This window comes from Rhamphochromis longiceps, linkage group LG13 (genome assembly GCF_057381845.1).
Source record: "Rhamphochromis longiceps isolate RC_006_pf linkage group LG13, R_longiceps_female_GT1.1, whole genome shotgun sequence".
NCBI lineage: Eukaryota > Metazoa > Chordata > Actinopteri > Cichliformes > Cichlidae > Rhamphochromis > Rhamphochromis longiceps.
In genome coordinates, this window is record NC_140569.1 from 18,374,716 (window position 1) to 18,513,058 (window position 138,343).

Consider the following 138,343-nt stretch of genomic DNA (forward strand, 5'->3'; position numbering starts at 1 on the left):
AGACATTGTGTTGTTCACAATAACATTTATGTATATAGTTCATAGGATGGAAGAAAACTGTGTTTCTGGTCATGTGACCAGTAACTGAATTACATCTCAATATAGCACAAGCACCACTAAGATGTCTACCAGGAAGTTGAATGCACCAGTCCAGTACAGATTAGTGCAGAGGAAGGAAAGGAGACATGGAAAGAAAGTCACATTTGACTAAACGCGCACCTTTACGAGGCACACAGCCTAAGTATTACAGTGACTGTTCATCAGTATCCTTTATGGGATCTTTAATGTTTTTGTACACCACTGGGATCACAGCGACAGCATGTAAAACAAAGTTAACATGGGTAGCAATATGAATAGGAGCTCCGTGATGCAACGCTGTATGAGCTGAGATCTGCAGCCTTTCACACTATAAAGAGACTTTAACAGTTAGATCAGCAAAACGGATCAAACACAATCCCGATCTGCAGAGAGAACAACACCTTAACGCCATCCCGATGGACTGTCACTTATTCGACAGGATGTGATTTCTATATCTTACATTGGAAACTAAATAACAGCTAAAAGTTACCACTTCATGAATAAGCATAGGTCGTATTTATCTATACACATTTATACATTCAGGTATGACGTTCACTGTAATTGGCACCATTGCTTTCTTTTTTTTTTGTTGGTTTTTTTTCGTATGGATTACCACTTAAAACTGACAGATACTGAAAATGTCCAGACCGTTCTCGTTTACTTATCTGTCAGTAGTAGGCATGTAATGCTTCACACACAGTTGCCTTTTCAAAGCAATCTTGGATGACACACCTTGATAAAATGATCATTGTCCACAGAGGCAACTTCATCCTGTTCCTTCTGGCTTGACAGCAGCTTATGATCAGTTGAGCTTGACTAATTAAAAAAAAAAAAAAAAAAAAAAAAAAAAAAAAAAATTTAAAAAACAAACAAAACAAAACCCACCAGCTCACAAATTCAAATGACAGAAATGCAACTCGAGCACTTCAATCCAAATGAACACGGAAACAATCAGAAGTCTTTTAAGTGTGATGTGTTAATTTCAAGGGAAATTTGAGGTGGGGGACATCTCTTAATCTCAGCTCTGAACTCTCCGGCCCCTGCAAGCAAACCAGGAATGTCTGAGCCAGAGAGGAAGGTCAAACACTGCTATGAAGTGTTGTTACAAATACAGTTTTTTACGTAATTAATTTTTTTAGTTACCTTTTTAAATCTTTTTGACATTTTTGATCTTCACTTTCTACAGGAAAACGCCATTAGATAAAATAAATAAAAACAAGCACAGACTCTCAATGAATTAATGTAATATTCACATGGAAGACAACATATACAATATTAAACATATTTCTAGACCAATACTGCCTTCTATACAAAAAGGCCAACCAGCTGCTGCATTTTTTTTTGGCCAATTAAATGTAATTAATCACCTTTTGGAGCATGTGAGATACAACAAATTAAAAAAAACAAAAAACACCTAGGGAACCAAATGAACGCCTTTCCACCAGTCCCAAAGCTTCAGGAAACAGACTTACTCTTTAACATAGAAAAATACTATACCAAAATGAAATACAAATATATATATATTAGAATCTGTTAGGCATTTCTATATAAAGGGTTGTAGGGGAGGGATGGGGCAGCTAAAGGAGTTAGGTTACATCATGACACAAAAATATAACAAAAACAAATTATGAGAAATGAAACAAAACAAAATAAAAAATAAAACAACAGAGCATGATTCTGCAACGTTTTTGTTTTGTACATTTATAAGGATATTAAGAAGCTCTACATATTTGTTAGCAAACTTCTCCAAACATGCAACAGTTTGCACAAGTTTAATACTGCAGGCATCAAAAGGAGCAGGACTGATTGGCCTCCTACTCACTGGGGTGGAGTAGGTTGGGGGTGGGATTATGCAAATCATCCTAACCCTGAGGCAATTCATGCTGGGGGCTGATAAGCACTGGGCACTGTCAGCACCGGATGGGTTCTCTGATTGGAATAGTTTGGCACAAGCCTTCCCGTGTGGCGTTTAGACTGTGCAGAAAATGTGTGTATGCCATGCATGTGTGATTATGTACTTCAGAGACGTGCCTTGACTGCTGTTTTCAGTGCTGCTAGTCAGCGCAGTCTCTTGTTTATTTCTTTTTTTAAATGGAGTTTCTGTTACGGTACCTCACAGAAATCAACTGTGACACTAGACCACCCTAGCCTCGAAGCCACGGCGTCTGCGCCGCTCTTAATCGTACGATTTCTTCCTTGCTGTTCACTTCTACGTGTGCGTGTGTGGATGGATGACTGTATCCTGGCAGAGAAACTGCTACACCAAACCAACAACAACTTCAACTCAACTCAAACCATGTCCAGCCCAGTCCAGGCAACCCAGCCAAGCTCAACTCAAAACAGCTTTGCCAAGTCAAAATTGTCCAGCTCTCCTCTTAGCCTTCTGCTTTTCCCAGGCCAGACCCCACTGTTCTCTCTGCCTCCACAAAGTAAAGATGGTAGATGGTGGCTGGGCTGTCAGAGGCCTCAGAGATGGATGGGGAATTCACACTGGGTGACTCGGGTTGAAACAATGTTGCGGATACAATGGTTTGCTGCTGTTGTCGCACCTACGTTGTTGCCCGTGATGTTGGTTTCTCTGTTTTACTGTAGGTCAAACACCCTTAGAAGGGGAGGAAATATACTATTTTACAAACACTGTTGTCCATAATATATAGATAGAGGTTTTATATATATTCTTTAATATCTCTCTTTCTTTCTCTCCCTCACTTTCCTACTGTCTTCTCTTTCCTTTCTTTACTTCCTTTCTTTCTTTCCATCTTCTGCTCGTCAGCAGCAGCAGGGAACGGGAGTGAACTGTGCTACATGCAGCCCACGCAACCGCACTTGATGGTCTTTTCCACCTCCTCGCTGAAGGTGGTCCCATCGCTGCATTCGAAGGTGTATTTCCGACGTTTCATCCTCTGACTGGCGCAGCAGGCCCCTGTGTCGCAGGCTCCAGTGCACTCCACCCAAGAGACCATGCGTGTCGTCTGGCAGATAGCGTATCCCCGCTGGACCTGGTAGAAGTCTCGCACAGGTTCCCCTCTGCACTCAATCTCTAAATAAAAAACAATGGAGAAAAAAGTTTTTAATATGACTTGTTTTAAAGTCTTTTTTTTCTTTATCACTACAGACTAACATGCACAAAACCCACCTGCATCACAAAGTTCTCCGGTATAGCCACTTTCACAGTGACAGTATGCATCTCCTGTGTCTGAGATCTGGCAGCGACCATGTTTGCAGGACAAGTGACGGCAGGGGTTAAACAGCTCCCCTTGTTGGTTACACAGGGCTCCGCGGTAACCCTCTGCACACTCACAGCGGTATGACTGAGAATCCAGAGGGATGCATTTTCCATGGACACACCTATTTAAGAGGCAATAAACTCAATAAATATAAATATAAAGTTTAAAAACTTGATCCACACTAAGCTATTCCATTTGCTGACATACTTGCTGCCCTGGCAGGGGTTGCTAGCAGGCTGGTCACAGTGCGCCCCGCTCCAGCCTGGCTGGCAGTGGCAAACGGGTCCTTGGACCCCATCAGGTTGGCATATGCCATGTACACAGTAGATCTTCTTGCAGGGCTCGCAGCCCGGTACCACGCCAGGCTTCATCTGGGTCTTGGTGAAGTCCTGAAGCTCGTTGTTTATGTACAGGTTCTGGATACAGCCATGGAAACTGGAGCTATTCTGGATCTGCCAGAGACGGAAAGTGCCCGAGTGCACGTCCACCGGCATGCCTGGAGGAAGGAACGAGAGAAAGGATGGTTATATACAAGGACGTGCATACTAAGTCACACGCACAGACATCTAACACAGGGCTGGTATGAGTGTAATGGAGACTGATATTTTCAAGCATGTGTGTCCCAGCAGTGTGTAAACCACTTCTCAGATTAGTATATACAACTGTTTTTTGTTGGAGTTTTTTAAACTAATTTTGATTTTTTTACATTTGCACTATAAGACACATCATCCTTGAAATGGGGGACAACAAAAGGGAGAGAGGTATGGAAAAAAATGTCTCCTGTAGTTTGTATGAATGAAGAACAGCACTTCACAGCAGGAAAAACAAACAGCACCAAGTCTGAGCCACTCCTGATCCGATATCAACCCACAAATGGGGGCTGAAATGCAACAAATCTAAGGTGTAACATTAAAGGTTTATTTTTTCAGTTTCAAAGTCTGATTCTATCAAGAGTGGCTAAATTACATGTAAATTATACAAATGAACACCATGTGCACCATGGGGAAAAAATGCATGCAAATACAAAACTAATCTGAAGTCGAGACTGTGTGTGGTAGTTTGATTATGATTCTAACACTAGATGGCGTAGTTCACACACTATAAAAAAGTGCTTGAAGGACGAAGTCTATAGAGAGATGCATTGTGTTTTTACTCTAAATTATGATCTATTATTTTTGAGAATGATGTTCCTTCAGCTGTGTGGTGGTTAACACATTTGCAAGGGAAAGGTTGCGGGTTGTACTTCAGCCTGAAGGGCATCTGGTGTAAGCCTCTGTTAAATGCAGTGCTACCTGGTTCAGAAGAAGCTGAACGTAGCTTTACTTTTGAGAATTGTGTTCTATGAGCTTCCTTTTCATGATTAAAAAAAATGTGTGTGTGTGTTAGTATTCAGGAGGTTTATCTGTATTTTTTCTAGCAAACACAGTCATGACTAAAGGTGGGATGGAGTGGCTAGAGGATAGGGTTGAAGGGTTGAGGGAAAGGAGTGATTCGGGTGGTGACAAAGCGAAGGGGGAGGGGTGGTGATTGACAGTAGTGTAGTAGTTAAGAGTGCCTGCAGAGGAGGGAGGTGTGTTCTGGAGAGGGCCCCTACCCCCCACATATAGTGGAGCCTCCCCGTTGATGGGCCGCACTGCCCCAAAGCTGTCCATTGTGGTAGGGAGACCCCCGTCAATGGACAGGTTCACCATCTGGTCAAAGGTCACCAGTTCCACTGTGTGGAACTGACCATCGTTGATAGTCTCAGTACTGGGAAAGGAAAACACAGATTGAAGATATACAGTACAGTCAAAGTGAACACAAAATGCTACGTGCTCATCAGGACTGAGCGAGCAGTGGCACCTTACCTGTATATGGCATGTCCTGGCTGACTGCCGGGGTCATAGCTAACCTTGACATGACCTTGATAGAGCTCCACTGCCATATGGTCATTGTCTCCATTGTACAGCAGGATACCATTGTCCTCCGCTGTTGATACCTACAGAGAGATCATTTTTGGATTGGGTGTTTGAGTTATTCAGGCTTTAGCACAGAAAGGCAGTGGCAGCACACTGAAATGGTAGAAATGACTGCACATACTTGTAGTGTGATGTTAGCTTGAGGCCAGTTCTTAAGGTCAGAGAGCAAGAGGTAGGAGTCTCTGTCGATGAAGTTGACGCTGACCAGCTTCTCACAGCGTGGCCCTCCGAACTCAGGAGGACACTGGCAGAGGGCGCGCCCACCTCGCTCCACACATGGGGCGTTGTTCTGGCAGTCGGCCCGCTCGCACAGTGACAGTAGAGATGGGGGAACCTCGCATAACTGACCTCTAAAGGAAGACAGACAGTGAGGGATTTTTAGGAGTGTGATCCGATTAAAGCAGAAGAAACTAAGAAGCCAAAAATAATGGCACACTTGTCCTCTCCTCACCTATATCCTTCAGGACAGATGCACGAATATCCATTTAGCTCGTCCACACACTGAGCTCCATTCTGACAGCGATGCTCCTCGCAGTCATTATAATCTACACTGCAGTCATCACCAACATAACCAGGAGAACACACACACCTGCAATGCAAAAATACAAAATATAAATCGTCTATTTCCCAACATACAGCTTCAGAATTGATTGATCTGGTGCTTCTGGGAGTAAAACATACTTGGGTCCAGAGGATGTGATGAGGCAGGTAGACTCGTGTTGGCAGGGGCTCCGACCGGGGGCACACACATCTTCCATTTCTTCACACATTTCACCTGCAAAAAGGCAAAAGTTTTAGAGAAGGTGGTTAACGCAGAGCATAATCATATTTTTCATAGCGTAAAACCTTCTTTTTAACTGATATTTTGTTACTGTGCAGCTGTTTCTTGATCTTAACTATGCTGCATCTACTAACCTGTGTAGTAGGGGGGACAAAAACAGGTGTAGTTGTTGACACCGTCGATGCAGGTTGCTCCGTTCTCGCAGTCGTTGTCATCGCAGTCATCGATATTGGTTTCGCAAGTCGGGCCCTCGAAGCCCAATGAACATGTGCAACTGTAAAAGCAAACAAATCCATCTCATCAAGTTCTGTCTTTGATTAAGATTTCATTCCTTACCTTCACTGATTTCCTCACCTGTACTGTCCCTCTTGATTTGCATCCATTCGGCAGGTTCCTCCATTGGCACATGGGCTGCTCACACAGGCGTTCAGAACCGTCTCGCAGTTCTTTCCCTGAAACAGAGGCCAGACTAAGGGATCTGCCAAAAATGATGCTACTCACGTCGGTAACCTCTCAACTGGTCTTCACAGGTAGGTGGTAGCACTGTGTAGTTACCTTGAATCCCGGAGGACAGCTGCACCTGTAGATCTCCACCAGGTCGCTGTGGCAGATGCCATGGTTCTGGCACGGACTTGACAGACAAGGGTTACACTTGGCCAACACTGCCGTGTCCACATCACCTAGAGGAAATGCCAAAGCTTATATTTCATTTTTTTTTTTTTTTACAGGTACAAGTGACCAATCTAAGATGAAATTTCTGCGCTGAACACAATAACTCACCTGAACATTCAAATTTCTTTGCAGGTGTAGTCAGCAGAAGTTTGCCCTCCATGCCCTGAGGACCAGCACAGCGGGCGATGCCGGGCTCTTTGTATCCAGTCTTGACCCAGTCCGACAGCCAGCGCAGGTGACAGTCACAGTACAGCGGATTGGCACCGATTGCCCTGAAAATTCAGAGATCAGTCATTAGTAATCAGTGATTTAGGCTCTTTCAGTATAAGTCTACCCACTGTAGTGCACTCTGTCACCAGCAGGTGTCTCTACATTCTCATATAAAGTAACACTCACTTAAAAATCAACTTGATGTCCTAGACAAAAAAAAAAAAAAATCAGAGCCTCCCTAAGAATAAAACAGCTCTAAAGTTTAACGCTCAATGCCACTTTGGGCCATGCATTATCAGGAGGAAGGCTGTTCAATTACGGCAAAGGTGTGAACAGAAGGCACTCTTAACTGCTTCTGTCATGGTGGTCAGGAATCAATGGCGCTCTATCCTCCCACTGGATGCACAAACACTCCTGAATCGATGCTGTTCCATTACTGCGGAACACAGGCTCATCTTTCAGGCCGAGCCAATAGCTGACACCTGACATCTGCTTACATGAAAGCCACTTGACTGTGACTGTGGATCAATGGCTCCCCTCCATCCCTCACTTCGCCCCATTTTCATGAAGCCTCGACTCTTGCTCTGCTCTCCATGAAATGTCTTTGTTTAGTTCTCCCTATGCTTCCTTCTGCCAGAGCTCCAGTGTCAAAACTGGAGGACACCTACAGATTGACAGATCTATCTGTCGTCATCATCTTTTTTTGGCAGCTCCCTTGGGGGTCGCCGCATTTGATGCATCTCACCCTATATCTAGCATCTCACCCTGTCCTCCTCCTCTGTCACATGACCCGTCTGCATGTCCCGCTTCACTACATCCTATCTCCTCCGTGGTCTTCCCCTCCTGCCTGGTAGCTCCATATTCACGATAAGTCTATCTAATAGGCAGATATGTCTACTGATCAGCAACTGTCACGAAATGATGTGACAATTTATGCTGGATGGCAAAAGCCATGCACAGCCAGACGCCCAACTCACACAAAATTGCAGACAAATAAATAAACACTGAAGTCCACAGACCATGAAAGATATGTGTGTGCAAGTCAGTGAATGTTTGTGCTTCAAAGATGTCACACAGGGAGATGAGAGAGCAGAGGGGTCTGTGTGTTGCTTGAACCGCAGGACTGCGGCTGATTAAGGGAGGGCTCGTCTCATGCAGAGCCGACCAAAGAGGACAACAGACAGCCCGCTGTGAGCCACACTCTGGCTGTGTGTGCAGACGGCTCCTGTACCTGACAGTGCCTCTGTGTGTGTGTGTATGCATTTTTGTGTGCAGCTACATGTATGTACACTTAACATGGTAAATGCAGATGGTAATGGTTCTGGAAATGGCCATACAGTTGTGTGTTACTACTTACAAATGGGAAAGTGAGGACACGTCATTAAAGATGCCATCGGGAAGCTCTGAGATTTCATTGCCATGAAGAGACCTTAAGGGTGAAGGGGAAGGAGAGGACAAAAAGAGAAAATACATGAAGACATCTGAGCACAGAAAGAAAATCATACTATTAGAACAAAGTTCAAAAGAAGATTTACTGATTGGTCAACTGCCAGAAAATCAACTCGTTTTTGATTTGTTAAAACACACTAGTATTTTTTTTTTTTTTAAAAGACAAGTATTTGAATGAACGGTCCCATTTCAGTATTTATAACGGTGCTCCTGTGTCCAAATGGTAAAGCTATATTTTTTTCAAAGTAAACCAAAGAGTCAGTATATTAATTGTCAGTGCTGGGTTGATTGCTTTCCAACAAACCGAAACCAGAAATATCAGGAACAATGGCGCAATGTTGTCTTGGCATTCTAAATGAGCGGGAGGTGGTTTGTGTTTCTGGTAGAGCCATGTGCAGCTGGCAAAGATACGAGGCTCTGTACGTCTGGAAAAGGCTGGTGTCAAGTTTCTATGCGCGTCTGGCTGGCAGGGCCAACAGGGGTATAGAGTTGGGGGGTTAAAGAGAGCTGTACCACATGCAGGACAGTGTAAGTGTGTGTGCAGACAACGAGGAACAATTATGTGCTTGTATATTTGGGCACATGCATTACCGGTAATATTAATCCTGGTGTGTTTTTGCATTATTTTGAATCTACTGTTATTTTCCTTGTTCTCAGACTGCTACTGCTACCAAGGTTGACAAGCCTACATGGCTTAATGGCTACATGATTGATGGTCATTGTAACCCGTCAGGTCATTACCACCTCTAAACCTCAGCTGACCGCAAGCTAATGTTACCACAGCTCAGTCCACAATAACAGTACATGACACATCTGCTCTCTATGCCTGGATGAAGAGAACTGATGTATAAACAGACTCTGAAAGTAAACTGCCTTCTTTGTTGGACTTGTCAATCACGGTGAAACTGTGGAAGAGTCAGAGGAAAGGATGCGGAGAGGGAAGTTGGTCAGTGTAAGAATACTAAATACTAGAGGAAAAATATACAGTGTAACCTGCCTGAGACAACACGCTAATTGGCCTGTGTGCCATGGAGAATGCTTATTAGTGTAGAGCGCGTAGGTGGGTTGTGGTAGTTGGAGGATACCGAGGGCGTAAAGCCAGCAGCAGTGTGCCAGTCAGGAAAAGATCTCATGGGAAAAAAGGAGCCATGGAGTCTCCAGGAAGAAACTTGATCTGCGCTCCTGCTAACATTCTCTCTTTTTGACTTTTCTTTGCTACGGCTGTATATCATTCTGTCAATTCACGTTGCTTATGCCAGCTTATCTGCAGCCCGATTCCCAGAATGAAACCGATTGACAATTCGATGGCTTATGTCTACACAGAGTGTGGGAAGTCTGGTTCTGTGAGCCACATGTCTGTTTTGTTTTTGTTGAAAGCTTTACATTCATTGTTTTTTCCCCTCTCTTTTCTTTCATATCACATTAATTTCTTACAGGTTGCTACTCAAACCCCTGCGGGCCACACCCTGGCGCTGTCTCAGCTCACTCACCTCACACCTAATACTCAGCAGGCCAATTAGAAGCGTATTAATCTGCAGCTTAAACCACAACCACCATACAAACACACACACATGCGTGCACACTCACACAGTGCCGCTTGCAATCACACCACATCCATGCCAGCCTCAGACCCCTGGTTTGTTTGAAGAAGTGAGCGTTAATGATTCTTCTCCTCTTTTACTGCTGTGTAAAGCCAAAGGTGCAGCTTTATAAAGGCTCTGGCACCTCGGCGTGCGCGACTGCACATGAGCGCGGCGCTTTTGGCATCTCATTGTGGTTTCCATGAAGCTTCCAACTTTGAACTCTGAACTTTTTGTGGAGTCTGAAAGTTTAAACTATTAAACTGAGCTCATTGTCGCTCAAGATTTGCTGCACCCCCCACTGTATTTCTAAGCAAAGAAAGAAATGCCACAGCTCCAATTGACATTTAATGGGAGGCTTATGATTGATCACACGGGCAGTAAAGACATCAAAGTTTTCTGCTTCACTTGGACTCCCGTCTGAGTAAGACAATAAGGTAGCCCAGACAGTCTGTGTGTATATATGTGTGTTATTGTATATAGTTCTGAGCCTGTGTGGTGTGTGTGTACGTGTTGGTGGCACTGAGGGAGGGCCTCACATGGCGTCTAGCATACTTGTTCAGGGGAATTTCAGAAGTAAAGGTGGCGTGAGTGAGTAACAGCAGAAATAACGGACACACAGCTTCATTAGAGATCAAAGCTCTACGCCTGGCGTAGCGACGGCGGCATCAGCTAATGATGGCCGAGCTTCACTCTCATTCTACACTAAAAGGGCTCTTACGCTTTGTGTCTCGTAATGATCGGGGGCTTTAGTCGAATCCCACCGTAAAAAGAGGCTTTGTTGAAGCTTTGTTGTCACTAATAAAAAGTGTGCCTGCTATGAGCACACATGGAAGGCTGATAACTGCACTCCCACACACATACTAACAGGCACCAAGCCAGTAGATGACAAACATTTAGACTATGCATATACGGGCATCAGTGCGCACACAGACACACACACGCAGACACACAAATAGACATTGGCGTGCGTGCATAATCTCATAAGGAGTGCTGCTGGGCCTGGTCTCAGTTTCTCCTGTTGCAAAAGTAAACTGTACATTCGAGTTAAAGCTTGAGGCTTCGAGCTGCTGTGCGCTTCCAAAGACTGGTTTCATTTCGTCATCTATCTGTCGAATGCATTTACGATCTACATCTCAGTTATTTAGCAGACGAATTCATCCGCAGGGAGCCCATGGTCACTGAGAGTGCACAATCAAAGACTTCATAACTTCATAAAAGCCCACAGGCAAAGTCAAAACCATTACAGCTAGCGGGGCAAACATTCTCCGGCAATCAGAGTCAGGGTGATTTTGTACAGTGGGATGTGGGAGCATGTGTTTGGCCCTGATGGTGCAGCAGTGATGAGCTCGGGGCACTTGGAGGTGAACAAGCACACTGGGCAGAAGTCTGAAGAAGAGGTGGTTAGGAGTGGGAGCTGGAATAACACTGCTATTTCCCCCCACAGCTGCCATCTAAACAGAGAAAATAGGTCGGAGTTTATGTGTGTGTCTGTGTGTGTCTGTGTGTGTCTGTGTGTGTATTCATAAGCTGTCATAACTGTTTAGACTGTGTTTCATTCCTCTGGAGTCAATCAAACATTCTCAGCATCTGCTTGCACCATCTCTGTAGTCAGTGCAGGCTGCAAAAATATCCTCCTTAATAACTCATTTAGCCTGAAAGTAAGTCCTGTCTTGTTTTAGAACACTTCTGTCAAAATGACTTCAAATGTTCTCAGTGAGCAGAATGAACACTGTCCTGAAATGATGTGACACCAAAGAAACATTTGATTTTTCATGAAGAAAAAAGTGAAACACTCTCATAGCACAGGCAGTATACATTCTGTATTTGAAAAAAAAGCACATATATAACACAAATAGTACCTGCATGCAATTCATCTGAAATATGAAAATGAACTCACAGCAGTCGAAGTGAGTGCAGTCCACTGAAAGCCATTTTGGGGATACAGCGCAGCGAGTTATAGCTCAGAATTCTGCAAAGTAAGATCGTCACAAGTGTCACATTTAGGTAGAATTAAAACAAAACTTTTCTAGTTGCAGATAAATTAAAATGACAGTCAAGGCTGGTTAAGACTTACAGAGTGGTAAGCTGACTCATGTTAGCGAAGGATGAGTTGGTCAGAGAGTTTATCTTGTTGTTGCTCAGGTCTCTGAAACGTAAAAAAGGAATCATTCACTGTACTGATCAACACCAGGGGTGTCAAACATAAGGTCCGGAGGCCAGAATTGGCCCGGCAAAGACTCCAATCTGGCCCACTGGATGACTTAGGAACAAGAATTTTGGCATGAATTTTGGACTGTAAGAACCGATAAAGACCCCCCCCCCACACACACACACACACCTTTTTATACTACACCAAAGTAATTAAGCAATAGATAATCAATTAAATGACAGTAAAGGTCTTTCTGTTTTATAATTACACAACAGTCTAGGCAACGAGCTACCAGATCTTTTGCTGTAATTTTATAAAGCTGTTTCTTAGACTTTAGGCTCAAAGAATCATTCTTAAGCAACATTTCTTTGTGTTGTAGAAAAACTGACATACTTGAAATTGCACTTCATTTTATTGCATTAATATATCTCAGGGATTAAATGTGCAGGTAAACACAAAGGCTTAACATCAAAGTGAGCTGTATGTGGCCCACGGTGTAATATAAGTTTGACATCCTGGATATAGACCTTGTAATTGAAGATGTACACAGACAAAAAACTTACACCAGCTGTAGGTATTTGAAGGCAGACAGTTCCTTTGGAACAACACTGAACTGGTTTCCATCTAGATACCTGGACAGACAGACACAAATAGGTTTGTAATGAACCAGCAGGCGCTATCATTGAAAGATAGAACAGCTACAGCAGACTGAAAATATTTACCAGCACTGTTTCTTAATGTATTTTCAATCTAAGATTCAACTGATCCACTCATGGCTCTGGTAACCAGTTGGCTACCAGTTGGCTACCAGAATATTGGGATAGTGAAAAAATGAATAAAAGAGAAATCATTATCAGTAGCTGATGATTACTGTGCAATCCCTGTTTTACTCTTCTACACACTATTTAACTGCATCACAGCCTGCTCAAACAGGATTGTTAAAAAAAGTTAGAACTTCAGTCAGTCTACAAATGAAAACCAGAAAGCTTCTGGTGTCAGATTCTGCATATTCATGTACGGATATCTGCTTACAAGATTTTAAAACAATGTTGCTTGTCAAGACTAGAAGTCAAGCATAGCAAGCATTCCACAGTCATGCTGTTTAAGTAGTCCCATTTCACACAGATACTGGGCTAAGAATCACTTCTACTGTGAAAGAGTGACAAAGAAAAGAAGACAAATGTGTTACTTTCAGTGAATTTGCTTTTTTCTGATTTTCCAGTTTAACAACAATTCCTAAATGTGACCCAGCACTTTTAAAGTGATGTACAAACCCTTGTGTTTATGTGGGCTATGCAAGTGAGTGATGTATACAAGGCACACAACCACCCTCCTGATTACCAACACAAAGTCCTACTAGTGGTGTGTCACTTTGATAAATGGCTGATTTAGGGCCTGGTCCTTCTGAGCAGAGCTGCAGGCTCCTGCTATTGTTCTTGACTGTACACAGGGTGGGAAGCACAGGGTGCGTGGGTGCGGGGAGGTGGGTAGTTAGGAGGCCTTTGGGTTCAGTGGTAATGATAGGTAATGACGGTGCTGAGGACACTTGGGATAATGATGGAGTAGCAAACTCTCCAGATGACAAGATGAAAGCCCAGAACAGAGGGGTACACCTGGTCACACCTGCTGGGACAATGACAGGCCTTAAGGCTCGCACAGCGTGTGTGTGTGTGTGTGTGTGTGTGTGTGTGTGTGTGTGTGTGTGTGTGTGTGTGTGTGTGTGTGTGTGTGTGTGTGTGTGTGTGCCTGAGTTGGTCTGAACCACTTTAAGCATTATTGGAAAGTTCCAGACCTATTCCATTTCCTCCCCTTTCCATTGAAAACTGCTCATTAAAATGTCCTGTTGCTCCCCTATGCTCCTGTGGACAGGCTTTTGGCCCTCACACAAATATTCACGCACACACACAAACACACACACTAATCCTTGGCTCTGAGTGTGAGAGTGACATCAGTGCTAGCCCTGAAGGCTGTGAGGAACATAGAAGAAGAATGTCTGAGAGAATAACTACAGGGTTTATTGACTCCTTTCCTATTCCCTAAGTGACGCGATGTGTTTTCTTTGCCCCTGCTGTTAACACTTATCTTTTTTAGAGGCTCATAAAGTCCACTTTACATTTTTTTTAATGATCTTCCTTGCTTTTAAGGAAAGATGAGGCGAAAATAATACCTGATAAATATAAATGCAATTGGAGCAATTAATTCCAAAGAACTCACAGTTCTGTCACATTCCTGGGGATGCCTTTGGGCAGTGTGTGAAGGTGCTTGTTACTGCAGCGCACCACGGTCTCTAAGCATGTACATTCACTGGGACACTGGGGCCGAGGCACACAGCTTGTCTCCTCTTGGCCTGGGATAAAAGAAGAGAGATATGAGAGAGGAAGACAAAGAAAACATGACCATGAGGGCAGACGTAAATGGAAACAAGCCAAAAAAATAGCTGTTTTTTCTGACCAAAAACCCCCCAAACTTTAGATAGAGTAAAAATAGAAAGCAAACCGAAAGACAGCACAGCATCACAATAAATTAAACCTGACAAGGCATTGAGAAAATAAAGAAGGAAGAAGTAAAAGATGTGAAAAGCACAAAAACAAAAATTAAAGGACAGAAAGAGAAAGGAGACTCGCTAATGTAGTATTGACCAGCAAAGGCAAAGAATGGAAGCTGCCTAAAGCCTGAAGACAGGTCTAACAATCATTCAGGTGCAAACAGGGTGACTGATCAATAAGGCAAACAGCTCAATAGCTCCACTCAGCATTTCATTGATCAGCAGCTTAGGAACTGCTGAGTATCAATCTATTCAGTAAACAAAAGACTCACACAGCAGTGGCCATTATTTGAGATTATCTCAGAAACTTTAAACAGCTCGTCTTTATAACATACTATGGGTTAAAATCTTCATCAGTCACACCCAGGTTAGTTTCAAACAGAGAAGGATTAACATATCCTATTTAAGATGCTTTTCTCTTTTCAAGGAGGGAAAAAACTCCACTTACACGGGAGCTGTGGTATAACGTGAAGTAAAGCACTCAAAGCTGCCTACCTTCCTCACAGCGGAAGTCAGGCAGAGCCACATCCTGGAGCGGGATCTCCTTCAGGAAGGCAGGACGCTGGCAGCGAGGGTTACCTGTTACAATCTTCCTGCTCCTCAGCCAATCACCTAGCCAGGCCAGCCGACAGTCACAGTTGAAGGAGTTGGCCAGTAAGTTACTGGGAGAGAGTGAGAATAAAACAGACTGTGAGTGTCAGGGTTCCTGGGTCGGTGACCCAGTGTTTTCAGTTCACACTCACTGTTTATCTACTGCCTGTTCCACTTCCTGTTTTATTGTGTTAGCCTTGGTCTGTGTGTATTATGTTCAATCCTCTTCCCATTATCATTAGTTCATTATGTTCAGCTGTGTACTCACCGGTCCCTCATTATCATCATTATCACCAGTCTGTGTATTTAAGCCCTCTGTTCTACCCATTCAGTGTCGGGTCATTGATGATGTTGTTTCTGTCGTGTGTTCCGTCCAGTCAGTCAGTTAGCCAGCCAGCCAGCCAGTCTACCAGTCCGCTAAGTCCAGCCAGCCAGCCATCCATCCTATCATCTGTTGTCTACATATTCAATAAACCTCGTTCTGCACCACGAGTCCTGCATGTGGGTCATCCCTTCCTCGCCTCCGCACACGAGCCCTGACAGAATGACCCGACCCGTGCCAAGAAGACACGCTTTTGACCCAGCGGACTCGGACCTCTACGAGCGGCAGGAGGTAGCGCTCTCCTTGTGGGCTGAAAAACTCAAGGAGAGACAGCGGCTCTTCGCGGAGCGAGAGCACGTCTTCGAGGGCACTCGCTTGGCTCTGGGCGGGCCTCGGAGACGCCGCGTTCCCCCACCTGCTGCCTCACCTGCACCGGAGCATCTGCCGCGGAGAGTGGACGTTTCACGCCGCGCTTCGGCCGCTCCCTCTCTCGCCACTCCGCTCCACGCTCACACATCACCTGCCTCATTCACCGGACCTTCAACCTCGCCACGGCACAGCGGCTCCGTCTTCCACCTCGGCTCAACAGAGGCTCCCGTGCCAGAGGCTCGGACGTGTACCCCGCCCGCTTCCTCCTCCCGGAGAAATCGGCGCACACGCCGCCATAAAACGGACCACTTTCAGCCACTCCCGATGGTGAGCTCCAGTGACTGTTTTTCGCACTCACCATCTGATTATTCACTCAAAACGCACAATAACCCCATCTCTGATTCGTGGGATGTTTCCCTCCTGGAAGATTCTGTGGACTGGGAAGTTTTGTTCTGCTCTGCTCTCCCAAAGACTGTAAATAGTGGTGGCAGGAAAACCAGAACAATCCCCAATAAACCTGCTAACATCACACACCCAGTCATTATCTCCACTCCCGTCAGTCAGTCTACCCCCACACCAGTGCCAGCTCCCAGGAGGAGGGCAGCTGCGACCCAGTCTACCGCCACACCCGCTTCGGTTTCTCGAGTGGGGGTGACTGGTGTCCAGCCACCTCCCGTGCCTGTCCCAGCACCTAGGCTGAGGACGGCCAGGATCCAGCCTGACCCCCCTAGAGACTCAGCTGAGGCTCTCCAGCCAGTGCCCTCACGCTCTGGAGGCACGGAAGAGCTAATCAGTCCACCACTTCATCCACCTCCTGACCCAGCCTTTCACGCACTAGCTTTATCCCTGGTTAGGCTGGCTGAAGTGTCCCCTGCTCAGGCACCGGCCTTACTAGCTCAGGCTGTAGCTTTATCTCCCTCATTAGCTCAGTCTGTAGCCCAGCCACACCAACCTCAGCTCCGTCGTCAGCCTCACCTGCTGTTCAGCTTCCAGCCCCGTCAGTTCACTCACCTGCTCTCCAGTCCGCTCCTGTCCAGTCACCCGTAGCTCAGTCTCCTGTCCAGTCACCCGTAGCTCAGTCTCCTCCTGTCCAGTCACCCGTAGCTCAGTCGCCTCCTGTCCAGTCACCAGTAGCCCAGTCGCCTCCTGTCCACCCACCAGTAGCCCAGTCGCCTCCTGTCCAGTCACCAGTAGCCCAGTCGCCTCCTGTCCAGTCACCAGTAGCCCAGTCGCCACCCGTCCACCCACCAGTAGTCCAGTCGCCCGTCCACCAACCTGTTCAGTACCCAGAGCCTGCTGTGAGCTACCCTGCTGCCCAGCCAGGGGTTTCCGCACCCGCTGGCCCGGCCGCTCCTCAGCCAGGGGTTTCCGCACCCGCTGGCCCGGCCGCTCCTCAGCCAGGGGTTTCCGCACCCGGTGGCCCGGCCGCTCCTCAGCCAGGGGTTTCCGCACCCGCTGGCCCTGTCCTGTGTGTGCCAGGGGCTCCAGTGCCCACTGGTTCTGAGACCGTTTTCGCTGGAGGGCCCGAGGAGCCCGTCCGGCAACCTTCCTCGTCAGCTGGGGGTTCAGGAGAACCGCACCAGCCTCATGTCTCGTCAGCTGGAGGGCCCGAGGAGCCCGTCCGGCAACCTTCCTCGTCAGCTGGGGGTTCAGGAGAACCGCACCAGCCTCATGCCTCGTCAGCTGGAGGGCCCGAGGAGCCCGTCCGGCAACCTTCCTCGTCAGCTGGGGGTTCAGGAGAACCGCACCAGCCTCATGCCTCGTCAGCTGGAGGGCCCGAGGAGCCCGTCCGGCAACCTTCCTCGTCAGCTGGGGGTTCAGGAGAACCGCACCAGCCTCATGCCTCGTCAGCTGGAGGGCCCGAGGAGCCCGTCCGGCAACCTTCCTCGTCAGCTGGGGGTTCAGGAGAACCGCACCAGCCTCATGCCTCGTCCGCTGGAGGGCCCGAGGAGCCCGTCCGGCAACCTTCCTCGTCAGCTGGGGGTTCAGGAGAACCGCACCAGCCTCATGCCTCGTCCGCTGGAGGGCCCGAGGAGCCCGTCCGGCAACCTTCCTCGTCAGCTGGGGGTTCAGGAGAACCGCACCAGCCTCATGCCTCGTCGGCTGGAGGGCCCGAGGAGCCCGTCCGGCAACCTTCTTCGTCAACTGGGGGTTCAGGGGAACCGCACCAGCCTCATGCCTCGCTGTCACCTAGCTCTGCTTCTGCCTCGCCTGGTCCGGCCTCAGACCCTGCCTCTGCCTCGCCTGGTCCGGCCTCAGACCCTGCCTCTGCCTCGCCTGGCCCGGCCTCGGAGCCTTCGTCCTCGCCTGGCCCGGCCTCGGAGCCTTCGTCCTCGTCTGGCCCGGCCTCGACTTTGGCTTTTATTTCGCCTGCTGCAGCTCCGGCCTGTGCTTCGCCTGATCCTGCCTCGTCTGGTCCTGTGCCCACCGGGCCATGGCCAGCACGCCTAAAACTGGAGAGCCGCCGCTGCCTTCCGCGCGGCCGGCCCCTGGACCGCCTTCGCCTGAGTGGCCGCCGTTGCCTTCCGCGCGGCCGGCCCCCGGACCGCCTTCGCCTGAGTGGCCGCCGTTGCCTTCCGCGCGGCCGGCCTCCGGACCGCCTTCGCCTGGGTGGCCTCCGGACCGCCTTCGCCTTCGCCTGACTGGCCGCCGTTGCCTTCCGCACTGCCGGCCTCCCGAACTGTGTCCACGTCACCGCCGTTGCCTTCCGCACGGTCGGTCCACCGGAACAGTCTCGCCTCGGGCCACGTGGCCGCCCACCCGAACTGTCTCTGTGTGGCCTCCGTCCCTCCGTCCTGGGCCCCCTCCGCCCGCCCTGTTCTGGTTCTTTTTCGTTTGGCCGTCGGGTGCCGGCCTTTGAAGGGGGGGTCCTGTCAGGGTTCCTGGGTCGGTGACCCAGTGTTTTCAGTTCACACTCACTGTTTATCTACTGCCTGTTCCACTTCCTGTTTTATTGTGTTAGCCTTGGTCTGTGTGTATTATGTTCAATCCTCTTCCCATTATCATTAGTTCATTATGTTCAGCTGTGTACTCACCGGTCCCTCATTATCATCATTATCACCAGTCTGTGTATTTAAGCCCTCTGTTCTACCCATTCAGTGTCGGGTCATTGATGATGTTGTTTCTGTCGTGTGTTCCGTCCAGTCAGTCAGTTAGCCAGCCAGCCAGTCTACCAGTCCGCTAAGTCCAGCCAGCCATCCATCCTATCATCTGTTGTCTACATATTCAATAAACCTCGTTCTGCACCACGAGTCCTGCATGTGGGTCATCCCTTCCTCGCCTCCGCACACGAGCCCTGACAGTGAGAGCAATAAAACCTAAAATTAAAGCTAGGCGTGTGAGTGTGGCAGGATCTTACAGAGTGGACAGAGTCTGGAGGGTGTCGAAGGCTCCGGGTGTGATTGTGGTCAGCTGGTTGTCATACAGAGACAACAGACGGACGTTGTGAAGCCCTGTGAAGCTGTCATTGTGGATACAGCTGATCTTGTTGTTTCTCAACATCCTGATGACAAAAGAAATACACATTAATAAAAAAAAAACATCAGAAACTTTTCCAAATATGGACAAGTATGGGGTTGTGACTCACAACATTCGCAGTCCCTCAAGGCCACGGAACATCCCACTTCGAACCGAGTCCATCTGATTGGCTGTGAGGTGAAGCTCATTGACAGAGGACGCGCCTTCAAATGCCCCATCCTCAATCTCTGTGATCTTGTTGTTGCTGAGGTTACTGTGTGTTTGTGGGGGGAGAAAGAAAGCATGTCGGAGAATTAAAAGCAGCACTTACTCTTTAGAGAGTGACTGCTGAAAGGTAAGAGGATTTCTACTTACATTTTCTTCAGCTGGGAAAGGTTCTTAAAAGCTCCAGTTGCTTCTAGAGTTGTAATCTCATTGTTGTTAAGGCGGCTAGTGGGAATAAGATTGAAAGGTTTAATCATTCAGACGGAAAAATCCATTCAAATTCTCTTTAGATATTCACTGTGAGTTTTAAAATTTGATTCGTCTACAACTTCAGCGCACAAAAGATTCTTCAAATACTTTTTTTTCTTGTTTGCTTACAGTTCGGTGGTGGATGCAGGTATGTGCTCTGGGATTTTGGTGAGCTTAAGGTTGGAGCAGTCCACAACATTCGACTCACAGCGGCACTTGGGAGGACAGACTGGATCACTGTTACATGCATTGTTCAGATGGCTGTCCTCTGTGCCTGAAAAGGAGAAAAAATAGACATTGTTACGGCACAACATATAACACGAGTCATTCTTCCAAACCAGCACAAGTGCCTTCAATCCCATGATGTTCGCAGTCACGCATGCGCCCCCTCAGCAGCTGTGTGTCAGCAGTTTGTCCTGTTGTGACCGAAGAGGAGACTTCCCTACTTTAGGGTACCTTAGGTGCCCTATAGAGCATCCTGCAACCCTCCTACCATTGATAGGAGAAGATGAATGGGTGAGTTACTTTAGAGAGAGGTGATGGAGCATTGGGGTGAAAAGAGAGAGGATTTGGACAGCCAGCTTGAAGCAGATCACCCAAGGGACAGAGAATGAAGGAAGAAAGGAGGATGAGAGAGGCACAGGAAATGACAGGTGGATTTGAAGGAAAGGAGAGAGAGGAAACAGATGCAAAAGGAGGAAAAGAAGAAAGACGAAAGAGAAATGAAAGGTGAGCGGCGGACGTGCAGAGAGACGCCTGTCCCGATAGAGCGAGAATAAGGCAGCGAGGGGAATGTGGGACGTTTTCCTGCACCTCCTCTGTCTATGAATAGATGTTACGTGCCAAAAAGTGTGCTTCAAGTTACATCATGGCTGCTCAATAATGAAAAAGCACTGGGAGCTACTTAGAACAGTGTGTGTTTGTCTGTGAGTGTCTATTGTGCCCCGGTGTGTGTGTATGTATGCATTTATATGTGCATTTAGAGTGTATGTGTATATATGTTCCATTTAGAGGGAAAAAGCCGGAATTTGTTTTAGAGCTTTGTTTTGTGTCCCATTCCCCTTTTGCATGCTCACATCAGTGCACCATTCTGCCTGAGGTTTAGCGATGACGTCAGTGGAACCGCACGGGGCACCCAGACCACAGTCATGAGCAGGAAAACCTCAAACAACCAGGACAAAATCCTACAGTTGAATATCAAAAATCTGTCCAAACAAGACCTAATCCCAAAACCTCATTGCTGACTTTATTAGAATACCTTTGGACAGTGACAAAAAAAAATTCCCAGAAACCACTTCCTCTTGTTGCCTGTGCAAAAAACATTTTTTCTGGAGCTGTGTCACTTCTCAGTGGCTCAGCGGAGCGGAGGGTGCAGACAGACACGGTAATGCTGGTCATTAAGGAACTTTTCCCTCGCTAGGCCAGACACAGGAAAAGGCATTTCCTGCGATGGAGGAAGCAATGAAAATACAGCACAGAGCTTTGATCTCGAGGATGTAGAGGAGCCAGGGGAGATTTCGTGAGCCTGAGTCATCGTCATCGTCACAAGTGCGTGGTGGTGACACTTTTACTGTCAGCAGATTTACACGAAATCAGAGAAAATAGAGGGCAGAGGGATGAGGTTTTTCCCTCTCTGAGGTGCAAAGTGACTCATCGCTGGAGTTGCAGAAGTTCTCATAAATCTCTGCAACTCGGCCCCCATTATCAAAGTTACTGAATTCCCATGCTATCAGTGATTTGGACGTGTGTTTCCATTGTGGAAGCTTTAATTGTTATCAGTCAGGAGAGGGTTAAATTCTTATTAATCACGTTCCGCTTTGATCTTCTTTCTGCTTATATAGGACTCCCATTTGTTCTCTAAGCCAGTGCAAGCTTTATCTCAACTTAGCACACAAAGACACATTAATTTCCACACACGTACACACAGATATACAAGCGTAGACAATGAATCACCCAAGCATATGCAACCCCACTAAGGCACACGCACATACACACACGCAGACTTTGACACACATCACTGCTCCTCCCGGTTATTTTCTTGGAAGTGCTCTTGTTAAGAGGTCCGGAAACATCCGCCGATAGGAATCTCAGTCCTCTGGTGGGCTTTATTTTCTTTAGCTTTTACTGATAGAAAGGACACACTTTCTTTCCCCCTCTGTCTCGCTCCCTCTGCCTCCTTTTCTGTCCCTCTCTGTGACTGACTGTCTGTGCTAATGCCAAAGCAAAGACACATTTCCTTTGGACTATCTGCTGAGACTGTTAGGGAAACAAAGTTGAGAAGAAACAGATGCTCTCACACATATATATCACATTAAAATTCACACATAGGGGCAGTAACTCTTGGGCGCTATTAGGTATTCTCGTGTGCACTTTTATCTTAAGTATCTCAACAAACGGCATATTTTACTTGTCACTTTAAAATTGCCAAGGTTTATTTTTTTGGTTGTTATTTTTGAAACAGCGAAGGGAAAACTGTTGTCCAGACAATATCTTCTTAAGGAAAGGCCTTGCTTATTTCAGCAAGACAATGCCAAAGCAAATTTCGCACAACACTGCCTGCCCTGCTATCCAAATCTATCAACCAGTAAAACATTATGTGCTTTATGAATAATGACAAAGGAGGCCATAACCTGCAGAAATAGTAGATCGGGAAAGAGGAGGGAAACGTTTTGCTTTTAAACCGACAGCGATTGCCGTCTCCAACTGCCAAATGCTTACTGCCTATTTTCAAAAGAGGTGATGCAACACAGTTATAAGTGCTGACTTATTTTGATATTTCAGAGCATGTTGCTAAATCAAATTCAGATTTTTCATAAAAATTGACATTTCCCACACCAAACATTTGGCATTGTTTTCTGTTAATTACATAATTTTAATTGGCAAATCACTGATTCCTACAAGACTTCCACATGAGTTTGGCTAACCTGCATGTTCATATCTAGCATGATCATCTGAATGCTTGCTGTTCTTTCTGACTCAATTATAGCATTTTTAGAAATGATTGCAAATATACAAAAGTAATGCCCGGGCTGTAATAAACTGAATTTTTTTTCCTTTAATTTGTGGAGAACTTTGTTTAAATGAATAGTAAGCAATGGAAAAGTGATGCTGGTAGATGGCTGCAGGTGGAAAATTAGAGAAAAGAGAACGACAATGATAGGGGTGAAGGTTTACAAGCCACTCACCTGGGATGACGTACTGCTCTTTGGCTGTGATGGAGAAAAGAAAGAGGGACGGATGTCAGTGAGACCAGTCTGGTCTGCATAGCTTTGGCACTGCTATGCTTCATATCAGTCATATATAAAGTTTATATATGACGACACATGATTTAAGGTATATGACAATTAAACAGAGAAGCCTAGGACTATCTCTGTGTGGCAATATGGAGACACTAGTAACAATGTAAAAAGGTGGTAAATATTTGGCTGTTGCTAAGGAAGGGTGACATGAGGGGAAAGAAGGAGACGGTGAGAAAGAAGGAAAAAGTCAAAAAGGAAAAAAAAAGAAAGTAAAAACAAAGATCGAGTCAAACAAATGAGTCTATAAAGAAGTGTGAAACCTCAGCAGGTCAGAATGCCAGACAGCGTAGCAAAGTGTGTACACACAATGGTGGGCACACAGTGGAGGGAGTGGGAATGATGGAGTCTGGCTAGTGTCATGAAGAGGAGAGAGAGAATAAGGGGCCATGAAGGAAACATGAGCCCGGTGGGTAGTGAGCAATGAAGAGAGCAAGAGGAGACAGCGGCTGGTAGGGATGGGAGCCTATGACTGGCAAAGGGCAGGGGAATGGTGGGCACAGGCAGAAACTCTAAGCCCTAACACCAGCCTGGACTGGTGATCTCAGCTCACTGCGGTTTGAATGTGAAACCAGACTCACGATGTGGTATTATGCAGGGAAAGTGGAGAAAAAGCAAACAATCCCTCTCTCCTTGGCCCCAAGTTCATCTGGGCAGATATTGATTGAGTAGCAGCAGCACAGCAAATGATAGGCAAAGTAAAACCTTCTGCCGGGACTGATCGCTCATTGAACGCGCTATCATGGAGGGATAAAAGTCACTCCCAGCAGAGAGAAAGACAGAAGGTCAGCGAGGAGCAGCGTGAGACAAGTGGCATAAAAACAACAAAGCCTGTCTGAGAAATAGAGAAGACCAGCAGGGATGAATTTCAGCAGAGTGACACGGAGCCACCGGCCTACCAGAGCAGCGGAACTTCTTGCTCTTTATTTGCCCGATGCGTTTGTTTGCGAGCCGCCGTGGGCTGGCACAGCGGGCGCCGCTCGTCTCGATCGGGTTGGTGCGCAGGTAGTCGGCCAGCCACTTCAGATTACAGTCGCAAATAAATGGGTTCTGGGCCAGGTGACTGGAAAAAAGTTGAGAGGAAAAGACAGAAGAAGAAAGGGAATAAATACATGAAAACTGATGTTCATGTGTGGGCACAGACTCTCACCTGGAACCACAGAAACACATACCTGAGCAATAATTTAAGATTAAGACTTGAAAAACACATTTATTATCCAACCAGACCGTTTCTGTGTCATTTGTTCACTTTGGAAGACATATAATAGAACTAAATAGCGCTCTCTGAGTAGTGTTTTGTAGCGGGAAAAACAATCTATAGCTGATTTTGTTGTTAACTTCGAGCAGCATCCAGCTTACGTAGCCAGTCTGGGGATGCCAGAGACTGGTAGAAACGCTCATTGTGCACTTCCATCCTGTATTTTCAATGCAAGTGTAAAAACAAGCTTGAGACACTTTAATACAGTGCTGTTTTAAGTTTGTGTGTATGTGTGGTGAGACAAGCCATAGCACCATCATCATCACCACTATCAACCTCAACAGGTGTTTCTATGACAATGAGAAAACCTTATGCTGTATATTTTAGATGCCCGTCTGCTGTCTGTATTGATAGCAGTGTTTGTGTTGCCTTGTTGCTTAGGACAGAAAAAAGGAGACATTAATTTCAATGAATTGGTGTTGTCTCCGTAACAGTGGTGGAAAGACTGGGTGTGGTAGATGTGCTGCTTTTGATCTCTATCTAGCTGGAGAAGCTGTGTGTGTGTGTGTGTGTGTGTGTGTGTGTGTGTGTGTGTGTGTGTGTGTGTGTGTGTGTGTGTGTGTGTGTGTGTGTGTGTGTGTGTGTGTGTGTGTCTGGGTGTTTGTGACGATGATAGATTTACTCACCTCTCTACCTCGTGATTCCATTCCTGTGTTATTACACAGACTTGCAAGTAAACAACTCCTGTGTTGGCTCATGTTTTATGGTAACGGATCAGCATATGTCAGAGCGTGTACAGCAGCGTGTGTGTGTTTCAGTGTGTGTGTGTTTCACTCACAGGGTCTGTATTGCTCGTAGTGAAGTGAAGGTGCCCTTGGCGAGGGTTTGGATCTTGTTGTCATAGAGCGATAGCAGCGAGAGATTCTGCAGGTCCTGGAAGGCGTTGGCACGAACGCAGTGAATCTTATTGGCATTCAGCAACCTGAGAGAAGGGGGAAGAAAAGAAAAGTAGAAAAAAAGGAGGGAGGGAAGAAGGAAAAAGCAACTTGTCAGAATTTTTTTATGTATTCATTCATTATACATTCCATCTAGAAAACTATGCATAGGAACAAAGTTTATTTGAAGGTTATGACTTCTTTACTGAGTAGGAGTACAGGGTGCCTGGTATTGAATATATGCCCGCAGAGTGTCTTGTGTGTGTGTGTGTGTGTGTCTGTGTGTGTGTATGTCTTTGTAATCCACTTACAGAAGTTGTAATGCATAGAGGCCGTCAAACACCCCCTTAGGCAGGTCGGTGATCTTATTTCCATACAGCACTCTGCAAAATCACAACACAGACTCGCTTTAGTCAGAATATGACAGCCCACTGGCTCCTCATGCACAAGCTCAGCTCGGGGCTACTTACAAGGAGTTGAGGGACCGCAGCCCCTGGAAGGCATCAGGAGCTATCTCTGAGATCTGGTTGTTGCTCAGATCTCTGTGTTGGAGAAGAACACATTAAAATTAGTCAAGGAATTTGAGAATTTGGGAAAAAGGCCAGTTTCCTCTTTTTATGAAAAGCCTGACTCCTTTGAAGGTGGGGCGGATGCATGGCCCCTGCTTCTCGCTGGCATCAAATATAAGCAAACGTACTGCGAGCTGGATGAGGATGACTTCCAGCTTTCTCCCATATTTAATGGTGCGTCTCTTCAAGGGAGCCTTGGAGCCAATCAAAACATTTACTTTAATTATTAGTGGCAAACAACCATTCTTCTGCTGCGTTGCTATGTGTGCATGTGCATGTGTGTGTGTGTGTGAGAGAAAGAAAAATTAAAAAAATGTGATGCAGGGCCAAAATCCAAAGTGAAATACGGTAGACTGCCTCTGAACATAGCTGTTGCTAATAGGATCCACAGGCCTCTCCCCACAGGATAACCACTAAGCCCGTGTGTCTATGTGTTTATGTGCGTGCATGTCTGTGTGAATAAATGCAACAGTAAACGAGGAACAGTGGGACAGAAAGGGAGAAAGACAGATGGAGAGACAGAGTTAATGGAGTATGTGGACTGAACTCGAGTCGACTGGATACCTTTGAAGGGAAATCATCATGTGGTGAAGAAGAGGGATATTTTCTCATTTGGGGGTAACAGTTAAATAAGTGGCCATTTGTCTTTTTGCAAAGGACTGAGGTTTCCTGGAAATGAAAACGCAGCAAAGGAGCCAACATGTGCACTGGTGTGTGTCTGTAAACTCAGACACTAGCGTGTTTACGCATGTGGCGGTGAGTGAGGCCGCTTACTGCATCCCTGTCTAAAGGGATGGTTCATGTGTAGGTCATTCAAACTGGGACAAGGTGAGAGAGAATGTGTGGGGTTGACATTTACTGGAAGAAAAGGACATGCAGGGTCAGCACAAGCGGTGCACAAACCACGAATAGCAAACGCTCAGACAAGTGCACAATAGCCTTTAAAAAACTTTTACTCAGCTGATTTTGCCTCTTAATTAAATATTGAACCTCTCTGAGTGAGTCATTTTTCAGAAAGCCCGGTTAAGATTATATGATGAATCTGAAGAGACATTCATCATAATGTATAGATGCTGTCTGCATACTGTGTGCTCAGGGTGTAGGACATAGGACTGGCCTAGCCATTACGACTATATAGCCAGCTGAATCAATAGAGCCTCTAGGGTCAACAAAGATACGTGACCATGCATTGTTGTTGCTAAAAGCAGAATGAGCAGCAGTAGCAGGTCATGTATGTTAAGAAGAACAGATCAAGACCACTGATTTAGATACATTTTGTCTCTGCTTTTGAGGCGTTCAGATTGGGTTTGGCACCTCTAGAAAAATCAGATAAATATGCCACAAATAGGGATGGCTGTAACTCAGGAGGTAGAGCAGGTCATCAGCTAATCGCAAGGTTGGTGGTTGGGTGCTCCACTCTCCCATCTTTAGCATCCTTGGGCAAGATACTGAAGATCAAGCTGTGTCCAGTGGAGTACAAATGTATAGTTATAGAGATGCATACCGCATTCGCTTGTTTGAATGAGCTATGTTGTACAAAGTGCATGAGTAGAAAAGCACTATATAAGTACCATTAATTTCCTGTAAGTCTGAGCTTAGAGTAGGGTCTCTTGTGCTTGTGAATCGCTTTGAACTGCATTTGATTTGTTTGAGAATGACTCTGTCATTAAATCTTCAGTGATTAGTTGCTTGAATAGGATGTAAGTTGCTTCATTTGTTGCATTTCTGTACAAGGTTCAAGTTTTTATGCACTTGTTGCATTTGTAATTCAACAAAAAACCCTGCTTTAATTTCTATGTATATCTTTAAATGGTTGTAACAATATTCAGTTAAACATAATGACTTTTCTTGTTGCTAATCTTACTGTTAATGCAATGCCTTTTTAGTTTAAGGGATTTATTCAAGTTTAACATAGACATTGGACACACCGGATAGTCTGGTTTGTCATTGCTGACATTTTTTCCAATATATATAGTATAGCCTCAAACAAAAAAACTAATTAATTTTAGTATAAAATATAAAATATTTTGGGGATTACCTTGGAGCTACATTAAGACAGCAGCTGCTTTGCTCTGTCTACTGCTCTCTGTTCACCTCATCTGAACTTCAAACTGTCCCCGGGGCTGGATGATAAAACCGTGAGAATTCCTTTAAGAAGGACAGAAAAACTCCCTGACCTCCGGTTTCCTCCATCTCCCCGCTGCTATGTCAGTCAGATCTGGTGGTGTTGGAGGTATGGGTTTGGCTGCCTGGTTGTGTGCTGGCTAGTTGGCCGGACAGCTGGCTCAACGGGTGAAAAACCACTCCGTGTTTAACTGCCCGCCTGTCACTGTTCAGAGAACGAAGCCTCAGCCCTCATTCCAACACACTCTCTGTCCCCTCATCATCATCGTCCCAGCCGGTGGTTTGCAGTTTGCCCACGCAGGCACACAACACACACACTCAGACTGGACACAACACTAACCAGGGGAATACCAGTATATAGCACTGAAAAATGAGAGCTGTTATTACGCTCATGTAGGATGTGAGTGCTTGCTTTCCATGCCACCACTAGTCTGAGAACAAGAATTTGTTCTTAAGGCACAGACAAAATAAATACTTCATGCTCCCTGGATGTGGAATGAGAAGACCGCCAATTGTCGCTTCTTTTTCCAGCCCTAAACTTCTCGTTCTCATCTGTATTATTTAGCCCTGAGGGTGAGTGTACTGATGTACTTACATCCTACGCAGTTTCTTGTAGGGAGAGAAGGCTCCGGGTGGAACAGACTTAATCCCATTCTGCTCCAGACGTCTGAGAGGAGAGAAGTGGAGAGGAGAGGAGAAGAAGATATAGTGTTATTTAAACAAACAATAGAGTTCTCCATGTTAACAGAGTTGAGTAATCACCTCTGACCCTTAGTGATTGGCCTGATTATATTAGTGGAGATCTATTCCCCAGCTGTAATAGGTCCAGGCATGTTGGAGTCATAACATCATCAGAACCATTAAACAGTGTGAATGCTAAAGTGCTGAGGAATAGGACTGGAGGGGAAAATGCTCGGTCTTGGTTTGTGTGAGAGTGTTAAGGCCTTTTTTTTTTTAAACTAAAAGTCATATTTCTTTGTGAGATAGCATTTACAGTTTCCAGCACTTATGTTCTCATATGAGATCCTGAGATCAATAATGATCTCACTTGTTCTTGTTAAATTCGCTGTTATCCTCAGGGTGTCTGCAAAGTGTCTACTGAAACCTTTGCAGCAGGGTGAAATATTGCTTCTTTGAGTTTACTTTTTCCTCTGAGCCTAAGAGCTGCTGAAGTAAAGTTGACAAGGAAAGCGCTCGGGAAACAAAATCTTACCATAAAACAACTGTCAAAGAATGAAATTAATACACAGACAAACATACACTTGGGCATGTAGTACAGAGCAGTAACCGACTCTAATCAGTCTCAGATGTGCCCAGGGAAATAGACATCCCATTAGAGCGGGTATGCATATGTGCGTTTCAAACTGCTACTTGGGACCCAGACCAATTCCCTTGTGTAACTGGCAGAGGGCTGTTTATCTGCAGGTCAGTTCACAGCTTTTAAAACTGTCCTTACCAAGGCTTAGCAGGGCCCAGAGGGAGCCAGCTGCAAGCCTGTCTGGTTGGTCTACCATTCTGCCTCCCAGCAGAGGGACTGGCTGCAGACCATGAGGCATGGGCCTGCGGTGGGCGGGCGGTTACGGCAGAATCTAAAAATCATTAAGATGCTATTTGTCACCGCAGGGAAATGAGAAATATTTTAAAATCTGCAAAACTCTTTGGCCAAAGGATGGCTGTTGATAGATTTAACCATCACCTTCTTAAGTATGTGACTTCTTGGCGTGCAACCATTTCCACAGGATTTAATTACTCCGTTAGAGGCATTTCAGATTTACTACATGCCTCTTAGGCCTTCTGCATGACTATGTTTATTTCTATCCATGGGGGGTAAATGTTTTGTTGGGTCATTAGCCACAACAGTTAACAGTTTGGGGTTTCCACATTTTTTTTTTATTTTTTATTTTTTTGGTAATCAAGAATCTTTCCCCTTCAAAAGGAGTGGCCTTTAAGGAGAGATATAGAAATCCAACTGACATTCTCAGGATAGCAGTGATTCCAGACCACAGATTCCTGTGGTGGACATGCTCTCTCTGTCTGTTTTTGTCTGAATGTCCCAGCGAGTCTGTGGATTTAGAGAGGAGTGACAGCACTGTGGTTTCCTCTGCCCTCACCATGCGGCAGAGTGGTGGGCCAAGTGGCTTTAGCGCCTTCTCTCATCAACCAGTCTGTCTGACTGGTCCAAACCAGTCTGGCACTCTACATGATGTTTGTATGTGTATGTATACGGCTGCTGTGTATAAGCATGCCTACATGCTGTGGTATCCCGGTGTGTTTCTCTGAGCCAGACAAGGATATACACACACTGCCTGCCTGACAACTTTTAAGCTCTCACATTGTCACTCCTTCCAGATCAATATGTGGAAGCGACTTAATCCCTGCAATCAACACAGGAGCTACTCCGTCCAATTGGCAGACAGGAAAAAAATAAGATAGAATCTCTCAGAGTTGCCAGTGGACCGACGATCAATGGTTTGCATCCAATTTATCAGGCTCAACATTTGTATGTGTGTCTGAGTGTGTGTGTGTTCTCTTGTTTGTATCAGTCTAATCAATGTTCTTCATCCTTTTCATTAGGGCCTGGGCATGGTTTTCATTAAGGGGAAACACATTATGCCTTTGGGTATTCACCCAGTGAGTGCGTGAGTAAGAAGTAGATGGCAGAGCCATAGCGGTGTGGATGAAAGGCAGGGGGGAGAATTTTATGGCAGCATTCACTCATTGCAGACGGGGACTATGGCGCATAATAATCTGTTGTGGTAGCGTTCAGGCTAACTGGGCCTGGTTTCACAAGACAGAGGACCAGAAACCAGCTCACATCCTCGGCAGCCATAAACACAACACTGGCATTCATTAGGGTAAAACGGGGCAGAGAGGTTCGCAATCCTCCGATTTGTACATAATGAGAGCAGCATGCGTGTGTGTTCGTGAGTTACAGAGGGCCTCATTAACAAGGTATTAGGCTAGCCTTGATATCTAGCAGCCGCCCTTGCTGTAATTGCAACTGATTTTATAATGAACTTCAAGCACAGATCAAACCTGCTGCACCAAGTTACAGAACGGACCAGCGCCTCAACCCCCTCTTTTTTAGTTATTCGGCGTTGATTTGTTTCCTTGAAATCCGGCAATGGGGGGAGACAGGGAGGGAGGACAGAGTGAAATGTAGTGATAAAAAAAATGAAGAGAGGAGGAGACACGGGTACAGGAAAGAAAATTGTGGGAATTAAACCTGTAAGGTAAGGCCCTGGTGGGCAGGACAGAATAGGCATAATATAACAGAGTGATTTACCTTTGTGGTCTTGTAAAAGATGAGTCAGAGCATAGTAGAGTTTATTAGCAGAACACAGTAAAGCACCAATTAGATGTGAAGGGCAGGGAAGGTTTTAACATGGCCTAACCCATCTGCTATCCAGATAGACTCCACTCTCTATAAAACGTGCATGATAGAGCTATCCTTCAGAAGCTTCCCTGGTCACCCATTAGTGCAGCTCACTGGTTATTAGTCTCATAGATCATATTAGTGTGTATGATATCCCACTTGTGGAACATTACAACTGGAGGGCATGCTGAGGAGGTCTACAAACCATAAAACATTGCAAAACTGCATCTCAATTTTCCCATGTTTTACAGTTTGTAGACCAGGACTAAAGATCAGGCTGAATTAATTATATCCCAAAAGTAAAAATGCAAGATGCCTGAAGCCTAGCTTTTAGAAATGTCTCTGTATTTCTTGGGTGGTCATTTAATTAGAGAAGAACAAGAAGTGTGGACCAGCATGTCCAAATTAGGAAATTCAGAACGCCACTGCACTAGAAATGGGTCAGGGTTGTTGGGGAACATGGGATCTGTGACTTCCATGGTAGCTGGGTATTTATAAACAGACCCCATGGGGAGGAGGAGACCTAGAAACTTGCTGTGTCCTCCTAACGACACACATGCTCCTTGGAAGAACATGCAATGCGACCGCTGGCTTCCTCCCTTCATCCTCCTTTTTTTCTCACCATGCATAAATCACAAAGTTGCAGTGCCATTTCATGCAGATTTCTGCGAGTGGCATGAAAGCCCGATAAAGAGAACTAAAAAAGACTCGTTTGAAAAGTTTAGCCATGCATTCCTAGGAATTACAGTATCCTGGGCCGTAAACAGTTAATACTCAGACAGATGTTGGAGGGCTGATAAACTGAGGGAGGGATGTTAGTAAAGCACTCGCATGTGGTTCACAGCCATCTGAGCTGATAAGAGCATGCAGTTTCAATCTACAGTCGACCGTAAGACTGTATGTGTCGTTCTCAGTGCACAGCAAAATGATGAATGCCCTGCCAGGTGATTCATGCTGAAAAAACTAACCCAGAACAGCATGCGTACATAAAACAAGCATGCTCATATCTCCCCCGGCCTTGTGAAACCCCTACAATTAAAGAAAACGTTGACTGATGCAAAGAGAATTAAATTAAGAATGTTAAGAATTTTTGAGGAGTTTATAATGAATCTTTTCCATGTCAGTCACTCGTCCATGAAAACACTCTGTAAAGAATTATGGACATTTGTGATAGCTGCAGTGCAGCAGTCATGAAAAATGTATATTTCTAAAGTTTTCAGGCGGTATCAGATTTTGCACTTATTATTTTTCAGACACAGATGGTTTTTATTTGAAGACTTTTTTTTCTTTTGTAAAAGCTTTTTTTTGTCACATGTTTGATAAAGAAAGAAGTAGTGCGCTCACATTTCAGCCATGCTCTCAGGCAGGTTTGCTGGGATGGCAGTCAGACCTTTTCCTCTACAGTCCACGATGTTGTTACTGCAGGTACACATGGCAGGACAAGAGCCTCCACCAGTGCTGCAAGGCTGCGGGCTTGAAGACTCCTGGTGTCCTGAAGAGACAATCAGAGGGAAGGATATGCATAAAAGAGAGGAATGTGGAGCTGCTACAGGTGTGTGAGCACAGGTGAATTTGTTGGTTTCAGGATAACAAGATGTAATGGATGTAATTGCTGGAGATCTTTCTGTGGTGATATAAAGCCCCTCATGCTCCTAATTGAGGCTCAAACTCTTATGCGGCTGCTCAAGTCATCAAGCCTTTGTTTTATAAGCTGAATTGCAAATGAACACGCATTCCTAGGGATGAGAAAAACAAATAAAAGAAAAAGACTTACATAGCTTTTAGAATCAGTGGGTAAGAAACTAGGTTATATATCAAAGCAGTGCCGAAGTAGATGTAGGGGAGAGAAAGCGCTTGAATGAGCTGGAGTGGCAATTGAAGGTCTCCCAATAACATCCATTGATCTCTTCGCAAATATTCCTCCTGAGTCTGCGTTCTCTGGGAAGAACTGATGCCATTCTGCACATTCAGCTTTACAACCCCCCACCTCTCCACTTCTAAAAAGCTTCAACTTTTTAATTTGCATACAGAGCACACAACCCGTCATACTGTCTCTAGATACCTGTTCAAATAGCTATGGCACTGTCAACAGTGTGGTGAAGAGCAGGCGCTTGCGCTGGCAGTACAGCGTGTTTGGTGTGTGCGTACAAGATGTGTGTACGCAAGTCTAACCCAGATAAAATGAATAAAACAGACTTTTAAATGGCCTCATTTACACAGCATTACTAATCCAAGTTTCAAACCATGAATATTTGATCGCGTTCCTATCTATCGCTCAGCTTGTGTGGAAAAATGTTGGCGAGAGAGCCAAGTGGGAGTAGACATTCAGCGAGAGGAAGACAGAGTGAGTGATGGTGAAAGTCGGTGACAGAGAAAGCATAACTCCAGAATCATTATGGTTTACCATAAAATTACTGGCGCGAGCGTTTGGACCATTTAGCTAATAAGACATGTTTAAGGTCAGACTTCATACATCTGGTCAATCATAATCAATTACCTGATGGGACGGAATGCTTCGACACATCTGGGAATCAAGTCAGCGATTATCATCGCGAGTGTGACACTGGTACAGTCCCTCAGCACATGCGATATGAGGCACTGTGATCAGAGGACGGCAGAGGTTTGACAGATCTGGGATCAGGTGTAGGGCAGAGAAAAACTCCCTTCTGATCCAACATGGCATATCTGACAGGCCTGGGATCAGGGGGAGTGCAGAGCACAGCTGGAGCGCCCTTAACAATGACAGCTCTGTGACAGGTACACTTGAGGTGAAGCTGTTTGATGTTTGCTCCTCCCCTGTTTTTTTTTTCCTGCCTATCCCCCATTATCTCTCCAATTCGCCTTCTCTGCTACCCAGTTACCTTCCCATTGCCCTTCTTTTATTTGCTTTCCTTCTTCCAGCAGTTTTCCCCTGCTCCACCTGTACTTTCATACTCCCTTTTAACATCCTCATTTTCAGCCTCTTTATCACTGCAAGCCATTAGCTTCTGTCCATGTGCTCACAAGTCTTGATATTTAACTCCCCTCCATCGCTGGCCTCTTCCCATTTGTCTCCTCTGCAGTTTCCCATTTTTATAGGGTAATTCCTGTTTCACACTACAAGAGCTGTATTGTATTCAACCCTGAAGCAATTTATTATTAATTATTCATCTCAAACACAATATTTTTACTTTTGTATTATATTGTGAGAGCAGTTATGCGGTAGAATTAGTCATCCATTTTTTGTCATATAGAGCATGATGTTGGCACAAGAACCTTTTAACTTTGGGTTTGATCTGCTGCAAACGATCAAGGGAGTTATGCGTAATGTTTGGTTTGAATAAAACAACACACAGAAAAGCCCATTAAGACAAACGGGAGTAACTGTATCCTAAAGCAGAAACTGACGCTTGTGTAATTGGCTACAGCTAAGGGGAAAAAAGATTTTCAGCCAGATTTCAAACCTAAAAACCTTTTTGAAAGAAACAAAATTGTTTGGAGAACAGAAAATGCATCTCACTGCAGAAATTTGTGAGATAACGCAAATGAGTGACTGGTTTTGCACAGGAGTCCCTTCAAGCATTTAGAAAGTTAAAGAAGGAGTGTTTATTCTGCAAATGTTGTTTAAAATCCAATTTTCACCTGGATTTAGTACTTTTTAAATCCGCTTTTCCATTTTTTTTAATCATTAAGTATTGGTATACAGCACACAGCAATGTTTTTTTAAACTATTAAAGAATGACCCCATTTTTAAAGGGGACCGATGATAAATCATTGCCTGGAAAAATATTTTTCCTCAAAGCGAAGCAGTAAATGTGTTACTCTGCTCATTACAGGCAAAAATTTACAATACAGTGGTGCTTTCCAGCCTAAAACTGGGACTGAAAGAAAGTGAGTCATAACACAGGGTGCTGCAGAATTTCATCATATTTCGAATCGATGAATAACACACTGTACCCCGTTTTCCTTCTCCTGCCTCTCATAACAGCAACACGCCTCGCTTCTCCATCTTCTTTTCTTCCAACACAGCGCCACCCCACCCCAAATCCCCCGCAGGTGGCCTGGCCTGGTCACAGCTCACACTAAATACACGCACAACCACACAGTGCTGAACATCAAAAATACTAAAAAAAACCCAAAAAAACAGGAGTATGTGTGTATATGCATGTGCCAGCGAGCCAGTCCCTAATGAGTCCTTCACTGGGAGTTCAACTTCTGGTCACTCATCCTCTCAAGAAGAAACTGTTAGTATGTGTTTGTGTGTGTGCATCACTGTGTACTTACACACACAAATACATAGTAGCGGCAGATTTCCTGCTGGTGTTAGCAGGGACAAAAACGATCAGCTATTGACACTCTCAAAAAAAAAAAAAAAATCAATGTTTGTCTGTCTACAACACTCCTAACTTTTTTAGGTATTTTTACACAACAGCAGCTTATATGTATGCTACATGAACTACAGCTCTCCATCATTCGAAACCTCAACTTTCTGTATCAGTATCCTATCAGAAACCAAATTTCCCTGACACCCCCTGCTCCCCTTTCGTATCTGGAATCGTTACACTCCCACGCTTTGAGTCTCTTTCCCTGGGCGATGAATAGTTAATGATCTGTGCTGTCACGCCGTATGGCTGCGTAAAAATCACAACCCATGGAGAGAGAGAGACAGAGAGAGGTACACACACACACAAACGTAGACACAAACACCCCTCGCAGCTGGCGTTGCAAGTGAGATGGCCTTGTGGGGAGTGGAGGTTCTCATGCTATTTTTCCATTGTCCGGATATGATAACCCCAATGCACGGCATGACACACCCACATGCACATGCTCTCTCTGTCTCTCACACACACACGTGCACGCGCACGCACACACATGCGCACACACCGCAAAAGAAATAGTGATTTCAAAGCCACAGTTATCCTTGTGCTAGAAGGTGAGAAGCTATAAATAATGACAAATTGAGGACAGAGGGTCTACTGTCAATGGGGGCAGCCATCGCTCCAGCTGTGCGCTGGGCATTTTCCTTGCAACAGCGCCAGCTCCTCAAGAGGTGGGCACTCATGCAAAGGCCAGAAGAGAGCATGGGGTTGCCAGGTTATCATGTGGCTGCCAGGTGAATACACACTGAAACAAAAACACAGGATACTTCCTGTGTTTTTGTGTCAGTGTGACCAGGGGACCGTAAAAGATTTACTCCACAGGGAGACGTTGTCATAAAGAACCATTTTGTTTGCTGCCTTTTGCACAAAAAAAACTTTTATAAAATGCATTGTTTGCTGGTCAAAAGTTTATTGTAAATGTATCTTACCTGAGCAGCTGAATTCATGCTTCTGTACTTCTGCCACATTAAGTCCTCTGAGCTCAGGAGGGGCAGTGCATTGTGTGAATAAGCCAATTGTAGGCCTCTGCCTGAGCCACTGGGCCAACCACGCCAGGTGACAGTCACAGTTCAGATTGTTCGAGTGGAGACGGCTGTTAAATGAGAGGGGGAAAAAAAAGAAAAGTTGATTGATTGAAGAAGTTTTCCTTTTCTGTCTAAAATACCACAAGCTGAAGACATAAATAGCATAAAACGTGTCTATTCTTTCCTACAACTCATCACATCCAATCCCTGTGGCAAAACACAAATGATACGCTGCACGGATGATTATAAATGACACTTTCTAAAAAAGAGGAACACTAAAGAGGTCTTTTCTAAACCTACTCCAAACACTGCATTCCTGCAGTGCTGTGCCTGTCCAGAATAACTCTTGCCGTGGTGAGGTGGACCTCTGGAGCATGTGTGTTAACTCGCAAATCCATGTGTGCAGACGCATGGTGTGCACACAAACAGAACAGCCATATAATACTACCCCACTGGGAGCCTAAAATGTCACCGCAAGAGCAGTGGAGTCACGGTCCAGAGTTTCAGCAGGCATAATTGTTTTAATTTGTGCATAATTTCAGATTTAGTAATCACATACAATGCACAATACACAATAGACTTGTGGGGCTATTTGTGTCTATCTGGGCCAGTTGTTGTCTTTAGATGGAGGGAATAATGGCCCCTGGCATTGCTACAGACCCTTCTGTGGTACTCTGTGGTTATGGCTGCCACCCAACATTGACTGGAATGACAGAACCTGTCTACTCCCATTGAAATCACACAGGACTCAGCCCTTTCTCTGCTTTGCCTGTTTGTGTGTGGAATATTGTTTTATTTTTATGGGAAATATCTCCGGATCAGTAGAAAAGTGGTGGGATTTGTGAGACTTACAAAGTCCGTAGTTTGGGCATGTGGTTGAAGCTAGAGACGGGGATGCTGCTGATGTTGTTGTTGTTCAGCGTTCTGTGAAAAAGAAAACAAGATTTTAGCATCGGTAAACTTTTTGGAATCAGTTCTCTTTGAAACTCTCCCCGTCTCTCTTTCTTCTCGTGGCCTATCAGGAGTCTAGCACCTTATTCCTCGCAGATGCAGACATTCATGCATGCAAATATGCACAGGCAAGCTCACAGTCATGATCACACCACTTTCATCGAACTCTGGGCATCAGCTGCAGAAAGAGAATCGGGTCATTTCAATCAGCCTAATAACCCTTTGCAATATTTCAACCTGCTACCCCCTTTCAACGCAAGCTGTCCTCCTCCCCCCACGAAACCTATAAATACAGACCCTATCAAAACAACCCCCTATCCCTGCTTGTACCACTGTGACAACCCTACGACTATTTCCTCCATGTCATGACAGCAGCTGTCACTTTTTTCAAACCCTTCATACACAAACACACATGCAAAACAGCCTTTCACTATCAAAATAGCAAGCCTGTCAAAGTGCCCTCGTCCCCCTGCCTGAACTGTAAGTCTAAATTGTTTCAGGTGGAGAGCTCTAACAGAGACCGCTTGGACACTTTAGACAAGGGATGATTAATTGAATGTTCAAAAACTGCTAAGCATGGTCACCAATGCATGGAGGATTGAGTGCTAACTTGAATAGGATTCTTTTTTTTTTTTTTTTTTGTAAAATGGTAGGAACCCCCAAATGTCAGATGGCCTGCCCAGAAGTGGGTGATGTGTAGATGGAGGTGAAGTGGTGGGCAGGTGGGGGGTGTTAATGTGATCGAAGGGAACACTGCTGTCAACTGTGACTTAATGGAGCTTGGTCTCCATGATGCTGGCCCCCCTCGTGAGGCCCACAGGGGGGTATTTTGGTATAAGCCAGGCCTGTGCTTTGTTAGTTATGCTTATTAGCGAGGCCAAAACAATGTCTTAATTTAACTAAGTGCTTTAATGGAACAATAGAGGGCTGGGTTGGATGAATAGCATCACTTCAGATACTTACAGCACTTCCAAGCCTCTCAGAGCTCTGAAGGCTCCGTCCTCTATGCAGCTGATGTGGTTTTTATCCAGCTGGCTGCAGATCACACACAAGAGAGAACCTTTGTTACACGAGGCACATACAGTAAACAATCTTTCCGCCTCCCTATAGGCTATTTGTAATCATGGGTACAGTGAGCAGAACACTGATGGATTGTGGTAAATCAATACTGGTTTAGTCATCTCAGCTCTTGTAACCCCAAGAGTAGCACTTCACTAATTGTTTATCTGCATCGATACACCTCATAAATCTACAGTATGTGTCCGTGCGAAGATGCAAATCAGTGTTGCTACAAGACGCCTTTGGGGAGCTCTGTGTGTGTGTGTGTGTGTGTGTGTGTGTGTGTGTGTGTGTGTGTGTGTGTGTGTGTGTGTGTGTGTGTGTGTGTGTGTGTGTGTGTGTGTGTGTGAGGTAGTTAGTCTACTTAATCAGTGTGATGCACAGTCTGCTGGAATTACACATACCGACATGTACATAATGTTTTGCGGTTACCAAAGGCCATTAACCCGACTGGATAAATATTGGAAAATGTTCATTTACAGTAGCTTGTAATATAATAATTTATTCTGTATAATCTTGCTTGACTCTTCATTGACTTGCCATAACTGCAATGTTAGAATCATGTTAATAACTAATTAACCAGTTATTTTTATACTTCCTTAAGCGACTTTTAATCACTTAACTGTTTCCATGTATTTTTCAGTTTGTAAATGTGGTTACTTTCAGATGTTGCTAGACTTTTTGGTTGCATTCATCATAACCTCATAACTTTTTTAAAGCTTCTATAGACCAATCCTTATTTAATAACGAAGATAACTGTACATTGCAGGGCAGAGCACATTTACCCTGGAAAGAGTGAGGTACTCACAGGTTTTTGATGTCTGTAGCTCCCCTGAAAGCTTTTCTGGGAATGGACTGGATGTAGTTCTCGCTCAGATCTCTGCGGACACAATAAGAAGGCATCGGTTAGAGACAATCCATCCTCGATTATCGCTTTGGTTTGGTCTTTTTTTACTTTGAGAGGATGTGTGTCCAATATAACTCAATTTCGGAAGCAATGTTAACATGTTCCAGCAATTTCCTCTGTGAACCTTTCACTTCTAGTGTTTAAGCATGCTTTGCTAGCAGCAGGAATCAAACTCTATTCAGTGTAGCTCTTTCTTTTAACACACTCAATGGTGCAGAACAGGAACGCTATGGGCATTTTTTTCCCTTCTGCCAACACCCTTAGGTCTGATACTGCATGGCCAACTCATTCATAATGAAGATGTTATTTTTTTTGTTGTTGGCTGTATTATTCAATGTTCACTCAGGCTATAATTTGTTCACTGTGCCCTGACCATGCACTGGTGTGAGGCACCAGTTCACAGACAGTTGGGCAGACAGACAGCTGGGCAGCGACCAATGAGATGTTGGTGGTGTTCCCGCAGTAGCACAAAGAGCATTATTTTCCCATATAATATTTGGTGTGTGTGTGAGTGTGTGTGTGTGATAATCGACCCGAACAGAGAGAAAAGCAGTATTTGAAGCACAAGACCTATTTTAATTGTCACAGTATTTTGCCTATTGTTTAAATTGTGAGCTAACCTGACTCAGAAAGCATGTAACCATCTTCTGTACATACTCTACTCAGGGAAACTCTTGGCTGATACCAGAGAGGCTCCTGCCTCATGCAAGGAAGGCTCCCACAGCCCGGACAGATGTAAACAGAGCACTTATGGTCACCCACAGAAGGGCTAAGGCACAACACCAGAATCAGACTTTGATGACTCCTGCTTAGTTAATGTTCATGCGCACCACAGCATGCAATCCTCTGATGCACACAACAAATATCCACGCTAAAACCCCCATGGGGTAATGCTAAAATGAGTTCCCAAGACACACAGTCTCACATAGTGTCCCCACTGGGTGATGCTTTCCAGAATGTTCCCGGGAATGAATATCGCACAGACATTGTTTCGGCAGGATACAAAAGAGGGGAGTAAAACGCATTACAGCGGTTGTGTTGCTCAATCCATCTAATGAATGGGTGGTTGTTTCTTTACGGTACAGCAAAAATTAAAAGAGTACTATGCAGGCCACTGCAAATACACCACAATTAAAATGGAATTTGTGTGTTTGATTCCATGGCATAAAATATTGAGGTCAGATTGAATTGTGGCAGTCTACTCTGACTTGTAGGGTCTTGCCCCGTGTTTACAGTCTTGTTCCATTAAAAGACGGCATTACAATGATGTTGCATGGGAATGACCGTGTTAGGGGCACTTTTATTTAGCGGATAAGGGAACAAGTAAGCAGCCCTTTATATGGCTGCTATTCTGAACACACAAAAACCTGACGAGCACGTACAGATGTGCAAATGAAACACACACGTCGCTGGCTCGCGTTCAGACAGAACATAAATATTCCATCTAGTGGCACATTCTAATTTTATCCTGTGAGGTTTCTGAGTTACATTTTCTCGGAAGATCTGCATAACATCTGCTTTCATTGAGATATAGGGCATCACAGTTAGCAGGCAATTTAGGCAATTACACAACAATAATCTAGCTATTCTGTCAGTCTGCCATATTTTGCAGGATCATATCCCAAACACCAAACCGGCTTCGTGTCTCCTAACTAGCAAACATGAGAGCCAGAACGGTTGTGCTCCCTCCAGCTCCTTTGTTGTTCTCTTGGCAAAACAGCATGAGTGAAGAAATGAAAGCTGAGTCAGTCTGGCACCCGGGCTGAATTGGTGCCGCTTATCAAAGCAGGTCTACCTGGACCTGAACTCTAATTACTAATTAGTCCCCTCACCTTCTCTTCACCTTTCTACAACAAAAGAAAACCACCAACACACAAAAGATGTCTCTTTTGTGATCTTCTGCACACATTTGGTTAATGACTTCTTGCCCCTGGACATATGAGGATATCTTTTCTCTGTGTGGTGGTTGTATTTGTGTGTTCACTCCCAGGCTCCAATGGGAAATTTCAACAAATTGCTGTGCTCAGGCGGCATTAAATGCCGGAGGCAGTAGGTGCTGGGAGAGGAAGAAAGACATAAATATGGGGACAGGCATGAGAAAAGGATGGAAAGCTCTGATGATATGAGGACAATCCCATTTTTGTAAGTAGTAAAATGATAGCTCTAGGGTGAACTCGTCAATCCTGCTAGCATGCTAAAACACAATTGGTTAGAGTGATCTATAGACTACCAATTATGGTGCTGTTTGACTGGATTTGGTGCTGAGGTCGTGGGAGATCACTTAAAAAATATAAGTCTATTCTGGGACAATGTGCACCCCCCCTCAAAAAAACCCATGACAACTATAAATGATGCTATCTATAGTGCCAGAAAATCTCATTTACTTATACTGCTTTTGTCCCTTTGCATGTTTCTTTCTCTCCCTTTGTCACATCAAACACAATAATCACAGTGGTCATGGTTTGGAGTCTGAAGTCTTCTGTATTCTATAAGGATTTATCGACGGGTTAAACTCCTACAGGAGCCAGAACAATATTAAATTTAGCAACTCGACATTTCTGCATTTACACATTCCTAAAATGGCAAACAGGACATTTCTGTGGGAGACCATACTGTATTTTACATAGTCTGTGGTTGCCCCTCACTGGTATTTTCTAAGCTTGGCTCCAACTGTGTTGCTGCTGAGAACTTTGACATCTCTGATTAGTTGATTTCAGTCGAGCTGATTTCAGGGAAGCACTGATCCATTCAAAAACAGACATGATTATATGACAACAGTCACCACAAATAGAGATAATGGTCACCATGGTGTTTGACACAAAATCTAGCGACAGTAAATCTAATGTTAAAGCCTTTTAGCAAATACCACGACAGTGCATCACTTGTGCAGCAGCCCAGAGATAGTTCAGAAATCATCTTGGCAAAGGAACCACTTCCATCTTCTTTGTGCCTTGTTTCTTCATGAAATCATCTTGGATTTGAGTGTCTGGCCAGCGCATATGTTTTAAAATGTGTGTACTGCATCAGACTTATCTAACCTCAGAGTCAGATAGTGGATTGCAGGAGCAGATAAAGTCAGGAGACGAAGGAGAAGCGGTTATAACCTCCGGGCTTCATGACACTCGCAGAGCTCTGTTCGGGGTAGAAGAAACCACCAGAGCTTTGCAGCAGTCGCCACTGCCCAGACTCCTTCCATGCACTCATTACAATGCGTTGAAGAATATCCCGAGGCAGTCCCTCAGCCTCTACTCCAAGGCTGAGGGACTTGCTGCAATAATGTTAGACCTACAACTTTTTCTTTCCTTATTTCCTGCACGCAGCATGCCTTTTTTTCATCATAGGTGTGCGATCCAACGCTTGAGTGAACAAGAGTGAGTGTTCAAAAGAGCCAAGACCTGGTATACATTTACCTTAATGCACTACATACCATGCAAGTGGGCAGTTAGTTCATTAATGTACCCCTGGCTCTTTCTGGGTGACGTTGCTCACAGTTCATTCCCATTGTTGCCGTAATGATGCGGTAACACACATGTTTTCAGGTGTGTCTTCGCTGTATGAACTACAGTCTCTAATATACTGCGGTCAAGCTTTTTAAGGTTTCACTTATTCAGGACCTCAAACAATCTTATTGTTTAATCAGTGTAAATTGCTCTGATAATAAACGTAGCTACTGATATGCTGGTTTACAAGAATCCCCGCAGAGTCTATATCTGAAATAATTAGCTATGTTATCAGACATAGCTCAAGGCGCCTGGTCTGAAGATTAGCTCCACGCTGAAGGTAATGTCTGGTTCCTGTCTGATTCACATCATTAACCTCTGATCTCTATCTCAGTACACTACACTAACACTGTACATACCTTCATGATACACATACCTACTATGGTTTCATGTTAATATACGGATCAAAACGCCAGCGTAAAGACACGCTGTGACCCTTTTAATTCTTTAATCATTGTTTGTGACGGCAAAATGAATATCTAGGGATGCTGAAGCAGTTCAGCCACTTAATTAAAAACAAAGTATAACGTTTCAGGCATTTCAGCTTTTGCATTTAAATTTTTTGACTAAAACTCAAGGAAGCTACATGTTCACATGGTAGCAACTTGATGATCACAAGGTAGTCGGATTTATTTCATCTATTTTGCTCTATATGGGATCATGAAAGCTTCTTTGAGCTGATCCCTTGTCATGTTTGATTTGGCAGAGTTTTACACTGGATGCTCTTGCTGACACAACCCAAAAGGGAATTAGTGTCTCTGTCTGGAATGGAAGCAGAAACCTTTTGCTTGCTAAGCCAGTGCGTTAACCACTACACTACGGAGGCACCGCCCTGTAGGGGACCATAATTACCCAAATGAACATTATGCTGTATTAAAGGTAGCTTTTTAAACCAATAACTCACCAAGAGAGTGTTGCACTAAATCAATTGCGAAGTAGTGTTATATCTCATAAACTTCTATTAAGTTGAGCCTCTTTCAGAAATCCCTGAAGTTTCCCTCTTATGATCATGAGGAAGAAAGCAAGTTTAAGGCACATCTGCATTGGCTTCACTTTTAAGGCAGTCCAGCTTTTATACACATTTCGTGGCTGACACCTGCAAAGCTTCAGGATATTTGGTGTGGGCGTAATTTATATCTCGTAATGACCTTTATACACATAGACATATTTGCACATGAGCTTACATGTGAAAACAAATAACTGCCTCTGTCATACACGAAAGATTTCTTAGTTTCCGACTTTGTGCCTCCACATTTGGCTGTCAAAAGCTTTGATACATGGGAGGATAAATCCTATTTATGATATGTTAGTTTTAAAGCTTTTCCTTAGGAGAAATTTCAACTGCCTTTTAAGAAGATGTGTGCACTCTGTCGACTTCATTGATGCCTTCTACAGCTGCTGGTCACTATTAACACTTTACTTTTCTGTATACTTTTTCTTAAACATTCTCAAGGTGAACTCAGGTTGTTTTTGAAAGAGATATTCTCAAAAATATGCAATGAAATAAATACATCTTATTTGTTTGTTTGCTTTTCACTGCTGCATAACTTGGGGAAAACCAGCTATTTTCGAAACGCTGTCACATGTATGAAAGTGTGGGTAAATGTAGACCACTTCCCATCAAGAGATGAGATTTGTTTGGGTGATAGCTCTTTTAAATTTCAAAAACAAAGAAAATCACTTAAATGCACTGGATAGAAATCTTTTTTTTCACAGGGCAGCAACTCAGTAATGCAGAAAGGGATGAAGATTTCCTGTTGCTGCTTCACAGCCGTTCACCCTTATTTCATCACTCTCTCTTCAGTCCACCTCTTCCTGCATTGTTCTTTTACAAAGAGTTATACAGTCAAGCTACGAAAACATTTCAACCTATTTTAAAAATATCACAGTCAATGAAAAGAAGCTCCTGATCCATTTATTACTAATTAAATTTTATGGCGATTATAAATAGAGTATCTCTCTAAAAGACTTCCCTCTATGGTCCCTGTGTAAGTGCATTTATTTTAGGCCGGGTGTTTGTTTTCTCAAGAGCTCGACTAGATTACATGATAAGAAAATGTTTACCCTTGCCAAATGCTCTTAATTTTATTCTACCATTTAAAGAGGGAGAAAAAGACAGAAAGACAGAGGGGGAATGTGTCTGATTACTTACTCATTAAGAGAGTTAATGAGGTGTGTGAGAGCTGTTAAAAGAATGGCAGTGTGCTGCCACTAAATGCTAACTACTTTCTTCCTCCCTGCATGGTAAAAACCCACAAGTAGACACACATATAAACAGCCACATAAACAAACTGTGGGCCTTCAAAAAGAAGTCATTGCACGTGGAAATGTACCAACAAATGAGTCAAGATACAACTGCAAATAGAGAGCAATGCTTTCAGATAGAGAAACTAAGCCAAACATACACAAACTGTTTATGTCTACATATCATTTATTCCTCTGTCAAGGGCATAATTACCTAAATGTTTATTAGCAATCAAAGTGAAGGCCTGGGATTCAAAAAGGAAATTTTGCAGGTGACTTTAATGTCGATACTCTTTTTTTGGACCAGAGACTTAACCTGGTAAAATCCCAGGAACAACACAAGGAAGTGGCAGGCAAGCCACAAAAGGTGACTATGATTTTAAAAAGTTTAATTAAAAGAAAAAGAACCTTGAAGTTTGAAAGGGTTACATTTTGACAGTTATCAGCACTCAGAGGCCATAACACACAAAAATAAAGCAAAATATAAGAAAGGTAAGTCTGAAGAGTCATGAGTCTATTTTGAGCTTAACAAACATGCCTTGTGTGTTGAAGACATAAACAAAAACTTTAATGTGCTGACACGCTTTGTGTACTGTATGTGTAGACAGGTCTTTGGTTGAGCTGAAAGAGAACAAAAATGAGTGAAGGTGTATGTGTGTGGGGGGATAACATAAAGACAATGAGGTGAGAAAGCACATAGATCGAGTCTGCAAGGCCTTTGGACCCTCGCCAAAAACACAGGCATGAACATGTGAATTTGTGTGGCCCGGAGAGAGTGACTGAGAGTGACTGAGTGTTCCTGTGTGCGGCCAAGACTGTCTCTGCCTTCCTTCTCACCCTCACGCCCTCCCCCAATCCTGCTCTCTCCACACCTTCACGTCTTGCTTCCCTTCCGGCTAAAATAAATGATAAACATGCCTCTTAGCCGTGCCTCCCTTCACTTTCTCCCTGCTGTCTGACCTCAGTGTTTCGTGCCTCCGCAAAGGAGTAAGTGCAATCTGGACGAGCGAGCCAGACACCACCACTATCATCATCATCGTGATTACCATTATCATCTGCAGGTCAAAACACCGTCTTAACGTCTTAAAATCTTTCATTCATGCTCACACAAATTATCATGCACACGCGCACAGATGTGGTACACTAGCATGCTCGGTGTGTAAGGTGCCTCTCTCATCCCTTTGTGGTGGAGAAAGGAGGAGAGAGCTTAGTGGGAGGAGGACTGGTAAGCAGCGAAGGAAAAATCGCTTCTTTTACAAAGAGAAGAATAACGAGGCTGCTTTAGGAATACTCTTACACAAAAACCCAAGAGAGAAAGTCTTGCTTCCCTACTCTTTTTCTCTCTTCTTGGACTAAATATAGGCCATACAAAGAATCACAATGAAAAACAAATACTGGACTAATACTGAATGCAGCACATTTCAGTGGCATCTGTTTGTCTTTGTTGTCTTTGTTTTACTTTGAAAGCTAATGTCAACTAAAACTAGTACAAACAGGCAGGGAAAATAATTGATTGGAGCTACGTATCACTTCCCCCTTTCCTCCGCAGTGTCACTTTCTCTATTTATTTATATGGACTGCAGGAAATATGTCATTGAGCAGCATTATCTCATTTCCAGCAGGCCAGTTGGACTGTCATAGCAGCCTTCTTGTTTATAACTTTAACCCTCTAAAGTCTTGCACTTCTGCACATGCTGAAAGAGGGGAAAGGGAGGCCATTGTGGACGCATCTGGGGAGAGTTTATGATTTATTCTGATGCTGAAAAATAGAGCTAGCCTAACACGCTCTGTCTCTCTCCTTCCCCTCACTCTCACAACACACACACATAGACACACTTCCTCAAACTGTCTCTTTTCGATGGGACCTAAAGGGGATTTCATGGATGGACTCCGCTCTAATCATCTGCAGCTCACCAACCAATGAGAAACACACAGCGCTCCCAGACTGGAAAACTCAACAACCACCAAGAGAAAACACAATGTCAGTGGAACTTATCAAGTCCACATGATGGCTGACACACACACACTGAGACTCAAGACAGAGCTAGTTTAACTGTTATCCACATCTCTTCTTTCACTGTAAATGATTCATGATGTCTGTGTGTATTTGCAGGCTTAAAAGTCCCATATGACCGCACACATGTGGCTGCGTGCTCTGCTGCCACCCATGAAGCAAGTTAAAGGGTTTCTATAGCAAGAACGAGGGAGAAAATCTATACTTGGTCAGAGCTCTAGATTCACCCTAATTTCCCCCTACCATTATGTCTGCTTGAGTTTCTGAGTGTGTCCAAGCCTTTCATTGGCAGTCAGGCTGAATGATGGAGCAGGGCTGAGCAGCATCGATCATGACAAACGCTTACAGGCACTATCAACAGACAGCGGGGTGTACGATAGCGATGCTTTGCACAGGGGCACAGCCAAGCCCTCTCTCCATCCATCATGCTGTCTACCTGCTGGACAATAGGAGAACAATGTGAGAAGAAAAGAGGAAAAGCCAGGAGGGTGAGGTAGAACCACCTCTCAACAGGTCCATTATCACTCCTATTACCTATCTGTGCATTAGCCAGCGGGCTCGCTCCAAGCCAGAAATAATCATCTCCATCTCTCAGAATAGCCTGGAAATCATTTTACTAGATTGGACTAATGTTTTACACAGAGCCAGGGTGGGAGAAAAAGGGAAGGAGACAGCCATTTAGAAAAACAACAAAGTCAATCCGGTTGGCCGGTCTCACTCTCCCTTTATCACACACACACAAGCCTGTGCGCGCACACATACTGTGTGGTCTTGCTAAACTAGTTAAAGATGCCTCTTTGTGGATGGCTGGCTACCTAGAAAGTGGAAAACTGATCCCGAAGATCGGATGACAGCTTTTCCTGGAAACGCTGGTCTGAGGTCAGTGTTATTGAGCCACTGTGATGACAGATCCACCGCACCTAACCACAGGCAGCTGATACCAGATCAGAGGACTGTCACAAAGATACACATTCAGGAGCTATTTCAATCAACACAAAAACAGCAAGCTTCGAGAGGTCTAATTGACTCCATGCAAAGACGATAACATTTTCGGAAGACTGAGAATAGAAAAAAAAAGCATGAACCAGAGGAGAGTAGATTTGATGAATGCTGACCAAACTGAACCCCTGCATAAATCACCTCCTCGTTTCCTCTGGATTTCTCTAAAGAACTTGTATACACCCTCGTCTATTCTCTAGAGTGACTGAAATCGAGAGTGAGATCTCCCAGTCATTACTTTAAGCATTTACAGTTGCCATCACACATGGAAAGTATCGCAAAAGGAGACGAGAGGACTAAGCCAGAGGGAAGGTGAGCAGAGTAGCTACCTTTACGTTGTGCTTGTTCTCCCTCCAAATCCCTCTGAAAGCTCAACTTAAAAACAGCCCAAAGGTACATGCCTAGATATACAAAGTCAAGGACGCAGAGTCTAAACAGACTTCATTAAAATGGAAACCTGCACGCTGTACATTTAACCCATCTCGCTACTTAATGGCTACACAGTTACTTCTCTAAACTTTTAATCATTTTAAATATATTTGTATTACTTATTTAAATGGTTACATTTCGCAGGTGTGCACTGACTTAAATATAACCCATGCCGTTAAATACACATTATGATGTTGAGGGGAACAACAGGCACTGAGTGGGAGGCGGTTGTTCCATAACACAGAGGAGAGGAGAAGTGATGGAACAATAAAGACTGCAGACTCTGGCTCACCGTGATGTATGAGACAGGTGCATTGTGGCTGACATCAAGTCAACAGTTCTCCCTGGGCATGCTGTATATCACCTTATCTTTAAGAGGACACACTCACATGCACACAAACACACACTCCAAGGCATACACATGTACGGTGCTTTGACTTCCATACACAAAATATCCTAAGGCAGCAAGAGAGCAATGTAATCAGCAGTAAGTCAGGGGTCTCATCCTGATGTTTCTGCACCGAGTAATCCACAAAGCACACAACATAGGCACTCGGGGTTTGCCAAAGGCAAGATCACCAAGTGTACACAACACATTTTCACAAATTTAAGGTGGAATCAGAGTCGTGCATGGTAATATTCATGGTAATAAGTTCGTCCAGTGTAGAGTTGTTGTTAGAATTATTGATTACAGGCGTTCTAATGTCCTAACATCAGGCTTGCATCTTGATAATGATGACTTCATTCAGAGATGCCCACGATAAAGGTTTTCTTACTAAAGTATAGTTCTTACTACTGAAAGATGTTTGCCAATAAAAAGGAAAAACTGAGGATTTCTTTTATTTAATGTTTCCACAGTCATCAGTCTCTAGCAGCATCAGAAATTTGGATGAGAAAAATAAAAAGCTCTCAGTGCAGCAGCCATGGTTTGTTACATATCTGAGGAGTAAAATGGGTATGGCAAGGCCTACTCAAGACAATCTATAGGCCCACTCTGTGTGTAGACATCGTTTCTGTTTGCTTTTCTGACTAGAAAAAACCCAGAAACAAAACTTTTCAAACATCTAGAGGCAAAAGCATACACTTATTCTCCTAATTTACCCTAACGATGAAGTAATACAGCACAGATGCCCAGAATAAGTACACTGGATACATATAACACAATAACACCTGGGTGAGTTTCAGGTCAGAGCTACTCAGGGACTTTCCATCTCCTTCTGCTCAGACTGCACTGCCATAAGTAAAAAGCTAAAGGTTAACCACTGGTCAGCTAGCACTGTTTCTGTGTATGTGTGTGTGTGTATGAAGAGATCTGAGGAGGCGATATTTCCATTCTATGACACACGTGTGTGTGTGTGTGTGTGTGTGTGTGTGTGTGTGTGTGTGTGTGTGTGTGTGTGTGTGTGTGTGTGTGTGTGTGTGTGTGTGTGTGTGTGTGTGTGTGTCAGGGGTCAGCAGAGGTATTCATAGAGGTATGAATAAATAACTGCAGGTTCTCTGAGACTATGGAAATCTTTCATGAATATAACATGAGGCAGTCAGGACCCCAAATGGCTGTAGTCACAAATCAGCAATGCACACACACAGATGCACAAAGTCTATCAAACTAAATGTAAAATATATGTGATGTTGTTTTTTCTTTCTCTTTTGATTCAGCTTTCAACTTCACAGCTTCTTCTGTGTCTTTTGAATTATACTGATCCTTGAGGTGATTTTGTTCAATTAACAGTTTGTTTTGATGTCCGTTTGAATTCATGCTGACCTTTTTTTTCTTGGGCTCATAAGGGGTTTTGCAAACACCCTTTGGAAAGCTGGGATTAAAACTGCAGTCAGAGTGCCTCAAAGCCTCTGGGCTTTCATTTTCATTTCTATCAGTGTTCTTCATTAACTTCACCGCATAAAGAAAGTCATTCCACAAGAGCTAACGGCCCAATACTTTGCAGATTCGATTTTGCTCAGGCAGCAACTCAAAACCCACATCTGGTGAGTGTGTTTGTAATCCTTGTGTTGGGATGGGTTCGCAGTCCAAACTAAAGGTGCGAGGCCAGAAACCGCAGAGGTGCTGGTTGCTAGGAGACAAAAAGGTACCCAGCTGGAATTGTGACTAAGCCTTGAGAGTAGTGTGTGTGTGTGTGTGTGTGTGTGTGTGTGTGTGTGTGTGTGTGTGTGTGTGTGTGTGTGTGTGTGTGTGTGTGTGTGTTCTGCTTGTAAGAGCATGGCTGGGGATGGCAGTGGAAGGGGCGGACAATGCAAATGGTCCCAGCTGTGCTGCAGTGGGTGGGAGTCGTCCTGAGAGAAAGAGCTAAACAATGGACATCACAGACTCCTCTGGATGTTTACCCTGTCTTCCACACTCCTTCAGAATACCCTCATCCTCCCACACTGACAGCCCACATACAGCGTAGACAACTGAGTGAGTGAGTGAAGCAAACTTTGCAACCAGACAGTGACAGACAAAGACAACAATTCGAGCTTGTGAATAGGATCATTTACTATGAATTGTTCGACATGTTTTCAAAAGAATTATGGCACATGTTAATGTGAATCGTTTCGGTGGATCTAAAGTTATTCCAAGTGAGGTTTTTAGATTGACCAGAGCACCACCGTAACTGAAAAACACATCGCTCTTGCTGTCTGACAGCCTACCTGCCTCTTTTATTCATTTGGTATGTGATATTCCCTGCTTGGATTTCTTAAAATATTTTCGAACCATCGCATATGGCCTTGAGGTGTGTTCATTAATGAGTGACCGGCCTGGAGCTGCAGATGTGATCTGCAATGCTCAGGAGATAAAGATGAGGCCAGACTCTGCTTTCAGGATTAATGAACCTTTGCAGAGGTGCAGCTGTAGGCATGGGCTATTACCACAGGGGCCAAACGTGCACTCCAGCACGCAGACATACTCACAAAATATATCTCCAAAATGAAAAAAACCCCCCAAAAAAACAAACAAAAAACCCCACAATAATTTTTCCTTTTTCTTACAGTGTCAAACACAATGGAGGCTAAAGCACATCCGTCATCAACCCCAAACATTAGCATAAAGACTGATTACTCCCCAGGGCTGAGAGTCATCTGCTGAAGTAATGAAGGCATGCCAGTACAGTTAGCAAGCTGTCACTAGCCAGATGAGGCCAATACCTTCAGATAAATTACTGAAACAATGACAGTGATGATGGATAAGTGGGAATACAGTGGCGTTTTGTTCCATATGTGTGAGTACTGAATCAAGTCCATTTGCTCTAGCTGAACTAACATGCCACTGTGCTTGCTTGTGTAATCATGTCTTTGGCAGCCTGTGTTTTTGTGTGTTCTTGAAAGCAACTTCGGGATCATTTTATTGCCATAAGTTCTGCATGGATGCCGATACATAGCCCGGGGCTGAGAGCATGAATACTTGTGGCTGTGTGTTTGTGTGTGTGTGGGTGTGTGTGTTAAAGAGACTGTTAGCCCCCGAGGACGCTGTGTGTTACAAAGCCAGCCTGGCACTCACTAAAGGACCAACTGCCAGAGCAGGGGGCATGAAATTAAAACTCACCACCCAGGAAAGAAAGAGGGAGAAAAAAATCAGAGGGAGGAAGTCGAGGATGAGGAGGAGGAGTAGGTGGCGGAGGACAAACAAAGGATAATTAAGATGCAGGCCAGGAGACAATAGGCTGGCAATATAATATCGCCCAGGTCAAAGAGGGAACAAAAGAAATTTGCAACAGCAGAGTGGAAATGTGCTCTGCATTAATGATGTCTGCTGCAATCCTTCGACGCGATATATGTGACACAGGAAAAAATAATGATGTGACTGAAAGAAAATCACGCAACTATCGAGAAAACCACAAGAAAGACCACAAACTGTTTGGAGGAAAATTGACGCTGACCCTTTAGAACTTGAAAACCACATATCACGTGTTCACTTACCTTTATTTCTGCCAGACATACATTTGGTTTGTGTTTCTTGAGATGGCAATAGATCATCACACACATGTATACTCTGCTTCTATGTAGGCGCCCATGCCATTTTCACCTCTGACCTCTAAAAAGAACTAGAGGCCCAGAGAGGCTGTGATGAATATGCCAGACACAGGGAATGTGTGCATAAGTGTCTGTAAGAACATATTTGTATGCTTGCCCTGACTTTTGCTTTTTATTTTCTTTGGTTTGTTTGACTGCTTTCATTGCAAACTGTCCTGCCAGCTACCCAGCACAAAGGTACAGAGGTGATTACTGAAAAAATAATATGTTGCACACATAAAACTGTTGAAATCACACACACAAAAAGTTGGGAACATCCAAGCGGATGTCGTTATCCCGCAGCTCCTATCTCACCCTAGCAATGACCTTTTAGCCCAGCTCTATGAGTCAGGCTGGGAGGGCCCTGAGCGTGACCAATCCATTAGACTTCTCTGACAAGGATGAGGATGACATCTTGAACCCGTAGAGGCAGGGGAGGGAAAACGATGACGGACAGGAGAAGGAGGAATACTAAAAAGCTGGGAAATAATAGCCTGTGAGGGGAAGATGTCCCCAAAATCTGAGCAGTCGATGAATCACTCACTCAAAGTCTTTGTCTGACTTGTTTTAAGGGATTAACTATTTCTAAGCTGGCTGTATCAGCTTTCAGTGATTGTATTTACAGAACAAAGTGCCTGGGAAAGCATATAAGCATGTTTGAGTGAAACACAGAAAAAAAAACAAAAAGAATGGAGACAATTTCATCATGAAAAACAACACTTTTAGTTCTGTCTTGGTTATTAGTGCAGAGAAGTTTACTTGAAGGTTAAGTTTGATACCCACAACAAATTCTAAATGACAACTCTACTAGATTCTTATGTTGAATTTTTGGATATTTGTGTTATTGTAAGCAATGAGCAATTTTGAAAAACATGCACATTTCACTATTTTTCACTATATTTGCAATTGTGCTTTGCTAAACTTCTGCAAAATTGATAATAACAGCAAAGATGCCCCACTCTAAGCTGAAATGAGAGACCTTAGGAGGACAGAGCAGCGTTAGGGGAGGGGCTGGGGGGAGGGAGCTGGAGAGATGGAGGGAAGAAGGACGATGGGACTTTAAGGATGAGCAAATGAGGGTGAAAACCCTGTCTGGAATGCCTTTGTCTGCACGGGCTAATATTTGTTCTTGGATTTTGCCTTTTCCCCTTCTCTTACTTGCTGTTGACAGAAATGAATGAAAAGGCAGATAGCCAGGAGGTTACCAAGTAGCGAGACTTTTGCTCTTGCATGTGTGTGTGTATACATATGTGTGAGTAGCCAGCAGGTTCCCAAGCAGCAGGTGGTGAGCAGAGGCAGAAAGAACTGAGTTAAAGAATCTTGTCTGCTGCTCAAAGGTTGCCGTACTCTCATATGGAAGCACAAACACATGGCATACACGTACCAAAAAACATGTGCTTATGTGTGAGGGAAGACAGGAGAAAAAAAAAAGATAGAGAGATAGACACTTTTTACACATAGTGCCAAGATCCTCACCACCTCCTTGCCCTCCCTCCACTCTTCTCCCCTCCTGGGAAGCCAGGGGCTTGAGGCTCCCCGGGTGTCTGCCTGAAGGCCATTCTCACAGCGGGCCAGTCACTGCACCGACACTTTGATGTCTTTGTATGAGGCTTCATGCCTCATGTCCACGCTTATTAACTTCGTCAATGACAGATCAATGTGAAGCTGCAGTACGCTGCGCTGCCTCAAAATTACAGCCTATTTACCATTCGGAGTCTAGACTGGCCTTGGCATCGCTCTGAATAAACACATAATACACCAACGAAAGGAGAGAAGGCTCTCTCGTGATAGCGCTCATTTAACAAGAGCAGCAAGGAGGATATAGCTCCATTTAACTCCGGCGTCCCGACTTCCTATGGGGTTTAGTGCTCACAGACTGCAGTCACATGTCTTTACATCCTGCAGGTCTCTAATTAATGATGAGGAGATTACTGCTCTTGTATGTTTTAGCACTCTAATGTCAGTCAGACAAATGCAGCCGACCAGAGAGCTAGATCCATGAGAGCAGTTCAGGCTCGTCTATAACAGCACAACCCACACTGTCAAGATTTAGCACTTTGAAACCACTTCTTTGGTATCACCTCTCTCTTGTGTGTTTAGTTTTATCTTTCACTGAGCTTATTTTTAGTGTTTTGGGGGACTTTTTTATGGCCTGCTAGTTTAAGTGGTATATAAAAGCTGAGGTAGTTAAACTTTTTGATGTATGAATGATATCTCTCTCTCTCTCTCTTTTTTTTAACTGATGATTTTATCAGGGGTTGTTTTGGGGGGGTTTCGGGTGATCAGCGGGGTATCGTACTTAGTCGGCTGCTGCCAGGACAGTTTGACTCAATAGTTGTACAGCGAAACTTTTAAATAGCACCACAATGTGGTGCCTATTTCCTTCTGGTTGTGTCGAGCCAAAATAAAGAGCTGTAACATAGACACAGAGATTTGCATCAGTCTCACTTCCTATGACTGGAAAATTTCAGAACTTACAAGCCCACGCTAGGTAGGCTAGTCACTATATGCTAAAGCATATGTTTCTCTACCTGCTTGTTCATTTAAAGACTGTTAGGTGTGCTTTATTGCTGGTATAAAACTGGGAGAAGACGCAAACCCATCCTCAGAAGTTTACAAGCTAATCTACTCCTAGTTTGGGTTTGGGACTGGGAGTCAGTAAGGTATCCAGTGTAAAAATCTTTACATGCGCCACACATGTAATGCCCCACACACACACATATCCGAATAAATATGCGCACAAACACACACACAGCCTCAAACACACAAACATATGCAGCCAGAGAGATCATCTGTACTCTAAATATTTAAAAAGCCCATTCCTTTGTCTGTAATTAAAACCACTGCAGCATTCCAGAGCTGTATCCCCTACCATCAACACATCTCTCTCCCTCCATCTCATTCTAGTCTGTTGTTCTCGTCTTCCTTCCTCCATTTTGACCTTTGCTTCAGTTGCTTAGAAATGGGAATGTATGAAAATCTCCCAAAAACAATAAAACCATGGGAATCATCTGTGCATCGACTGCCCTCTCCTTCACACCCACGAGCACTCCAACACCATCTCTCGTTTACACTCGCAGTTCATCTAGAAAAGCATCGGTTCATTTACTGCTGGGAGAAAGTTAAAGGTCAGGTTTTGTCTGGAAGGTAGGCAGCCGTCTCTCTTGAGAAGGTTGCTTTTCCTAAGAGAAGTAATGATATGTTAGGACATCCCGCAGAGCAAACACAGGAACTATGAGTCAGTGCCACACACTGTCTGGTTACAAAACTCAGGGCTTCTGTCGTGCCCCGGCCTGCAGAATACTGGGGGTAAATCCTCTCCCTGCCCCACCGCTTCCTCTCATCAGAATTTGCCCAAATCCTTCTTTTATCACCGTGTTTGCTTTGTTGAGCTCACTAATGCTCTCCAGTCCGTCTCATAAGGTAGGTGTTTATATGCATGTGTGTGTGTGTGTGTGTGTGTGTTTGCTTTGGCCTGCCCAGTAATGCTTCCCATCCCTTCACCCTCAACATGGAAGGAATTCAGAAAGTAATGCGATGAAGGCCTGAGAGCGGGAACACACACTTAGAGGCTCACAGGACAGACGTGTTCCTGGAGAGAGCAACAGTATATTGGTCCCTTCCAGTAGCCGAGCAGTATGTAGCATGAGATTGTGTATTTGTGTCTGTGTGGAGTTGTAAACAAGCACTTCTCATGAAGTGGAGATGGTCTAGGGAGAGCTGCTCTGATTTCAGACATAATTTATTTATTAGACCCCTGTGTGGGACGTACACACACAGTCACACATGCACACGAGGCGACAGAAAATCTGCAGTTTATTCCATCACGCACCAGCGATCAACCTCATTCCCTCACCCTTGTCTCTCCACCCCCCCTCCCTCAATCACTGCCTCCTTCCTTCTTTAAAATCGATGGAGTGTTTTGTCACCCAGTGCTGCGTTTCGTGCAATATTCATCTGAAGAAAAAAGCTCATCTCACACTCACTGAATTTTCATAAACCCTGCATGGCATTGATTGGTAAATGAAGGGCAACAGGCTTCACACACATGAATGTCTGGGTACGCAAACACACACACACACTCACTCACACACACAGACACACAACAACCCTATTATCCAAGCTTCAGATGAAGGCTTTGCTTCGTACCATTGGAATCTGACAGTGATTTATGGATAAGGGGAGTCACACTACACCCTGATACACACAGCAACACAAAGCAAGGTTACTGGCCCAAACATGGGCACAAAGAAAGGTCACCGCACTACCAACAAAGCCATACTGACAACAGTGCACGCTGTGGTTCGGGGTCAACACTACATCAATGCAGCCCATTGGATGAATTCAGCTGGCCGACTAAATAAATGCATTGGCTGCTTTCACTAACTTGTTTTGATGAATTTCATGAATATGAACCTTTCAGCTCCCTCACTTAATGATTCCTTAATGAGTCTTCCGGAAACTGTACGAGGCTTGGAAAAAGCACGAGCGACTCTCTCAATATCACAGTGATCCTAAGTTTATATGCCAGGTTCTGGAGTCATTTTCCGCTGCATTACCACTGTGGTTTAGTCGGAGCGGTGAACCCTGAGAGACCAGACACACCCTGCCTCGCAGTGCAGGTATGCCCTCTCCACTGCCAGGCTTTTTCTTTCGATTTTTTCTGCATGGACATGTGAGATCCTCTTTATACCTGCTATCAGTTACAGCTCAGGTGAAGACATTGCATTCCTTCTGACTCATTATGAGTGTCGAGAACACAATGCAGCGATTTAGCTAGTAATTTGCAACGATTTTAGCTTCATGGTTGGTTTTGGAACACACACATGCAGACGCAGCAGGAGAAAAACAGATTCCAGAGGGAATACTTTTTTTCTGCACCCCAACCACAGACCTTTTCTGCAGTGCATTGCAAAATCCATTCTGGGTGCTAGTTTGTCGCTACTCACATTCTTGCCAACAGACAGCTCTGATCCAATTTCATGCAAAAGCAAAAGATAAAGGGAATGCAAAAGACGAACAAAAAAAGGAAATGCTTGCCTGTAGCAAGTGCTAAAAGTTAATTAAAACACAGATGACTCACAGACGTGGAACATGGAGAGTGAGTCATCCACAATGAAGCTAAATTTGAGAGCCAAACACTTGTTGATTGATGATCTAAATGCTTAGGATTTTCTAATGATATTTTCTAATGAATTCAAGAACAGGTTTGCCATTAGTTCCGAGGTCATACACGCTATAAAGATAAAAATGTAGAAAGCTGAATAATTTAAATAAGGGTTCATTTAAAAAAAAAAAGCACCTCCCTGATTTGCTCATTTCACCACTCGTGCTCTCGTGATGAGTCCTAAAGCTCCGGCAACAATAATATAGGTTTGCATGTGTGTGTGTTTAGTGGACCTTCGTGAAAGCCACTCCAGGGCTCTCCAAGGACAGCCGGCCACGGCTAGCTCAACGATTGAGGATCGACACTCAGGAGGCCGACTGACAAAAAGGCTCTCCCACTCCTTGTGTGTTTTACAGAATGGGAGAAACACATTGTTTAGAAGAGAGGGAAGACTGAGAGAGGGGGAAAGAGAGTGGAAGAGGGTGAGAGATGAAAGAGAGAGCAGGTTTGAGTGCCTGAAGCAGTACTGACAACTCAAAGACAGCGGCCTATTCAGCGCTACCTAATTGCAGTCGCCGTGGCTGCTTGTTTCCTTAATTTCCCTTTTAGAGCAATGCAGCAGCTCTTGTTTTACACATTAATTATGTTTTCTGGGATCCACTTGCTGCCCCTCCCCCTTGCTGTTGACGGACAGCTTGGTTGCCTCCTGGCCCAGCCTGGCTCTGAGCAGGGGAGTGGGTTATTGAATAGGCTAATAAATAGTGAAGGAGGGATTGGTCACACCCCACCCTATTGTATCTGCGCTGTCACGCCTGACCCTTAACCAAACACACCCACACACACAAACACACATGAACCCACACACAAACTTTGATGGCCAACAACGTGTGCATACGTAGTCGCGCACAGACGCACACACCTTCACGTCACCTCTGTCAGCCCTGACCCTATAACGAATACCCAGGCTCCCCCCTGTATCCAAGGTGACAAAATGAGGCCCCAGCTATTGCCTAGCAACCAGGGAACAATGAGCACCAAGGAGACGGAATGGCGTGAGCAAAGGGCAAGCTATTCTCCGGGGGCTGAGGGTGGGATTGAGGGATGGGAGCCAAGGTGGGGAGAGGAGGCGACTAGGGGTGATGGGAATGGTGTTAGGACACATCTTTAACCATGTCACAAAGAGGGTGCCTGCCTGGGAAACAAGGCAGTGCTTCTCTAACCCCACTGGACATCTTCCTTCAACTCTGCTCAACTCACTCTCACAACTATCTCTTACTTTTGTTGGTACGCAAACCTTTGCTCAATATTCACCCACAGTATGAGGAGACACTGGGCCTAAAGCTAAAAAAATGAAACGGTGCATCACTGACTCTTGCGTTGATTTCAAACATTAAAAACATTTTTGTTATTTTACACGTGGTAACTTAGGACCAGCAGCATCCTCTGAGGCTAAAAATTAAAACCAAAAGTGAGACTGCACTTGAGAGTGTTTCCAAAAGACTAAACAGAACGGAAGAAACCACAGTGGATGACACCATTGCCGTTAAGTCCATTTTATATGTACAGTGTTTTTGAAGGACTGATAACAGTTAGACTCTAATAATAAATCTCAGAGTCCTTTAACTGACTGACATTCCAAAATTCTAACTTTACCCATGTAAATAAACCTTTTTATCAGTTCTCTGTGTTTTTCAGCCCTTTGAGCAGCGAGGGTGCTAGCACAGATGTGCTGCTGTTTTCCAGCTTTCTATATTCAGAAACATAGGTGAAGGTGAATAAAGGTGAGACTGCCGAGGGGGCAAATTGCAGCACAGGAACGCTCTGCCTATCCAGTCTCCATAGAAACTATTTAGAGCTATACTATAAAAAGCCAAAGGAATGAGAAAGATTTAAACCAATTCAGAAAGCAGGCCGCAAAGCTGTAATGATTTCACTGTGTAATTTATCGTATATCAGTGCTTGACTGGGTTTCTGCCGTTACCTCCAGCCAAAGTTTCAGGAAGTAAAATTTCTCCTGAAAGAGGTCTCTTTCAGTCATCGGATTGATATTCCAGTTTAATCAATCAACAAACCCAAAAGAAACACATTTTCAATGAAAGATATTTCAATTTACTGGATGAATGGTTAAAAAAGTCTTAAGTGAGCCATGCCAGCAATGACAGACGGGAAACAAATGGAGTAAAATGAGTGTTTAGGATGTGCAGAGGACTTTTGGCTGCCAGTTTGTTAGCTTGTTTATGTGAAAGCTCTTTGTTAACCTTCAATGATCCTCTCTCTTTTACAACATCTTTATGAAGTGGAACCAGGGCACAGCTCCTCTGCTCTCTCACAGTAACAATGTTTGATTCATACTAACTAAAAAAACGCTTCCTTTCTCTGTTTTTAAACCATTATAAATTGGATATTGGACCTGGAAACACTTTACTGTTTCCTGAAGGACAGAACAACATGCTACATATTAAATAAAGAAATAATAAAAACAATTATCAATTGCAACTTTAATACAGAGCAACTATGACTAGCTGAAGACAGGAAATAGGCTTAATCTACAAAAGAGAAGTAAGGCCATCCTATGGGCCTAATGAAGGTATCACAGGGAAGGAGTGGTAATGGCCTGTGGCTAGGCATTACGGATTAATAGAAACATAACTGCTCAGTCTCTTTCTCTCTCTCTGACACACACACAGACATACACACAATTGATTTTGAAAGGATTTAAAGGGCTGCACATTAAGGATTTAAGGACTTGTGATGTTGCGTCTGGGCAAAGTCAAATCAAAGAACTTCAGACTTCAGACTTATCCTTTTGTCACAATTTTGTTTCTCTAGACGTGAAATGTTGACACACTCAGAAATCAAGCAAGGAGCAGTAATAGAAAATGTTCCAGGATTTCTGTGTTTGCCACTGTCAGGCCTAAGCCTTTGTCCTGCATGAGGCATCTGAACATCTCTGGCCTGTAAATATCAGTAAAGGTCTCTCGAATAATGTATTGGACTACTGGAATACTGGAATGTTGTAACTTACACAGCCTTTCCTGGCTTGCTGCCTTCTTTGACAGTGGTGTGTTTATATCTGTGCCTGGCTTTGGACAGTCTTGACTCCGTGGGAACTGTTTGAATCTCCAGGTCTACACTTGGCTGGAGTTGATTCACTACTCTTTTACCCTACAAGCCACAATCCCGTGGAGGTAATATCCACTTCACTAACACCAGTACCAACAACACCCCCTCCAGTCATCGGCTTTATCCCTACATGAAAGCTGCAAGCTCATTACCACAACCTGGGGCTCATCAGGGCTCCCATTCCCAGGCCTTGTATAAGCCAGAGAAGATGGAGAAATGCAGCCAGGAGGGGAAATGGAAGAGAGAAAGAGATCTCTTATAGGGCTTGCCATCCAAGCAGCCAGGTGTTAAAGATACAGATAAGACTGTGGGAAGAAATAACAGGGGGGAGGAAATAAGGGGAAGAGGAAAGGAAAGCGATAAGGAAGTTAGGACATGGTAGATGACAGAGAGGAAGTTAGATACAGCAAAAGGGGCAGGGAGATGATTGAAGAAAAAGCTGACAGAGAAGGCGGCCTTCTGCTCCTATCTCTGTGCACCGTTTCATCCTCTGTAGGGCCCTGATGTCACTCAGCCCTCCTTCAGCAAAGTCCAGCTTTGAAGTGATAATGGGGCTTTTGGCTAATGCTCGACTGCAGGTGCCCTTAGTTCCCTCTCGCTCTCTGTCTCCCAGCACAGCCATATAGATGAGAAAAGATGAGAATCCTTTCAAAGTCTACAGATGAGGCCAATCTTTCTTCTCTGTGCCTTTTTTTCTTTCTCTCACATTATCTGCCAACCCCACTTACTCTATCCCCACACTATTTATTGCTTCCCAGGCACTGTCCGTCACTTTCAGGTCCTTCTATTGCCCTCTAACTCATTTTACCCCCTTTCAACTCACCGCATTCTCCATCTTTATGCTTGATTCAATTGCTGCACCGGACTTGATCTGAGAGTAAGGGATTTTAAACTACCGCAAAAAAACCCAAAACAATTTAAAGTTCTCTCTGGAATACAATCAACTTTCCGAGTTCCAGAAATAATGAATCAAATATAAGAAAATATAAACGCATATATATACAGTGCTTTCTCCTTCACTGTTCTTCTTTCTTTCATCCTCCCTGCTTCTCAAATGGGACTTCCATCTCTGTGTGACTCTTTCCCCTTCAATCAATACTCAGTGCATTTCTCCTCCCTCCACCCTCTTAGGTGTAAAATTGGTGTGGCTACACAACAAATAAACACACGCAGGTCTGTCTGCATCTCAGATATAACACTCACTTCTGGAAGCTTTGATTGGGCGGGGCAGGTTTGTGCATGTGCATGTATTTTCCTGGCTGAAACAGCAGGGAAGGGGAATCAATTCCATCCCCCAACGATTTCTTGTTAAACTAGAGAAAGGTAAGACGGAAAGACACCCACTGCACAAAATATCATACTGTTTCTCACAAATATATACATATTTATACATCCACAATAGGCATACATATGCACTGCAAGGCTAATGAGATCACGGCTTCATGCTGCGATACCAACAGGAGAGAACTGTGAGAGGGAGCCACTATTGGAAACAGATATGCATTTGTACTGGAATTCATATTTTCCTGCTTGCAATGCTCACCAGCTCTGCACTGCTCAATATGTCTTTTTAATGGAATGTAGGCAGTCTGTGTACCTAGCAGACAAGTGTCCTTTGTTCAGTGAGAAAGCAGAATGGCTGAGGAGAAAGTACAGAGTACAGAGGCACACGACAGAAAGCTCTGGTTGGATTTTACTTATGAAACAGATGAGTCCTTCTAAATATAATAAACAAAAGTAAACAAGTCAATTTTGTTTTTGTTCATGCTTATCAGTGTTGTGTATAATAGATTACTTTGTAACTCATTAAAGTAAAGTTCTATAATCACATTACAGTTACAATTACATCATTGCTTGGGATTCCAAAGGTTCTTCAATTATCTGCATGTTGGGCGGATGGAAAGTAAAAAAATATGTATCAAAAATGTATTTTTCTTCCTGCACACTTGCAATTTAAAACGCTGCTTTCAGTTAATGTGAAGGGATGAGGAAAATGATGGCAATATAAACATTACTTCTTTTTTTATCGCAGTAAACAATAAGAGGATAAGATAGAGAGCATGCAGACTGCCTCCAGGATAGTAACTGTATTACAATGCTAACAGAACATTGATATTTTTTTTTTGCAAGCATCTGCACAGAAAGGACAAAACTAGCAAAGAATCCAGAATTAGGTTAAAGCTGAGTGTATGCTGACCCCAGTACAGCAGCCAGAGCCTGTTCTTCAACAGGTAACAAAGGCAATGACGAGCATTAACGCTTGTAGCACTGTAACCTCTGTTTATACCTGCATCTACTTCTACAGTAGAATCACATTAAAATCACAGCGGCAACATGAAGTCTCTTTAAGCTGGTTTTCACCATTGCTTTTAGTTATTAATGAATAATGTACAGTGCATTACATTTCTTGAGAAACGACCCTGATGTAACTGGTTAATAACATGAAGGCTGTATAAATCTGAAGGTTGTATTGATTTTCCTATAAGTGCACAACTGCCAATCAGACTCAATCGAATTTAATCAAATTCAATCCAGAAAACCTGTTGCTTCATGCTTACATCCATCACCATTAGCACCATATTAGCCTCATTAAGCCTAAAGCACACAAATAGCCATCTTCATGCAGGGAAATACTCTTTATGGAGTAGCAACAGCAGCAGCTCATTAGCCTGTAGCATCTCAAGAACAAAAGAGTGTGTGCTAAGTATAAAACCCCTGAGAATGGACCTGCTCACCACAGTGACAGATCCCACAATTCACAAACACAGAGAAATATAGCCACAGGGCATACGAAGGAGTTCAACCAAGTCTCTCCTTCCACAGGATAAAGGGATGTGTCCAAAGCCTATAATTATATATGCATACAAAACTAAAAATCCAAAAATCTCTTTCCATCTATTATACCACCCTTTTTCCAAGCAACTGGATCATAAAATATGAGGCGCTGTTTGAACTATTTCACCTTCCAAATCCTTCTTTCTTTCTCTGTGTCTTCCGCTTACTCAGAAAAGGTAAACAGCCCAAGTCCAAGCCCCACAGAGCATTGGTTGCTACAGCAGCAAATCGGCAGGAGGTGGGCAAAGTATGTGTGCAGTGGCATTTGTGTGATTGTGTGTGTCTCTATTTGAGGGTGTGTATGTGTGTGAAGGCATAATTTGCCCTGCAGTTTGTTTGTTTCTGCTTTTCAAAATCACAGAATCAGAGACTGAGCCTGAGGCCACAGGATGGGGCTGGACTAATCATTTACTGTACGCGTGTGGGTTTCCACAGTGTGTGTGTGTGCGCAAGCTAAACATGCACATGTGTGGGTAGCTCCATGCTTCTTCCTGCTTTGCAGGATGTAAGGAAGGGTTTTCGAACGCCTTCACCCCTCCCCACCCATGGGATCAGAGGCGGTGTTTGGGTCTGCTTGGGATACGTCCAACACTGAGCACCAGACTCTCGCATCCAGACCCTAACAGCTCATAACTAGAGATTACACACAAATACTCAAGTCTTCCTGCTAAGAACTTCACACACGACACTTCCACATGATGATCCAGAGCTGATAGTGTTGATCGAAACCCCAGATCTTGAAATGAACCGTAACGAGGTGGACAGATGCACTGAGTGAGGGAAACACTCTCTGCAGGGAGATTGCACTCTATTACTGCTGTGATGAATGAGCTGGATTTCTCATTCTGATAGATACATTCATACTCCATACTGCTTGACTGTATGAGCCAATTTTGCACACACATGACTACTAAGCAACATGACCGCAAGCAGGACAACCCAACCAGCACTGCATTGGTTGTTATTCCTGGAACGGGACAGCAGACTTCCTCAAACCCCTGCTCTAAGATTCCAGGGAGTAAGTGCATATATGTGTGTTTGTGTGTGCATGAGGGTAGCCTTTTCTCCTCTGTGCGTCAGTTCCAATCTGGACCAGGCGAAGCCAGCCGTCACAGAGGCAAACTGCCGGCAACGGCACAGAGAGGAGGAGGAGGAGGCCTCTTTCTGCAGCTCTGCGAGTGAAATCCCCGTGTGTGTATACTCATGACGGATCTAGACCACACTGTGATGTCTTATTCATGCCGTATCAATTCATAATGACCAGCCTAGTCCCCAGTGTGAAGATGTGCGTGCACACGCAATCACAAACGCATAAGAACGTGCATGTGTGTGACTGGACGGTCACCACTGAAGAACTTGCCCATGTATGTAAATGTGTGTGTGTGTGTGTGTGTGTGTGTGTGTGTGTGTGTGTGTGTGTGTGTGTGTGTGTGTGTGTGTGTGCGCGCACATGTTTGCTTGTATGAATATTTAGAGCATCAGAGATGGTATGAGTGTGTATGTAGAACAGCGTGTACCAGACAGTGGACATACACACACACACACAGACCACTGATGTCCCAGTGCTTGAGTGTGAATATTTAACAAGCCTCAATCCATCTGTTCAATTATTCATGAGGAAGGACACAAAATCGTTAGTAAATATAAACACCGCTGTTTCTCTCCTGCTTTTGCTACATCTTTGCTGCTCTCCTTTGCACCTCTGACCATCTCTCTCTCTGTTCTTTAACTTTGTCTTTCTTCTGTCTGTTTTTTGTCCTCTTTTTCATTCTTTCTCATTCCCCTTGTGCTGTGGTTGTGAATATTTCAGATGGCAGAGTGGTTTCTAAATTACCCCCTTTTGGCTTCCGCTCTCCTCACATGGTTTGGTCTGCATTTCTCTCTCACACACGGTCCAACTCGTAAAGAAAACAGTGACAAGCCATAAAAGCCACTTTTACCATCTGACAAGGACAGGGGCAGGAAGAGGGACGGGGGCAAAAAGTTAAGGTCTGGCCAGTTTGGTCACCAAGTCAGGTATTTCAAACTGCTTAATTAAAAAATAAATAAATAAACGTCACCCGTGCACTAAAGTTAAAATTTCACCCAGCGTCACTCAAATTAGGAAAATAAATATAGATAAACACCTCTGATGGTTTTTGTTGAGGAGGTGAGTTCTTCCAGGAATAATGAAAAAATGTGTCTTTTGTTATTAGTGCTCAAAGGATCCTTGGAGAGCATTTCCTTTGCCAAGGTCAATGCTCTTTCTGGCAGTTTTAAAGAAAGTGATGAGGATCTTCATCAGATTTGCTGGGTTGTTCAACACAGCCTGAACTCTACTGGGCAAGCTTTCTTTTAATTTATTTAAGTATTCTCCAGGAATAGTTCTCCAGGCTTTTTGAAGGACATTGAAAACTCTTCTTTGGAGGTTGGCTGCCTTTTGTTCTGTTCTCTGTCAAGATGCTCTCACACTGATGCATTAATACTGAGGTGTGCGATTTTTGTTTTCATGTTCAAAATGAAGCCCTTGACAATCAGATGCTTTTCAGATGGTTTTGCATGGTGGATCCCTGGCTTGTCTCTTGATATAAGTTTTCTATGCTTGAATGAGCCATAACATCCTGTACTGGACTTAAAATGAAGTGAAAAAGGAACCAATGTCCAAAGACAAGCTTTGAAACACTGTCAGAAAACCCAAAGACCATTTGGGCAATTGAGTGAGAGATGCAAATGCTAGCAAAACAGCCAATAGCAGCAGATTTAAAAAAAAGTTGGATGTCCAAATTAAACTGTCATTTTCACCATAGAAGATCTCAATAGCATGCATAGTCAGAGGCTGGCCAAGATGCACATAAAACGTGTGGCTGAAGCTACAATAGTCAAACATTACAATCAGTTTTGTTAAGTGTGTTCAATAAAAACGTACTACCATAATGACAATACTGTCACAATTCACATACTGTGCAAGTAACTTCATAGTGTATACAATGTACTAGACGGAAGTTTCGAAATGGATACACAGTGTGAAGTCTGAAGCTAGCTTCACTGAAGTCTGTGCTGTCATTATTTACTTAGTGTCAGACAAACCACAGTCAAGAAATCAGGATGTCTACCACTGATGGCACAGAAACCTTCTGATGAAGATGAGTTGCCATGGGGACTGCTGCCAAGCGGGAGCCCAAACAGTCCTCTAAGGAAGAGAGAGAGTCCTAGCACACTGAGGCAGGTCATTCATCAGAAGAGACAAAGAGAAGGAAACAACAAGACCAGCTTGAAGCATTAACAGCCTGCCAGATGCACACACACATGCATGCATGCATGCAAAGACGCCTACACAGCACAGTATTATACAAACACAAACGGTCACGAGGAGAGAAACCCCCCCCACACACATTCAACTCAGTCTTTCACGCAGTCATACACAAAAAGTCAAAAGTCAAAAGAGTTAATTTGCTTGCTTTATGGCACAAGAAGTCTTGGAACACTGGAGCAAGTTTACAAGCCAATCAATCTGAAGCAAATGAAAAGGGGAAAATAGTGTATATGTGCTGAATGGTAACAAAGTCAAAACAAGTGGGAAAACTGTGACAGAGAGATGATTTATAGGCTTAATGATAGTGCACTTTATTCAAGATTTCCTACCCTAAATAATTCTTTATTTTCACTCTGAGCTACTGTTCCCTAAGCATCAAGCAATCAACAAACACAAAACACAGCATCTCTCCAACACAAACACAGAAGAAGCAGCTTTGCATCAACACATATCTGAAGCGGCTCTTTTATCTACAGTCAGAGCCACAGAAAGGACGTAATCCCTTGTGTATGCATACCATCCACACACAGAGATCTAATTATAGTGTTATTCTCTGAGTGTTTGTGTCTAATTAGTGTTATTTACATTTTCCCTCAGTTTTCTTTCTCTTGTGTGTGCACATTTGCCTGTGTGTCTCAGTGAATGTGTGTGTGTGTGCGTTTGGTGTTTGTGTATATTAGAGTACCCGTTGCCAGGCATTAACGTTAAATTGAAGGATGTAAAAAAGCTTCTTAAAGACGGATGAGACACACACCCTTTTTCAAACCTTTGCCAGGGTTTCCTCAGCTCCCCTGTAGTGCAGGTACTACCACACCCTTCCCACATCCCTCCACCTCCCTCATCTTTCCTGGGGAGTTATACAAGAGAAAACCTTCCCTGATTATCTCCTTAACCCACAACATAATACAAAAAGTTGGTCATTATCGAACGCGACACCCCCTCTAAACAAACCTGTGTTGCTGTCCCAAGCAAATACGCTTGCTCAAAAACCTCAAAATACCCTTTTGTCTCCTCCTCCCCCAGTCACCCATCGTCAGCCTAAACCAGATGCTATTCCCTGGGGCCAGCTATCAGACCAATTGCTCTACACGCCCCCGACTCTACTCACCTATGCCACTTTTTTCCCTCCATCCTGCGGTCCTTCCTTCCTCCTGCTCTCCCACTGCGAAAGCACACTAATTACAAACATGGATGAGTAGATTACAGATCTGAAGCGCAGTGGAAGTGGGATAAGGAGTAGTCAAGGGTGGTGAGAGGGGGGCAACAGGTCGTTAACAGTGATGAATGCAACTCTATTTTCACTGTTATTGTTCAGTGATGTTCTGCGCAGCGCCTCTCACCTCCGAGCCACTGTTCCCATGCCTTCTTGTCGGGGTCATCCATCACAGGAAGCTTTAACTAACTCCGTCTCTCCCTAATCATCTCTAATCAATTCCAATTATCTTTCCTATTTCCCCCATGCATCAGTGTCTCCAGGATCTCTGAGGCATGGCAAAAGATAGGAGGCAGTGTAGCAGGACTCTGTATAAAGAGTTTGGCTCTCACAAGAGAAAGTACGTAGCTCTTGAAAATCCACCTGTGCAGTTTTCTGTTTTTTAAATGAACCAAGACACATTATACACCTTAAACCTATTAGCTTTGACGCTCAAGCACAAGATAAAATTCAGTTATTTCTAAATGCTAAATATTTCTTTCTTTTACGGTAGACTTTACTAGAGCTCTTTAAAAATGTGTTCTAGCAAGAGCACTTGGATTAATTCATCTTCCCTTTGTAGAGCAAACTCATTACCCCGTTAACGTAATGACTCCATGGGATCAAGTGTTTAAAAACTTCCCACAAAACAACACTACACTGCTCATTTAACCAACACCCTTTTATTAACCCGGTAGCTTTTCCTCTAAAGTTTAATGAGAGCGACAATCTCATCTGCTATCCCTCGCTCCTCTACCCCCTTTTGCCCTTCGTTCTGTTTGTCCTCTCAGCAGGGTGTCTAAGACAAATGGCCACTTTGTTATACAAGCTTTCCTTAAAACCCTCACTCTAGAATGAGCAAAGAGAATAATAAAAAAAAGAGTAGAGCAAAAAAGACAGCAAGAGCGTAAAAGTATAAAAAAGCAGAAGGGGAGCAATTAATCCTGCTTCCAAGAGAAGAGAAACCATCTGGGTTTGTGCTACACCTGAGGGCAGCGGGCTTTCACATTAACCTCTTTTGTTGGCATCATAAAGGCAGACCCTAACAAGCCCCAGTGAGCTCTTTGAGCAAGTGCAAAGACTCGCACACAAATACATACGCAACCACAGACTCTCTTTGTCTATTGAGCTCTCTCCCTCTCTTTCTCTGTCGTCCTCAGACACACACATAAATGCACACATGACATAGCAGTGAAAGTCTTCCTCTGGGAGATGAGGACCTTTTAAGTCCATTAAAAGCTGCTGGCGGGAGCGAGACGAGGCTGTAACCCAACCGCATCCGACTGCAACCAGAACCCATGGTGTGGTCGGGAACACTGCTCAGGAGTTGAGAAACACCTTAGGAAAAAAATATCTTTGTCTTCTACTGCTGCTCCTGATCCCACGCTACTAGCCCAATTTTTTTTTAACAAGGACTACAAGTCTTTCACAAAGTAGTATCTGTCAGTCAAGCACTGGCACCATAAAGATTGAATTATTGCTGATTCCTTGGCCTTGGATTTGTTTTAACTGTTAAAAAATGCCAGGCACTTTCACACCTGAAAAGCCTCAAGGTCAATTACTGTTCTCTTCTGTCTAACCAAGGATAAAGAACAAATGAGTGTATACACAGACACATAGCGAATCGATTAAGCAATGTTAAACAAAGTCTCACTCTCCAGAACATGGCTGAGAACCCAGTGATAGGTTTAGAATAATGACCATGAAGTTAGACTGGATGTGTTAGCACAATCATTTGGCTGCTGGCTACGCCAGCTGCTCCAGATGGACCAATCACACTGGTTCAAGGCCATCCGCTGGTCTGAGAAGCCTTGGTCTGCTCTTAGTCTACTAGACACACAACTCAGTGCTGCTCAGTGTGAGCAAACAACAAGACAACCAGCCTTGTACCAAAAGAGGAGGCCTTAAATTCCCAGCGGCTGGTTTGGGCATAATGATAGGTGACGTGGGGAAATAGTTGCAAGGAAGCGACAGATAGATTCAAGATGGTGTTAAACATCAAACGCAAGATAAACAGATGGAGGGCTAAGGCTAGGATCATGGGTTAGTAGTATCACTATGAGTATAGAAGGAAGGGAAATGGCTTTTCCATGTCCCACTGTTTCATTATTCCCAGATGCTCCAGGTAATCTGAACGCGAATAATAGGGGCTCCAATGATCAGTTAGCAACAGGGACACTGATTATACCAAAGAAAGAAAAAGAAACATAGAGCCTCTTTGTAGATGGGAATAAAAGTTAAGCATTACTGTGGGATCGTCTCGCTGCATGAGGTGCATAAGTGGAACGATGTGTGGGTGTGTGACTGAATGGGACCGGTCTTAACAAGAAGCAAACGAAAGTGTGCTCCACCTTCACCATTCATATGATGAAGGTGGAGCATGCTGGCGGACTCGCATGACATAAAACAATCTCATTAAGTAACAAAGCCATCCTTTCACCTGGACTTAGGTTCACAGTCTAATTTGTCCCTTAGCTCCAGTCTGATCAAATCTCTGTCACCCCTGGATCCTCTTGCAGACAGTCTGAAGCCCTTTTCAGACACGGGATACGTAACATTGCTGGCTTCATCCAGCTCTTAAACTGGTGCCATTCTGTCATTCAGACACTTTTACGTTATTTTTCAGACAAACCCACACAATGAGACAGCCAAAGTACAACCACGAATTTTTCCATATGTGCAAAAGAGCTGTTACACTTGTGGCAGCAAGCATTGTCGGCATAGTGACTTTAATTTGGAATGCTAAGTTATCTTTGCCATTTAAAAGAGCAGGATCTGTGCTGTGAGCTGCAGAAGCTGACCCACAAAAGACCGTTCTTCCGGATTAGGAATTTCAAAACTGCGTCACAAACAAATTGCAAATTAATGTGCAAGTTATTACTGCTTACAAATCCATTAATGTAGATATGAAGCCAACTAGTTTAGATGTCCATTCTTCTCACCCAGTTCATTTTGCCTTACGGTCAACAAGAAAGAGTTCTGATGTGTATTTCACCAAGTGCAATTGAAATATATTTGTACTTTAATTGTGTTTATACCTAATCAAACCAAAGCCAGAATTCACCAGACCTGCCTAACTGAGCCATCTTTGGTGGTTTGCATAGTGTGCGCTGACAGAGAGGAAGAGGTAAATTAATAAAAAAGCGAATGTACTTACAGTCGAGACAGGCCAGGGTTCTTCTGAAACAGCAACTCAGGAAGCTGCTGCAGTTGATTACGGTTCAGCCGCCTGCAGCAAGGAAAACGTATGATCAACCAGTGATTGTGCGTGTGTGTCTATGCATGTGTGTCCTTGAATGTGTAGGCTGTGAATAATTTCTTCTAGCTGCCGTAGAATCGGCTTAGCCACAGGCTATTGTGTTTCAGTGTGCTCTGCATGTCACATAAATATCCAACTGAAAGTTCGGGGGAATTAAAACTGCTGGTCAGAGACAGTGCCGTAAATTATCGCTACACAGTTAAATTACTTTGTTTTGCCTTGCAAAATAGCATTCTGTTGACTTTCCCAGAACAACAAAATAGCAACATTTCAATTTTTTTAAAAGTGAATCATATCCATTCAGTTATAGGAACACTAAAACATTTTATTCGGGACGATCTATTGGAAAAAAGATGTTTCTAAATAAAATTAAGAGGAATGGATGAGCTTATTCAAGCCCAAGGACACACTGAGAGGAGTGGTGGTTGGCAAGAGACTCCACGTCAAACAGCTAACATCTAAGACTGGCAGGCTTTATGCAAATACAACAATTAAGTCAATGGAGAACAGACTGTTGCTAATCTGTTGAAAACCACAACTCTCTCCTTTTTGAATGGCCCATTTGAGGCCCATGGGAGCGAATGAGAGGACTGTGGCACAGAGACGCTGCAAATGTGAGGCCACTGCCATGCCTTCGGACAAATTCAGACAGATGTTAGGACTTGTGCCACACACTGTATACACTGAGAAGAGTGTTCGGCCAGCTGAGAGGGAGATTTAGTGCATAATGGACATTAATGGTCTGCTGCTGCTTCGTTCACACTGAACTGTACCTGCTGGTGGGTTAGTGGCTTTTAAACATTAAAGAAACGAGCCACTCAATTTCCACATTGGTCTGGCACATGGAAATGTCTACCCAATGTTTGGGATCTGTTGAATATGGAGGAGGAGGAGGAAAGGCAAGCTGTGCGTGGTCTCAAGTTTGGTAACACAGACTGTTAATGTGGGTTTCAGATCAGGGGAAAGTCTTTTATAAGTTAACCACTATGTCTGCATTACGGCGTGGTCCATAAAGTCATCTGCTGTGCAGGTTTCCATGTGGCTAGCACTATTGATTTACTAATGAGCAGGTTAAGGAGTGGTTGATTGCGTTTGTCTGTGTGTTTTCCCGGCGAGTTTACAAGCTGTCAAGGAGTCCTGGTGCTGTCCAGATGAGCCAGGGTCTGCGGTGGGGGAGGCCTTTTAAGCCCACATATCCCACTGAGGGCATTCCTGTCAGGCAGAGCTAATAAAAATACTCGCAGCCCACACCGTACCCTCTTAGCACCATCCAACCACAATGAAAGGCCAAGATAGTGCCACACACTTGATTTCGCAAGATTTTATGTATCATTCCTGTTAGTCTCATTACCCCCAACAAATACAGAGAGTGAAAACACATGAGAATAAGGGTGGGATTTTCATTTCAAGTTTAAGTGTGTTCAGGCTATCTAAAGACAACCATTGGTCATACTCACAGTCTTTCCAGCTCCTTCATGTCATCAAAGGCCCCACGCTCAATCACAGTAATCTGATTCTCCACCAGCTGCCTGCAGAAAAGAAGGGAACGAGAAGTTACGTCACGTCAACGTCTGTAGGGGGTCACTCTGGCTTTAGAATTGTGTAATGGGCTTGGTTTTAGGGTTTAGGGGGCAAGGGATTTTGCAGTATGTACAGTATTTATATATTCAAGTAGGGTGCAGTATATTCAACACTTCTCTTCCACATACACACAAACACACAGAGGGCAGTGGTGTGGACTGAGGGGCACTGGGAATCTTGGCAAAAGGAGGAGGGATAGCAGCCAGGAAAGTTTCCAAGGTGGTTCAGAAAGTGTGTGTCTGGTGCTCTAGTGTGGTCCACTGAGTGTAGTAGCTGGGTGGAGAAGAGACGAAAAGTAGGCAGGGGGTCAGAAAGTGTGAGGTGAGCTCCAAGTTTTTGACATCTGACTGAATCAAGGGAAAGTGGGATGTGCGTGTGTGTGCGTGCGCCTGTGAAACAGCATAGCTGTACCATATCAGAGTTTTTAGGCACCACATCAAGGCTATTAGACATAAACAAGCAAACATGGATGCACACAAACACAGAATCCATGCACACAAGTTGCAACACATCCCTTCCTCAAGTACAATGCCAAAGCTAAGACACAAAAAAGGGGCTTAGATAGTTTTGGAGTGTTACAATAACACAAAATCAGGAAGGAGAGAAAAGTGTCCAGCAGCTTTAGAAGCAACAAGTGCTCTCCTTCATTACATACACAACTGTTCTGTGTTGAAGGTAACCTCTCATGTCTCCTGTGAGGCCATGGCGCACTGCAACTCAGCAATCTGGGCTTCCTCCCCATCGAATATAAATGCTAATCACTTTTCACACTCCATAAACATGGAGAGAAACGTGCAATTCATCTCAGATCTCTTTCTCATGAATTTAGATGGAAGCGGAAAAAACTGTGATGAGTACTTTTGAATTGAAAAAACTTTTTTTTTCTTTTTTTTAAGGCAACCTGCAGGTACATAACCTTCAATTTCTCTGATCTCTTTTGCTATCTACTTTTTGTTGATTGTTCCTTTATTACTCAGTACGCATTTCATCACAGAACAGAGACACACTGCAGATTTTGAAGAGCCAAGCACTCGGATAGGTGGATGTAAATCAGCTGTGTTGATTTTAGACTGACAGAAGAGATGGCAGCTCAGTGTAAAGATAAACCTCTGCTCCTGTTCTTGCTCCTTCTGAGGGCAGGATCAGAGGTCAACCTGCTGTTGCCCCACAAAGCCAACATATGTAGATACTTGTTTTTTAGTTTACAACTTTCATTGTACCAGCATTTTGTTTATCATACTTCATGTATATGGAAGGAAATCCTGTGTGTGTGTGTGTGTGTGTGTGTCTGTGTGTGTATGTATATGTGCCTTACTGTGGCAGTGAGAGTGGATCACAAGCTTAACAGCAAGGGAAGTTCTGTTTTTGGTAGCCCTGCAAGTTGTTTCCTTCTTACGTGCTAGAAGCAAGCTGTCGACACGAAGGCATTTAACCTCCACATGAGGGTAGGAGGTGGTGCAGAAAAAGGGGCATGCTTAGGAAGACAACAAGGGACGAGAAACGTTGGGACCAGGAGGGAAAAAATGGACAGGGGGGATGGGCGAGTAACCATGAGGATTGAAAACAGTCAGACTTTGCAGGGTAATAGGAATTATGCTGAGATCATGTTACATTTAAAACATGTTCGGGTCTACGGCGCTTCCCCTTTAGCAGCGTTTTTAACACCTATAGCAGTGCTCACCAGTTTGTGTGCACATACACACAGAGAAACTTTTATAACTACTTTATTACCCGAAGTCACAAGTGCTGTTTAATTTCACAGGAGAGGGAATTGATGACTTCACCTGAATGTGTTAGCTGTGTTGAGAGCCCATTTAGAACTGGCGCTTGTGTGCACATTACATGCTGATGTGAGGGAACAGAGGGCAAGTGAGCATGTGTGTGTCTAAGGGACGGTAAAGTGCAACTACAACAGGCAGAATACAATGAGAGAGAAGGCCATTACATCAGTGGTTGCAGTCACTCAGGAGCTTAATGTACTTTGGAGTAGGACTCTTGATGAATGCATTGCCACTTCAGTGGGTTTATGCTAATATCAGCAGAAAGTCAGTATAGCTGCAAACTGCTAGGGTAGATACAATTCAGATATGCATGGCTAGATAAACTCAGCCACCAACATGCTCCACAGATACTCCTACTGTACAAACAATTCATTACTGCCCATAAACAGAAGGTGAGTACTTACAAAACTCTGAGGTACTTCAGTCCAGCAAAGTCACTCTTAGTGATTCGTGTGAGGTTATTCCCATTCAGCTCCCTGCAAAGAGAAGGATGCAAACAAAAATTAATAATTACATTTTACCTCTGAAACTATTCAATAACAGCTTAATGAGCGCATAGCAGCATAGAGGCTGTCACACTTGAGGGATTAAAACAACTGCACACTTCTGACAAAAGTGACACACACACACACACACACACACACACACACACACACACACACACACACACACACACACACACACACACACACACACACACACAGTGCACTTAGTTTTTTGCTAAAACATAATCCTGGTATAATAAATGTTGAGAACTTCTTTAAAAGCTAGTGTTTTTTTGTTGGAAATCAAGGAGGCTCAAGGTGCTAAAAGGAAGTTCAAGCTAAGTTCCAACTCTACTGGGAGATATTAAGACGTCCTTTAAAGCCACATTTGAGCTGCCTGTTTGTCTTTCTGTTCCAGCCTCCTCCAACCAAACACCGCCCCCCACCCCTTCCCTCTCTGTCTGCCATGTCCTTCTACAATCGGTGGGGATTAGCAGGAGCCAGCACAGGGGATTTGGGTAGGGCCACAAGGCCAGAAAGCTAAGTGCTTTGGGTATAATGGGAGCAGTTCCCTGCTGGGAGCTGGCCATTGCTGCAAATAAACAGGAAATCAAGTAATTGAAGAAGTGATTTGAATTTTAGGTTTGTTTTCAAGTCCTAACCAGATGAACTTGACTCCGACACCCAAGGTTGTTTGGTGGATTTGTTGACCTCTGGTTTGTGTAAATGTAAGATTTACTTTAAACCTCAATAGTAGATTGTATTCTCCTGACAGAGGGAAAAACAAAGCAGGCAAAGCAAATCATATAAGCCTCGAAGGCACTGAGAGTAATCAAAACACACACTTTGTGTGTTCTATTAACTTTCTGAGCATTATGTGTCCACCCTACACTGACCCCCAGGCACTCCTTCGCAAAGTAAAACCAAAAAACTAGTTCCAAATCTACACCGAAACCACTGCTCTCCCTTCCTCAGCAACTCTCTCGCTCTCTCGTCTAATGACCACTCGAGGGACCGTAGTGCTATGCGGTACGAACGAGAACGGTCATTATAGACAGATGGTGGATGTGTGTGCGTGTATACACAGGTGCATCGACAAGCGAAGCGACAGGACCACAGGAAAATAAATAATGGACTGGGCTTCGTTAGCCTGGGCTCTGATACACACACATGTGGAGCTCATTACAGGTGCTTACGAGGATACGCGCATACACCCACACACATGCCTTTTTGGATTTCCAGTGTCTTATCTTCAGGGTGGTCATCGCTGATGAAACCCTGACAACATTAAAAAAGAAAGACTAAGAGACAAAGATTTGGGGGTTATTAAAGAGAGGGGTGACAGAACAAATATATGGAAAACAAATGCTTTTTCCGTTTAGCAATGATGTTTTGTTTTGTTATATAAACAGAAGCCTGTCAAATATCTGCATGTAAGCTGTTATACAACACCATTTCAAAATCTTTTTATATTGTTTGATATTGGGTGGCTGCACTAAATTAACTCTTTCTGGAAACATCTTCAAATGCTGCAGTATCCCGCAGGAAGAGCCATCTTAAAGGACACACCTGTTCAGCAAAGCAGTGACATTTAGGCAATGCTCAAATGCCACCACCAGGCTATAGTGTTTAGTCAGGATAAATCCATGGATTCATACTGTTTATGACATAGGCTGACCTTTATGATTGACATTTTGAAAACATCAAGCAATTTTTTACAAAGTCCTTGAAATTGCTCCAATGACAGTCAGGTCTTTTAACGTTGTCCCGACATTAATCTTTCCACCTTAGCTCATCTTCTTCAAGGACAGATGACTTATTGATGCCGTATTGACACAATCCTTGACAGTTCAGTGCCACACTGAGCTGTAAGATTGCATATTTCTTACATTGTCCTAAGCATGAATTTCAAAAATATATGTACTGGGCAGTGTGTGTGGCTGATTTTTGGATGTCCGGTTGATGTAAAGAATTCTGGCATTCCCATCCATTTCTGTTTAAGGAGGGAGTAGCTATGGTATATAAAAGAAAGAAAAACACATAAAGAACAGCGGTATACAAACGGTCACATTGTTCAGATCTACAAAAAGATTGCAGAATACGCCCTGCACACGTGATTAAGCCATGCCTCTGGATTCAGCATTGCTTGTCTCTGTGTTTATTCCACATCTAAATAATGGCACAGTATGCCAAAGTCAGATTTAGTGCCAGTTCAAGCAAAAGTCTGCTGTTTATTAGCTACAGTATCAGTCATTGCTGTTTCCTTTGTTTTCCAATCAAAGAGAGCTAAGCAATGGCTTTTGGCACTGCAGCAAAGGCATATTAACTCCCTCCATATACAGATGTTTTCTGATACTGACTTTGTGCGGGATTTCACATTACAGTACCGCAGTATTACTTTAGAGGCTGAAAATTATTAGGTATCAGACTGAGCTCCTATAGTAAAAAGATTTCCACTTCCCAGTCTCAGTCAAATCCATTCCACCCTCTGGAAATTCTGTAAGAATTCCCAATGCTGACACACTTCCTGAGGAGAAAACGGATTTATGACATCACAATCTAATCCGTCTTCATCTTCTGTCCCAAGCAGATTGATGCCTGAGAGTATTTCCTGGTGCACCTTCCCTGGGGTGGACATGTGGCAGCTATGCTCCATTGCCCTGTATCTCTATAAATTCAAAGAAGCTTGAAACACTGCTACAATGCTGAAAAACTCATTACGTTTATATCTGCCAGCTGCTGGGGTCCCTCTTCTGAGCCTTTTTCTGACCTGTTTCAAATTGAACCACATTATGTGAAATGATACTCCAAGTCAGAGAATAAGCAAGCACAGTGGCTCACTGAAGTTTTCACACAGATTGATCCACATGTGCTCTTTTTCTTACACACATATACAACTACAATTTCAATATATGAGACCAAAGAATGCATTGAACCACTCCCACTGACGTGTATATGAACAGCACCACTGGGACAGGCAATTGTGTTCAGATCAGAGCCAAATCACAACTAAATGGTCACAGGAGAAACTACTGTTGGCTGCAGAGATTTTCAGCAGCAGAATCGATTTGTGCCAGAAACTTTTCAAATCAAAAACAAACATAGAACCACTGGCTAGCAAATGAGTCATTATGATGAGACAGTTACTTAAAACAAAGCAGGATAAGGCAAACAACTCAATTTAGAGTTCCCACATCTCACAGGTTTTGTTAATCATTCCATTCAGAAACCATATTACTGCTACTAGAGTTGTTAAAAAAAAAATACTCAGATACAAATCACTACTGAAAAGGATAAGACGATCATTTGCAGCAGTGTTAATACCAGCAGCGCCTTGTTTGCCTCCTCCAGCTGACACACAACTTCACACAGTACTGCAGAATGGCAGGCACACAGCCCCTCCTGCCAATAACACCTGTTCACATGACTTTGACACTTTGACAAATTTCAAGAGGTCAGAGGTCATGCCAACAACATTCTCGTGTTTTTAAAAGTTATTATAAATGTTAATCTAGCCAGTACCCATGTTAATGCTACCTGTTAAACTATTAGCAATTATCTGATTAGCCACATTAGCCATCTGTCGTCATTAAGCTAGCAGCTAGCAACTATGTGGAGGCTAGCTTACAAATGAGTTCTGCCCATCTGTATTGTTAATAGACTGTTCATCTAGCTAGATAACACAATTATTTATGTCACCAGAAAAACCAGCACTACCTCACAGAGCCTAAAAATAGTCTCTCTTTTTTTCACCACCTAAGAGAATCTTAATTTTTTTTTTATCAGGCAGCTTAGAAATATTGTTGTCATTGATGTTATTGTTTTTATTGTTTCAAATTTTTTTTTTTTTTTTAAAAAGCCCCTTAGTTTTTATGACAAAAAAATAAGACGCTTTGTCTTATTTTTTTTTCTCCAATCCTTTTAAAAATAGTATCTAATATTTTCCTGTGAGTCGGTATTGAGTTTGACAATCCCAACTGCCACACTTCGGCTCATTTTGTTTTAGTTTTCATCAATTTCAGTGTTAGTTTTAGTCATATTGTGGGGATTTTTTTTAAATTCAGAAAAAAATATTGTAATATTAACACAGACATCCAGCAGACATCCAAGTAAAAAAAAAAATTAAATCAAGCCTTGACAAGCATGTTGTGAGGAAAAATTTGACCAAATTGAAGGTTTTTCATTCACATTTTTTTATTTGAATTAAAACTTTATTTATTTTTTATTATTTTAATTACGTTTTTTTCAAACTACATAATTTTATTTGTTTTTCCTTTTTTCACACCTACTATTAGTTGTCCCATTCCTGGTTTTACTGAGGAAGCTGGTTCATTTTAACAGTTGTATATTTACAGGCACAAATTTTACTAACAGGCTGCAAAAAATTATGCAGCAGGCTAGCAAAAGTATTTCCGCAAATGTAAACTGCAGTCATTCTGTATCGCTGCTGTAAGCGCCACAGGACCATTTGTCCTGGACAGCTTTAGCCTGGCAGGGAGGACAGAAGCCAGCTGATTGAGGATTGGTGGCATAGCACTGTCCAAACTCCTCTTGTGGAAACAATCTGATGAACACAAGCTTGACGTCCCACAGCCTAAAATGTGAATGCTCATTAACCACAATCACACACTGATGATGCTCTTTGACCAGACCGCTGAGCACACATCCTAATGAATGAACAGGTTGAGAAGCTGTGAAGAAGCAAAGCATTCCTCCTCCCGCAGACTTGGCAGCATATGGGCTTGACAGCCGTAAAACACGCAGGTGGAGACAGCAGGGGAAGAAAGACAGTCACTGTGAGACAGAAAAAGGAGAAAACTACTCTGACGGCGTTGTTAGCTGTCGAAAACTGACGGTGTGAAGCAGTGTGGCAGAGGGTTGCCGTTAGCCATGGGAGCTGTGAAGAGCTGACGGGCTGTCTGGGAAATGTCAGTGGAGAAATGAGGCCTAAATGGCTGGAAGACTACAAGAAGAAAGTGACCTACATACTAGATGGTCAAACGGGGTACGTAACCAGTTGACTGAGCACACAACAGTCTCATACTGAAAGACTGTGAGAATGAGAAGGAAAGGAAGAAAGACCACCATGACCAAAATAATACACTCTTAAACCCAACTGGAACACTTCTGTCCACAGTAAGAGGTCAGATTTCTGCTCAACTCAAAACATTCCCTCTATTGAAATGTGGCTTTCAGACAAGCAGTTAAGGCCTTTAACTGTACATTTTTGGTGTGTGTGTGTGTGTGTGTGTGTGTGTGTGTGTGTGTGTGTGTGTGTGTGTGTGTGTGTGTGTGTGTGTGTGTAATCGTGTAAGTCTGCCTGTGTGTGCAGTCAGCGCGTAAAGACCGTCTGAGTGTGTTTTCCTGGCTCCTGGGCTCCTCAAGGGCTATTTACAGTTTTCATTCTGCTCAGTCAGGCCCCAGGAGCAAGATTACTGATAGGAAAGTTAAACATCAAGCGTATCTCACACATGCATTGCCGTCATACACACACAGAAACACACACACAGCTCCTTCTCATAGCCTTGACCACAGTACGGTCTCCTGCATCCTGTCTTGCTACAGGTAAAAGTCAAGGACCCAAACCCAAACATTTGACTTTTGCTTCTCTTTTCTGGGCCTTCAGACAACAACAATACTCCTGGCAAGAAGATACTATGATGTTTTTTTTTTTTTTTTTTGGGGGGGGGGGGGGTGGGCGTTCAGAGCAGTTGCTGCTCTACGCAAAAATTTTACAGATGGAGAGAAAGACTGGGAGATGGAATTAAGGAGCCTGGGAAAAGACCAGGTCTGATCAAGCTTCTGATCAAACATAGATAACTTACGGCACTTTCTCATGCTGAATTGAATCAATTAAACATCTGTTCCAATGTGTGTTACGGCCACAGGCTGGAAAAGGAACACACACGGGGCTGTAGTAGAAGCAGAGACTGAAGGGTCTTTCATGGTTTGTACTGTAACCGTAGTTTGTTCAGTGACAGATTCTGAGGTTCTATTGTTGCTTTGCATGCCGTATGAAGGCTTTTAAGCTACACGAATGTGTACTTTGACTAGAAACTATGGATGAAACAGCTGCACAGCCACATCTATTATGTTTCATTTGTTCCAAACAGAAGACTGACAAGATGTTTGGCTCACAGATGTGCACTGACTGGTAATTTGATGGACGCAGCATATGTGTTTAAATCTGATGGCCTCGAAGAATAAAGACTTGCCATACGTATGACTCTCACCCCCGCAGAGCACACTGATATCAGCATTCCTCCAGCTCTTTGCAGAGGTTAGCCTATCAACAAACGGATAACCCCCACTGCAAAAACAGGGCCATTTTAAATATTTTCAAAAGAAAATCTATCATCATTTTGATCGTTTACTCGTTTCAGACAGTTACCAAAAGCTGACGGCTTGCAGTTGTGCAAATGTGAGGATTTTTCTTCAGTTCTCTGATATTTGATAGACAATAAAATGGAATAATAAATAAAATGAGAAAGAAACAGCGGTGAGTTGAAGCTCTAAATAACTTAGTGTCATATTTAATCTTAAAATATGAGTTCTAAAGGTGTGGATTCATTTTTTTATTTATTTTTAATAGATGCATTATTTATTGAGAATTATAAAATGAACAACTTGATAAATATCCGAGCTCTAATGTTGCGGTCCTGTGCCATATTGATCTAATTAGCGTGCAGACCAGTGCAGATGTCAAGCTCATGTGGAACACTGTCCATAATTTGCTCACAAGACTTCTCTCAAACAGAAGTGTCTCGAGCAGCGTGAAATGTGGATTATGAAGGCATATCCACAATATCAGCAGAGTGTTCACTGATGCATGTTTTACACACGAACAGACATCACCCGCCCCTCCACTTTCCTGCTTCTTACTGGCTAGTCAGTAGGGTTAAAAGGGAAGATGGTCTTCTGAGAGATGAAAGGTGATCTAGGTGGATTTTCCAAATTTGATTTTCAAGGTCTTCTGAGAAACCAGCCGTTGTAGACAGCCATGCAGAGCAATCAGTAATGTACACTGTATATGTTAGGCTCGTGAAAAAGTGCATGCCTTGGTTTTGGTGTGTTTTCCTGATAGACACGTGCACTCAAGTTATATCGATAGGGTCATTTCCGAGCTCTCGCGGGCTCAATTAAACACTTCCACAGAGTAGCTGTACTCATTAGAAGAGTGGGCCGGTGGGCCTGCGGTGTGTATAGTAACACAGCTGGTGGCTTTGAGGCTTGCGAGTCAGTCATCGTACTCACACTTTCTACACATGTATGCAAAATGTAAAAAGGTGACTTATTGTTTATTAGAACAAAAACTGAAAGAGCACAGTGGAACTATAGCTTGCAAAACCTCATTTACATTACAGCTCACAAAATCCTCGCTCAAAAGGCAGCTATGAAGAGAGCAAGACAGAGAGAGAGAGAGAGAGAGGACATCCACCTCAGTGTTCAGTACGAGAGGAAAGACCACAGCTGTGTTACACAGGCAGTAAATTGAAATGACAGAGTCCCAGGCCTGTAATTTCACAATGCTCTGCTGTGCATAAACATTCTCTGAATGATCTTCATTCCAGGCATTATCACTCCTCATGGGATTACCAGCTATGAGGATGGATATATTAGACTGTAAAAAAGACCTGAATGAAATTCATTCTGCCTCAGGGCTAGACCTATTCTGCCCTGTATAGTAAATAACATAATCTAGTTTATTCATTCATTAGCTTTGTGGTTGAATTACATCTCTCTTAACTGCTCTGGTGTAGTAATCCTTTCATTAGTGATTACCACTTTAGTTACTGTGCCAGCCTTGGCTTCTTATCGTGCTTTCAATCCAACCCCCCAGCTCCACCCTTCACCCCCATTTCTTTGTCTTTTTCCATCTTGCGCTCTCCACTTTAGTCACACAGCCAGTGTTGGCAGGTAGTAGGCAGGCTGTGTTCAGTCTTGTCAGGGTAAATTATGGATCAGGTGGCCAGTGAGCTGTCAGTTGTACCAGCTATGTGGTGATGCCAGAAACACTACAGGCATTCCCTGGCACAGGCACACACGCCTACCACCTCCAACCCCAAAATGCATAGATGTGGTTATCAAAGCGACCGGGGTGCTCATCTTTAACCACTACTAATCCTCATGTGTTTTCATCTGGCTATCGCTTATTCTCTGCTTGTGTGCAACATACACACATGGAAGCACATGCTGTGGTTTATGCACAAACTAAAGCGAACATGAGATTTATCCAGGCTTGCACAACAGACACACAAACACACGCATATGGTGTGCAGCCTCCAACTCCTCTACTCTGGAGGGGCTCCAACATGCCCCCGCATCTCAGTACAAGGTATCTTCTGGCACAGAAAATACATAATCAGTGCACAGACGTTTTGCAGTTACACACACACACACACACACACACACACACACACACACACACACACACACACACACACACACACACACACACACACTCGCAAAAACACACACAACTCCTCCCCTTTTCCAAATCAACTCATTCACAGATGGGACACGCACTCGAACTAAAGAGCGGGGCTGTTAAGAAGACAAAACAAGGAGAGAGAAGAGTTTAATTTCATACCTGTCAAACAAAAAGCTTAACTAAGATCCTTTACTGTGCGCGAGCCAATTTAATCAGCATTACAGATGGAGATTTTCTCTCAGTGTTGCCTGATAAAAGGCCAAGAGAGAAGGGGAGGAGAGGCAAAGAAATAGACAGCGAGAGAGGATGGATGCAGAGAGAAAGCAGAGGGGGGAGGGAGCGGCCAGCGGCCCATACACGCCAGGGTGTAATTTTAACACGTGGAGCTCACAGTCTCATTACAGGCTTCGGTCTGAGGAGCGCAGGGGTCAGACCTGATCCAAACCCACAGTGACAAGTGCAAATGGGATTCTGCTGTCTGTCTCAACAGCCTACATACACACGCACAAACACTTTCTCCCAAAAGCAACCCCCTCCTCCTCTAACACATACACACAAACACACACTAAAGTATTGTATACATGAGAGCAAGTACACCCATTCACACAAATGCAGCACAAAACCAGCCTTACAAGGTAAAGTGCAGATTTTTGTATGACGTTAGCCTTTTCAGTTAGCCTCCTAACACTAATACTGCGTTCCCTTGTATTAAAGTTCAGCAGTTATATATACTGGAGCATCACACAATTAAAATCTTTATGATTCAAATTGATGAAAAGAAAGTGTCCGTTAGCATCGTTTGGTACAGACGAGGGCAACAAACCTCTGGGACAGTTACATAAACTTGACAAAGTCATTACTCATTCTTGACCCCAGCAGTGGCTGCACAAGTTCATTCAGATAAACACACATTTTCCCAATACATACACATAAATCTCGCTATGCACATGGGACCATCATGTGGGGCTGGTGCTGATTTGTGCAATCACCTTGATGAATCACCCTTTACAACAACCCTCAGAGGATTGTCTCTATTGTTAAGCAGAACCGCTCAACATGACCTAGACACACAGCTTATACATGCACACACGTAACCAGGGGGGGAGGCAACAACGCAGGAATAAGTTACACATGACCTTTAAGTACGTTGTGTTTAAAATGCAACGTCTTGAGTGAGATGCTACGGCGATAAAATGTGCTGCTGTACATGACCTATGAATGAACAAACAACTTTTAACACAAAAATACTCTTGAGCAGAGGGGCAGGGGCTCGTTCCAGTGTGAATGGCCGTTCATGTAAAAGGAAACCACAAAATAACCATGTTTCCTCTCCGCTTCACTGTTAAACCAGCATATGTACAAATGCAACCTGGTAACATGCAGAGCGTGAAGCAGGGGGGAAAAAAAAGGTGTTCTTAGAAATTAAATATGAAAACCATAAAATATGCAGCCGGCTCCCACTATGCCAACGCTGCCTCTGACACAGGCTTTCTCTCCTCTGTTCCCACAGCATGTTTTATTTAGCACTGATATTCTAAAAGCTGAAATAGAACAATCTATTTCCCCTTGCACTCCTCACTTCTGATTTGCCGATGAATATTTCAGAAGAATGTCAGAAAAGACAGAGAAACTCCACTCTGCGAGCCAGCATCCGCCTCATCTCTCCCGCCGTCTCCCATCCTCCCACCGTTTGACACGACAGCTACGTGATACTAGTGCAAGACTCGCCTAAGTAGCTGATTTGCTTAATTTTCTCCATGATTTAACAATTTGCGGAGTGCGCGTTGAGGAGCTGGAGAAGGGGAGACGGGAGAACGGGGAGAGGCAGAAAAAGTCAAAACTGCAATAGAGGTAAGAAAAGAGGCAAAGCGACATAGTGTGCCGCAGACTGGATGTCAAACCTTGTTCTTAAAGTTCAAGTCAGACTTTACTTTTTAAACTCTACATTTATATGAAAAAAGTGAAGAGAAAAGGGGATTTAAATGTATTTTAGCTTCAAACTTGAGGGAAAAAATGAAGCTACATGCTGCAAGTGTAAACAAATAAGTAAATTATGGACACATGTGAAAGGCACACATCTGCCTCTGGTCTTGCCAGTCCCTCATGCCTATTTATACCTGACTGGAATGCCAGTTAGTGACTGACTGCCTGAGTGACACACAGTCTCTCTCTGACATACACACACACATGCACACACATACACGCAGCTTTACAGGCAGGGCTATTGTTCTGTTTCAGTCTAAGCAAAGTCGTGTGCACTACTACAATGTATCAAGGAAATAGAGGGGAACCAGTAAGAAACGAAGATATTAAAGCTTCTTTTATAAAAACACACACTCATGCGCCCACACAGAGAAGTAACTAAAGCAGAGATCGTACTCACAGTCTTTCAGTGTTGCGGGGGATATTCCTTGGCATGGTTTTGAGACCCAGTCCATGGCAGTCTACTGTGGTTCCGCTGCAGGTACACAGGGCTGGGCAGCCACTGGCATTGCCCACTATCAGGGCAGAGAGCATTGCCACCCACATCCAGAGTGGCTGCCTGGCCAACCTGCCCATGCCTGCCTCAAACCAGCTTTCTCTAATGGCCATATTCACCAGAACGACAACCTGCTCTTCTTTAACAAGCCCTTACTTCTCTGTGTGTCCACCTTCCCCTCTCTACGTCTGCTTCCAAGAGTCTTGTTACACCTTACAAGTCCACTAGAATAAATTCATATATTTGATGAATATGAACAAAAAAAAAATTTACACGTGAGAAATGCTAATATTTTCCTCTCTGCTGTAAAGCCATACAAATCCTTTTTTCTTCTTGTAGAATTCTTTTGATGCTGGTTTGATATCCACCACAGTTTGCCGATGTAAAAGAGAAAAAAGAAAAGAAAAGAAAAGAAAAATAAGCAGTTGTTTCTTATGTTCTCCTTGCAAACTCTTCTCCTCTCTCTTGTCTTTGTGGAGTTGGTGTGCTCTGGTCTGCACACGTCTGCGTCTCTGTCCTCCGCTCACTCAGTCCCGCTCTGCTCTGCTCGCCTGAAGAGAGAGGGAATAGGCAAAGAGAGGAAAGAAAAAAATGCCAGTCTCTCTCTCTTACACACACACACACACACACACACACACACACACACACACACACACACACACACACACACACACACACACACACTAGTCATCCATCACAAGGATCTACAAATAGCAGAGCCCCCGACTCCACCCCTACCCCTCCTCTCCTCACCCACTCCTCTCCCTCCCCATGCAACACCCCCTCCAGAACCCTGCCTGAACTCACTCTCATTCCTGAGATCCCCTTTTCATTCCCTTGACTCTATTCACAATACAAATCTACACCAAGTATCTTTCTTTTTCATTTCTCACTCACTCCACTCCTTCTTTTCTCTCAGGTTTGCCTCCAGGCGAACCCCTAGAGAGAGAGAGAGACCTAACCTGCATGACACTGCATAACCCCTGCCTGAAGGGAGAGGCTGTGGGGAGACAGTGGTCTGTGTGTGTGCGTGCATGCGTGCGTGCGTGTGTGTATCCAGTAGGGAAGAGAGGAATCAACACCTCGGTCCGGGGAGGCAAAAAGCCAGAATAAATAATCAGTTAGTGTGGGTCTTAACATGTACATCAAGCGTGGCCACACAGACAGAAGCAGCAGCAGCAGCAGCAGCAGCAGCAGCAGCAGCAGGGAACTGGAATAATAGAAACAAAACACATATATTCAGTCTGCCTCCACAGATCATGAATCAAACACTATACTTTAAGCACAGCATAGCCACGGGAACAGAGAATATAATCTAATATATGCAAATGCAAAGGCAAACCACTAGAATCCCAATCTTACCTGCTCTGTTTTTTAAATTTGTCAGAGCAACTGGCACACAATCTGTCTCCCAATGCCAGGATCATACACTGGACTCAAAGCTAAAAAAATATATATGTATTTAAAATAGAAAAAAATACGTTAAAAAAACCCGATATGTGGCATACAGTGTGTGTGAGAAAGTGTTTGCCCCCTTCCCGATGTCCTAGTTTTTTGCATGTTTATTGCACGTAGATGTTTCAGATCATCAAAAACATTTTAAGGTTGCGCCACGGCATTTCAATCGGATTCAGGTCAGGACTTTGACTTGGCCAATCCAAAGTCTTCATTTTGTTTTTCTTAACCCATTCAGAGGTGGACTTGGTGATGTGTTTTGGATCATTGCCCTGCTGCAAAACCCAAATGCGCTTCTGCTTAAGGTCAGAAACAGATGGCTGAACATTCTCCTTCAGGTTGTTTTGGTAGAAAGCAGAAATCATGGTTCCATTTACTACAGCAAGTCTTCCAGGTCCTGAGGTAGCAAAACAGCCCCAGATCATCACACTTTTTTGGAAAATGTGAGACAAGCCTTTTTTTGGTCACCAGTGGTTTTCTCCTTGAACTCTCCTATGGATGCCATTTTTGCCCAGTCTCTTTCTTATTGTTGAATCATGAACTCTGACCTTAACTGAGACATGTGAACCCTGCCGTTCTTTAATGCTGTTCTGGGTTCTTTTCCAACCTCCTGGATGAGTCATCCATGTACTCTTGGAGTAATTTGGTAGGCTGGTCACTCCTAGGAAGTTTTACCCCTGTTCCAAATTTTCTCCATTTGTGTATAATGGTTCTCACTGTGGTTCACTGCAGCCCCAAAGTCTTAAGAATGGTGGTGTATTATTTAAGTGATTCCTTGATTCAGCACATCTGCCAATAATCAGGCCTGAGTGTGTTTAGTGACACTAAACACTAAAATCATCAATGAAATCACATTTAATTCCCGATTTAACTATATATGTAATTACTTTTTCACACAGGACCAAGTAGGTTTGGATAACCTTTCTCCCCTAATCAATAAAATCATTTAAAAGCTACATTTTGCATTTCCTCAGGTTATCTTTATCTAATATTAAAATTTGTTTGATGATCTGAAACATGTAAGTCTGACAAATATCCAAAAAACTAGAAAATCAAGAAGAGGTCAAACATTTTTTCACACCACTGTATGTAGGAAATCATTTCCTTTGCAGGAATTAATAATAAATCTTTTTTTACTTAGTTAAAACTGTGTGTACATTTATCAGAGACTGACTGAAGTTGACAGTGTAATTGTAGCTCTCAGGAAACTCTCCAAATGCATTTCGACTTCATGGAATTGCAAATCACTATTCTAGATTTTGATAGAAAATGGAGCTCTGATCTTAATGACTTCAGGCCATAATTGCTGGGTTCATTTATATTACAAAAAAGCATTAAGAATAAAGGTGACAACTTAAAATGAAATGTGAAACTTTATGAAGAAAGAAAAGGAATAACTCCCATGGATCAGACTTCCTCACTGTGCATGTCTCTGATTTTGCATACTGATCATCTACTTAATTAAAGACTCTTCATAAACCATTAAGCACCATTAATTAATACTTAGGCCACTATTACCGCATGTCAGCTGTTCTCCCAAGAGATGGGCAGTGCTTTACTTCAAATAAATGAAGACAAAGACAAGATGCCTTTAAGCACCAAGATTGCCTCAAGAAGTGATTGAGTTGGTGTCTGTATTCACGTTTCTGGTTTTGCAACTTGTTTTTTTTTTTTTTAAGGATTAGTCAAGAACTATCATTGCTATGCATTATTAACACTTCACACTTTTCAAAATATAAAAATACTGAAATCTTTACTATAGTGCGTATCAGACACCTCAGCCGTGGCTCTGCTCAGCTTGAGTGCTTTAACTTTACAGAGAGATTTGCTGGGATGAGCAGATCCCTCCTAACATTAATATCAGTAAATCACACAGACATAACAAAGACAATAAAGAGTCACAGATGATGCAATAAGATATATTTGAGTTTGTGTGCATCTGTCTGCTTTGATGCTTGTCCAGTTCGGAACATGCACATATGAATGTGCACATGCAGGTGTTCGCACTTACTCGAAACAAATCAGTAAAAGCTCCATCTGTCCCAGTAAAAATGTCAGTGCAGTATAGAGCTTCCTTCAATGAATGGTTAATTAAAGAGGAGACAGTGGTGTTTAGTGGTAATAGGGGGTGGTGGTAACATCCCTCCGCTCTCACAGAGCTTTGAGAGGAATGCACACAAATATGCAAAAGGAATAATTCTGCTGTTTACAAAGGCATAGGACGACATAGCAGCATTTACAATAGTCTGGCAGAGGAGAGTTTGCAAAACAGAAGATGTTACCAAGAACTGACTACAATGAGGAAAACCAATTAATGTGGAAGCATTACATATGCTTAGGCACCCATGATTAAATTCTGTGTTACTGTGAAGAGCAAACCAAGGAAAGGAAGTCCAAAAGGTATAAAAGGATAAAGAAAAATGTAAATAATTGATTCATTTAAGCAAGATAAACATGTTTTATTCCCATCTTTGCAGTTTTAAAAGCCAGAGGTCAAAAAGCTTGGTATCATGTGTGGTCAATATCCTCTTTGACAACTTGCAAATGCTTCATGGAGCCAAGCCAAGAGTTCCAAGAGTTAGAGTCTTGGTTAGAGTGGATTTCGAGGTGTGTTTAGGATCATTATCCTGTTGCTGAATAAATCCTCTTCTTTGCAGCTTCAGCTTTGTTTTTTTTCCTTAACAGACACTATGCTAGAATTTGCTGCTAATTAACAGAATCCACTCTGGTGACACTGGCTCCAGCCCAAACACAAAACAGTGATGTGTTCAATCCTGCATAGCTCTCATACAAAGTTTTGTCTTTTACATCTCAGCTTGCCTTCATTATTTCTGTTAATTGCCATTTCTTGACATTACAGATTTAAAAACAACAACAACAACAACAAAAAGCAAACAGGTATTTTTGCATCTTCTCTTCTTCAGCATTTTAGGTGTGTTTAAAAGAGCTTATGCTTAGTGGGACTAGGAGGAAGATTGAGGAGTGTTTTGGAAACTGCACCACCTTCTTTTCAATGCCTGTGAACAACATCTGGTCTGACAGTTCAATCCTTTTGGATGGAATAATAATTTTGCGTTGCCCAACTCTTTTTTTTCTATAATTGTGTAAAACAATACCACAATATCTTCATCTTAGCAGACAGGCTTTTGTGATTAGTTCATCGTTCACTCACTTTAATAATTTACATTTATAGAAACCTTAAACAGGGGTTCCCACATTTATGCATGTTTATGCTATTTTCATACATCTTTCACCCAAAACTACTTATGTAGTTAACTAAAAAGAAACCAACATATGCTTGAAAAGAAAATACAAAGAAACCCAAAATTCCACAGTGTGCTTCCGACCAGTCATTTGTATTTCTCTCTAACACAGCTGTGCCTCGGAAAGGCATAAAAAAACCATATATCTTTTAATTGTGTTTTCCTTTTAACGCAAATGATCGGTTAGTGAGTTTAGAATATGGACAGAATTAGCCCCCTCTAAAAGGCATTTTAATGCATACATTCAAAGCAAAATCACATCCACTCACAAACCCACAAACATATATATTTTGATATAATGTGAAGTTGATTACAGTACCAGTGAGTCATTTTACAGTCATCAAGCTCATTGCTAAATAAAACCCCTGTGGAGTTTTAGCTGTAAAACAATACACTTCCTTTTGGGGACATTGTCTGTTTTATATATATATATATATATATATATATATATATATATATGATTTGGGGAACATTCCCATACATGTTTAAGGCATATACTTACAATACCAACCATACATTGACACCACAATGACAAACAGGCATTCACGCTGTTATGGAAAAAACATTTTCTTGCTACTCAAACTTTCACCCCATAACTGCATTCGCAAGTTGTCTTCTTCTATTTAAATTCATTATTGATTACTGGCCTAAACTTTTTAATGCAGGTTTTCAGGTTATTTGGTACAATTAAAACAACTCATATGTACTTTATTGACAACTTTCAGGACGTAGGATGTTTTGATATGTCGAGAAGCAAGAGTTTCAAGTACAGGGAAACCTTTCAAGTAGCTACTTATATATGAGTATATGGTGGGCATGTCATTTTATTTTAATAAATCCTGAGAGCTTACACTACAGAGACAGCTGCAGCAACCTTTATACACTAGTGACTCAAAAGTGGATAACCTCTACCCATGAGTCTGTACTTCACTGATTATTTACAACTAAAGGGCGCCACCTTGTGGCAGGAAAAAAATAAAAATGAATACATAAAAGCAATGCAGAGGTTCAGGCAGAAGTACTTAAATTGTGATGATTAATAGAATAATAATCATTCGAAAGCATGGTCACAATTATGTCTGTATGCTCAGTGACTCAAGTTTGGCCTTTTCAAAAAAAAGAAAAGAAAAAAGAGCCAACTATGGAGTGCAGCTTGATGTCTTTTAATTACATTGAGTTGCATAGCTTCACAGTAGCACCAGATTCACCAGTTTACATGGTCACATTATAGTTAAATTGTAACAGCAGTGAAAAGTGAGTTTCACTCATGGAGTAAGGCAAGAAAGTGGGGTTAAAAGTGGTTGTAGCCAAAACTCTCCCAGAAAAACACCTGGATTACCAGTTACAGCAGAGGGCAAGTAAACGATCCATCTTCATCTGCATTCAACCACTCACTTAAACTAAAACTGAATAACGATAAATATAATATGGACAATAAAAACGAATTAAAAAAAAATCTTGCAGTATCGTCAAAGGTAAAAAACAAACAAAAAAATAATATAAAGCTATAAAACCATATATGGTGCTGCATAAGAATTCAAACCGGATGTAAGATCTAAGACCAACCACAGAAAACCAAGGTACAGTTTAAAGAAGCAGTAGCTTACGGGATCATAGTGTCAAGAAAGGATTTGTGCTAAAGTGAAACAAACAAATATTGACATAAAGTACACAAGCTCCATTGACCTTTCACTAAGCATCCTTCTTATTTTATCGACACATAAAATAAGCTACTGGGGAAGGATAATCTTCGTAAAACTTTCAGATATGTTCATTTTAAGGCACACTTTGGATTTAAATAACTTTGGTTTTCAGTGACCAAATCTAATTATCCTACAACTTACAAGCAATTTTAACATTTAAATAGAAACTCTGTATATCACATTTTCCATCCAATGCCCTATACTAATGAGATCCTGATGGAAATCATCCAGAAGTCCAGTGAAAAATAAATACATTAATGCTTTTCAAATTAAAATCCGACAGGTTTCACTCAATCACAAAGCTAAGGATGCAAATTTCACCAATGCAATTACACTGCATAATAAGGAGCATCATCACTGAACAAGAAAGTAAGACGAAACTCTTGAAAAGAGGTGAAGTGAGAAAAAAAAGAACATATCAGCGCTCTCACTCCAATTACTTCTGCTGAACTGAGAAAAAAAAGAGAGAGCTCGATAAAAAAGGTCGAGATTCTTTAACTCAAAGTCTAAAACTTTGTGACAAAAAATGGAGACAAAAAAAGATAATCTAAACATGGTTTGTAAAGAAAACCTTATAATACACCTTCCGTTTACAGAGAACTCGAGATGATCATTTAATTACTTTTACACAAAAGTCAGACTGATGGTTCCCAAGTTGAGAGGCGCACATCCTTTCACACACGATTAATCCTGGTGGAGGAAAGAGGGAGAAAGAGAGAGACGATTAGGTAATGTTCAGTCCTTTCAGCTGAGCACAGGCATCATTAACAATCTAAGCACCGCCTGTGGTGAACCGCAGACTGATGGCTGAAATGCCAGAAAAGTTCAACACAGTAATGAGGAAAACTGCTCTCCAGCTGTAGCCGATGACAGTTTTAAAAGCAAACTGTGGCCAATAATTTCAGTGTGACATTTTAGTTGGTCATGGTTAAAATAAAAGAATTACTTCTTAGCTGTTTCCCTCTACATTGTAATCACTACAATGAGGGGTTTATTAGGGGCAGTTTTTTAAAGATTATCACCTGCACCGAGTTTATTTCCTGTCTGATCACTAGTATCCAAAGCAGCAGTCACTCAGTTGGAGGCAGAAGAAAAAAAGTGCTAAAGACTTTTTTTCACTCTGCAGCACCAGTTAGCTAATATTTTACAGCAGCAAAACTTATGTTAAATAAGGTGCAGGTTCTCCTTCTCAGACTTATTTTAAAATATACTTGTGTTTGTTTGTGCACAGCTGGTTCCTTCTTTTACCTGTCCATCAGCAGAGCAGCTGGGTAGATGAGTCTGTGGTCTGCCATTTTCTTTCTCAGCTAACATTTGGCTTCCAAACACTTTCTTCTGTTAGAAAAATAAGAAAAAACTATTACACAAGATCAACAGATTTTGGAATAATCAAAACACTGATTAATAGGATCACAGGCAAATATATATGAAAAGCTTTGTGTCTATAAGAGGTTGGCAAGAAATCACATGATGGGTAATGCAGACACACAAATACTATCAACAAACCTTTATTATTCCACCCCAAGAGCGTGAACGCCAGTGCCTCCTGCTGAATGGTGCCCGAGACTCTGCTGAGGGTGTCTGTTTCTCGATCTACACAGAAAAATACACCACCTTACGTGTTGGTTCTCCAAGCACCTTGTATGCATGTCTTTCTTATCACAGCAGCATCACACTGAGTACCTGTCTGATGAGTTTTTTCTTTTTGGCAGACTCTGGCATGCTGCTGACTTGCTGGTAAAGCTCTCTGAGGGCTGATTCAGTGTAATTCTGAGTATCAGATGTGACTGTTGTTATGGAGGGAGAAGGGGAGGCCACTGTCACTGCAGTCATAGGGCCCTCTTTGGCCCCAGAACAGAGAGTCAAGTCATCCTAAAAAATGTCAAAACAAACCAAATAACATTCAAAAATCTGTTTTCATAGAACAAAACCAATCAAACAGTTTTTGAGAGATAACTGCAAAGATTTACTTGTTGCTCTAAGTGAGAGTTTACAAACAGCTTTAAAATCTGACTACTGAACCAGTATTTAAGTTTTATTTCCGGCTCGTTTGAAAATTATTCTATTAAACGCCTTGAAGACACCAGCCTTTCCAGGTTCTGGAGTTAGACATGCAAGTGTCTAAAATGAACCAAACACTGAAGTGACTGGATTTGGTAATTTGCTAAGTGCAATGCAGTACTAACGCTCCCTTTTTTCCCTACTAAGACAAACTCTGTTAGAAATAGAAAACAAAAATACTTACATTTGACTGAAGAGCTTTTGATCCTGTGAAGTACAAGCGGGCATATTCTTTGATATACGCAGGCGCCTTCAATGAAAACAGACGAACATTAAAGCCTCTGGAAACAACTAAATATACTAATGTGGAAGTTATTCAGACATAAAGCACAGTGCGTTAAGGCTAACTATGTTCTACTTTGAAACTGAAATAAATAATTCATACTACATAAAGGGATCTGATTAAAGTGGCCTGTGGTTTCATTTCAGTAGTTTAATCAAATTAGTATTGAATAAAGTATTTGTTAGACATAAAATAATTAACAGCATATAAAATCAAAACTTGGGCAAATCCAAAGGGGAAAAAAATCTGCACACAAAACTAGAAAGCAACAAATGCATCAGTAACATGGAAAAACACAGGAAAACCATTTGTTTGATGGGGAAAAAACTTAATGTTAGTCAAGTATGTAGGCTATAGGTGAACATATTAGTTAAAGACCAAAAAAGTCCCAGCTGTAATAAAAAAAAATACCCATAAATGAAATATTCTCAATAGACTAATTAAAAAACCTGATCTTAATTCCAATCTGAGACACATCGCAGCAGGTGAGATTTAAGATGGCCTGGAAATTTCAGAAATATTAAGTTTGATGATGATTCTCTGTCCAAATACCTTTAAAATCCTACACTTCAGACACTGAGTTAAAAGGGCGCCATCAGCCGCCTACTTCTTTCTTCCTCTAAACCTGCTTGAACTCAAAACTTTATATTGACAGGAATTTGTCAAATACAATGTGTGCAGGTAAAGAGCCTTATGGCGGCTGATTGCAGGACATTTAAATGATTATAATTTTCCTTTTATATATATATAATTTCTGTGTTCTTGCTCTCTATCACGTTTGTTTGTACTTGTAACCCTGGCGACAAAGGCCCTTATTATGAAACTTTCATTAAGTAAAGAGAAGACATATTGTTATAATACATGGCATATGGTTGTGAGATACCATCTAGGTGCCTGTTTATATGACACCCAATAACGTTTAATTGATAAGACCTGCCTGGGTTTTGTTTTAAAAGGAAATGTTACATTTTGATTTTTCTATTGTCAAAAAAAGCAAAAAAAAAAAAAAAGCATTTTGTTTATTTTTTCATAAGTTAAACAACACTGATGCAATAAGTGATCAATGCCTGGGGAGCTTACCTTGAACAGTTTTTGTGAGTGTCTAATAAGGAATGCTATGCCATTATTGAGTTTTTCTATGTCTCCCTGAAGATCACTTGCCATTACCTGCAAAATTAAAAGAAGAAGAAGAGGTCACAAAGAAACACAAAAAGCTAGTAGTATTATTATTATTATTTGTCATGGTTCATTTGACTGCAAACAGTGTTTCGGAAGACAGAACAAAATGAACCTAAGGTCTTTACATTTTTGGGCCAGATGATGTGTGGAGCAAACATCTTGGCTAAATTGATAGCAGACATCTTGTTGGAGTGCTGATTGCGAGCTGTGCTGTGCAGTAAATCAAACAGCAGCTTCAACAAGCTCCGGTTGGCAGATGGGAGAAGCATAAACAGGAGCTGAAACGCCTCGATCTGGCGTTCCTTATCTGGCACATTTGTCTTATCCCCTTGATCATCAAAGCGAGTCAACTCTAAAAACAAGTGACGAAAAATATTACAAAGCACAGGTAAGCAATATTTTTCCTGACCGTGCATTAATCTGAATGACAAAGATCTGTGCACGAGCCAACCAGCACCTCCAATCTTCAGATGAGCATGATAGTGTCTGTGTGTCAACAGAGGCTCTGGAAGCTCTCCCAAGTAGGCCTTGAGCAATGTTGCGGCATCATTGGGGTGGAAATCGCCTGTCTCTAGATCTATCTCTGCCCCAGTGTTCAGCATCTCCCTCAGGGCTGCCTGCCTTAAGCTGTGGCCTGGCACACGAAACAGCCCCTCCACATGAAGGTCTGAGGGGTGGGAGAGAAAGATGGAGAGAGACAGCCAGAAAGGGGGAGGGTGGAGGGTGTTTAGGTAGGCAGACACACAGTGAAGGAGACACAGAGAGCCAAAGACACAGCAGTAAGGTGAGTGATGGAGAGAAGTAAATGGAAGGAGGGAGTCAGCAAGAGCAAAGTGCTTTCAGATAAATTATTGATTCAAACATTTTCATCCAGTGTCCACTTTCAGTGAATGACATCATTGCTTTCTAGAAATAAACCATGACCTCATGGCAATTCAATGCTTAAACTAAGTTACAGAGCAAGTAAAAAGTGTGATGCTTGACATATACGATTTAGTATAATCCAGTTATTTTAATCGTGTTTCAAAAAATAATATTGTTAAGAATTTCTTTGCCTCTGGAGGTGACATAGGCAAAGGGGCAATATCACAAAACACTCTGGATGATACGGTTCATTTAATGTCACGTTATATGAGCAGGTGAATCAATACTCACTTTTATTCAGGTACTCGATGAGCTGATAGATCTGTGCGATTCCTTCTTCAGTTAATGGTGCACCAAAAACGACTCCTTTGTCTGCAAGAAATCAAATGACACATCAAGGCTGATTGTAGGCTTTTTGTGTACAAATGGACCTATTCTAGTCAAAATAGAAAGATGTGAGAGGCAAATTATAACTACAAGATGACTTGATGAAAATCTAAAGCGCTTTAGTCTTCAGTCCTTATTGTTCATCACCTGATGAATAATTAGATGAGAGATGATTTGCTTAACCAAAATAAACACTGGATTACTCTTGCTTTTCATTTGTGAGGGTTAGATGCTGCCTTCTTTTTCATGCCCCCCTAAACTCCCCATAAGCAGGAACAAGCAATCTTATCATATTTGCTTATGGTAAATTATGTACTGATTGCTTAACTACTAAATTATTTCAGCCTTAGAAATAAAATTACATGACTGAGAAACTCCACACAACTCTGCTTTCTCCCTCAGGAAATCAATAACAAAAGAATATAAGCATTACATAAATCATATTTATTCAAAATACCGTTTCAAAGGCGGTTAACATGTGTGCATAACGAAGACTCTTATGGCCTAACCTTTCCGTTTCAGGAAGTTAAAGGAGCGTAGAAAGCCGCTGGATGAGGGGACTCTAGGCTCCGAGTCTCCAGTAAGCTGGGCAAACTCGTCCCCAGGCAGATCTATCATTCGAGTGATGTTGCTAAGTACCAGCTCCGTGAAAGCCTGCGGATGTTCATGTCTCAGCCGCTCCACGAAGAAGTCCGGGTTAAAGATGACAGGCTGGTTCGGCTTTTCCTGACTGATAAACACATTGCATTTTGTCTCCCTGTTAAAGGAAACACATACGCCATAGATTAATGTCCACTTGAAATGATAAAACTTCGAGCTGGCCCGAGAATAAAGCCTTAAAAGTAAGACTGCGTGAATTATCGAATTAACATTAGCTTATGTTAGTATAAACTGTTGCTAGGTTAACTTAGCTCCACTGGCTATTGCTAACAGGGAAAAAACACAAGTCCCAGTGCAAAGTAGTAAAAACAGAGTTTTGTTTTGTTAGTACTAATCCTCTGATGGAGGCATAGTTTACTCAGCAGCACTGTAACGTGTTCATCTTTGTCAAATTAATCAAAAAGTCCTTACTTTCTTTCGAGTTTGTGATTGTTTGGGGAACCATTTTCAGCCGCCATCTTCATTTTGAATCCTCCGCTGGTTCATATTTAGTCCCGCCCATTGACTTGTGATTGGCCGAGATATAGACACGTCACGTCCGTTGCGTTTTTTTTTCTCCAAAAAAACAAAACAAAACAGCAAGCTATGATACAATAGACTGCAACATCATGATTAGGAAACAGTTATCATTTTCTGTTCCTGAAAATATACATTTTTGAATTGTGTCCTGTTGGCTAATAAATCCAGAACCTGTTTGCAGAGGGAGGAACTCACACCTAGTGTTGAGAGTTTTTGCACTGCAGTCTGTGGGTTGTGTCAAAGGCAGTGAAATCCAGTAAAAGCACATATAAATAAAACTCCTTATTTTCCAGGTGTTTCAGGGCTGTATGAACCAGTGATGAGATGGCATCATACTGGTAGAGGTCCACAGTGACATCAGTGGAGTTCTTTACGTGGGACACTTCATGACAGTCAGTGCGAGGTCAGTAGTTATTCAGGGCTGTCACTGTCAACTTTTTGAATAATAGTGGCAGTCTTAAGCCAGGTCTGTACTGATGCCTGTGAGAGAGAGAAGTATTCAGGATGTCAGTCAACACCTCTGACAGTTTATGTTCACAATCTGTCAGTGCCTATCCAGGATTATTGTCAGGGTTAGAGTGCTATGGAATCAAGATCCTCAGACAGAGATGGGTTGCTGGGGAAGTGTTCACGTTTAGTGTTTTAGTCTGTGATGCACCTAATGCCTTTTGCAAGTGTGCCTTGAGCTGTAAAGAAGTGCCCCTTAATCATCTGGGTATATGTGGCTTTCCCCCTTCTGATGTTCATTTGGTAAATGGTAAATGGCCTGTATTTGTATAGCACTTTTTTACTAGTCCCTTAGGACCCCAAAGCGCTTTACACATCCAGTCATCCACCCATTCACACACACATTCACACACTGGTGATGGCAAGCTACACTGTAGCCACAGCCACTGCACTGACAGAGGCGATTTGATGTTATGTTTCTATGCATCTGTTGTTAGAGTTACCAGATGTTTGTAAGGTTAACGTGGATCAAAGACTATACAGTTACTAAATCTGAAAAATAGTATAAAATTTTGATACATCTAAAATACATACACCAACTCAAAGTATGTAGGTTACAGGTTTGGCATTGAAGGACAAGTACACTGTATTTATTTGGACATCGTTTTGCAAATTTTGTAAAAGCATAAATAGAAACTTTAAAAAAAAAAATCCTATTAGAGCATAGTTTTGGACACTTCTTAACTATTTGATCAGTAAATTTATTATTATTGAAACCCTTAGGTGTACAGGCTCCTGCGTATATAGTAGAGCCAATGAGACCTTATAACTTCAGCCGGTCTCTCCAATCATCTGATCAGGGTATCCAGTTATTTTAACACCAGACGTTGAGGTTTTGGCACCTAAACTCTGGAACAGCCTCCTTCATCCTATTAATTTAGCTTAATTAAAAAGACTACTGAAAACTAATTTCTATACCTTACCCTTTCTCTGATTTTTTGCCCATTATCTGTGGCATTTTGTTCTTCTAATACATGTGTATAAGAGTGTGTATGCAAAAATGAATAAAAGACTGAAAAGTAATTGTGTGTTTTTATGCTAAGTGGTTTAACAAACAAAGAAAAAATTCCTCTAAAAATGGTCAGGTACAAGGGCTAAACTGAAAATGAGTGAAAAAGCAGCCAATTTCCAATAAAAAAGTGTATCATGACTAAACGGAAGCCTTGTGCACTAAAATGTCATATAAATCAACATCATGCTTTGTCCAGGAACACAATACATCCACAGGTTATACTTCAGTGAGTCTATATTTATAGAATGCTGATCGGTGAGGTTTCAGTCAAGTCAGGTCTCCTGGTGTTTGGTTGTCTTGGCAACACAAACTTGACTCGTGTGCTCCAAAGAATAAAACATAAACATATTTGAAAAAAACATATATTTATAAAGCATTAAACATACAACAAGGGTCTCAAAGGTCTGAAATATATATATATATATATATATATATATATATATATATCCTGCGTGTTGTGAAATTTACAGACAAATTGACTTATTTTAAAAATGTAGGAATAGTCAAGCCAGTTTTAAGCAGTTTTCTGAGAAGAAAACACATAATCATGTGTAATCAGCGCTGCCAGAAAGCAACACATGTATGACTCATTTAGGGAGTTACCTTTTCTTAAAAATAAAAACAAAAAAACAGTTAAAGTCAAGTGCAGCATCAGCTATGCATACAAGCGCATGAATCTTCTCCATGTTGAAAAATGAATATGTCACACCTGTAACAAACTTCAATATTAATCTTATTCAACATATATTTTAAACTTCTTTATAACAGCAGACTCATAAATATTTTTTTTGGTAATCATTTGCAAATGCTGTGTTCTAAATTTATATACAAATGTAAGACTGCACACCACAACGTGAGCTTTACACCAGTTGCTGTAAAATCATTTTCTTCTGTAGCTACACAAAAAAGGACTCTAAAAATGTGAATTCCACACGTACTGTAGAAAGAGTCAATCATTTTACCATATTTACAAAAAGACTCAGAAAACCTTGAGCAAGAGAAAGAAATGAAAGGAGGCAGTGATACAATAGCATGAAAGAGTATAGCACAGAATTCAGAGCGCTAATCAGTGCAGCTCATACTGAAAAGAGGCTTTCATGTTTATCCCCATAACGTCCACTCCTCTTATCTGATTTTTAGCCACTATATTGAAATTTCTTTTCACATTTTTCTTCACAGAATTTACCATCAATCCTCTCTTTGGCTGTCACGTTTGCTTCTTCTGCAGACCTCTGTCTCAACTGAGACGTGAGCCCATAGGTCCAGTAGCAGTGAGGTCTGAGCTTACCCAGGGTTCTCCAGCATGCCCTGCGAAATGTGTGGGAGGAAATACAGAACAACAGGGGGTCCAAAGCACCGTTGATATACCACAGTGGGAGGGACAAATACGATTTCAAGATTGTTTAAATGGAAAGGACCGTGTCGGACCACACAACCACGTAAACCTGCATAAGTGATGAGGCGATATCAGGAAAGTTGCAAACAAAAAAGCCACCACAGCTGCACCTGAAAAGCAGAACAGAGAGAGTGTTGATAAGTCAACATTCTGAAATGATTTTTAATAGTACACTAATGTAATTCATTTGCATATAAACTGGAGTAATTGCAGGACAGCAAAGCTGTTTATGATTGTCTCATTGATTAGATAAAGAAGAGCAGTGTCCTGTACTCTTCTGCCATTACTGAAGCCACTGCTTTATAGATTGACCTGGTATGTGTCCTTCAAAGCAGTAATAGGATTTTAAACTTTTTTTTATCGCTCACCCATTAGTTTTAGAGCTCTCTTTTCATTTACAAGCAGTTTCCCATTCTGGTGACACTTGATTGTTCACCTTCCTTCTGGATCCTGTGGCATAAGACCCATGTTTGTCCTTTGATGGCTATTCTTCCTCAGGTAGTGCAGGATGAGCATATAAAGAGTAAGGATGGACACTAGTGGGACCTGTTATTGGAGAGGCCTGTTAGGTCCCTTTGTTTTACGTTGACACAAAAACATAACCTGTTAAATGGTACTCGTCTCACCAGAAAGAAGAACCCGGCTCTCAGAAGTAAGGCGCCTTTGTAGATATGCGCAGGATCTGGCTCTGTCATCTCACACATGGTAGAAACTTGGAAGGCATCTTCTTGAGTGGTAGCTGTGTAGTCCAGGATGCAAGCGCGTGCCTGGTCATAGACCAGTGCAAAGGGGACAGCAGAGACCAGAGAAATCATCCATACTGACACAAGGCACGGCACTCGAGACCTCTTTTAAAAAGACAAGGGAAGGAAAATTAGTTTATTAACTCTTCTTTACATGATACAAAAATAGAGATGGCAACAGTAAACGTATTCAGTACCTTGTTCTTTCTCTGCGTATTTTATTTATTATGCTGCTGGATACATGCTTTACTTTCCATTGATTTATAAACAAAATTTTAAACTTAATCAGCTCTGAGTACAGATGATCAACAGTCATTGAACAGTCATTAGAAAGGGTTATTTGTATTCAGGTTATGTCATTTTTTCAATAAGCCTTTTTTTAAATACAAATCCTGGAATATTTATTATTTCCATAATGTCAAATAAACAAATAAAAGGCATTTTTGTACTTGTCTCTCTAAAAATGTCTACTGATTTTGCTTAAAGAAAGGAAGGAATAAATCTGCAGCTGGGACACACAATTTTTTACATTTAATTATGTTTTAGAACTATTTTCAATTGCTGATGATTGAGTTATTGCAGCAAACCATGCAATTATAGTTTTGTATAGTTTCTCACTCATCACTCTCTGCAAAATGTTAGACATAAAATTGGGAAGTGATGCAAAAATAAATCCCCTGAAGCCACAGATGATGGGGGTGGTGGAGTGGCTAAAACAGCAGGAGAAATCAGATTTTTCTTTTTTCTTCAGCTTAAATAACCAATTTGTGTGTTTGCTAAATAATAAGAAGACAGGGAGAGATTGTGTGCATATAATTGGATAAGCCAGCTTAATAGCTTCCTTTCAATTGTAAAATAATAATAATAATAATTTAATTTCCTTTTAAAAAATTCATATTGAAATCTACTGTCACCTACAAAATCTTTGTAAAACACACTGGAGATAAAAAGAAGCTTAACATTAGGATATTGTAAGGCATTCATAAATGGATAAATTGAATCAGTAATGCTGATAAAACACTTTAACTAAGTACTTGCAGAGAAAATATGCTGTAAAGGTCAATATTCTAAAAATATACCAATTAGAAACCTTTAAAGTATACTGTAATTATGTCAAACATGTCTTTCAGTTCAATATGAAGCTGACATACATGCTCTTTACAACCCGTAACATGACCAATAAGCTAATATATAATTTAAAACCAAACTAATGACTATTTTAAGGCTATAATATGCAACTGAAAGTCTCTATTTAAAGGTAAAGGCTATTTGATGAGTAGTACAGACTCACCTTCTAGGGAAAAGATGCAGGATGAAGACTGGCAGCAGGCTTCACAAGCAAAAAAACAAGTCTTTGGTCTCTCCTTCCCTCAGTGAGTCTTATTCTTTCTCTCTGCGTCTTGCTCACTTACCCTCTTTCTCGCTTCCTTCATCTCCCTCTCTTATGACACACACACACAAACACACTCCCAGATGGTCACAAGACTGACTAGTAGAAATTTAGCAGTGGCTAAAAACAGCTGCTTCATGTAAAAATAGTGTATGTAGAATAGCCACAAAACAATCAGTGTACAAAAAGTATGTTTTTAATTCAATATGGAAAATAATTCATGTGCTCCAGTGGCGCAATCGGTTAGCGTGCGGTACTTATATGACAGTACATTGTAGAGCAATGCCGAGGTTGTGAGTTCGAGCCTCACCTGGAGCAGTCTTTCCACATTTTTTTTAAGTGCTATCCTATTCTACATGCTGAAAAAACCCCATTAATTAGAATAAAGTGCAACAAAACAAAAAAATAACTAAAGGCAGATAAATGGATGAATAAATATACATCAAGTATAGTTCTTCATACTTTAGAGACACATGTATTCCAATTCCCCTGCTTTGTTGTCTTGTGCAAACAACTCTTTTCATTCTCTTTGCTCTTCTCCTCAATATATTGTCTCATATCACTTAATTACAGCAGTAGGTCATATCTGCTTTTGGATCTTACACTGTAATAGAAAAAATTGAAAATATTATCTGGTTGTCACCAACATCACTCTTCATGCACTCAGCATGTGGAAATAGCACTATTATTATGTTAATAAGCAAAACATAACAGAATGACAGTTGATGTTGGCATGAAATTAAAGGAATTTCAAAGTAAAAATCTAAAAAATTGTAGAATGGAGTTTGCAACCAATACAGGATAGAGCAATGGTGGCCAATTAATTCCCCAAGCAGGCACATGAGAAACTGAGTCTGCCTCCCTTCACAACAGCCCTCCTCATCAGAGCCTGTTTCTTATTTGGTCCCTTGGGAAAATCAGTTTCCCACCACTGTATAGAGTGTTACCCAACATATGCTACAACAACTGCAAAAGAAGCCCAGACGAGTTTTTATGTGACCCTCAACCTCCTGTAATCACACCTTACACTAGACATTACACTTTTGTTTTGTATCTTTCATTTTTTGTGTGTTTTTTTTTCCAACAGCTATCCTAATTTAAAAAAAAAAAAAAACAATCTCACAACACAATTAGTACATTTTATGGAACCTGAAACCTGAAACTGTTGGAGCTAAATCATATATAAAACAAGTACAAAGTTATAAATGTGTGCTGCTTTCTAGTGTTATCCCAGCATCCTTTGCCATGGCGTAGAAATGACCTTCTTTTTCAAGCATGTTGTTCGGCGAATCAAATTCCACTATTTTTCCAGCATCAAGCACCATTACCCTGTAGGGTAGAAGCACAGACTTTAATAGTAATCCAATGAGTAATGTCCATACTGTCTAGCATAAGGGAATGCTTTGGTGTTCCCCAGCCACCTCCTCCAACTTATCTGGGGAACACCAAAGCATTCCCAGGCCAGCTGAGAGACATGATCTCTCCAGCATGTGCTGGATCTACTTTGGGGCCTCCCTCCTTTTGATGTGGAGGAGTAGCAGCAGTACTCGGAGCCCCTCTCCAATGACTGCACTTTTCATCCTATCTTAAAGAGAGAGCCCAGCCACCCTTAAGAGAAAGCTTAAGACTCATGACAATAGGTGAGGTTGGGGACATAGACTGACTGCTAAATCGCTAGGTTTGCTTTAAAGCTCAGCTCTCTTTTTACTACTACAGACCTAAGTAGCATCTACATCACTGCAGCATCACCCCCAATCCATCTGTCAGTTTCTCACTTCACTTGTGAACAACACCCAGAGAAACGTATACTTTTTATTCTGGCTCAGGCTAAACACTCTTTTCTGCCTGAGGCCTATGGCCACAGACTTGGAGTGGTACATTCACACCACTTCACACTTCGCTGTAAACTAACAGGACTACAGAATAAAGATCTGGTCCACTGTTCCCCAAACAGGACGAAAACCACATTGCTTATCCTGAATCCAAAGATCCAAGAGAAGTATGAACTCTCGTTTCCAGTAATAATGATAATGGATTGCATATATATAGCGCTTTTCTAGGCACCCAAAGCGCTTTACAATTCCACTATTCATTCACACACTGATGGAGGTAAGCTGCAGTTGTAGCCACAGCTGCCCTGGGGCAGACTGTAGGGTAGGTTTAAGTGTCTTGCCCAAGGACACAACGACCAGGACAGAGAGAGCAGGAGGATCGAACCGGCAACCTTCCGGTTACAGATGAGCTTCCCAATCCCTTGAGCCACGGTCGCCCCCCAGTACCCTGGCATAGACCTTCCTGGTGAGGCTGAGGACTGTGACCTCCCTTTAGCTGGAGTACACATACTAGTCCCCCTTCCTAAAGTTGGGAAACACCACCCGATTCTCCCAGTCTAGAGGCACTGCCCCAGAGCTCCACGTAACCTTGGAGAGGTGTGTAAACCAAGTCAGCGCTACAACATCTGGGGCCTTAAAGAACTCATTCAGTCTATCGATCCTGAATTGTTTAACTACCTCAGTGACCTCATCCCTAGTGATGAACAAGTCATCCCCCTCATCTTCAGACTGCATGTAAGGGGTTACAGAGGTTGACAAAGTATTCTTTCTACTATCCAAATATATCCTCAGTTGAATTCAGCAGCATCACACTCACACTATACACCGTATGAGTAGGGCATTACCCTCCTGAATTCTCTGAGGGTTTTTGAGTTTTTGCTTCAGCTAACTATGTTTTGCTTGACCTGCCAGCATCTATCAGTTAGCTCAGAAGTCCCACAAGCTAACCAGGCCCAATAGGATTCCTTCTTAAGCTTGACAACTCTCTTCACCTCTGGTCTCTACCATCTGCTTTGGGGATTACCACCACAACATGCATCAACCCCCCTAAAACCACAGCTCCATGCAAGAGCCTCAAAAATGCAGGTGCAGAACATGGTTCATTCAGACTCATTGTCTTAAGCCTCCCTCGGAGTGCTGTCAAAGCTCTGCCAGGAGTGGAAAGCTTGCAGACCGGAGCCTCCAACGTCAGGATTGTCCAGCATTATGCTCCTTTACTTGATCCAGGTAAGCTGACAGCGCAGCTCTTCTCTTCACCCAGGTGTTCAGAATATAGCTGCAGATCTGATGATATGCTTAAGAAATTGATCACCAACTTGGGACCTAGGGTTTCCTGGTTCCATGTGCACTTATGGACATACTTTGTTCAAATCTGGTGTTCGTTATGGACAACGTGTGATTTGCACAGAAGTCTAATAACAGAACATCACTTGGCGTCCGATCAGCCTACATGAGCATTAAAGCGTCTTAGTAGCATGATGTAGTCACCAGATGGGAAGGGTGCTGGGTACTCTGAACTATCATTTGTTGCATAAGCACAAACAACAGCCAGAACGTTCCCTGTTAGCTCTCATAGAGGATCTCTGAATCACTCTTCATCTGGCCCCTCTAAGGCAAAATATACAAGTTCTGGGTAAGATAATGTCCAAGTCAAGAAAAAGGAGTCAGTGAACCTTAAGTTTAGATTATTTTGTCAAATACCACTCTGGCATATTATGTATGTTTGATCAGATCATTCATACAGTCATTGGTACTACATAACGGGTTTATTTAGTGCACAATATTTCTCATTTTCTGTTGCTGGAAATAGATTCAGTCAAATTTTGAGAAATTACAATGTGTAAAAAGCAAAATTAATTGTGGTTGATTCCTTGTCATGCACATAAATTATGTGCATGAGAAGGAAGGGTTGGAAAAGAAAGAAATTTGACCCTGACAGAAATAAAATAAGGTAGGGCACATCATCCAAAAATGTTAAGGGAAAAGGTATAACTCACCTAGAGCTGTCCATGATACTGTGCAGGCGGTGGGCGATGGTAAGGACTGTGCAGTCTGAGAACTCTTTGCGGATGGTGTTCTGAATCAGGTTGTCTGTCTCCAGGTCAACAGCTGCTGTGGCTTCATCCAGAATTAGGATACGTGACTTTCTCAGGAGAGCTCGGGCCAGACACAGCAGCTGCCTCTGCCCAACACTGGAAAGATTGTATTAAAGTATTGATATCTTAAGAGGGTTTTTGTAGCGCAAAAGAAAAAAGTAAACCACAAATGACACTCATGTGTTCAAATACAATTAGGGTTTATGTAAGTTTTGCAGAACATTACATAAGGTTTAGAATAACGAACTGTACAAAACTTATACTTATATATAACTTATACCCAGAGGCCGTATTGTTAATTTTATTACCCACCTGAGGTTTTCTCCTCCCTCTGCCACTTTATGCTGTAATCCTTCCTGCAGCCCTGATACATAGCTCTTTAGATGAGAGAGCTCCAGCACTCTCCAAATCTCCTCATCGCTGAACTTGTCAAATGGATCCAGGTTCATCCTCAGTGACCCCGAGAACAAAACGGGATCCTGTGCACACGGGATTACAAATATCAGTGTACTTTTAGAAATATCAAACTCTTTGACAAGGTTATTGTTTATATTTATGTGTATACCTGTGGTATAATTGTGAGTCTGTGTCTCAGGTCGTGCAGGCCTATTGTAGCAATATCTACATCATCAATGAGGATGCGACCTTCAGCAGCTTCAATAATTCTAAACAGGCAGTTGGTAAGACTTGATTTCCCAGCTCCTGTGCGACCAACAATACCGATCTGAATGCAGTGAGAGAAAACACATAAGATCAAAATAACAGCTGGCACATATTTGAAGAAAAAAAAAAAATCTACACACTTTTCTTTCTGGATATAAATTGTATTTAACAGTATAGCAATAAATAATGCAATAATAAGCAAATATACTCAGTCTGTACTTAGTTTGTAAAAGATCTTAGACATTTCAGTAATGTTACAGAAAGAAGCAACATTTTTCAGAGGTAGCAGATATTTTACAGTGCTTATAGTCATCACTGCTATTTGTAGTAATTCAGTGAAATATGTTATTGCAATGCAGACAGTCTTTACTCAGTTTTACTTTGACACCAATATTTCAACGTTGTCAGTGTTTGAGTTTACTCCAATCCATTGGGGACTCTGTTGTCCTATTGGGAGACTTCAGTGCACACGTGGGGAACAACAGGGAGACCTGGAGGGGCGTGACTGGGAGGAACAGCCTCCTGGATCTGAACCTGAGCGGTGTTTTGTTGTTGGACTTCTGTGCAAACCACAGTTTGGCCATAACAATCACCATGTTCTAACATGTGCATGTAGCACCAGGATTCTCTGTGCAGGATTCTCTAGGCGACAGGTCGATGATTGATTTTGTAATTGTATCACCAGACCTGTGGCCATATGTTCTGGACACTCAGATAAAGAGAGGGGCTGAGCTGTCAGCTGATCACCATCTGATGTTGAGTTGGATCAGGTGGCATAGAAGGATGCTGGACAGGCCTGGTGCACCTAAATGTATACTTAGGGTGTGCTGGGAATGCCTAGAAGAGGCCCCAGTCTGCGAGATCTTCAACGCACACCTCCAGCAGAGCTTCAGGACATTGAGTCTGAAGGGACCATGTTCAGCATGCTGAAGCTGCTGCAATGAGCTGTGGCCACAGGGTGGTTGATGCCTGTGGGACTTAAGGGGCAGCTGATAGGTACCGACAGACCAAGCAGAATGCAGCTCGGGCAGTGGCTGAAGCAAAAACTCGTGTACGGAAGGAGTGCAGAGAGACCATAGCAAAAGACTTTCGTACCGCCTTGAAGAGATTCTGGCAAACTGGCAGGCAAATCAGGAGGGGGAAAAAGGTGCTCTAGCTGCACTATGTATACTGCGGTTGGAGCGCTGCTGACTTCGACTTAGAAAATTGTCGGGCGGTGGAAGGAAAACTTCAAGGACCTCCTTAATCCCACTGGTATATCTCATCTGGGGACAAAGGGGATGACCTGCCAATCACTGGGACGAGGTCACTGAGTCAGTTAAACAACTTCTTGGTGGCAGAGCCCCTGGGGTGGATGAGGTATGCCCTGAGTTCCTGAAGGCTCTAGATATTGTAGGGCTGTCCTGGTTGACACACATCTACAATGTTGCGTGGACATCAGGGGTGGTACCTCTGGATTGATAGATGGTTCCCATTTTTAAGAAGGGGGACCGGAGGGTTTATTTCAGTTATGGGGGATCACACTCCTCAGCCTCCCCGGGAAAGTCTATGCCAGGGTGCTGGAAAGAAGGGTCTGTCTGTTAGTCGAACCTCGGATACAGGAGGAACCATGCGGTTTTCGTCCTGGTTGTCGAACACAGGACCAGCTCTTTATCCTCTCAAGGATACTTGAGTGTGCGTGGGAGTTTGCCCAACCAGTCTACATGTGTTTTGTGGACGCGGAGAAGGCATTCGACCGTGTCCCTTGGAGTGTCCTGTGCTCCAGGAGTATGAGATCCTTGGCCCATTGCTACGGGCCATTCAATCCTTATACAACCGTTGCAAGAGTTTGGTCCGCATAGCCGGCAATGTCAGGCTCGTTCTTGTTTGGTGATGGGCTCTGCCAGGGCTGCTCTTCTGTTCATAATTTTTATGGATAGAATTTCTAGGCGCAACCAAGTGATGGAAGGCTTTCACTTGGGTGGTCTCAGAATCTCATCTCTGCTTTTTGCAGATGATGTGGTTCTGTTGGCTTCATCGGGTAATGGCCTCCAGCTCGCACTGGAACAGTTTGCAGCCGAGTGTGAAGCGGTGGGAATGAAAATCAGCACCTCCAAATCTGAGGCCATGGTCCTCAGCAAGAAAGCAAAGACCCAGGAAACCATGGAGAGATTATATCTCTTGGCTGGCCTGGAAATGCCTTGGTGTTCCCCTGGATAAGCTAGAGGAGGTGACTAGGTAGAGGGAGGTCTGGGCTTCTCTGCTTAGGCTGCTGGCCCCGCGAATCGGTCCTGGATAAGCACAAGAAGATGGATGGATGGATGGATGTATTGATAGCAATGCTGAATATTCCGGCCTAGCAAAAAAAGTTTGGGAACAACTGCCCATAGACTAGTTACATGTTTACATATCACAGCTGATTATAATATACAGTAATACACATAATGTATAAATTAAAAGAAAAACTGATAGTTCACATTATTTTACAGTTTAATTATATGTAATTACTGTCAACACAGATTGATCTGTGGCATCTTTCTTGAGTAACTGATTAATAGATTGGTCTATAAAACATAAAAAAAAAAACCCCAAACAATAGAATGTCAATGTCTTACAGCACAAAGTCCAAATTACAAATTTCAACATAATAGCTTTTCTAAACTCAAATAAAAAATGATGTGCAGGTCTGTATCTGGAAGCTACATTTTAGATACAGTTGGCCAATGTCAGCCAGCAGAAAGCTTGCACACGTTGTTAATAGTTAACCTTTTAAATTAAAAAATAGTGGTACAATTTTATATATTATGGATTTTTCAATGAGGGAGAAAAAATCTTCCCAATGATTTAATGTCCATCCAATTTTTTTCTTTTTCTTTTTTAGCAGTGCATGCTTTTGTATCTTTGGTGAATATGATATCAGATACAGTAAAACCTATAACTTTTACAGGAACTTTATACATATATGGAGACTCTCCCTCTCACGCTCACACACACACCTTCTCAGTGCTGTTGATGTCACAACTGATTCCATGCAGCACTAAATCCAATTCAGGTCTGTAACGGACTTTGTAGTTCTCAAAATGCACTCTTCCTGCCTCTGGCCACATCTGTGGAGGTCGAGTGTCAGTTACCCAGTCAGCCTGTAACAACAGAAAAAGAAGCAGAACGCATGTGTAATATAATACAAAAGCTATCAAATTGAGCTAAGTTAGCTCTTTTATATGTTGTGCATTAATATTCAAACCAAGATAAATAAGAAACAAAATTATACAGACACCATACATACAGACATGCACACATTACACCACTAAAATAAAGGAAAAAAAGAAAACTTAAAAAGACGTCACACTTGGTAAAAAATTAAATAGCTCAAATGAAAATATGCAACCAAGATTAACAATCAAGGCCAAGTGTACATGTGCAATGTTATATTCTAAATCAGATTAAATTCAGTATGAACATCATGATGGGATGTGCTAATCAGTGGAGCTCTGGTGCCATTATGAATAAACAACCCAACTCAAATATAACAGGTGGAGTTCAAACATGTGAACTCAAATGTTAGTGAAACATAAAATGAAATTGTTGCATCAAAATCTCGTTTGTTTGACAATTATCTGAATCGTTATCAGTAATATGTTAAGAAACAGTGGAGAAACAGCAGCTGGGAATAAAAGTATTATCACTGTACAGTGAGCAAATATTGCAGTTGATGTCGCACACAAGCTTATTAGATTCCCGTTAAACTGTCAAAGTTACAATAAACTCACAGCCTGTAGAAATCCTAAAATTCATGTCCTATTTAAGAAAACAGTAGATTTTGATTTAACCAAAGTATAAATAATGTCATATGGCAGCATGGTCGTTAACACTGTTGCCTCACTGCAAGAAAGTCCTGAGTAAGACTCAAGCATCTGGCTGGGACCTTTCTTTGTGGAGTTTGCATGCTCTCCCCATATCTGTGTGGGTTCTCTCTGGGTACTCTGGCTTTCTCCTACAGTCCAAAGATATGCAGTTACTGGGGTATGGTCAATTGGAGATTCTAAATTTCCCACAGGTATGAATATCAGTATGAATGGATGTCTGTCTTTTGTGTTATCCCTGTTTCAGATTGGCGACACATCCAGGGTGTATCACCCTCACGCTAGGGTAGCTGGGATAGGCTCCAGCACCCCCGTGACCCAGATAAGGATAGACTGAAGAGAATGGATGAATGGATAAATAATGTCTTGCTCACAAAGTATTTCTACATGCCTCGTTCTTAAGCTGAGTGTATTCGTTCACTCTCTCCACAGCTACAATATTGGTCTCCAGCTCTGAGGTCATCCTCACCAGCCAGTTGAGGGTCTGGGTTACCTGCAGAACCCCAACAGGAGAGAGGTCTGTGTTTACATTATTCCTGCATTTTAGTGTTACCGCATACATAAACACTGATGAAATAAGGATAAATTCTGAGTGTTTTTGTGACTGACATTAAGGGCATATGATACAGATAGGCCAACCACATTACTGTCAATAGAATCTCTGGAAATGACAGCAAACAGAGCAGCAAAAAACACCACCAGGTTTCCAACAAACTCCAGACGTATGGCCAGCCATCTGTCAAGAAAACAAACCCCACAAATATGCACACAAACAAATTTTAGGGTCTCATCATTTAGCATCACATACTTATCTGTATTTGGTACACTGTTCAATGTCTGACCTGTCAGACACGATCCGCAGATAGATACTTTTGAGGTTCTCATCTATAGTTACTTCATTGTGTTTAAGAAACCTTTCTTGATGCTTGTAGGCTCTTATCACTGACAGGCCGGACACCGTCTCACCAAAGTGAGAGTATATCGGTGAGCGAGACACCGAGTCCAGCCGGCGCAGCTGTCTTGAAGCGGCAATATAAAAGCGCTGGGTGTAGAGAGAAAGACAAAACAAAATCAGTTTGCATTTCATATTATAGGAAAGTTAGGTTAGCTTTTTTTACATATCTTCTTTACCTTGTTTAGCTTACCTGTACAAAGAAATAGATCAGGGCCAGAGGAATGATAACTATGGCAAAGAAAGGAGTTGCCATGCAGATGACAAATACTGTCCCCAGTACAGACATCAGACACAGAAGGCAGGAGCGCAAGGAAGCAGGAATGGCCTCATCTATGGTAAAAATGTCCTTTAGGATAATATTTGGAGAGTTAGTACTTATTTAAGTAAAACGTCAATTTTATTTATAGTGCACATAAAAACAGAAAAAATACATAATTAGCAAAATTATAAGTGTAAATAATACTAAAAGAATAAAGTCAATTATTATAAAAGCTAAAGTCAGGATATTGGAAAAAATGTCAATGATAAGTCATGGATGTTTATCAGTGACTAAACACTTTTAAAGACTTGAGTTGTTCCTGAGATTAGAGCTGTTCCAAAGAATACAGAGTCTTACTGTCATGGTCCTGGGTCATGTGACCCAGCGTTTTGTGTTTATTATTATGATTATGATTATTATGATTATTATGATTATTATTATGTATTCTGTTTGTGGTTCTGTTTGTGGTTTCGGGTTCTGTTCTTCCTCTGTTTAGTGTTTAGTCATCCCTGTCATTCCTCGTCTGTACCTTGTCTCTGAGACCAGTCTGTGTATTTCCTGTTTTACTTTGAAAGTCAGTGTCTGATGTCAGTGTGTTCAGTTTTGCACCCTCCCTGTTTTGTCATGTTAACTAGGTTCAGTCGTGTCTCCCTCCTGTGTGTAGTTTCCCTGTTTCTCTGTGTATTTATAGTGTGTGTCCTCTCGTGCTCGCCGCTGGTCTGTCTGTGTTGTCTCCCTGAGTCACTCTGTGTTACTTCCGTGCGTTTCCCCCTGCATGTCCTTCTGTGGATTAAGGTTTCAGGTTTGTTTTACTACCTTCCCCAGTTTAGGTTTCCTTTAGGTTCTGCACATCTCTGCGTAAAAGCTCGAAGAGTTGAGCGCGAACGGGCAGAAGTGTTGAGAGCGCAAGCAACACATTGCGAGCGAGCGCAAGTGCAAAAACTGAGCGAGAGGGGCTGCTATTGTGTGTGTGTATGGATAATAGCAAACAACGAAATAAATTTTTTGCACGCAGCAATGAATTTTTCTTCACTCAAAATAAATTTCTCCTCAAACTGCAACACTTGTACCTGCATTTTTTTTTACGTGCGCTCATTTTTTTTACGTGCGCTCAGAAAAGTGGCATAAAAATAATGCCATACCGCTAGCCGTGACACTTACAGCCATTCTAACGACGTAATAATTTAATGATTAATTATTTGTCCATTAAGACCCTTTTGTTGGTATAAGCAGGATGTGAGGATACAAGAGAAATTAGCTCCTTCTTCCCTTTTTCAACAAGTGGCTGAATTTAGTAACCGCAGCTAACAGAGACAACAGATCTACACACATATTACAACATTAACGCAAACAGGTTGATTTGGGACTGTGCAGATAAAACTGAAATGAATTGAACAGCATATTGATTTATTGAATATATTCATATTAAATTCATATTGACTCATAGGGAGTCATCTGATTGTTTGAGGGATTTTTCTTGATTGTTGTAAGAGCTTTACCTTTACAATACAATGTACCTTTAGTGACTGTTATTGTGTGTCAGCACCAGATAAAATTGAACTGGACTGCATACTTGAGGAGGCACTTGGGAAGAAAGCCTCTTTAAAGAATGACTTAAGGAGAGAACAATTTTAAGAATATTTAGGATTGTATTAAAAAATGTGAGATAAAGTGGGAAAAATTAAATTAAACAAGTGGATATACAACTTGCAGCAAACACAAATAAAGCCTTTTTAAAAAATTTAATGTTTAGTTTTTTCAATTTTTAGCACTGTTATTTTAGAAATGACATTAAAAACTAGTTATAATTTGTATTTGTAATCATACAAGCCACAAGAAGATAAAAATAAATATTGAAAACTATGAAAAGAATCCTTAAAAAGTGAACTACAAGACCCTACCTTTGCAAAGCGGTTGATCACTCTTCCAATAGGTGTAGTGTCAAAGAAAACCATAGGAACTCGCAGGATGTTGTTAAGAAGTCGTGAATGCAGGATACGAGATGCATCAATGGAAGCATTGGCTAGGAGCAGTGTGCCAAAGAACACAAAGAGGCCTGCAATAAAAACAAGAACGTTTCTAAATAATAGAACTACATTTTTAACAAAGACAAATCCACTGTGGACAGAACCTTGAACTTACAGTAACACTCGGGTGTGCTTTTTCCTGTCTACTGATATAAAGTGGCTGTTAATATTACAAAATAATATTTATTTTCAAAAATGCTAATTGTCATTAAGAATCTTGTTAATTGGAGACCAGACCAGGTTTGGATGTTCAGAAATTCTTAATGACAAAGTTTAGGTTGTATGAAATTCAGGGTTGCAGGGGCTGGAGCCTATGCTGCCACAGAGCAAGAGGGAAGGCACAAGCTGGACAAATCGACAGTCTGTCGCAGGGCTATAATGACAACACAAATAGTATTTTACTTTTTTCAAATTCAATTCTTATTCTTATAAAAAAAAAAATAGTTCAATCAGTAATATATGTACTGCATGTAAAGCTAAGCTCAAGATGAACCAAGGTCCAAATTGCCAGTCTTTTTACAATATAAAGCAGCTGGACTAAAACATATCACTTTGATCAATGTAATTGGTCACCCATTCACAATACGAAAGAGCAACTGTGGAACAGGGGGTTGGGAAGCGCATCTGTAACTGGAAGGTCGCCGGTTCGATCCCAGGTTCTCTGTCCTGGTCGTTGTGTCCTTGGGCAAAACACTGGTGTTGGCCAGAGGGGCCGATGGCGCAATATGGCAGCCTTGTTTCTGTCAGTCTGCCCCAGAGCAGCTGTGGCTACAACTGTAGCTTGCCTCCACCAGTGTGTGAATGAATAGTGGCATTGTAAAGCGCTATATAAATGCAATTCATTAAATGTACACACTTTTGGTGATTTTAATATCATATGAAAAGAAAAAACATACTTCAATGGTGCAAAAAAATACTGTTAAAGAACTAATAAATAACAAATGTTTTCCCTCCCTTTGTACTCCTCTCTACTTTTATACTCATCTCCACCCTCTACATCAGCCCCATCATTCCCCCAGACCGAACAGCTCTGAAGCATCCACCTTATTTTTTGTTTTGTTTTTCATTGATTTGTTTAGTTTTATTACACTTTTTTTATTACACTGAGTAGTTTAGCTTGAGAAGATTCAGTTCAGCTTAACAGAATTTTATATATAAACAAATTCCTCCTAATTATTAACATAAAAAGTTATAGGTGCCTATGCACTTTTCAGCATGAGTCCCTGTGACAAAGGACCTAACGCACACAGTGCACAAGTCCTCTAGTACAATAAAAAGACTGTTTAGGTTGTCTATATAGCGCTCTAAAAATGAGAGGATCCTAAATAACAGAGTAGGGAATTTTCCTGTCTGTAAGACATAAAGTTCCTTAACGTTAATTTGCACGAACCTGAAAATATTTGCAAATACAAAAGGAATGACTGTTTTATTACCCTGAGCCACTCCAAGAGCTCCGAACACTCCCACCCTTGTGTCCCTCTTCCAGGAAGGGTATGTCATGTTGTAGTACTCCACAGAATCACTGGTCCAGGCACTCAGCCACAAATTCTGACCGATGTAAGCAGCGTTTTGGATGAAGTAAATCAGGAAAACCATGGCAGAATATCCCCAGCCCATGGCTCGCAGGTGCTGCAGGAACACTGCAAGCTTCACCTGGAAATCAGCGCGAGACGGCACTCAGGAAACAGGCTATCATTTGTTGTAATCTTGCGCTAGTTGTACAAAAACATTTTGTTACCTGTCCTGTTTCCATAGTTTCCTTCTCTATAAGCTTCTGGCCTTTCTGTGTTTCATCAGCATTTGCAGATTTTTTAATGGAAATATTTCTTCTTAATCTGACACTAAAAAAAATAGAGGAAAAGAATGAAATGGACATTCTGCTAAAGATGCTATTTGAGACAAGCTGTTTCATTGGTTTCATCTGCAACTTTAACAAGCTCGAACCTGCCATTGCGCTGGCTGCGGCGGATGCTGTTTTCTCGCCTCAGTGTAAGAGAAACAGTGTCCTCCGAAGCACCGTCAGGTTGGGCATCGTCTCCATCTGGGATGAGCTCAAAGTCTTCTGCGTCCTGGCCCTCACCTAAATTAACAATATACATGGTGTTTTATATATATGGCAGTAATTTATGGTATTTGGGTCAATATATGAACAACATCAACACAAAGTATTCATAAAAGATGACAAAAAGAAATTTAATTCATTCATATTTGTGATGTATAATTTTAGCATAGGTTTTGGTTGTACAGCTAACAAAAACATGTGATGTGTGCAGATCATATTCCTAATATACTAAGAAAAGGTTGTAATTACCTGTTTCTGAATTTCTCTGATTGCTCTGCTCTTTGGCATATGTGTCGAGAAACTTAGAAAAAGTTCCTCCACTGGCACGAAGGTTTTCATAGGATCCAACTTCAGAAATGACTCCATTCTCCAAAACCACTATTTCATCCACGTAAGGCAGGAAGCTTATGCCATGAGTCACCAGGATACGAGTCTGTATGGTCAGAATTCACCAATCAAATAGGGTTAGTTAGGATTTACAAAAACATTGTTAAGTATTAAAGGAAAAGAAAGAAAAAAACATAAATTATGTTTAAATATGTTTATAAATTGTATTTATCAAAAAAGAGAATATGTTTCAGTTCACAGACTGAATTAACAATAATTGGTTTAATCATTTAAAAATCAGTTATAAAGCCAAACCTTTTCTAACTTGTAATTCCATTTCCGAGTGGCTTTTATTCCTAACCTTTCATAATTAGCTATTCAGTTATCCTGGTCATTTAGTGTGATATTTAGCCTATTGTAACCTCTATGTAATGCTCAGGTCCTGGGTAAAATGATGTAAAATACTACAAATTAGACGCCATGTTTTCTAAGCAAGTAACAGCTGGAATATCCTGTGCAGAAAGTATTTGTCAAGATTCCTCAGAAGAAATTAAATGGGAAATGGTCGCGTTTTTTTCACTTTAAATACTGATTTCTATTTAAAATATTAATTTTAAAGTAAAATGTTTAGCATATGGTTTTTTTTTTGATATACAATTTTTATTCGTTCAAGAATAGCATAAAACAACACAACCAAACAGAGAAGAAAGAAGAAAAAAAAACACCCCAAAAAAACCCACATCCACACAGACACACAAAAAAACATATTTTCACTCAATTACCCACAGATATAGAAAGAGAAAAAGATAAACTCCAAGAATGAATTGTCCTTTACACTTGCTTCCTATTTAACTGAGAACATCTTAATCGCAACCACCCCCCCTCAACAGTTGGGACAAATCATTTGGCAAATAAGAAAGCAAAGGGGACCAAACATTGAGAAAGAGACCCTCATTTCCTCCTAAAATAGCAGCAGTTCTTTCGTGAGGAATAACTTTAAATAATTCTCTGTACCACAACGTCACAGAGGGAGGTTTATCCTTAACCCAATTAATGAGAATACATTTCCTAGCTACCAGCAATAGTTTGTGACATAATTTGCGCTGCAAGTGATTCAATGTTAATTCTTTTGAGGGTAGGCCAAGAAGAAAGTACCCGGGGTCCCTTTGAATCAGGTTGTTAAAAATATTACTTAGTTCTTGAGATATGAAGCTCCAAAATCTTTTGATTAATTTACATTCCCAAAAGTAATGGAAAAAAGTGCCAGTTTCTTTTTGACATTTACTACAAAGATGGGAAATATGAGGTGCAATCTTATGCAAGACATTAGGAGCTATATAAAGGCGATGTATGATTTTGTATTGGGTTTCTCGCAAGCGGTTACAAGTAAAAGTGGAACTACTCATGTTAATGGCTCCTTTCCACTCCTCTTCGGTATATTGATTATTAAGATCTCTCTCCCATTTATAAATAGCGCTCAGTGTGTTGCTACTAAGAGTATATAGGAGAGAGTAAAAAGCTGAGATAAAATGAGTTCTGTCTTTTCGCTTAATAAGAAATGTCTCAATATCATCATATATAACTATTTCTGAAGACTGTGGAATTCTAGAATGAACGAAGTTACGAACCTGGAGAAAGCCAAAAAAGTGGTCTCTAGGAATATTAAAATTTGACTGCAATTGCTCAAAGTTCATCAGTGTGTTGTTTTGATACAAATCGCCAATTACCCTTAATCCCTTTTTGTGCCACTTATCGAACATGCTACAAGACATTCCTGGAACAAAACCTTTGTTTCTCAGTAAAGGAGTCAAGAATGAAGTGCAATCTTCTCTACCCAACCTTTTACGCATTTCCCCCCAGACCCTTATTGTATTATAAATGATTGGGTTATTCTTAATCCCCATTTTTAATATTGTTAGCATATGTTTTTAAGCACAAACCTTGTCTTTAAGTAATCCATTGGGTCCAATTACATTTTCAAATAGATGCTTTCCTACATGGGAGTCCACAGCAGACAAAGGGTCATCTAATAGATAGATATCAGCCTGACTGTAGACTGCTCTGGCTAAGCTCACACGCTGCTTTTGACCCCCTGAGAGATTGATACCCTGAAAAGAGAAGAAAGGAGGGGAAAAGAGACACACTCTTTTAGCCTTTCCTTTATAATCAGAAGAGCTCTTCTGTTTTGTTACTTTTTTGTCATGTATTTAAGAAACAAATATTTTACATGTGTTTATAATAAACGCCATACACAGTATTTGCATACAGGAAAAATATTTGTGTAACCAAAAACCTGAACCTTTCAAAGTGTAACTCACTTTCTCTCCAATCTCAGTGAGGTCTCCTCCAGGCAGCAGCTCAAGGTCTGGGGCAAGAGCACAGGCCTCTATGACCTTTTTGAAGTTCTCTTCCTCATGTGGAGATCCAAACAAGATATTATCCTTCAAAGTAGCATTTTGGATCCAGGCTTGCTGCGGTACAAAAGCAAGAGAACCCTGGAAAGAAACAAATTATGACTCAATTACAGATGTCTCACTACATCTGTCTTATCATAAAAAAAACCCTGGCATCCACACATTTTTATCCAGACCAAACACTACAGTGGCTAGGTGAAAAACAAATCAATTTACTGGAAATCTAAGAGAACAGTTTATTCTGTGGGTAAAATGGTTTGAGTTATAAGCAAATCATCTGCCTCCATTTCACAAAATTTGTGCAGAAATATACTTCTTTATTCAGCTGTTTTTTCCTTCAATACTGATGAGTTTAGACCAGATTATCAAAACTGGCTTGAATGAATTAGGCTGGTGATGTTTTTTTTATTTATGCATCTTTACTTTGTTTCTTAAAGTCTTTAATGTTTAATTGTTGAATTATTTTAAAAAAATTAAAATATTGTATTGTGATTGTTAAATTATACGCTTTTTGTGCTCCTTGAATGTAACTACTACTATGTAGATCACAAAACGTTTATGCTTTTCATGTAGAAATATTGTTTTCAGTGGGAGTCTATGAGTCTAAATACACTATGAACTTTTTGGGATATCCTTATCTGGATGATTGAGAATGCATAGATACTGCTATATAGAGGAATTTTATACTTTTAGTCATTAAATAAACTCAGTAAATGATTCAATCAACATTGATTTTCTCTGTATTTAAAAAACAAAAAAATAACGAACATAATTTCTTTATGGAATAATAAAGTATTCTGCCTTCGTGAAAGATGAGGGAAGGCGCTGAAGTAAAAACTGAAGCAAACTTAATTTGATTGTGCCACAGTCATGCTACATGTTGAGTTAAAAAAACAAAAAAACATTTGTGTGAACATTTGTGTTATTTTAGTTAAGACGTAATTAGATGTTATGGATTTTACATGTTTTTTTAACACACACTGATAAATACAAACGGGGAAAAAGCCATTACCATAATGTTGATAAAACCTTTGGTACTGTGCATCTCTCCAAGGAGGGCTGACATAAGAGACGACTTTCCTGACCCAACAGCTCCCACTACGGCAACCAACCGACCAGGCTCAATGTCCAAATTCACACTGGAGACACATAATAACTATACTCAATGCTGTGAACACATCAGGGGCAAATAAACAGACTTGAAAAACTTAAGCAATGCTAAAAAATCCTGGTGAACATCTCACAGTTAATTAAGTTAACTAGTAAATTGTGATGACCAACACAGACATACTCTTTCAGCAGAGGCTTTGCATCTTTTTCCCAAGCAAAGGAACCATCACATACGCTCACAGCAGTATCTAAAAAATGAACACAGACCAAGACAGAGCTTAACAGATGATCCGCACACATAAAAACTGTGACTAAGCTTCAATCTTCAGCTGTAGAACAAGTGCAAATTCTAATGGTGAACATACTGAAACTGGGGTCTTGGCGCACAATGTCACTGTCGATGTCTTCCCCTGCCAGAAACTTCTCCAGGCGCTTCTTAGACACTGCTGTCTGAAAATTCAAAGAACAGGTTAAGTTTGATGTTATCACAGGCTTGATACATGTGCGTGATGTAGCTCTGTTCACTTACTTGTACAATGGAAGCAATGAGCATGGGCAGCATGGCAAGAGGAGCTCGGAGGATGTTGAAGAGAGAGATGGAAGTAAAAGCTCTCTCAGCAGTTAACACATTATCGTTGCTCACACTAACAAATATTGCAAACGTGGCCAGAGAAACCTGCAAGTACAGACAGTTTAAGAAAAAAGGTTTCTTTACCATTTGATTCTAATCTCTGTGAAGCTCCTTGACAGAACTCACCAGAGCTGGACTGCAGCGGAAGGTAAGGATGGAGATGGACTGTAGGTAGGCAAACTTCTTCATGACTTTTAGTTCTTCCCCTCTAATGTCTTCCACCTGCTTCTGGAAGGATGGCTCCCAAGCATACAGCTTCAGAATCTGGTGGGAGACAAAAGAAAAAGACAGTGAGGAGGCAGTGAGGCAGAAGGAAGGGTGCGGCAGCAGAGCACTTATTGTTCAAGTTACTGCAGTTTCTTGAAGCATCAATGTCTTACATGTAAGGAAGGCATCTACATACACCATGAATACACTGAATAAGGGAGCTCACCTTGATCCCATTTAGAATTTCATTCATGATTTTCATTCTCTTATCTTTAAAGTTCATGTTCTCTATCTGAAAAGAGACACAATGTAGCTCATGTTAAACAGGCAATAAGACAATACTTAAAGTGTTTTGAACAGCAATTTATTCTGTGTAATTCATTAGAAACCCCCCCCCCCCCCCCCAACTTTTTCACCAGCAAGAATCATGTGCTCAGAGTTACCGAGATCACTTTTTTCACATTATAGTTAATATTAATTAAACGCCTGTATGCTGCGTCACTCAATTGTCTATCTACTTTTGAGCCTCTGAAAGTGGGCGGACTGTATCAAAAGCTATTAAACAGTCAATGCAATACTTTAGTTAAACATCTTGAATAACACTTTAAAATTTGCAGTGTAATCTCATCTTGAATTATCTTGATTTAGAATCTCGCACAGAGGTGTACAGAAGATTTGGCTAGTATTTCCCCTGACCTGGAGTTTTCTGGCCTTGGTTGCTAGCACTGCATTGGTTGGAATTATTAACACCATGACTCCCAGTCCTGCCAACACAGAAGGTCCTAACTCCAGCCACAGGAAAACAATGGATATGATGATCTGCAGAGGGCAGGACCACAGCAGGTGGATAGAGGTGGTCACATCATTGAAGCGCTGGGCATCTGCTGACATCAGGTTCACCGTTTCCCCTACTGTTGACTCCTTACGAGTGTCATTGGACACCACTAATGCCTTAGAAAAGGGATAAAAAGGGCTTATTAATTAGAAAGTGGGGTGAAAATTAAGTAAGAGAAGCATATAAGTGATATTTTGTCTTACTCTGTATGTTTTAGTACATCAACAAAGCAGGAGATGGGTCTTTGTGTCACTTTTTTTAAAACCATAATCCTACTCTAACCCTATATATTGAAAAAAGCAAAGCTGACCTTATCTAAGAAATAATGTAAATAGTTTTTCTGTGACAAGTATGCGCTGATAAAAGTTATTTATAACTGAAACATCTGACAACTGACTTAAGCAGAAAATTATGACTAGTAATTTTTTTCTTCTAATGTGTAACAGTAATTTATATTATACAGCATTTGATTTTTTTTTCACACCAATGTCAATAAATGGTGTTCTGTCACTCCTGTTTTTACCTTTTTATACACAGCAGCCATAAGTGCAGTGCGAACCTTCATCCCCAGCACATGGCAGCGCTGGAAATACTGCTGTAGGGTTAGAGACTGTAGCAGAACCACCACCATCAGCAACACTGCATACAGATAGCCCTCCCAGGCATATCTGGATTTGTCCTGAGTGAACGAGATCATCAATCTAGGAAAAACAGAAAAAAAGAAGAAAACATGCTAATCTCCAGCTTCATCTTTAGCACTTATCTAACAATGTCCTCATTTCATCCTGCCACTCCTGTTATCGGTTATGAATGACTAGTGTCAAGACATGAGGGACAGAGAGAGATTAAAGACCCCCTGCCTTCTTCTCATCACATCAGAGAGAGGGTGAAAAGGCTTAACATCCCTTTTTTTTAAAGTGATTTATAGTTTTAATCTTTATTTTTATCCTCATTTTTTATTGTTTTTTTTTTTTTGTTTAAAGATAAATCAAAATATAAGCTTGATCAATATGTTAAATGAGAAATGTAGTTTGAGTAGTGAAACAGTCTAGATTTTGTGTCTGTAGACATGATCCAACTTAGTTCTTTACCTATTGGTGTCAGCAATGTGAAGGATGTCTCTTAAATGTTCAAATGTCATGAGATCTTATAAGATAAGATAAGATAAGATAACCTTTATTAGTCCCACACGTGGGAAATTTGTTTTGTCACAGCAGGAAGTGGACAGTGCAAAAGTTATGAGGCAAAAATTAGAATACAATAAGAATAAATACAGTACACAACTGTACAGAATAGAATAAAATAAAATACTATATACAGTAGAATAAAATAAAATAAATATACAATAAGATAAAAATAGAATACAAATACAAATACTATATACAACTGAGTAAAAATACAACGATGCCAGAAAAGATTATTGCACTTAGTGTTATTGCACATGTGTGGATGTGTGTGTTTGTTCAGTTAAAGTCTTTGTTGTGGAGTCTGACAGCAGTGGGGAGGAAAGACCTGCGAAATCTCTCCGTCCCACATATGTTATATGTTAAGAATTACGAAGAAAATGTAAAGAAGTGTTGTTGAAGTAAACTTTGATTAATCAAATACATATTGTGTGGTTGGACATCAGATGATCCTAAGTGAACAATGTGCTTGAATGACTAGATAGGAGGAGAGAGAAGGGGGGGCAAAAAGGCACTTGGGAGAGTATAAAAGAGAGCGCCCAAATGCATTCTTTGCTCTTCCCTTCATCTGCTGTGAGATGAACAGTTCAGAAGATTGGATCTCAAAGTGAACTTTGTGCCTGACGGTGGTCAGGACTACAGAACACTGAGATAAGCACATCTTCAGACCTGGGCGTGCCTGTCTCCTCTCCAGTGTTAAGAAAAAACTCAGCATTAACTCATTATAATTTTCGTACAATTAAAGTCTAAATTGTTGATATTCACCTTTTAACCCGTTGTGAAACAGTATAGGTAAAAATCTGAGTATTGACCCATTTTAATGTAAATAGCTCTTACAGGTTACTTCAGCCCTTTACACATAACATACCCTTGAGGCCTACTGTCAAGCCCTCTAAAGCTAACCCACTTAAATACCAAGCACACCAATAAAGAGGGGAGCCGCTGTAACTATGTGCCTGACGGAGGCCAGGACTGCAAGGCTACTCGGGCCCCCGGATTTTATCAGATAAGCAGGAAAAACATACAGACGATTTTGAGACCATTAAAGCTGGGCGAGCTCCCTGAGCCACATCAGCCCCATCTGAACTCTGCATTGCCTGCTGGGTAATACTCATCCAGCGATTAGAACTTCTTAAACAGAGAGCTGACCCAGACTTCCTGTATAGGGGTGCTGGTCCCGCAGACTGACAATAGGGAATAGTTAACCCAAAGGATTGTAAAAGGTAACTGCAAGTGAATAAAAAAAAAAACATCTGTGACAGATAATTGTATAAATTCCTTTCCTTTTGTTAAGGAATATATATATATTTTTAGTACTTATTTTCTGATTATTTTTGTTTTATGCAGACCAGAATATTAAGAGGCCACTTTTCACTCATTAAGTGTTTTAAAGGTCATAAATTGCTGAGCAAGACTGGAACACGGTGCAGAACAGGAAACTGTGCAGAACAGGGAGTCTTGTGCAGAGCTGCAGAGGTAGAGTGTAGCGCAGAAGTTGTTTTGATCAAAACTGTGTGTGACGTGTAAGTACCAAAATAACAGGAGGAGGGAGCTGACTATAATATAGGTTATAGGCTTCTAATGCTTCAGATCAGGTCTGCACGCATTCAGGTCCAGACCAAAAAGGCTAGGCAGTGCATGTATCACCTACGACAACTGAAGAAGCCCTACAACATCCAGAGCCTTCAGGTACTCGGGGCGGACCTCATCAACACCAGGGGCTCTGCCACCAAGGAGTTGTTTAACTGCCTCAGTGACCTCGCCCCCGGAAACTGGCGGGTCATTCCCCTCTGCTTCCTCCTCGGAAGACGTGTCAGTGGGATTAAGGAGGTCCTCGAAGTATTCCTTCCACCGCCTGACAATTTTCTCAGTCGACGTCAGCAGCGCTCCGCCAGCACTATACACAGTGCAGGTAGAGCACCGCTTTCCCCTCCCGAGACGCCTGACGGTTTGCCAGAATCTCTTCGAGGCAGTCCGAAAGTCTTTTTCCATGGCCTCTCCGAACTCCTCCCACACCCAAGTTTTTGCTTCAGCCACTGCCCAAGCTGCATTCCACTTGGCCTGTCGATACCTATTGGCTGCCTCCGGAGTCCCACAGGCTAACCAAGCCCAATAGGACTCCTTCTTCAGCCTGGTGGCTCCCTTCACCTCTGGTGTCCAGCATTTGGTTCGGGGATTACCACCACGGCAGGCACCAACCACCTTGTGGCCGTAGCTCAATGCAGCAGCTTTGGCAATGGAGACGCTGAACATGGTCCATTCGGACTCAATGTCCCCAGTCTCCCTCGGAATGCTGTTGAAGCTCTGCCAGAGGTGTGCGTTGAAGATCTCGCAGACTGGGGCCTCAGCTAGACGTTCCCAGCACACCCTCACTACGTGTTTAGGTGCACCGGGTCTGTCCAGCGTCCTCCTCCGCCACCTGATCCAACTCACCACCAGGTGGTGATCAGTTGACAGCTCAGCCCCTCTCTTTACTCGAGTGTCCAGAACATATGGTCGCAGGTCTGGTGATACGATTACAAAATCGATCATCGACCTATGACCTAGAGCGTCCTGGTGCCACGTGCACTTATAGACACTCTTATGTTCGAACAAGGTGTTTGTTATGGCCAAACTGTGATTTGCACAGAAGTCCAATAACAAAACACGGCTCGGGTTCAGATTCGGGAGGCCGTTCCTCCCAATCACACCCCTCCAGGTCTCGCTGTTCTTGCATTGAAGTCGAAGTCTCCCAGCAGGACAACAGGGTCTCCAGGTGCAGCACCTTCCACCCCCCCCCACCCCCCACCCCCCAGGGACTCTAAGAAGGCTGGGTACTCTGAACTGCCACTCAGTGCATAAGCGCAGATGACAGTCAGGACCCATTCCCCAAACCCTCTCACCCACCGGGAAGAACTCCAAAGTACCGGCAGCAAGCCGAGGGGATATTAGAATACCCAGCCCGCCGCCTCTCACCAGGGGCAACTCCAGACTGAGACAGAGTCCAGCCCCTCTCCAGGAGACTGGTTCCAGAGCTCAAGCCATGCGTAGAGGTGAGCCCGATTATATCTAGCCGGTACCTCTCAACCTCACGCACTAACTCAGGCTCCTTCCCCACCAGAGAGGTGACATTCCATGTCCCTATTGCCAGTCTTGGCAGCCGGGGATCAGTCCGCCAGGGCCTCCGCTCCTGGCCACCACCCGGCACACAATGCACCCGACCCCTATGGCGCCTCCTGCGGGAGGATGGGCCCATGTCTCCTCTTCGGGGTGTGCCCGGCCGGGCCCCATGGACTAAGGCCCGGCCGCCAGACGCTTGCCCTCGGGCACTCTCCCCGGCCTGGCTCCAGGGCGGGGCCCCGGTAACCCTATCCCAGGCAGGGTAAACTGTTCCCTTGATGTTCTCTTCATAAGGGTCTTCTGAATCGCTCTTTGTCTGGTCCCTCACCCAGGACCAACTTGCCATGGGAGACCCTACCAGGGGGCAAAAGCCCCCAGACAACATAGCCCCTGGGATCCCTGGGACACACAAACCCCTCCACCACGATAAGGTAGCGATTCACGGAGAGGTCTCTCCAAAGATCCTCAGGATTTTCTATACAGGCGCTGTGGAGAGCATCCTCACAGTGGTTTGGGAACAGCTGTGTGAAGGACCAAAAAGCTCTCCAGAGAGTGATCCGTACAGCAGAACGCTGCTGCAGGATTGCTCTCCCCCCGCTTCAGGACACCTATACCAGGAGATGCCGGACTAGAGCAGCGCAGATACTGAAGGACCCGTCCCATCCTGGCAACAAACTGTTCCAACTTGTGCAATCTGGTAGAAGGTTCCGCATCATCCGGGCAAGGACAGAGAGACTCAAGAGGAGCTTCTATCCCCAAGCCATCCGGGCCCTAAACACACACACATCCGCCCTCTCACATCATCTATAATTGACTGAGACAGGACTCTTCCAGACACTCTAAACCCAGGCACAATGTACATTTCAAATTCCTTTAATTTTAAATATGTGACAAATAAAGAACCTTGAACCTTGATCTGCAGATGTTTACATCGTGCGGATCTCTCTTCCGGAAGATAATATATTGAATAAAATGATTATAAATACTTTGACCACTCTGAGTCTGCATCTTCTCTGTCCAGTAGAAAAATAAAAAGAACTGGTTTCAATATTTTCCTTTTCTTTTTGAAAAGTATGCATCAGAAAGTCAGAACAGTGAACTATTAAGAGACCACTGTAGTCCAATACAGGGTACAACACAGCTGAGTTGCTGGTTTAAGTCCAGCGACATTGTACAAGCACAACATTGTTCTTCTCTTAAATCTGTTGTTTTATTTCTGTAACCTTCTGTAATATCTTACTCACTTAAGAAGCTGAGGACTGACAAAGGTTAACACATCCTGCAGAAGTTTGAAGCAGACAGATTCAATCAGAATCCTTTTAAAGGTCTTGTAAATGGTGGTAATCAGCCATGAATTGGGATAGTTCTCTTCCTCCTTATTGTCCTTTTTCTTCTTTTCATCTTCCTTCTTCCCCCTTTCCTCCTAAAAGAACAGATCGTTTAAACACAGTTGATGAGATTTATTCAGAAAAAAACATAGTGATGTTGATTAGTGATGTTATTAAAATCCGTTTAGACTGTAGCTCAATATAGTGTACATGTGTGTGGAAGTGTTTGAATGCTCTCACCATCATTAGTACATCCTGACTGACTCCTTTCCCCAGACCACTGGAAAGCCCATTTTGCTGTGGGTTTTCCTGGGCACTGTCTCTGGTTTTAGCTGATTTCTTTTTCATCTTGTTCTGGAATCGGACCCTAGCTGCATCCAACTCAGGCTTCATGAAATGCTGGAAACGCTCATTGATGAAAGCAGTGCTATCACTCTCATTCAGATCCCACATGTCCTCCTGAACCAGAGGTTGTTTGTAGCCTTTTAAGACCATACTGTAAAAACAATGAAAAGACATGGAGCACATATGTAGGTGCTTGTTAAGATTCCTACTATACTGACTTTAATGTTACCTGTTTAACCAGTTGAATGTGATTCTGCTCAAAAATGGTGCACCTGCTTCAGGATTCTGTGGATAAAAACAAGATTAACATTTGACTCCTTATGAACTTTGCCCTCGGAAAACAAACAAGCAAAACCACTAACAAATAAAGGGTACCTTTTTTATAAAGTCTTTAGCTTCTGGGGGAATATCAGCCATAATAGAAAGAACTAGTGCAATCAGTTCAAGCCCAAAAGAAATGTAGAAAAGGCTGAAACGTGGGACATCACGGACCTCGCCCTAATTGCCAAAAATGAGAGAAAGAAAAACTTTAAAGGGTTCCGAAGAAAAATGAAAATGGTGTGTTATGCAACACATAGAGAGCTAAAAGTCAATCATATCAAGTTATTGCACCATGTCTGAGTAAATCTACTATTTGTCTTCTACTTTAAATCCAACTTGATCAAATGTCTTCACTCATACCAGTCTGAGAGCCTCTCGTAGGAGGGTCTGGAAAGGAAAGATGTCACACAATACAAGGAGTAACCAGAAGAAGAAAATAGAGGCAGAGTCTATTGCTCCTTCCCGTCTTAATCCTTCATGGCAAAGCAGGACAAGGATCTAACAAAGAAGACACATCAGAACATAAAAACAAATCCTTTCAAATTTAAATAAATAAATATAAAGGTTGCTCAATTTACCCATGTGATTGCAAATAAAACTGGATTTGCGTAGTATGCAGCAGCATTTTCTGAAGATTGGTCACTGTTTGGACCAAAATCTTCTCCTAGTGTGACTCCCAGGTGTGCTATGGCCGTCAGGAACAACAGAGACGCCACAAGCTGAAGGAAGAAAACACAGACCAGACAGGAGAATAAATCATGTTATTTTATGCAAAAAAAATTTTAATAATCTTTTGCATAAACTTTTGACCAATACTATGTTTTTTTTTTCATGAGATAACAAATACTTAAAACTAAGTTCTTTCCCTTCATTCCTTCAAGGTTTTAGAGAAGTGATAACAGATGCTTAAAATACGCAGAATGAGACATCTCTTTGCCCTTTTGCTGTAAATGACTTGTCCTTTCCATGTTAGAACATTTCATACACAGTATATGCATTTATAATAAACTCACAGAGAATGGCCTCTTGGTGTTTTTGACCTTAACAGTGAATTTACACTACATGTGTTTTAGCTTCAATGTATACACTCTTTTTTTACACTGACCTTTGGAAAAACATTGTTCTTTTTATATTACTCCAGTCCTCAAGGGCCAGTTTTCCCAAATTTTTCCATGTGTCCCTGCTGCAACACATCTGAATAAAATTCAGTAGGTCATAGGTTCTCAAACTGTGGTACGCGTACCACTGGTGGTACATGGGCTCCCTCTAGTGGTGTGCAGGAAGTCTCTAAAATTTTTTGAAGACTGAATAATATACCATGTTCTGATTCAGGGATTTCTGAAAAATTAAAACGTAAAGCTCTGCTATCACTTTCGACATAAATGACGACAGGAAACTAAACAGCAGTGACATTTATATGGTTACTGTAGTTGGACTAGCTGGTATATAATGATGTGCTACATGGTGGCTAGCTACACAACTATGGTTAGCATAATATAAACACAGTGAAGCTGGAGGATGAACGCTAACTTTTTTCAACTCGACAAAAGTTAACGTGAGGTTTCCCAATGTTTAGGGACAAATGCAATTACATGTCGGGATGATGTAAATGGACCAAAAGTCAGTCATTACTGAGATAATCCATTCACAGTACGAGGTTGGTCATTAATATACTGCTGCATGGGCTGGGCTGTTGTTACATTGTAAGGTTTTCAAAACTGAGTTTTAAAATGAATAGTGGTAATAAAAATTGAGAGAGGTCAACAGTTATCACAGCCTTTTTTAGGGGCTTGTTCAGATTAAGTATGAAAAGATACAAAGCATTAAACATGCTAAAAACACAACAGCCTTAATAAATGCAGAGTAGTTTTGACCCGAAGGCAGGGTTCATCACTTAAAGACTGGATAGCCACCTGCTGTGAATGTTTTAATGCAGTACAGTTGTTATTATTATCACTTGTCACATCCTGATTATGACAGTTAAAATAAATAACATTCACATAAGAAATAAAATTGTCTCATGTAAACTGTATATGGTGTTAAATAGGCCTATACTACTGTACTTTTGTTTGGGGTTGCCACCTCAGCATGCAGTCAAGGCATCAGAATAATATAGGAAAATAATGAAAAAGCCTAACAATAGGTGCAGTTGTAAAGAGGTTTGCACAGTCTGTAAAATGAGTAATATATGTATTGATTGGGGCGACCGTGGCTCAGGGGGTTGGGAAGCGTATCTGTAACCGGAAGGTCGCCGGTTTGATCCCCGGGCTCTCTGTCCTGGTCGTTGTGTCCTTGGGTAAGACACTCTACCCTACAGCCTACTGGTGTTGGCCAGAGGGGCCGATGGCGCGATATGGCAGCCTCACCTCTGTCAGTCTGCCCCAGGGCAGCTGTGGCTACAACCGTAGCTTGCCTCCACCAGTGTGTGAATGTGAGAGTGAATGAATAGTGGCATTGTAAAGCACTTTGGGTGCCTTGAAAAGCGCTATATAAATCCAATCCATTATTGTGTAGCTATTTTTCTGCATTTGAAAATGCATTTGTGAACTAGCATGAAGTGTGGAAAGAGGGGAATGTTAATGCAATACTGAGAAACCCTCAGATTAAAGTGAAAACTAATCTTTAATTAGGATGATTACAGTCCATAGGGGGAAATGAACAGCAAAAATCAAGCTTTTTCAGAGAACTTGGAGCACTTGAAGGCAGGTTAACATATGACCTGACAAAGAACAAAGGAAATAGGTTATAAAATCCACACATAAGAATTAAGGGAAATGGACATAGCTGGGGAACAAAGCAAAACTTAAAAAGAAAGAAAAACTAAATGCAAGAGACAGGAGAAAAATGACTAGCAAAATAAAAACAAAACAAAACAGGGAATGAGAAACAATAGTTTGAAAGAGGGAGACAAGAACTTTACAGAATGAAGAACACTGAATGAGCACATTGAGCAAACACTGAGAGAAAAACTTCAAAGTTCTACAATCAGGACTACGGTAACTTTGTACTTTTACGTAGTTCTACAAAGGTCCCTGCAAAGTCACAGAAAATGTTAGTGGTAACGGTAAACAAAACCTTTAAAGCACTGTAATTCTTCATACTTGCAAACTGCTACACAGCGTACAGATTAGCAATGTGCCTCATTTTTGTGTAGGTCCTGATGGTGTCTGTGAAGGTTCTCAGTCATCGAGGTCATCGTAGTCTAAGGCAGCGGTCCCCAACCCCCGGGCCTCGGACCGGTACCGGTCCATGAGTCGTTTGGTACCGGGCCGCGAGAGTTGAGGCTCAGGTGTGAAATGTATAGTTTTCAGGGTTTTTATCAGTTTTCAGCGTTATCTTGTTATCGTTTTTATCGTTTACTCGGTTTTCGTGTGTTATGAATAAATTTTCTTTTTTTCGGTACCAGTACTAGTTTTATTTTGTTGTATTTATCCGCGACACCTTAAAGGCCGGTCCATGAAAATATTGTCGGGCGTAAACCGGTCCGTGGTGCAAAAAAGGTTGGAGACCGCTGGTCTAAGGAGTTAGAAAGAAAAGCGTCTGAACTTCTATAAGTTGCTTGAAGAGGTTTCACCTCTCATCCGAGAAGCTTCTTCAGTTCTAAGGTCAAATGGTGGAGAATCCCAGATTTAAACCCAGTGGGAGTATCCCCCCAAAGAGGGACAAAGGACCCCTGATGATCCTCTACCTAATCACATGAGCCAAGGTGTGAAAACGTTAGTGGGTCACAATCAGCCAGGGTTTCCCTAGCTGGTGTTAGGGAGGATAAGAAAGACAGACAGCGAGGAATGCCCAGACCTCTACATTGGAGAGACCAAACAGCCACTTCACAAGCGCATGGCACAACATAGAAGCGCCACCTCCACGGGACAAGACTCAGCAGTCCATCTGCATCTAAAGGACAAAGGTCACTCTTTCAAGGATGCCAATGTTCACATTTTGGACAGAGAGGACAGATGGTTTGAAAGAGGAGTGAAAGAAGCCATTTATGTCCACTGTGAGTGACCATCTTTGAACAGAGGCGGTGGTTCACGACACCAACTGTCTGCCTTCTATAATCCAGTTTTGAATTCCCTTCCCAGACGCCTTAACGCCCACTCACACCCTGGGCCATCTGATCTCAGGAAATCACATGATAAGGTGGGGCCACGTTTCACAATGAGCTCACCCGAAACCCTGGCTCATTGTGACCCACACCCGTTTTCACATCTTGGCTCATGTGATTAGGTAGAGGATCATCAGGGGGTCCTTTGTCCCTCTTTGGGGGGAAACTCCCACTGGGTTTAAATCTGGGACTCTCCACCGTTTGACCTTAGAACTGAAGAAGCTTCTCGGATGAGAGGTGAAACGTCTTCAAGCAACTTAAAGAAGTCCAGACGCTTTTCTTTCCAAGCTCCTTAGAGTAGGTCCTGATGATGTACAGATAACCTTTTAGGGTTTTCACTGAAACACCACAGCTATGACAATTTCTGAACTACCTTAAAATGCTTATTCAAACTCACCTTTTTACCATACCCCTTGACACCAATAAGTCATATAATGAATGCTGAAAGAAAGAAAAGCAAGTCTGTTTGACTGGAGGGTCACTTGAATAAATAAAGCTGCCTAAATGCAAATAACAATAATAATAATAATGATAATAATAAAATGTGTACTTAACAGTATCTATTGCAGGTAGCCAAAAAGATAAAAACCCTAACATCACTTCAGCCTTTAGCTTTGCTAGCAAGCCTGCTCTCAGTATCATGCTAGGAAAGAGTTTGTTTAATAGTTAACTAACACCTCTGTTAACTATATAGAATAGTACTAGTCATAGAGATTTAGTGCCAAGCTAGAGTAAAGACAGTGTGCTAATAACACTGTGTTTGCTACACTTGACTTGCAGGTGCAGTGTGTACGGTTGTGCCCTGCTGCTGACTGTGACTGCTCCTTTTTCCTCCTTTCAAAGAAGCTATTGCTGTTTTTACAACAAACAATGTCAGACTGTTCTGGCCTGTGCTTATACAAAAGTAAGCACTGTTAGGTCTTTTAGGTTATATTTGTATAAATGATCCATTTTCCTCTGATGAATTGTTCCCTAGCTTTTTGAAAAAAAATCTTCACCTTCTCTTCCAAAAGGTAAAAATTCCAAACTGTCAGTTTGTAAGCATCCCATAATCCACAGTGACCTCTCCATATAAAGTCTGTTTCCTTTCTGTATCGTTGCTGACTTGAAAGCGAACTGCTATTAAGCTTAGATGGAAAGTGCCCGTCCTTCACGCCTAGTTTCTTTTTAAAACTAAAATGTGAAATCTTCCGGAGTTAAACCCTTCACTTCTTACAGACATTTTTGTATTAAAAAAAAACTAAGCAATTCCAAATACATTATGATCACTTTAGTGTTACAAAATTTATTAAAAAAAATTTTTAAATTTAAAATGCTATTAAATCATATAGTATTTTTAATTATACAATCCTGTGATTTCATAAGCATTTAACATGTATTGTCCAAACTCATTAATATATCTTGAGAAAAATATAAAACATGTATTTTTGTTTTTATAAGTTTATGGTATATTTACCAGTTTTGGTCAATGATTCTAAAAAAGTACATAACCAATAAAAAATGCACCATTTTTTTAAAATATACCCTGTGAAGGTTTACAAATACTAAATGGAAATTATTTACTCATAAAAGGAACATTTATAGATGTTGTCACCATTTTCTTGGGATGAATGTGTGAGGTCAAATATTTCATGAATCTTACTTTATATGCATTTTTATGATTTTGGCTGCAGTACAGTGAACAATACCAAAGCCTGGAATAAGTATGCATTTCACATACCACCATGACCACCATCACATGAAACCAGGCTGTTATACAGAAATGGGAGAGGCAGGTTACCACCCCAGATGTGTCCTCGCCTGACCGGAGGAAAGCGGAGTGCCAGAAGGCTGCGACCAGCCTTTGGGCCAACGAGGGATTGCCAAGTCTAAACCACGGCATCTCCCCAACAGTTTTGACCAATTAAAAGCATCATACATAATTCTCTGTAATGTTAAGTAAAGGTCGCTCTCTTTCAGGACGTTGGTTACAGCTAACTGCTTGCAGACTGTGGTTTTCTGAATCAAAGAGATCCATGTACATGCTTATGGGTTGAACTGCTTGAGGCAATAAATGATTAGAAACTCAGACTACATCCTTCTTTTACTCAAGATAAAAAGAATGCGCAACAAATGCTTCCATCAAAACACAACATATGTGTTAATTGTCAACAAATCCAAGTAAAGGTACATAAACTAGTTTTAATGTCATTTTGTCATCTTTTACTGTCATTTTACTGTAATTTGATTCATATTTTATATATTAAAAAAATCTCATTCAGTTTTTCCTGTAAATCCTGTAAAACCTTACAGTAAAAAATATTTATTTGCAGTATACAGTTAAACATTTGAAACTAGAAGACAGCTACCTAAGCTATGAACTGAAACAACAATTTTTTATGAAGATGTCTTTATTAGATAGTATTTCTTACCTGTTTGCAGATGTAGAGCTTGGACAGTTGTTTTGTGTTTACATTTGCACTCTGACAGAGAGCCAGCAGGTGCCATGGGGCACAGAGCCACAGGAAACAAAGGGGGATCCATACAAGAACTGTCTGTTCCACACATAGTGGAAGGTCTGGGTCTGGTCGCTTCAGATATGAAACATTCTGAAGAACACATACAAACAAACACATATACATAACAAAGTCCCGCTGCCCTTCTAAGGGAACCATAAAGTTGTTTTAAAAATTCAACTGATTAACTTTTTGAAACCAGAAACTTTCTGAAACCAGAAAGTTAATCATTTTCTTTTCTGCCTTTTTGGAAGATGTCTCACAGTTGCTGTGACAAATAGAAACCATGACCTTCTTGTTTGTCCATTCTGTGTTGAACAGACTGACACAATAACATGAACAGCTTTTTACACGTATATCTTTCATTTTTACTGCCTTTTAATCAGCTTCACTTATCTTACAGCTTTTATTTCTCCAAAGCATAAAAAAAAGCAAAAAACTATGACATCAACATGTCCCTGACATGGTATTATAAGGTCAAATCAAATAAAATCAAAATTTATTTAGATAGCACATTTTAAAACAACAGTGTTGACCATAGTGCTTCACAGTCAGTAAAAGCATGAGACAATTAAAACAAACAATAAAACAGGACAACAAACAATAGGTAACAACACAATAAGCTAGAACAGCCAACTAGTTAGAATCAAAAGCCAAAGTAAAAAGATAAGTAATAATAATATAAAAAAAACCGCCAAAAACTATGACATCAACATGTCCCTGACATGGTATTATAAGGTGTTATATGTCTGTTTGCTGTCATTTTCAACATACCTTCCAGACAATTTACTTTGTATGTTACTAGTCTTATATGTTTGTTTGAATTAATTCTTCAGTCTTTCTGCTTGTTTAACTCACCCAAAAAATGGACCCACAGTACTCCTCCAGAGCTGCCGCACACATGCTTTACAGTGATAGCTTCAGTCAACCTCAGCTGATCAGACAAGCCGACGCCTCTCACCCTCTGCCCCACTACTGCCGGGTTTTACTCAAATACTGCTGCTTTCTCCTCTGTCCACCCACAGCTTACTGACAATTGTAGGATGTGGCTGTAAGGGACTTTGATCCATGAGGTTTTTTAAGCAGAAAAAAAAAGTTGCTTATTCCCTCTACAGAGAAATGACATTAATCCAACAGAGAGGTGCTGGATTAGCGTAGAGAATACAAGATTCGAATCTGTACCTGGTTTCTACAAAAAGTACACTACAGGCTTTCTAGTGAGTCAGTGAAAACATTCAACCGATAAAGCAAAATCATTTACAGAATCAAGCTTTGTAATTTGCGCAAATAAGCTCCTGAGAGAGGAAAAAAAAGTGAAGGACTTACATAAGTCTTACCATGCTCTTTTAACTGTGTTAGGGGGAAAACCTACTGAAAAGGGGAAGGGGACGGGAGCATTTAGGGATTTGGAGGGAGTGGGGTCATTAGATCCCTTTTCCTGTTATTTTCTACATAAATATTTTAAACCAGTAAGGTTTTGATAAATGATTGTTGTCTGACTTTAAAATAAGAAAAGTACTCTAGTTCCACTTTGTCATAAGTACACATACAGTTGTGGTCAAACATTTACATAAACTCATCATTGATATGAATGTCATTCTATTTTTTTGGCTTTTAATGATTTCTTTGAAGTCTGTCATGGTCCAGGTGTGTGCCAGTGTGTCTCCCTCCGAGCCGGCATCTCCACCCCTGGGAGGAGCCTCAGTGTTCTGCTGATTGCTCACACCTGTGGGTAATTTAGCCGGGGACTCATAAGGCCAGCGTACTCAACCTCTCTTTGCCAGATTCTCAGCTAACCCTAGTTAGTGCAGGCCACCACCGTGAGGTCGCACTCGCTTGGTGAATTACCTTGTCTCATCGTGTGTTTCTCTCATAGCCACACCAAGCTGCCAAACATTAATCTCTGCCGAAGAGCTCCAACCCGGACACTGGACCACCTGACAGTCCCACAGGCTGTTCACCTGAACCACCTGCCTGCCTCCCTGCCTCCACGCCAGGAATTTCGGACCACACACCCGGACCACTCACCCCTCCACGTCACCACCGACCACCCGCGGCAAGTACGAAGTATGAAGGAAGATTCAGAACAAACGGCTTATCCATATTTCTCCTGAACCATACCTGAACGTCTGTACTCTATTTACAGTGACTCTGACCCAGATTGCTTACTTAGCCCAGGCTGCTTAAGACCCCTTTGATTCAGTTGTGGCACTCCGCACTTGTTAACCTCACTTTCCAGTTTATGAACACTTACTGAGTAAATAAACAGTCTCTAAAACTACTTACGTGCTGTTCAGCATCCTGCATTTGAGTCCTTTCACCTTTGAGGCGGCCTCGGCCGTGACCAGAGATGGGCAGTAACGCGT

At 42.2% G+C, this 138,343-nt stretch overlaps 3 protein-coding genes, 1 non-coding gene and 1 pseudogene across 7 annotated transcripts; 1 reads left to right on the forward strand and 4 right to left on the reverse strand.

The window, feature by feature from the left end:
- Positions 1-904: 904 nt before the first annotated feature.
- Positions 905-87,015, reverse strand: slit1a (slit homolog 1a (Drosophila)). 3 transcript variants are annotated; one of them, XM_085428164.1, is made up of 37 exons: positions 86,323-87,015; positions 75,428-75,499; positions 73,119-73,190; positions 71,560-71,631; positions 39,564-39,635; positions 38,660-38,731; positions 37,598-37,669; positions 36,650-36,813; positions 32,707-32,854; positions 28,582-28,653; positions 25,764-25,835; positions 25,605-25,676; positions 25,197-25,340; positions 24,060-24,223; positions 23,050-23,073; positions 19,994-20,138; positions 19,766-19,840; positions 19,521-19,664; positions 19,293-19,436; positions 15,148-15,314; positions 14,322-14,454; positions 12,671-12,739; positions 12,033-12,104; positions 11,856-11,927; positions 8,284-8,355; positions 6,825-6,988; positions 6,600-6,724; positions 6,399-6,496; positions 6,179-6,318; positions 5,945-6,038; positions 5,715-5,852; positions 5,385-5,613; positions 5,153-5,283; positions 4,861-5,054; positions 3,513-3,801; positions 3,215-3,426; positions 905-3,118 (listed from the first exon to the last, which is right to left on the reverse strand). In XM_085428164.1, the coding sequence occupies exons 1-37, from the start codon at positions 86,529-86,531 to the stop codon at positions 2,880-2,882; spliced, it is 4,647 nt and encodes a 1,548-aa protein (XP_085284290.1). In that variant the 5' UTR covers positions 86,532-87,015; the 3' UTR covers positions 905-2,879. The 3 variants fall into 3 exon arrangements, with proteins under 3 accessions (XP_085284290.1, XP_085284291.1, XP_085284292.1); XM_085428165.1 differs by having other exon boundaries at positions 4,900-5,054; positions 86,323-87,014; XM_085428166.1 differs by lacking the exons at positions 71,560-71,631; positions 73,119-73,190; positions 75,428-75,499; positions 86,323-87,015 and adding an exon at positions 68,319-68,497.
- A 5,740-nt stretch (positions 87,016-92,755) lies between these two features.
- LOC146655659 (rho GTPase-activating protein 19-like) lies at positions 92,756-98,799 on the reverse strand. Its single transcript, XM_085428156.1, has 11 exons — positions 98,685-98,799; positions 98,123-98,370; positions 97,518-97,598; positions 96,820-97,029; positions 96,488-96,714; positions 96,264-96,350; positions 95,085-95,150; positions 94,523-94,711; positions 94,346-94,432; positions 94,088-94,174; positions 92,756-93,529 (listed from the first exon to the last, which is right to left on the reverse strand). The coding sequence occupies exons 1-11, from the start codon at positions 98,735-98,737 to the stop codon at positions 93,524-93,526; spliced, it is 1,341 nt and encodes a 446-aa protein (XP_085284282.1). The 5' UTR covers positions 98,738-98,799; the 3' UTR covers positions 92,756-93,523.
- A 76-nt stretch (positions 98,800-98,875) lies between these two features.
- LOC146655660 (neuropeptides capa receptor-like) lies at positions 98,876-103,883 on the reverse strand (annotated as a pseudogene). The gene is made up of 5 exons (XR_014914394.1): positions 103,863-103,883; positions 102,334-102,555; positions 102,076-102,253; positions 101,498-101,817; positions 98,876-99,272 (listed from the first exon to the last, which is right to left on the reverse strand). The product of XR_014914394.1 is annotated as a neuropeptides capa receptor-like (transcript).
- LOC146655661 (ATP-binding cassette sub-family C member 2-like) lies at positions 103,622-136,991 on the reverse strand. Its single transcript, XM_085428157.1, has 32 exons — positions 136,836-136,991; positions 135,894-136,070; positions 129,956-130,096; positions 129,738-129,875; positions 129,432-129,554; positions 129,286-129,341; positions 128,952-129,207; positions 128,628-128,806; positions 123,624-123,801; positions 122,962-123,216; positions 122,492-122,557; positions 122,185-122,322; positions 121,957-122,103; positions 121,793-121,877; positions 121,609-121,675; positions 121,330-121,456; positions 120,222-120,398; positions 119,844-120,011; positions 117,826-118,009; positions 117,459-117,594; positions 117,253-117,355; positions 116,948-117,167; positions 115,389-115,543; positions 113,419-113,574; positions 113,116-113,315; positions 112,883-113,009; positions 112,665-112,766; positions 111,407-111,550; positions 108,334-108,492; positions 108,081-108,247; positions 107,670-107,864; positions 103,622-105,169 (listed from the first exon to the last, which is right to left on the reverse strand). The coding sequence occupies exons 1-32, from the start codon at positions 136,878-136,880 to the stop codon at positions 105,040-105,042; spliced, it is 4,701 nt and encodes a 1,566-aa protein (XP_085284283.1). The 5' UTR covers positions 136,881-136,991; the 3' UTR covers positions 103,622-105,039.
- trnai-uau (transfer RNA isoleucine (anticodon UAU)) lies at positions 104,065-104,158 on the forward strand. The gene is made up of 2 exons: positions 104,065-104,102; positions 104,123-104,158. It is a non-coding gene; the product is annotated as a tRNA-Ile (tRNA).
- Positions 136,992-138,343: the final 1,352 nt, after the last annotated feature.

Excerpts from the sequence above, each read along its gene's own strand:
- LOC146655661 (XM_085428157.1), bottom strand. The coding sequence starts at position 136,880 with ATGTGTGCGGCAGCTCTGGAGGAGTACTGTGGGTCCATTTTTTGG. Across the intron at positions 129,342-129,431 it reads CTAAAGACTTTATAAAAAAG|AATCCTGAAGCAGGTGCACC; the intron begins GTACCCTTTATT and ends TTTTATCCACAG. Across the intron at positions 121,676-121,792 it reads GCGCCAAGACCCCAGTTTCA|ATACTGCTGTGAGCGTATGT; the intron begins GTATGTTCACCA and ends TTCATTTTTTAG.
- slit1a (XM_085428164.1), bottom strand. The coding sequence starts at position 86,531 with ATGGCCATTAGAGAAAGCTGGTTTGAGGCAGGCATGGGCAGGTTGGCC. Across the intron at positions 19,437-19,520 it reads CTTGAGGGACTGCGAATGTT|GATGTTGAGAAACAACAAGA; the intron begins GTGAGTCACAAC and ends TTTTGTCATCAG. Across the intron at positions 5,284-5,384 it reads AAGCTAACATCACACTACAA|GTATCAACAGCGGAGGACAA; the intron begins GTATGTGCAGTC and ends ATCTCTCTGTAG.
- LOC146655659 (XM_085428156.1), bottom strand. The coding sequence starts at position 98,737 with ATGAAGATGGCGGCTGAAAATGGTTCCCCAAACAATCACAAACTCGAA. Across the intron at positions 98,371-98,684 it reads AATCACAAACTCGAAAGAAA|GGAGACAAAATGCAATGTGT; the intron begins GTAAGGACTTTT and ends TTCCTTTAACAG. Across the intron at positions 94,433-94,522 it reads AGAAAAAACTCATCAGACAG|ATCGAGAAACAGACACCCTC; the intron begins GTACTCAGTGTG and ends TTTTCTGTGTAG.